The 131,447-nt window shown below is 44.2% G+C and overlaps 7 protein-coding genes across 11 annotated transcripts; 4 read left to right on the forward strand and 3 right to left on the reverse strand.

Moving 5' to 3' along the window:
- The first annotated feature begins 6,324 nt into the window (after positions 1 to 6,324).
- Positions 6,325 to 34,251, forward strand: LOC129829033 (integrin beta-4-like). Of its 4 annotated transcripts, XM_055890469.1 has the most exons (40): positions 6,325 to 6,588; positions 8,686 to 8,773; positions 13,060 to 13,145; positions 13,374 to 13,456; positions 14,057 to 14,152; positions 14,400 to 14,604; positions 14,707 to 14,803; positions 15,012 to 15,183; positions 15,467 to 15,730; positions 15,975 to 16,064; positions 16,202 to 16,324; positions 16,951 to 17,118; positions 17,213 to 17,289; positions 18,309 to 18,514; positions 18,829 to 18,932; positions 20,532 to 20,886; positions 21,262 to 21,368; positions 21,472 to 21,505; positions 21,641 to 21,835; positions 22,067 to 22,170; positions 22,285 to 22,343; positions 22,470 to 22,642; positions 22,766 to 22,945; positions 23,156 to 23,304; positions 23,410 to 23,617; positions 24,135 to 24,452; positions 24,561 to 24,730; positions 25,062 to 25,242; positions 25,473 to 25,610; positions 25,751 to 25,933; positions 26,121 to 26,249; positions 28,133 to 28,324; positions 28,622 to 28,795; positions 29,306 to 29,428; positions 29,820 to 29,969; positions 30,579 to 30,767; positions 31,174 to 31,329; positions 31,560 to 31,724; positions 31,918 to 32,199; positions 32,302 to 34,251. In XM_055890469.1, the coding sequence occupies exons 3-40, from the start codon at positions 13,067 to 13,069 to the stop codon at positions 32,448 to 32,450; spliced, it is 6,027 nt and encodes a 2,008-aa protein (XP_055746444.1). In that variant the 5' UTR covers positions 6,325 to 6,588; positions 8,686 to 8,773; positions 13,060 to 13,066; the 3' UTR covers positions 32,451 to 34,251. The 4 variants fall into 4 exon arrangements, with proteins under 4 accessions (XP_055746444.1, XP_055746442.1, XP_055746443.1 ...); XM_055890467.1 differs by lacking the exon at positions 8,686 to 8,773; XM_055890468.1 differs by lacking the exons at positions 6,325 to 6,588; positions 8,686 to 8,773 and adding an exon at positions 8,816 to 9,385.
- Positions 34,252 to 34,312: 61 nt separating this feature from the next.
- Positions 34,313 to 46,208, reverse strand: LOC129829034 (butyrophilin-like protein 9). The gene is made up of 9 exons (XM_055890470.1): positions 46,066 to 46,208; positions 43,550 to 43,640; positions 42,961 to 43,059; positions 42,776 to 42,883; positions 42,434 to 42,592; positions 38,936 to 39,076; positions 38,544 to 38,595; positions 36,040 to 36,066; positions 34,313 to 35,941 (listed from the first exon to the last, which is right to left on the reverse strand). Exons 2-9 carry the CDS (start codon positions 43,610 to 43,612, stop codon positions 35,355 to 35,357), a joined length of 1,236 nt encoding a protein of 411 aa, XP_055746445.1. The 5' UTR covers positions 43,613 to 43,640; positions 46,066 to 46,208; the 3' UTR covers positions 34,313 to 35,354.
- A 256-nt stretch (positions 46,209 to 46,464) lies between these two features.
- si:ch211-250n8.1 (uncharacterized) lies at positions 46,465 to 59,068 on the forward strand. Its single transcript, XM_055890473.1, has 16 exons — positions 46,465 to 46,760; positions 48,119 to 48,226; positions 48,316 to 48,391; positions 48,514 to 48,670; positions 48,832 to 48,877; positions 49,337 to 49,395; positions 49,583 to 49,618; positions 49,735 to 49,787; positions 49,924 to 50,056; positions 56,709 to 56,926; positions 57,631 to 57,676; positions 57,853 to 57,918; positions 58,001 to 58,060; positions 58,167 to 58,252; positions 58,718 to 58,812; positions 58,951 to 59,068. Exons 1-16 carry the CDS (start codon positions 46,724 to 46,726, stop codon positions 58,983 to 58,985), a joined length of 1,311 nt encoding a protein of 436 aa, XP_055746448.1. The 5' UTR covers positions 46,465 to 46,723; the 3' UTR covers positions 58,986 to 59,068.
- A 70-nt stretch (positions 59,069 to 59,138) lies between these two features.
- On the reverse strand, positions 59,139 to 61,456 carry LOC129829039 (histone H3.3A). The gene is made up of 4 exons (XM_055890474.1): positions 61,355 to 61,456; positions 60,339 to 60,470; positions 60,032 to 60,185; positions 59,139 to 59,929 (listed from the first exon to the last, which is right to left on the reverse strand). The coding sequence occupies exons 2-4, from the start codon at positions 60,464 to 60,466 to the stop codon at positions 59,801 to 59,803; spliced, it is 411 nt and encodes a 136-aa protein (XP_055746449.1). The 5' UTR covers positions 60,467 to 60,470; positions 61,355 to 61,456; the 3' UTR covers positions 59,139 to 59,800.
- Positions 61,457 to 61,477: 21 nt separating this feature from the next.
- unk (unk zinc finger) lies at positions 61,478 to 71,394 on the forward strand. Its single transcript, XM_055890472.1, has 14 exons — positions 61,478 to 64,287; positions 64,786 to 64,995; positions 65,735 to 65,911; positions 66,062 to 66,192; positions 66,296 to 66,431; positions 66,558 to 66,675; positions 66,854 to 66,941; positions 67,056 to 67,423; positions 68,481 to 68,697; positions 68,937 to 69,032; positions 69,115 to 69,300; positions 69,461 to 69,642; positions 69,821 to 70,081; positions 70,230 to 71,394. The coding sequence occupies exons 1-14, from the start codon at positions 64,139 to 64,141 to the stop codon at positions 70,380 to 70,382; spliced, it is 2,472 nt and encodes an 823-aa protein (XP_055746447.1). The 5' UTR covers positions 61,478 to 64,138; the 3' UTR covers positions 70,383 to 71,394.
- Positions 71,068 to 83,403, reverse strand: LOC129829035 (protein unc-13 homolog D-like). Its single transcript, XM_055890471.1, has 34 exons — positions 82,547 to 83,403; positions 81,496 to 81,528; positions 81,322 to 81,372; positions 81,033 to 81,089; positions 80,776 to 80,883; positions 80,537 to 80,596; positions 80,324 to 80,390; positions 79,937 to 80,117; positions 79,706 to 79,750; positions 79,540 to 79,611; positions 79,389 to 79,458; positions 79,039 to 79,143; positions 78,603 to 78,695; positions 78,417 to 78,517; positions 78,216 to 78,333; positions 78,001 to 78,122; positions 77,289 to 77,379; positions 77,131 to 77,187; positions 76,918 to 77,015; positions 76,661 to 76,712; positions 76,447 to 76,577; positions 76,198 to 76,318; positions 75,159 to 75,311; positions 74,904 to 74,999; positions 74,507 to 74,713; positions 73,901 to 73,975; positions 73,696 to 73,775; positions 73,444 to 73,558; positions 72,649 to 72,720; positions 72,419 to 72,502; positions 72,207 to 72,327; positions 71,996 to 72,119; positions 71,593 to 71,810; positions 71,068 to 71,517 (listed from the first exon to the last, which is right to left on the reverse strand). The coding sequence occupies exons 1-34, from the start codon at positions 82,607 to 82,609 to the stop codon at positions 71,408 to 71,410; spliced, it is 3,351 nt and encodes a 1,116-aa protein (XP_055746446.1). The 5' UTR covers positions 82,610 to 83,403; the 3' UTR covers positions 71,068 to 71,407.
- Positions 83,404 to 85,925: 2,522 nt separating this feature from the next.
- Positions 85,926 to 94,417, forward strand: LOC129829040 (WW domain-binding protein 2-like). Of its 2 annotated transcripts, none has more exons than XM_055890476.1 (8): positions 85,926 to 86,155; positions 89,030 to 89,138; positions 89,260 to 89,398; positions 89,928 to 90,020; positions 90,129 to 90,272; positions 90,418 to 90,540; positions 90,762 to 90,832; positions 93,654 to 94,417. In XM_055890476.1, the coding sequence occupies exons 1-8, from the start codon at positions 86,097 to 86,099 to the stop codon at positions 93,699 to 93,701; spliced, it is 786 nt and encodes a 261-aa protein (XP_055746451.1). In that variant the 5' UTR covers positions 85,926 to 86,096; the 3' UTR covers positions 93,702 to 94,417. The 2 variants fall into 2 exon arrangements, with proteins under 2 accessions (XP_055746451.1, XP_055746452.1); XM_055890477.1 differs by lacking the exon at positions 85,926 to 86,155 and adding an exon at positions 86,227 to 86,757.
- The last annotated feature ends 37,030 nt before the right edge of the window (positions 94,418 to 131,447 follow it).

Consider the following 131,447-nt stretch of genomic DNA (forward strand, 5'->3'; position numbering starts at 1 on the left):
TAACTGTGACCTTAATTGCCTACCGTCTGTAAGCTGTTCGCGTCTTAATGACCGTTCCACAGGTGCATGTTCATTAATTGTTTTTGGTTCATTGAACAAGCATGGGAAACAGTGTTTAAACCCTTTACAATGAAGATCTGTGAAGCTATTTGGATTTTTCCGAATTATCTTTGAAAGACAGTGTCCTAAAAAAGGGACGTTTCTTTTTTTTGCTGAGTTTATTTTCTCTGTTGAGCTGCGTGCACTGAATTGACATGCATGATTGTTGATGACACTCCGATATTTAGATGAAGGGAATCAAATAGTATATAATGCGCACCACAGCGGCGCTCAACTCAGACAGCAGTATAGCCTACTGTAGCTCTTGGCACAGTAATTGAAAGCCTATATACTTTATCACTTATTTATATAATCCTTCAATTGCGCATGTGGCATCGTTTTACAAATGCAGTTTTACAACCGGAGTGTCAAGTATGGTTTAGGTCAGTGGTTCCCAATCTTTTTCGGTTAGTTTACCACCAACTGAATTTTGCTCTGCCTGGAGTAGGCCTACCCCTGAAGTACCCCCTCGTGCATTTTACCAGTAGACCTATGATCTCATGGGTCTTCTCCAGTACCCAGTGGATAGGCCAAGTATTATTTGCTAATATTTTTGACGTGTAATGTTATTAAAACAAAATCCGACAACTCCGTAGTTATAATAGTTGACATATTTACCTAGTAGGCTTGTTTTCATGTGTTCTATGCGAGATAATATTCCTTTTTTATTTTAAGTTTTATTTTAAGTTTTTATTATGAACACAACAAATGCAAAAAACAGAAATATACAAACAAGAGCACATAAACCTAACAGACAGGGGTATTACATATCAAGTTTCATGTTCAATTTGTTAAATACTTTTATGGTGCGTATTGCTTTTTTGTTTTTACATTTACTGATCATTTCAAAATAATATTTAAATTCTATCTTAAATAATGTGAAGAGGGGTTTGTTCTCTGCCCACCTCATTTTATGGATAAAGAATCTTCCATGAAAGATAAACAAATGAACAATGAAAGTTAAATCAGGGTCCATATCATTTGGATCAAAATAAAACATAATAGTCTTTCAAATTAACATTAATAGTTGTTTCTTTTAAAATATAATCTTCTAACTCCAAAATCTTCTAACATAAGAGCAGTCCCAAAATAAATGGCCAAGAGTTTCTGGGTCACAACCACAAAATACATAGTTGTTATCAAAAGCTATTTTAAATCTGTGTATAATAAAGGTCTTTACAGGGTAGATTCTATGGATGAGTTTGTATGATACTTCTTTCACCTTATTAGATAAACAATGTTTACCAGACAACAATGAAACTTTGTTCCAGGTCTCTTGTCCTAGGGCTGCATTCCAGTTCTCTTGTCCTAGGGCTGCATTCCAGTTCACTTGTCCTAGGGCTGCATTCCAGTTCACTTGTCCTAGGGCTGCATTCCAGGTCTCTTGTCCTAGGGCTGCATTCCAGTTCACTTGTCCTAGGGCTGCATTCCAGGTCACTTGTCCTAGGGTTGCATTCCAGTTCACTTGTCCTAGGGCTGCATTCCAGTTCACTTGTCCTAGGGCTGCATTACAGCTCACTTGTCCTAGGGCTGCATTCCAGTTCACTTGTCCTAGGGCTGCATTCCAGTTCACTTGTCCTAGGGCTGCATTCCAGTTCACTTGTCCTAGGGCTGCATTCCAGTTCACTTGTCCTAGGGCTGCATTACAGTTCACTTGTCCTAGGGCTGCATTCCAGTTCACTTGTCCTAGGGCTGCATTCCAGTTCACTTGTCCTAGGGCTGCATTCCAATTCACTTGTCCTAGGGCTGCATTCCAGTATATTTTAGCAGAGGGAATAGTAACATATTGACATAGTTTCCTTATATACATGTTATTACATTTACAGTTTAAAATGTAAATTCCTTCTAATTGTATTGAGGCTACAAACTCCTCAACAGTTGCACTTGGAGTATTGTTATATTCTCCTAAAAGAAGAATAGCACCTTCAGGGACAGCTCTCACAACCATCTGATACTCCTCAGGAGTGAATGGAACATTGTGTGTTCTAATACATTCTGGATAATCATATAGTTGTCCATCATTATTCAATAATTATTTAACCCAAATAATGTTGTTGTCAAACCAGTTCTGGAAAAACAAAGACTTGTTTTTGTATTTTATGTCTTTATTATTCCAGAGTGTATACCTATGAGGGGGAAAATTGTGTTTGTACATGAGGTTCCAAGTTAGAAGTACTTATTTATGAAAGTTTGCAAGCTTAATAGGGATTTTACACAAATCAACGTTACATTTGAGTAAGAATTCTAGACCACCAATCTGTTGGAATATTAAATTAGGGATGACATTCCAGATGCAATCCTTATTTCTTACATAGTTTTGTTTCCATTTAATCTTAAATATCATATTAGAGGTTTTAAAATCCAGAGCATTCAACCCTCCCTCACCTTGGGTGCTACATATTACCGCTTTTCTAAAATAATGAGGTTTATTCCTTCATCTGAAGTTAAATAATTTAGTATCAACCATTTTAGTTACTGACAGAGGAACATCCAAGGCAAGGAAGGTATAAACTAATCTGGACAGACTAAGATTTTGATAAAAGTCCAGATAAAGAAAGATCTCTTAATAACCAGGAGTTAAATCTCTTTCCAATTTCCTCTACAATAGGAGAGAAATTTAAGTTGGCCTGTTCTTTCTGATCTTTACTAACTTTAATACCAAGATATGTGATCACATATTTAACAGGGATAATCCTCTCGAGGCGAATTCAAGTTTCGAGAGCCATAGGAAGGAAATATGTATTCAGACAAGCATTCGATGCACAACCGTTCTTAATTAAATCGCGGGAAAACACTTTTAAAAACAGCTTTGGCAAATGTATTTTGATAGTATTTATGGCCTTTGCTTAAAAAATCGGGGGATCCAAGTTTCACATTGCCACCACGTGTATTTATATAATCCTTCAATTGCGCATGTAGCATCGTTTTACAAATGCAGTTTTACAACCGGAGTTTCAAGCATGATTTAGGTCAGTGGTTCCCAACCTTTTTCGGTTAGTTTACCAACAACTGAATTCTGCTCTGCCTGGAGTAGGTCTACCCCTGAAGTACCCCCTCGTGCATTTTACCAGTAGACCTATGGTCTTCTCAAGTACCCTGTGGATAGACCAAGTAGGCCTACCCCCAGAGGTCCTAGTACCCTTGCTTGGGAACCACTGGTTTAGGCGCAACTGCGCAACAGAGTAGTGATGTGCAGTTCGCGAACGATTCGTTATTTTTTAACGACTCTTTTTACTGATTTGAGAGTCATGATTCGTTTTTCTGAGTGACTCGTTCATACGTTTGATGTGCGAGTGCTGGCCGCAATGTGTTTTATAGCAGGATTAATACACGCTCCAGAGACGTGCTCCGACCACCGTTTTACATATGCGCGCAGGAAAATAGATCATGACGGTAGAGAATAAAAATACCTTAAGAACTGATCATTTATCTCATTGTGCAATTGATTATTTAATGTTATGATGGACAGCTTTGTAGAACCGAAACATACACGGCCTCTGCTCCACAAACTCCAACTCGAAAACGAATCGTTTATCACTCTTACAGCAATCAAGCGATGCACTCCGCCAAGAGTCGTTCACACTCTAGTCCTGTAGCAGCCACAGCTAGACTTCGTTTCAAATGTATCAATAAATAATCTAATTTGTATGCCTAGCAATCAACAAATGTACACTGTTTAAAGCACACGTTAATAAATAAATCACAAATGACAGCTCCAATAAGCCACCTATGCTTGAACTACATATGAACGGGAGGCTCGTAGAGGCATGACTCTTTCGAGTTTTCAGTTCGTCGGTAGTGGGTCCTGCGTGCTCTGGGCATTACTGACTCTAATGAACGAAATAAGTCGATTTTTTTTCTTCTTTTGACTGTACGAGTCGAAAAGATCAGAGTGAGTAAAAAGAGCCGAACTTCCCATCAATCACTACAACAGAGCTCTTAAAGGGGCAATGTCGTCTTAAAAGGGCAATGACATACCTTGTCATAGAAACTGAATAATAATAATGTATTATTAAATAATAATAATTAATAATAACAATCAGGATGTTGTGTCCAATGGGCTAAATGCAGATGGAAAAACTCCATGCTTCAGCCTATTTACATTGTATAGCCACTATGCTTCATCGGTTGGGCTACAGGTGATAATGCTTATTGATAATAGCACATCTGATAATATAGACCATGCATAGGCTATATGCATTGTCCAATATTTTAAAATCATTTTATCATCATTTTTACCAATATGTTGTTGGGCCCATTTCTGCAGGTGGAAATTATATTTTAGATAGTGTCAGCATCATTTTATTTTCATTCAGTTTGGAGTAGAAGGTCCTTTTGAAAGGTCACCAGAACTGGGCTTCTCAGTCTATGTACATACAAATTATTCCGGGGAGGATCCCGGACCCCCAAAGCAAGGGGACTGGAAATTGACAAACTTGCAGTTTTTTCTAAAGGCATGATAGTCATGACTTTCTTACATGAAAGGGGAGGTTAACTTGATCCCAGACAATCAATCTGAGATTGACTAAAATTTCAGTCATGGGATTTTTGTTGTTGTTGCTTTGTCCTCTGTGCCATATCCTTTCTAAGTGTATTGAGGATGTCACATGTGGCTGGTTTGTCTCTTGATGAGTACAGAGGCCTGTACTCAGCAAGAGGAGTTTTGAGTGAAAGCCAATATGGTGGTAACAAAGGAAGCCATGAAAGAGAACTAAGACACATCCAAGGTTCCCTGTCATGGCATTTCAGACTAATCTTGAGACATTGCAAATGAACAAACATTTAAGTGAATAGCTGGGTTAGCTGACAACGTCATGTCAACAATGTGTTCCTGTGATGGGGCAGAAGTCCATGTGTTGTGTTATGGTCAGATAGCTAGCAACAATGAAAAGAAGCTACCATGTGGAGAATCGTAAGTGTCTCGTTGTATCTTGTTATTGATACCATGTCTTGTTTTGACTCTTGTCATGTCTATGCTAATATGGCAAAAGAATCGATAGCTAGCTAACCAACAACTTTAATGATGTATTGGAGAGAGATCAAGTGCTCCTTGTGCAAATGTAACAGTCCTTTGATTCTATGCCAACACCCGTTTTGCTCCATTGTTGCTCAAGCATTGTTCATGTTGCTAAACAACCCACCCGTCTATATTGACTGAGGTTCCTGTGTTTTTCAGCTCTTTCAGCTTGTCAGGCTATAGGGCCCACTGCCCAGATATGAATATGTCTATCAGGAATGTCAGCTATGAATATTGAAGATGTCTGTCATGACAGACGTTGTTCAGAGCCACTGGCAAGCACTTCTGGTTCGCATCCCATCACCAGCTCGGCTTCCCAAGATACTCCTGAACACTAAAACCAGATGAGAGTGGAGTCTGGACAACTAGGAACAGAAGTACATCGAAACAGTATGAGTTTCAATATGTCATTCAACTTTATTCTGCTTGTGCAAAAACAATTTCTACTACTTTTCTCTGTCTCACCCCCTCTCAATCTCCCCTCTCGGTTATCAGTATTGTTATTTGTGTGTGTGTGGGGGGGGGGGGGGGGGGGTCTCTTTCTGTCTTACTTCACCTCTCTCCCTCCCCCCTACCCTCTGTTGTTGGCAGTGTGCTGAGATATGTCTGTACCACGCACGCACCCACACACACTTTTGGCTGAGCTGGGCCTGTCCTTGGAACTGAGCGCACACACACACACTTTTGGCTGAGCTGGGCCTTTCCTTGGAACTGTGTGTGTACGTGTTTCTGCACACAGGTGAGTCACGAGACACACCCAATGTACAGCTAAGTGCTGACCTGGCCTTAACATTGCCTGAAAAATAAGACCTTTCATCCGGTGCACTGACACAGGGTTGACTCACAATGTATTCAGTGAATAAGAAGTCGGATTGTCTAAAACATTATCCACGCCAAATTTTGTGGGTGAGACAGCCTTTTTTAAAGCTAAATATCCTACATAACAACAGGCTAGCTACTGGTCTAAGAGATTTTCAGTCCATGTTTGGACAAAATGCACTGAAACACCAAGCACTTATTTAGCCTAGGCCTATAGCTTCAAGAATGGGTGTTCCACTCCTCCGAGAAACAGGACAAATGTCGCATTGGCAGTCTTTGTACCCGTTTTATTGAAAAAAGTTCCACACAAAGACTATTGAGCAAGTGCAATGATCTAAGAACGGGCGCCTTTGTCATGGAAATCCGAGGTTGGCACTAGACTGTGGGTTTCACAGAGCGCGAGAGTTGGAGTTGGGGACAGTATTGGGAACTCCCCAAAAAGCTCTTAACTTGGACATTTTGTACGCAATGACATTTTGACTGGATAAGTGTAAAATAGGCTATGGTAGGCTAAATGTCATCGAAGACTGTCAATATCATGATTCACGCGTATCCCGTAGGCGCCAATACCACCTGCTATCGGTAACGAACAAGTTGTGTTTATCGGTAACAAACTAAGTTGTGCAGCCTAACATTTTTAGAGTGGAACAAATGTGAGTATCTGTTCAAATCTGTGTTTGATTATGTTAAATTCTATTATCAATTTGCACTATTCAAAAAGCACCTACTTTTCGACAACGAAGGGCCCACTAGGCTACAGTTATGCTACTGAAGTGTCAAATATTTATTTACAGAATGTCATCGCCCCGACATTGGGGTAGATACATTTTTCTTTTTTTCTTTCTTCCAGTGTGCTTTTAGCATGTCTAAATGTTTGGCATTGGGAGTGCCACCCGCAGCGGTCATTTCAACAAACATGGCACAGTCAGAATCCGGATGTCGCATAACGTTTAGAAGCAGCTTTAAAGCACATGCGTGTTTGTTAGACACCTCTCTGAGAAATCTGGCATACAATTAGTCTAGTAGGCCTATATATTACAACTTGTATTGCTATTTTATGTTGTTTATCGGGCATTCAATATCAAGCTTTTATAAAGTTGTTTTAAAAAACTCTCAGAGGTTAGAGGTTACTGGGTTGCCTGGCAGCTATGCCCTATCTGAGAATAGTGTAAGGGTGTGTCACAAAACCAACATCCTTTTATCAAGTTCCCTGTTACCGCCACATTAGCCTGCCATGGGCTGGCTTTCCTGCAGGCATCCAGTAGGTCTCCTTTGAAGTTTTTATGTATGTGTCAGAGCATTGTGATAGCTGGTCTAATATTCATGTCAAGATGGTTTGTACAACACCTGAAAGTAACCGGTATACTGCAATAAGATGCACAATAAGTACTTACACATGTTTACTGGACTGTAGTAAACCTTTTCATATGAATGACTTACCGGTAATATTGAAGCATTGTTCAAGATTAAGAACACCCTCCTCTCCTACAATTAAAAGTTAAAGGAAAGCAACCCCCTATATCTCCCTCAATCAAAAACTAAGGCAAAGTGATGTTTGTATTGGCAACATTGCCAAAAACTAAGGAGAGAGGGAGGGAAGAAGGGAGTGGTGTTTTGCAACATTTCTATTCCTCTGGAGAGGACTAAACCATTGTTAAACCCAAACTTTGTTTATATGAGCACGGCTGTGTTCTGTTTTAATGATGTCGTTTCCAAACAGTCCATTGTGGTGGAAAAGGCTGTTTTTTCACCTATGAGTCATATTGTGCCAGACAGGAGTCTGAGTACTCTATGAGATGCAGTGCCTGTTCTCTCTAATTGCTGAATAAGCCTGTTTGATGTGTTTTCAGTCCTCTGTGGATCAGAGAGTCTCGGTCTCCTGAGTCTTAAGACCCCGTAGATCTACTGTCTTTGTTTTGATCTACGTCTCATGGGCTGTGTGTGGACACTGGACAGTGGTTTCTCCAGTAAGAGCAGGTCTAGCCACAGGAGCTGTGTAACCTGTAACAGCTGGTCTGTGGTCTGTGGTCTGGTCAGGGCAGAGCTCATTTCCCCTCCAAGGTGAACAGTAACAGATACAGCACAGAGTTCATGTCTTTAACTATTTCAATAGAGCTGGTGGCAGTAAAATACTATAATGTGGTCATATGTACATATACTATATTTCACAGTGCATGAAGGTGCATGCAACTCTTCTTTAACAGACACACACAAACACACACACAGTCAGAGGTTAGCCCCAGAGAGAGGGCAGTGTGCCAGGTGGGCATGGTGACTGGGTCTGGTGCCCTCTGCTCCCCCTCTTCTCTCTGGTCTCTGTGCCCAGGAATGCACATTACTGCACTGCCCGCTTTTCCACCTCATTTACTCCAGCTGCACGCACAGTTTAGAAGTGTGTGTGTGTGTGTGTGTGTGTGTGTGTGTGTGTGTGTGTGTGTGTGTGTGTGTGTGTGTGTGTGTGTGTGTGTGTGTGTGTGTGTGTGTGTGTGTGTGTGTGTGTGTGTGTGTGTGTGTGTTTCAAGTTCAATAAATGTTCTTGCGCTGTGTGATATCATGTCACTAATTAAAGTGAGTTTGTTTGTACATTTGCGAGAGAAAGAAAATCTCTGTACACACACACACACACACACACACACACACACACACACACACACACACACACACACACACACACACACACAGAGGTATGTGCAAGTCCAGTACTGCACTTCAGCTCTTTGTGTACTTTTGACTGTGACTGTTTCCCGTAGCCTCCAGACAGTGGTCTGTTCTCTGCCACTCCCATGAGATTGGGCCACAGAGGGAGGGGCCAGCTTCGCCAGGCTCAAGCCCACACAGGTGAGCCCAGTCTGGAAGGAATGTAGCAGGGAGGGGGGCCTGACACATTTAGAGGTGTGGAGCTTTGAAAGTAAAAACGCCAGCTGACATATAGGGGGAGAGGAAGGGAGTTATCTATACTGTTAGCTACTTACCTGAGCTTGAGACAGGGAGAGAGTGTGAGTGGGGGAAAGTTAGAGGAGGGATCAAATCTCAGCACACATATTTTTACACTCACATGCTCACACAAACACACTCGGTGGCTCTCACTCTCCCTTGTCTCTCTCTCATTTCAAGACTGTGACACTCACGCGCACACACGGGCGCCTCGCCTCCAGGTTCAAGGGGATAGGAGTCAATATTTGACGGAGCAGAGAAGGAAGGAAGGAAGAAAGAAAGAGAGAGAGAGAGGAGGAAAGTAGAAGTGTGTTTCTCCCCTGTGCACTAGCATTAGAGATTCCTGGAACGTGGAACTTGGACTTGAAGGCTCATAAAGGAGGTTTTTCCCCCCCAGACGCAGGTGGATACTAACTTTACAGAAGAGTGGGGAGTTAAAGAAAAGGGGATTAAGCTTTTCCTTATTTTTTTGGTCAGACTTTTGGACTTGGATTGGGCAAGGCAGCCATAAGAGAGGTATGTTTGATCAGTAATCTCTTTAACAATGGTATAAACTCAAATAATTGCGGCCATTGTTTTCACTGATCTACCACTACTTATAGTTATCTACTTGAGTATTACAAAAGTCGTTTTTATTATATTTATTTTTTGATTTATCCTTATTAGAGTCCTATAGAAATATTTTTGGGGGGGCATGAAAGTCCTGGCCACGAGGCAGCCATCATGCAGAGGACTGTGCATTATAAGATAGTTAAAGCATATCACTTTACAATGTCTACGACCTGTGTTTTTTATTAGAGTGTATGCTACTCAACTCAAGGATCACTAAAGTAAGTTAGAGTTGGAGTCTGTAGCTGTACTTCTTACAAGGTGCTTTGTTGTTGTCCCTCTGATATTGTTCTGCATGTCATTCCTCTATAATTAACCATATTTAGACCAAAATTTGACACAAGTGAAGACAGTTATGTAATAAGAATTCAGTTTTGCAGATGAAATGAACTCACAATAGAGGCTCTTTTTGCAGGCGTCCACCTGCCCTTCGAGATAAGGATTTATAAATTCAAACCCTATGCTGATTCAAAAGGATACAATTTCATGTATTTTATTGCAATCCAACCATATTTGTGAATAGTTTTGTAAGAAACGTTGTTGCCTAACAACCTTCTTCTTCTTGCAGAATGTGTTTTTTTCCCCCACCAACTACTATTGAGTACCGCTCCCTTTCTGGTCACATAGACCCAACTAGATTTACAGGGAAATTACAGTGTGCATTGTGACAGTGCAGACCACAAGGGACTCTCGTTCTGATTGCAGCAGAATGAAAAACCACAGACTGAGAAAAGGTCCTGGACGTCTTTCCACTCTTGCACTCTCAGAGAGCTGTTCCTACATGTATTTACGTGGTCAGATGTATTTACCTGGCTTAGATGGATTGATGGTGTGGTAATTTAGTAACTGTGTTTATACGGGGCTGACTTGAGTGCTCCAGGTGTGTAGTTGAGGGTTGATTTACCTAGCTGTCTCATGTAAGGCCCTAGCTGTGCTCCCTGTCACTGAGCGGCGTGACGCGCCCTAAGGATGTCATAACGGTTTAGGTCCCCTCCCTTTGTTGGAATGTTCACCTGACCGCCGGGCATGTTATTTAAAACAATAACTACTGAGCTAGCAATGATTCATGTCTTTTTTTGGTACTTTTTCCCTGTCTTTCTCTCTCTTTCGGTCTTTACATTCTGAATCTGTCTTTTTGTACATCTCCCACTGGGCACAGAGGTTATTTTAACGTATAGTTTTATTTACATTTGGTTGAATTGTCAACTAACATGAAATCAACAAAACATTTCAACATATCATTGGATTTAGGTTCAAAGTTGAAATCCCTGACGTTGATTACTTTTTGCAAATCGAATCAATTTTCCATGTTTATTCAACGTCATCACATAAAATATTTTAGTTGAAATTATATGGAAACAACATTGATTCAACCAGTTTTCACCCAGTGGTACTATTGTTTATTTGGATACCTATTAGCTGTTACAGTCACAACTTTCTGGGGTCCATATAATTGTTCATTTTTAACCCCCTTTTTTCAATCTTGTCTCATCGTTGCAACTCTCCCAACGGGCTCAGGAGAGACGAAGGTCGAGTCATGCGTCCTCCAATCCGTGCTCCTTAACACCTGCACCAATGTGTCGGAGGAAACACAGTTCAACTGACGACCCAAGTCAGCCTGCAGGCTGCACCTGGCCCGCCACAATGAGTCGCTAGAGCGCAATGAGCCAAGTAAAGCCCCCCCTCCAGCCAAGCCCTCAAGACATTGGGCCAATTGTGCGCTGCCCTATGAGACTCCCTGTCACAGCCGGTTGTGACACAGCCTGGGATTGAACCTGGCTCTGTAGTGACATCTCAAGCACTGTGATGCAGTGCCTTAGACCACTATTCCACTCGGGAGGCCCTCATATTTTTCCATTTCGACCAAGGTAAATTCAAACAGAACTATTGTTTTTTTCCCTCAAACTCTTAGCACTTTAACTGTCTCTGTGAGAAAGTTTCTTCAGCTTTAGACATTCTTCTTCTTTGATATGGCTGTGTTTAACAGTAGTTAACAGACGGTCTTTAGGGACCTTACATTGCTTCTCACAGTGAAGATATCATTGGTCCTGTTTTTCTCTCATAGCCTACTCAGTGATAAATGTGACCGGTAATACCGGAAACCCACACACACACGCACGTACACACACACACACCTGTAGGCAGCTCAAGTTCACGATAAGGTGCTACGCTACAGTAAGTGCCAGTTCCTGTGTTTTTCTGCTCTGTTTTTGTGATGGCTGGGTCAGTTTCTCGCCTTGGGGTGAAATTCCTGTTCGGTGAGTCAATGGTCAAAATAGTGTGTGTGTGTGGGGGGGGGGGGGGGTTTCGGATCATAAAACCCTCTTTCTCCTCTGATTCAATTACTAGCACATTCTGTCAGCATTCACATCAACTGTAAGATTCCCTGTGGAGAAGATCTGTGTTGTTTCCCATGTCTATGATTGCTATCTGCTACTGCATAAGACTACAGCTCCTTTCACACAACGTTTACATCAAACGATGTCTCTCTTGCTGTCTGGAGGAGCATTCCCCTGAAATATCTCACACAGTTACACTTCAGCGCTTCCCCGTTGCAATTCATTTCACCATGCGTGCCCCAACTCGTTTTTACAAGCTGATTCTCCCGCTCCTCTGGCCTGTCTGAAGTTTGGCTGTGGAGGATCTGTCTTTAGTTTGGCATATGGATAACATAAAAGGGATTTGTGTGCTGCAGTCAGGGTATGGCAGGAAATAGCTGGCTCTGTCTGGATAGAGGGTGAAATTGCCTTTAGTTTCCATCTGTTTGATGTGCTAGGGATGTTTTTTCGTTCGAAGTTACATCTGCTTATTAAAGGGATAATCCATATTTTAGTATTTTTTTCATTAGTCCACTGTTTATACAATCCAAAAATGTTTTATGAAGTGGACAGTGAAACTTTGCTTCTTGAAAGTCCAATATCTTGAAAACTTGACTGCTGACATGTCAAAAAATGTTGGACTGTATCAGTAGTGGACTAATGAAAACAATACCAAATTGAGTTTTTGAGTGTATTTTCCCTTTAAGGAGTGTTCAGTGTAGATGTTTTTTGACAGTAGAGATATTTCTTTGGACATAGTTGATCAGGCAGATAGGCTGAGCACAGATCCTTCTCTGAATGTGTGGATGGTTCACAGTGTCTCTCTGTTCTGTAGAAGTGCAAGGTCTGCGGTAAAGCCCACAGAGAGACCTGAGCCAACCAGGGCCAGATGGTTTGGGTTACACCATAATATTTCTGTAGAGGAATAACCAGATAGGTCACTGGAGGAATATGCAATACAGGAGGCAGATAATGCAACACAGGAGGCAATACTGGAGGCTGAAAGTCAACTTTCTTTAAATGAGGCTCTTTGAGTCAACTTGATGATACTCTTACCTGACCTCTCCAAGTAGAAGTTGCTCTCGGCACATATCTAGGATCACCTTAACCTCTCCAAAGGAGTGAAAACGCAAAACTGACTTTCTATCAGTGACAAGTAGCAACTTTAACCTACAGTACTCCTACCTCACCAGGTCAGTGTAGTCTAGCCCGTGGGGAAAGTTGAAAGGTCATAAGCTGTGTGTGTGTGTGTGTGTGTTGCAGGAGGGAGATGGGGAGATGGACATTAAATCTCTTGGTGGGGGTTGTACTTCTTGCTGTCCTCACAGCCAGTTGCTACGCTGAAAAAGGTGAGAATTATTTTCATGAATCAAGTGATTGTTACTGTGTGTCTCGCATTACTACAGTATTGAATCTTTCTTTGACCATTTGAATATGTCGATAGACCCCGTCTTGTTTATGCAGTTGGGCAATAGGTTGAATCATCTTTACTGAAAATCAAATCATATTTTTCATTGGATTTCTACTGATGCTAAATGTTAACACAGATATTCCTGCTATGCTTCTCTGGCCAATAGTGAATCACTGTCTGGCTACGAGGGCTAGCACCTGTTCAGAATGTATTCAGTCAGGGAAGGGCTGTGCCTACTGTCCAGATGAGGTGAGAAGAAACTACTACTCAAGTTGCCCACAGACAGCCTCCCGGGTGGCGCAGTGGTCTAGAGCACTGCATCGCAGTGCTAACTGCGCCACCAGAGTCTCTGGGTTCGCCCCCAGGCTCTGTCGCAGCCGGCCGCGACCGGGAGGTCCGTGGGGCGACGCACAATTGGGCTAGCGTCGTCCGGGTAAGGGAGGGTTTGGCCGGTAGGGATTTCCTTGTCTCATCGCGCTCCAGCGACTCCTGTGGCGGGCTGGGCGCAGTGCGTGCCAGCCAAGGGGGCCAGGTGCACGGTGTTTCCTCCGACACATTGGTGCGGCTGGCTTCCGGGTTGGAGGCGCGCTGTGTTAAAGAAGCAGTGCGGCTTGGTTGGGTTGTGCTTCGGAGGACGCATGACTTTCGACCTTCGTCTCTCCCGAGCCCGTACGGGAGTTGTAGCGATGAGACAAGATAGTAATTACTAGCGATTGGATACCACGAAAATTGGGGAAAAAAGGGGATAAAAATTAAAATAAAAAAAATAAAATAAAAAAAAAGTTGCCCACAGACACCGCTTACCCGCCACAAATATTTAGTGTGACCCATGTTTGTGTTTGCGTACAGATCTTTGATGGACCCCGCTGCGACCTTCATGACAACATCGTAAACCGCGGCTGTAATAGCGCGGTGACAGCCAAAAGCAGTATGTCGATGGAGAGAGTAAGTATCATAATTACACTAATCCTTACTACATGGATGCATGAATTAACAGGTTTTCATTAGACTGTTGTGCTCACAAGCAAGGTGTGCTCACAAGCAAGGTGTGCTCACAAGCAAGGTGTGCTCACAAGCAAGGTGTGCTCACAAGCAAGGTTTGCTTTTTGCTGAGGTTGAGGCTGAGACACTTCTCTTTGTCCCCCATGTTTTTTACATGATATGACACACCCCTCCCTCCCTCCCGCTATAGAACGAGCAGATCAACATGCTGTTGAAGCAGTCCCAGGTAGCTCCTCAGGAGATGTCTATGACTCTGCTGCCAGGGGAGGAGAGGGAGATAGAGATGGAGGTGTTTGAACCAGCTAAAGGACCTCTGGACCTCTACATTCTTATGGACTTCTCCAACTCGATGGAGGACGATCTGGACAACCTCAAGAGAATGGGTGCTGAGCTGGGTAAGTTCCAGGTGAACGATGAGTCTGATTGTTACACCATTGACCTCAGTGTTGTAGTACTGGAGTAGTCTGTGGTACTGATATGTTCTGTTCCCCATACAGCGGCGTTGGTAAGTAAGCTGTCTGATGATTACACCATCGGTTTCGGCAAGTTTGTGGACAAAGTGGTGGAACCCCAGACAGACATGAGACCATCCAAGTAAGAACTTGAAAACTATTTTGTTCCTCTCTACACAGACACACATACAGATACAGATACACACATAGACCCAAAAGTAAACACTACTACGGTACGAAAATATCTGCATTTATACACTACTCATACTCACGGCCCTTCTATCTATTTTGCTCCCGACCCCCTCTCCCTCCCCTTTCCTCCTCTTCCTCTCCATCCCTCCCCTCTCCAGACTTGCCAAGCCTTGGCCCAACAGCGACCCTCCCTTCTCGTTCCGTCATGTGATCACTCTGACCCCTGACCTGCTGTCCTTCACCGAGAAGCTGCAGAAGGAGAGGATCTCAGGGAACCTGGACGCTCCAGAGGGGGGCTTTGACGCCATACTGCAGGCTGCAGTCTGCGGGGTAGGACTATAGAGTTAGATTTACTAAGACGGATATTACCATTCAATGTTTTGTGGTTAGGGGACACAGGCGACCATCTTTGCTGTACTGTCTGAGATGTTTAATTAGTTGAAGCTTGCTGTTTGATTGGTTAACTGTAGTGCACCGCTGCGTGACTCTTTAAGAGCCTCCTTACACGTGTATAGAACTCTCTCCTTACCCCTTTTCTTCTCCTTCTCCCCTTTTTTCCAACTGTATCTCTCGCCCTCTTTCTTTCTGTCTCTTTCCTCTTCCTCTCCTCCAGGAAAAGATCGGCTGGCGTAGCCATGCCACCCACCTCCTGGTCTTCTCCACCGAGTCGGCCTTCCACTACGAGGCGGACGGTGCCAACGTGCTGGCGGGCATCATGCCACGCAACGACGAGCAGTGCCACCTGGACCCCGAGGGGAAATACACAGAGGACACCAGGCAGGACTACCCCTCTGTGCCCACCCTGGTCCGCCTGCTCGGCAAACACAACATTATCCCCATCTTCGCCATCACAAACCACTCCTTTACCTATTATCAGGTAAGAACTAGAAGAGTTACTACTTACTATCCCTGACCCTAACCCTGAACCTTACTCTAACCTTACAAACACAGTATCATGCCTATTTTTACCATCACCAGTCAATCATACTTATTGTAATGGGAGTTTGGCCACTGAGTTTAGCCACTGTCTGTTCTGGGGGGCCTGAAATACCTGTTGACTCATCTTTAGCATTGTAGATAAAACATATCTTATTCATGTTTTGCGGGTTCTCCCTGTGTAGAAGCTTTATGAGTATTTCCCCATCGCTGAGTTGGGTCTGCTGCAGGAAGATTCTGCTAACATCCTCAATATCCTGGAGAAAGCCTTTGAGGTAAGAATGGGCTTGTTTTACAGGTGTGGCAAATTGAACACATTCATTCCATTAGATTGTACTTTAAGCATCCCCTAAGGGATATTACGTAAGGCACTGCCAGATGTCCTAATAACGCTCTCTGTCTGTCCTCTCAGAATATCCGTTCTAAGATCAGTATCCGTGCTGAGGACAGGCCTAAAGCTATAGAAGCTCAGGTCCTATCGTACAGTGGCAGTGTTGCGCAGGCTGGAACCTTCAAAGTCAAGCCTGGACAAATAGTAAGAAACACTTAGATGTCGCATGCACACACACACACACACACACACACACACACACACACACACACCACACACCACACACCACACACCACACAACACAACACACACACACACACACACACACACACAGTCTTGTACAACTAACCTTGAGGGGATACACAAATCAGTCCCAATTCAGTCCCAATTCAGTCAGTCACTGGTCAGCCATATTGGTACTCCCCAGAAGAAGTAGTCCTCCATAGGAATGAATGTAATTCTACAGTATTTCAATGAAATGTTTCAATACCAAAATAAGTATTTTTGGCTGTAGTGGGGACAGCAACATTTAAACGTTCAACATATTATACTTTAAGGAATTTTTACAAATGTATTTTTCCTTTTATTTTGGGGGGTTTAGCTCATATAATATCATTCAAAAGTGTATATTTAGGTGTCTTTCATAGAATAAATATGGCAGAAACAAATGTAGACATTAATAAATGCATTTCTTTAGCTTCTAAAATATTTTTACAATGGTGTGGGTGCCAAGATGGAGGCGCGGTGGCTTCAAAACAGCACCCGCTGTCAGTCATCTACTGTGTACATATCAATCATTCACACACACTAACCCATTCTGTGTTTTCCAGGGGAAGTTTAAGGTGCGTGTCAAGGCCAGTGAGATGGTTGGGGAGCAACATGTGTGTAGTCTGGAGCAGGGTGACAAGAAGGGGAAGATGAGAGTCAAACCGACCACCTTCAGCACAGCTCTAAACATCAACGCTGAAGTGCTCTGTAAAACCTGCGACTGTGAGAAGGTGTGAAGACAGACACATATGAGCACAAAGACACACACACACACACACGGGTTTTGGTTTCTAACTGTCTTTTTTCTCTCTCCGCTTCCTAAAGACCCCCACTGAAAATGCAGTGCGGTGTACAGGCCACGGGGACCTGGTCTGTGGGAGGTGCCGGTGCTATGGTGGCTGGTGAGACAAACAGAACTGAATGTACTTTCTCTCTCATATGCTATATCCTCCTGAAGATCTTATGTTATGTAGAACATCGAAGCTATAAAAACAAAGAGAGTCGCACACTCCGTATGTATAATCTCCCAGTAATTAGACATCTTTGGGGGGGGGGGGGGGGGTTTGTTAGATTTGTTAAATTATTGGGAGGATATACATACCGGTAAGTGTGCTACTCTCTTTGTTTTTATAGCTTCGATTTTTTACAGAAGTGTTTGAGGTGAAAGGAACATGTACCAAGAAATTGTTAGTTATCTTTTATTGCAAGTGGAAAAAGTGTCCTCTGTAGTGGTCATTTAGACTTAAATATGAATAAATTAACATTACAGTGAATGGGTACAGTAGGTGAAAAACATAGTTGCGGCATCTGGGTGTCCACTACAGAGGACATTTCCTGATAAGATTTTATTTAGCTCTTATTTAATGTGGAAAAAAATGACACAGTCCTGACAACTCACTTGATTATTCCTGAGATATTCACTTACTGGAAACAATTTCAATATCAAACTCACAAAAATTGTAATTAGTAATTACACACACACTTCTTTTCAAATTTCCATAAAATGTGCTAACGTTGTCAAGGTCACACCCCCAACACCTGTGATATCATTGAAAAGCCCAGAATGCCCTCTCAATGGGTCAACATGACTTAATACAGTGGCTTGTGTGGCCTCAGAGATACGGACCGAGAACGAGAGAGGGCAAAAATGAGGTGCTGGGTCTCAGGAAGATATAATAATAATTGATAGTGCTTTTCCAGTGCTCGAAGCGCTTTACATTATAAGGTGGGAAACTCCTGCCACCGCTGATGTATAGCACCCTAGGGTGATGCACGGCAGAACGCTCACCACACAGCAGTTACAGTATCATGTTGGAGAGCTGAGGAGTGATATATGCCAATTAGGAATCAATTACACTTGGACAGAAGACAGAACATGATCATGAAAGGCCATCTTTCTCCCCGTGGTGGGTGTCCCCAGGCTGGGTCCGTTCTGTAACTGCTCAACCAGTGCGTCGCCGGTCGCAGGTAGTTCCTGTCTGGGTCCTGGCGTGGGGGAGCCGTGTTCTGGCCGAGGAGATTGCCTGTGTGGAACGTGTGTGTGTTACAACACCGACCAGTACGAGGGACCCCTCTGTCAGTTTGACAAGTCCCAGTGTCAACGATACGGAGGCTTCCTCTGCAACGGTGAGTGTGTGGCCGTCATCATTGTCTCAAGATACCGAGCTTGTGGCACCGCGTTGCGTTAGAATAACACTCACTGTCATAAGACGTGCACATCTTTGTCATGCAGTTTGTGTTCCCTTAACTCCATAAAATCTGAATCTTTGTGAGAGTGTGTGAGAGTGTGAAGCACTTGAAGTAGATTCTAACCATTTCTGTGTGTGTGTGTGTGTGTGTGTGTGTGTGTGTGTGTGTGTGTGTGTGTGTGTGTGTGTGTGTGTGTGTGTGTGTGTGTGTGTGTGTGTGTGTGTGTGTGTGTGTGTGTGTGTGTGTGTTAGACCGTGGTCGTTGCTTCATGGGTCAGTGTGCGTGTGCAGAGGGCTGGGAGGGACCGGCCTGTGAGTGTCCCATGAGCAACCAGACCTGTCTGGACACTAAAGGGGTGAGCGCTACATCATCTCTCTCTCTCTTTGTCTCTGTTTCTCTCTCTCTTTCTCTCTCTCTCTCTGTTTCTCTTTATTTTTCTCTTTCTCTCTCTCTGTCTCTTTTTCTCTCTCTTTGTCTCTGTCTCTCTCTCTCTCTCTCTCTCTCTCTCTCTCTCTCTCTGTCGTTTTCTCTCTATCTCTTTCTCTCTCTCTCTCTGTTTCTCTTTATTTCTCTCTCTCTCTCTCTCTCTCTCTCTCTCTCTCTCTCTCTCTCTCTCTCTCTCTCTCTCTCTCTCTCTCTCTCTCTCCCTGTCTCTTTGTCTCTGTCTCCCTCTATCTCTTTCTCTCTCTCTCTCTCTCTCTCTCTCTCTCTCTCTCTCTCTCTCTCTCTCTCTCTCTCTCTCTCTTTGTCGTTTTCTCTCTCTTTCTTTCTTTCTTTCTCTCTGTCTCTGTCTCTCTCTCTCTCTCTTTGTCTCTGTTTCGCTCTCTTTCTCTCTCTCTCTCTGTCTCTGTCTTTGTTTCTCTCCTTCTTTGTATCTGTTGCTCTCTCTCTCTGTTTGTCTTTCTTTGTCTCTCTGTCTCTCTCTCTCTCTCTTTGTCTTTCTCTCTCAATTCAATTCAAAGGGGCTTTATTGGCATGGGAAACACATGTTTACATTGCCAAAGCAAGTGGAAAAACAATAAACAAAAGTGAGAAGACACAAAACAACATGAACAAAAAACTATTAGAAATGAACAGTAAACATTGCACTCAACAAAGTTTCAAAAAGATGAAGACATATCAAGTGTTATATTATCCAGCTATGTACAGTGTTTTAGCAAGGTGCAAATAATTGTGGAACGAATAGTGGGGAAAGATAAATAAACATAAAAATATTGGTGGTATTTGCAAATATTTTCTCATGGCAACGGGCCACAAAACTTGCTGTTGTGATTGCATATTGTGGTATTTCGCCTAACAGATATGGGAGTTTAGCAATGTTGGATTTGTTTTCAAATTCTTTGTGGGTGTATGATTTGTGGGAAATATTTGTCTCTAATGTCATACATTTGTCAGGAGGTTAGGGAGAAGTTCAGCTCAGGTCTGCCTATGGCGGCCTCTCTCAATAGCAAGGCTATACTCACTGAGTCTGTACATACAAGTCAGTCACAGTGGTCAGGTATTCTGCCACTGTGTACTCTCTGTTTAGGGCCAGATTCCAATTTGTTCCGTTTTTTGGTTGATTCTTTCCAGTGTGTCAAATAGTTCTCTTTTTGTGTTGCTGTCCTGGGGCTCTGTGGGGTCTGTTTGTGAACAGAGCCATAGAACCAACTGGGACTCTTCTCTAGGTTCATTTCTCTGTAGGTGAGGGGTTTGAGGTGGAATGTGTGGGCATCGCTTCATTTTAGGTGGTTGTAGAATTAAACAGCTCTTTTCTAGAGGGGATAGTCCTATTTCTGCTCTTCATGCATTGTTTGGGGTTTTGCGTTGTACACAAAATATATTTGAGCTAAATTATGCGTGCAGAGTCTCAGTTGGGTGTTTGTCCCATTTTGTGAACCCTCCCTCCCTCCCTGCAGATTGCTACAATATTATTCATGAATGATCTAACCCCCCCCCCCCCCCCCTCTCTCAGGGTGTCTGTAACGGGCGTGGTGTGTGTAAGTGCGGTCGTTGTGAGTGCCAGGACTCTGGCCTGGCCATGACCCCCACCTGCGAGGCTAACTTCCAGGCCCAGCTGGGGATGTGTGAGGACAAGAGGAGCTGTGTCCAGTGTCAGGCCTGGAAGACCGGCGAGAAGAAGGACAGCGACAAGTGCGACCAGTGCCAGTTCAAAGTGGTCATGGTGGACGAGCTCAAGGAGAATAAAGAGGTGATTGAGGCGTGTAGTTTCCGTGACGAGGATGACGACTGTACGTACCACTACACCGTGGACTACCCTGAGGACCAGACAAACAAGGAACTGGAAGTCCAGGTGCTCAAAAAGAAAGGTGAGGCATGACCAACGTTCATATATGGGTGACAGGTAGCCTAGCGGTTAGAGTGTTGGCCCAGTAACCGAAAGGCCAACGCGGTTAAACTTTTTTTTTTATGTGCCCAGTGTCGCTGTTGATAATGGCAGAAAATGGCTACCCCACACTCTGAGGGTGTCTCAGGGAGAGTGGGATATGCAACAAAAAAAACATTTCCAATTCACACAAGGACAGATAGGCACACACCTAATTATTATAATCTTTATACCTTTGTTTATATGATGCTAATACAACTACGGGGGTTCTCTGGTTTGTTCTGGAAGTGCTCAGCATCTTTGTGCACTCTGGTTGTGATGCTGATGTTATTGTTGATGTTGTCGTCTGTCCCCTTAGACTGTCCCCCTGCTGGCTTCCTGTGGCTGATCCCTCTCATCATGTTCCTCATGCTACTGCTGGGTCTACTGCTGCTCTGCTGCTGGAAGTACTGCGCCTGCTGCAAGGTACTGTCCAGTCACAACCATAACACAACCAGCCATGGCCTTGCCATACTCTGAAGGAAATAATCCCTCTTTGCCTCCCTCCCTCATTCTGTTTCTCTCTCAGGCATGTCTTGCTCTACTGCCATGCTGTGGAAGAGGTGAGTTACTCAAGCCATATCACTTTTATGAACCTTTTAATATCCTTCTGTGCCTATATTACTAGGTCTGTACCATGTTTCCAGGCAGTATTATAACGTGTGATTGAACATGTGTTTTCCTATGTGTGTCTGTAGGCCGTATGGTTGGCTTTAAGGAGGACCAGTACATGCTCCGCCAATCCCTGCTCACCTCTGACCACCTGGACACGCCCCTAGTGAGGACCGGCCCGCCCAAGAGCACCGATGTGGTTCGCTGGAAGATCACCGACAATGTGCACCGATCGCCCAATCACCCGCTGGCGCAGGTCCAGCCAAACCCCAAAGAGACCAGTGAGTGTGAAGTGTTCCGAATTCCGTCTCTCCCATTGGTTGGAGTTATCACTAGAACTTCCTGGTTTACATGATCATGATTCTGAGTGATGAAACATAACCCTAATCCACCTCTCTTCTCCTCTTCAACTCTTCCTAATTTGCCATTCCTCCTCCTCCTCCTCCTCTTCCTCTCCTCCTACTCTCTTTCTTTCTCCTCCCCTCTTTCCTCCTCTCTTCCTCCATCTATAGTCCAGTTCCCTCTGTCCCTGCGTCTGAACAGGCTGTTCACAGAAAGTCTGTCCCACCCCGACGCCAGAGACACGGAGATGCTACGCATGGAGGTTGATGACAACGTGAGTGTGTTTGTGTGAGTGTGAGCAAGCTGGGTGTATATATACAGTATTGTATGACATCCCTTGTGACAGTGGATTGCGTGTGTATACTTTATGTGTGTCTTCACTGTTTAGCTCAATGAAGTGTACAAGCATGTTCCTGGAGCCCAGAAGGTTCAGAAGACCAAATTTAGGTGAGACACTTATTTCAGGATGACTTTCAATCCCTCTTGAATTTATTACAATGTAAGTCATTTTTTGTGCATGTTGTCTAAATCGTATTTTCTCAAATCATTACTGATATTCTGGTTGTGTTTCAGATTACAGAGAAATGCTGGTAAAAGAAAAGACCACACAATTGTAGACACGGTCGTGTCCGCTCCTCGCTCCAGCTACCCCGACATCGTCAAATTGACTGAGAAAAACGTCCAGTCTGGAAACTTCCAAGATCTCAAAGTGGTGCCGGGCTACTACACAGTGGCCACAGACAAAGGTGTGTGTTTGTGTGTATGTGTATGTCTGTGTGTATGTCTGTGTGTCTGTGTGTTGGGAGTTTATTAACTGTCTCTCCATCTCGCTCTCTCTCGCTCTATCTCTCTCTCTCTTCTCTCTGCAGAGGCGGCTGGTGCCGTGGAGTTCCAGGAGGGGGTGGAGACAGTAGATGTGCGCGTGCCGCTCTTCATCAAGGAAGATGACGATGATAAGAAGAAGCTGCAGGTGGAGGCGGTGGACGTTCCTCTGGGCATCGCTGAGATAGGGAAACGCTTCGTCAACATCACCATCATCAAAGAACACGGTGAGAGCCAATCGGAGGAGCCTTATCTAACCCCTGACCTCCATACTCTCTTACACACACATGATTCTTCAAAACCATATAGCATTACAAAACACTTTCTTACTATTTATTTCCAGTGAATATGTGTAAATTTCTCTTTTCTTTTGTGTACTTCCCTTCCCCTGACCTTATAAAGCTCATAATTCTGTGTGTCTTTCCTCTCCTCTCCAGCCAAGAGTATTATGACGTTCCTCCAGCCTTCCTACACCTACAGCCGACAGGACGGAGTGGCTAACATCCCCATTAGCAGAGAGATCATAGAGGACGGACACACACAAGTCACCTACCGCACCCGAGACCTCACCGCCAAGGACAAGAAGGTAACACACGCGCGCGCACACACTAAAATACAGCAATATCACACCTTTCATTAGTCTGTGACTGTTTCTTTTTCCAATCCTAACTACTCCTCCGTCTCTCGCCAGGACTATGTGACAGTGGATGGGGAACTGTCCTACGGGCCAGGGGAGACCCAGCAGACTGTACCTGTGCGTCTATTGGAGCTGGGAGAGGAAGACGGTCTGCTGAAGGACACACAGGTCAAACAATTTGTCATGGACCTCAGTAACCCAAGACAGGGAGCCAAGCTGGGACGCTACCCTAGAACCACTGTCACCATCACTGACCAACCAGGTGAGGTTATATACTACTGTCACTATCACTGACCAACCAGGTGAGGTTATATACTACTGTCACTATCACTGACCATTCAGGTGAGGTTATATACTACTGTCACTATCACTGACCATTCAGGTGAGGTTATATACTACTGTCACTATCACTGACCAACCAGGTGAGGTTATATACTACTGTCACTATCACTGACCAACCAGTTAAGAGGTTATATACTACTGTCACTATCACTGACCAACCAGGTGAGAGGACAGGGTCCAGGGTGTATCACATAGCATGAAAAAAGAAAGAAAGATACCCTTATATTATTTTGATCATTTCATAGTTGTAATATAACAGTGTTTCTTTGGATCTTCGTCAGTTCACAGGATGGCGTCGCACAACAGGTCCCGGACATTATTATCCTGGGTGTTGAGAGCATAGTTGATGTAACAGCCGCATTTGTGGTTAGAAAGCCAGCCATAACGTCCTCCTCTGTAAGATGGCCATAACACACCTCTCCCGTTGCTTCCCTCAGAGCCCAGTGTGATGATGTTTATGAAGAGCACCCAGAACTTCTCCACCGCCGACCCGACCTACTCCATCCCCGTGGTCCGCACACGCAACCAGGAGGGGCCTGCCACCGTCCACTGGAAGACCCGCAATGCCAAGCGCTTCGAGCTGTCCGGTCCCCTCAAGTTTGCTCCCGGGGAGACTGAGAAGAACATCGTGATCGACTCGCGGCCTCACCCTGGACCGGTCAAACCAGAGTCCTTCCAGCTGGAGTTGTTTGAACCCAGTACAAACGGCGCGGTCGGGGAGAGGAAGACGACAATGGTCACGATCACTGATGGAGGTAATACACACAGAAACAGACACTGAAACACACACACATACAGTATGGGGTATCTATAAGGAATCTGATGCATGAGATGTGCATCACTAGATACATGTTTTCCCTCAGCATTACCAGAGATTGCCCAGAAGCAGCAGCAGGGTAAGGACTTCATCAACCGGACAGCCATGTCTCCTGGGGGTCGTCTCTTCTCTCCCACCAACGTGAAGGCTAAAGCCACTGGCCCACGAAACATCCGTCTCAACTGGGACCCCTTAGGAAGCCCCCTGGGCTACAAGGTAAGGAACCCCCCCCCCTCAAGATCTAACCCCTTGGACTGCAAGGTGCTGAGAGGAACTGTCACACAGGACTTAACTTACCTTGACTTAAACCCTTTTACCCCGTGAGGAGCATAGTTCATCAACAGAGGAACTCATTAGATTCGCCCCCATGACACACCTGCCAATTTCTTCTGTTGGAAATGATGAGATTATTTTCCCAAAATCTTTGGAGTGTAATTTTGGAGTATACAAATAAACGTTGGAATGTATTCCATTTAAGATTGTTCATTCCAACCAGTGTTTCACCTGTGTTTTCTGTATCTTCTGTTTCCCTCTCCGTGGTCACCAGGTGAAGTATTGGATCTATGGGGACCCTGAGACTGATGCCCAGGTGATAGATGTGAAGACCAACCACGCTGAGCTGACCAACCTGTACCCCTTCTGTGACTACGAGATGAAGGTGTGTGGCTACAACGCCCTGGGAAACGGAAACTACAGCGACATGGTGCCCTGTCAGACCCTGGAGGACGGTGAGTGAGCACACTTCCTGTTCCTGTCAAATCTGGACTACATTTATTGTCTTTCACAAATAACACTTCTAGGATTGTGGACAGTTTTTTTTCTTCTTGTTGAATATTGTTGGGTCGACACAGGATGTAAGCTCAACGATCGTGTCGATGGTTTTCCGCCTTTCCTACCTTGTGATAAATGTTTCCTCCTTCCTTTCCTCCCCTCATCCCTCTCTCCTCTCCTCCTCCAGTCCCCAGTGAGCCCGGTCGTCTTGCGTTCAACGTCATCAGTCCAACTGTCACTCAGGTCAGCTGGGCGGAGCCTGCCGAGACCAACGGTGTCATCACCAACTACGAGGTCCTCTACACACCCATCAATGACAACACAAGTGAGTGACCAATCAAATCGAAGAATCACCGAATGCCTCTTAATGCCTGTGCTTCTAAGACATTCTAACGCGTACATATTAGAACTCAATCATTTAATGGGATCTCTGTGTTCTCCTCTCCCTCGTCCTTCCCCCTGTAGAGCCGATGGGTGTAGCTAAGAAGGTTAAGATAGACAACCCTAAGAAGAGAATGTTGCTAATTGAGAACCTGCAGTCGGCCCAGACCTACTGCTATAAGGTCCGGGCTAAGAACAGCATTGGCTGGGGTCCATTCAGAGAGGCAACCATCAACCTGGCCTCACAGCCCGTCAGACCCATGTCCAGTGAGTTCCTCTAAGGGCACCGCGTTGCTGTTTTGTGGAAAATAAATCCTCAAATGAACCAATGAAAACCAACTGTCGCTGCAGCCCGGAATTGTTCTGTCTCCTACTATAGGATACTATATTGAATGTGATACTTTTAGCATGACCATTAGCTTCATGTTTGAGTCTCCTCCCTCTCTCCCTGCAGTCCCCATCATCCCAGACATCCCAATAGTGGACGCGGAGGCGGGGGATGAGTACGACGGCTACCTGATGTACAGCAGTGAGGTCATGAGGTCGCCAACAGGCTCCAAGAGACCCAGCGTCTCAGACGAAGGTGGGTACCCTGCCGACTACGCCACCTTAGCCGGCTCTTGGAGCCTGTTTAACTGCAGCCTACCTTCGGTGGCGTACTGTGTGTTGTGGTTTCGTAGTGTGTTTTCAGTGGATCCCATGAAGAATAGCTGTGGCTAAGTAACAGCTAATGGGGAAGAAGCTCACTGTTTTAGATATATACATATTGGGTAGTAGCCCCCTCATTAAGCCAGTGAGCTTCACTGCTCTGTGAAACCAAGTGAATGCAGACTGGACAGGACAGGACTGTTATAAATGGGTTCCATGCAAAGAAAGATATGTCTATCCATCTTCTGGAGTCCAGTCCTCTGCTCACTGAAGGAGAGAGAGAAAGGAAATAAATAAAAACAGAAAAGGTCTTACAGTGTCATGGTCAAGGGGCTTACAAATATGAGGGTCTCCTCCACCCTTCTCTCTCTCTTTTTGCATGCTTTCTTCTTTCTCTTTCTGCCTCTTTCTTCTTTCTTTATCTTTATTTGTTTTGTTCCTTCCCCCCTCTCTCTCTTTCTCTCTCTGAGGTGTCTTTTAAGAAACTGACATTTATTTTACATCTCATGAGATCATCAGAATATTTTCATCTTCATGGCTTTGGGTTCTATCATGCCAGTCTTCATACCAGTCTTTATTTTCTTCTTTATGGCTTTTTCGTGCCAGTCAAACCTTTCCTACCATTGATCCAAACTGCAAAGAAATCTGTGATTGCTGAAAGCCTCCAGACATCTGTAGTTGTAGATATCGCCGAAGCTACATACATGCTGCCTCCTCCTCTTCCTCCTCCCTCCTTCACTCCTTCCATCGCTCGCCCTTTCACCAATCACCACGCTTCACAAAAACAACAACTGCAATGCAAACTATCAATCCAGACCATCACCCACCCACCCTGCTTGCTTCTCCCCTCCATAACAAGGCTTTATCAAGTTGGTGGGTTCCAAGCTGGACCTGCGTTCGGTGTCCTGGAAGAGGCATGTGGATGTGATCCCCTACCACCTCAGCACAGACACAGACACCAGCACTGACGAGACTCCCCGGCCCAGTCGAGCACAGACCCCATCCCTGAAAGGTGAAGACCACCTATCTGGAGTGCTAGACAGCCAGACAAGACAGACAGATAGCCAGCAAGATAGCCAGACAAGACAGACAGAAAGATAGCATGCCAGCTACTGCGCATGGCAGCCACCAACCTCCAATGCAGCTGCAGTGCCCCCTTATCATCTCCTCTCTGGCTACACAAAATATGCTCGATCGGGGATCCTTTAAGATGAGCCTGAGTCTTCAGATCGCTAATCATCAGCATGCGCCCTTCCTCACATCTGCCATCTGCCCTGAAACTGCAACCTGGTTCTACTCTTATTCCTACCCCTGCTGCACCTCGCGACCTTCCACCCCAAAGAGGGTTCCAGGCATCAACTGCCCCACCTCCAGTTGATGATCGTGGACAGGCTTTTCCAGGTGCCTGTTTGTCTCCTCTGTCTGTCTGCTTTACACCTCTCTGTGGAGAGAGACTCTGGAAAGGAGGCAGCTTGTAAAGCTTGTATAAAGGCTTCTCATGGGTGTGAAGGTGGTGACAGCAAAAATATGTCCCTGTGTGCAGTCTGAGGTTGTAAGGTGGCCATTACTCTTGCAGTTCGTTGTGATTTGTTGCTATCGATGCGCTTGAATCAATTGTTTTGGTTCCAACATGTTTGGTTTGGGTTATGTTGGGTTCCAGAATGTTTGGTTTGGGTTATGTTGGGTTCCAGAATGTTTGGTTTGGGTTATGTTGGGTTCCAGAATGTTTGGTTTGGGTTATGTTGGGTTCCAGAATGTTGTTGATGTCCTTTATGTTCTCCTCTCACTTCTCCGGCTCTCCTCATCTTTTTCTGTCAGACCAAATGAACGGCAGGTGGGAACAAAACTTCCTGTTCCCCGGGGGAAATAATTCCATGTCGCGCAGTGCCAATATGTCGTCTTCCAGCTACAGCCAGCTGTCTCCCATGTCCACCCTCAGCTCCAACCACAGAGGAGGGGCTGGGGGTTCCATGACTACGGAGTCCTCCACGACATACCACTCTGGACAAGGTACGGATGGATGCAGAGTCCTTCTTAAAATGTGTCAGCTTTTGAATCTTTCTGTTGACTTACAATGGTATGATAGTGACAAGAAATTCCAGCTGGCTTGTCTTCACCAGCACAGTAGCTACACTTTACAGAGTTCAGCAAACTTGGGAGATTTAGAGTTTCAGTGGGCAACGTGTTGACACCGAAAGTTGGAAAGGCATTGCACTCAGAATGCATGCTAGAATTCTATGGTTCTGTATCCACGTCTCTGGTGGTCATCATTATTCTACTCCTGTCTTTTCTTCTCCTCTCCTACAGGAGGGAACTCGCTCTCCCGCACACAGATTATCGGGGGCGGGATGCGCACAGAGAATGTTGTCATGAGGAAGCGGTCAGAGAACAGAGGTTACTATGAGTATGATGACAACATCCGAGATTCCATCGTCATGGGAGACCTGTCCAGTGGATTGTCGGGATACACAGACGGCAAAAGTAAGATTAGTTGAAGTTGAGGCATATTTGAAGCATATTTTGAGATCAAGAGCCGATCATTTACGATCCACACTGACACAGGTCCCAGGTCACAGGAATATTTCACCGAGCCACTGAGATGAGGTCTTCGACTATGAGGCTTTTGCTGAGGAAAATGCCACTGCATAGTATTTAGATATTTCTGTCCTCTGCTATTGAAAGCTGGGAGAAGCTTATCTGTTTGCCTGTAGCAGTCGGGGCTATAAATGTCAGATATACACATCATCTGCAACAGGTTTACTGAGGAGATGCATGAGGCGGATGGATGGCTTGGATGTCAGTTATCGATTATTGGGGCTGGTGGCTGTACAGGGCTATGCAGGAGCTATGGTGACTGTCGCTCTCCTCTTCTCTCTTGCCTCTTTCTCTCCCCTCCCTGTGCTCCTTCTCCCACTCCTTCACTTCTCTCCCTCTCCTGTCCTCCTTCTCTCGTCCATTTGCTCCCTTTTTGCTCGCTCCCTGCGTTCTCAGGTACGTATGGCTTCAGCCCCAATCAGACACAGTACAGCTACAGTATGTCTCAGGTCTTGCGGGGCAGGACCCAGTCTGAGGATGTCAACGATGCGCTACTGAATCTGGACAGGGTGCTCCAGGGTGAGTGCGTCTGCCGTCAGCACACACACAGAGCTGTCCTCTCTCACACCACTGGGACTATAGCAGGGCTTAAAGCTACACTGTGGGTTCATAGTAGGACTTACCATGCCCATTGCTGGTTTGAGAGGAAGGCTTGGTGTCGCTATAGCTGGTTTTTGCTGTGATATGTTTGGTTTAGGGAAAGTTCTCTCTTTCTTTCTCCCTCTCTCTCTTTAGTTCTCTCTCTCCATCGAGCTCACTCCCCGCTCACTAATCCTATCTTACCTAATAACTGTCAATGTAACCCCTGTAATTTAATTGACCCCACTTAACCCCTAACCCCTGACCTCTCTTTCTCCCCCCATCTCTCTCTGTCTGTCTCTATCTCACTGACCTCTCTCTCTCCCGTCAGACTCTCGTTTGGCCCCTGGGGTCCCTGACACCCCCACCAGGTTGGTGTTCTCTGCCCTGGGCCCCACGGCCCTGAAGGTCAGCTGGCAGGAGCCCCACTGTGACAGGGATGTGCTGGGGTACTGTGTCCTCTACCAGCTACTCAATGGAGGTATGGACCCATGATGATTTGTGTCACATTGTAAACACATGGTGTTTTGTTGATGTGTGGAAGAAGAATGTTGTTTTTCATTTGTGAACATAGTTCTCAGGTTTTTATTGACTAGGATTTGAAGAAATGTGTCTTTAATAGTTTCCTTAGCCCTGTCAACTTATTTAGATCTCAAAACCTTGTCCCAGCATACCTTCAATTTTTTTCAGTGGGGACCCCATTTTTTCAGCCAGAATTTCTGGGGAACCCATTTTTTGCACAATAACTTCTCATGACCCCATCCCAAATATAATGACAGCCTTAAAATTGGTAAATTCCGATTTTTACTTCAACAAATAACATTAAATTCATTACATTTTCATCTCTTATCAAAATGAAAATAAACCAATAAATGCATTTACTCATTAAAAAAAAAATTCTAAGTAACTTTCTCAAAAATGTTTGTATATTGTCCCATACAATAATCTGTGCTCTTAATTTTTCGTTCCAAACCCCCCCCCCCCCCAAAAAAACAATTGGCAACCCCACTGCAGTACCCCCTTAGTGGGGTCGCGACCCAGACTTTAAGTACCACTGCTCTACAGTAATCAAAGCCCCTTGTCTCTCCAGGTGATATGAAGCGTATAGATGTGTCCAGCCCAGCAGAGAACTCTGTGGTGGTGCAGGACCTGCTACCTAACCACTCCTACCTGTTCAAGGTGAAGGCTCAGAGTCTGGAGGGCTGGGGACCAGAGAGGGAGGGAGTCATCACCATAGAGTCAGCCGTCAACCCCAACAGCCCACTCAGTCCAATGCCAGGTAATCAGCAATACATCTCTGTTGATCCATTTTTATCCGCACTCCATTGCTAGCTAATTCACACCTGACCTCTATCTCTCTGTCTGTTTTACTCTATATTTACTTTATCTCTCTCCAATTCTCTCTTTTTATCTTTAATCTCCTTTGTCCCTTCTTTACATCTCCCTATTTTGTATCTTCCTCTCTCTCTCTCTCTCTCTCTCTCTCTCTCTCTCTCTCTCTCTCTCTCTCTCTCTCTCTCTCTCTCTCTCTCTTCCTCATTCTCCCTCTCTCACTCACTCTGTCTTTCCCCCCTCCAGTTTCTCCCTTCACTCTGAGCACCCCCAGTGCTCCAGCCCTCCTAATATTCACAGCTCTGTCCCTTACCTCTATCCTCTCTAACTCCCGTTCTCCCCCTCTCCCTCAGGTTCTCCCTTCACTCTCAGCACCCCCAGTGCTCCAGGCCCCCTGGTGTTCACAGCTCTGTCCCCCGAGGCACTGCAGCTGAGCTGGGACAAACCCCGCAAACCCAACGGAGATATTCTGGGCTACGTGGTCACCTGTGAACAGCTGCACGGAGGAGGTGAGACTGAGCGCTGACTCCAGCTTTTTGTCCACTGTCATTTGCTAGGATCTATACATGGGCATGCGATCATCAGAGACTTTGAATATCACTTATGTCAATTGCTCTTCTATTTTGCTCAGAGACTTGTTATGGACAATGCTAGCATATGACCATTCACTTTCATAGTCATATTTGTATTTTACTTTCATTTCATATTCTAATCCCCACCTCCTCTCTCTCCCCTCCAGGTGACATGCGTTCCTTCCAGGTGAGCGGTAACAGCGCTGAGACCAGTCTGACGGTTCCGGACCTGAGTGAGAACATGCCATACAAGTTCAAAGTTCAGGCCAGGACGACCCAGGGCTTCGGGCCCGAGAGGGAGGGTATCATCACCATCGAGTCTCAGGATGGGGGTAAGAGCCCTACAACAGCCTTTTTTATCCAGGGTTTTTATCTAGTGTTTAAATTGAAATGAATAATGTGTCGGTACTCACTTTAAATTTACCATACTGGGTTTCATATTTAGAAGCCGATATTCTATATGTTTGTACATTTGGAATGATGTTGTATATAGAATTCTCTGTCTCTCTTTTTCCCCTTCTGTAGGTAGCACGTCTCAAATAGGTGGAATAGGAGGTATGTCCCAAATAGGAGGCCTAGGAGGTATGTCCCAAATAGGAGGCCTAGGAGGTATGTCTCAACTCGGAGGCCTAGGAGGTATGTCTCAACTCGGAGGCCTAGGTGGTATGTCCCAAATAGAAGGCCTAGGAGGTATGTCTCAGTACAGCAGTCAGTCCTTGACCAAGAGAGATGTGTTCCAACTGCCGACAGAGGTCAGCACCCACAGCAACGTCACACACACCATGATCAACGACCCCTACTTCACAGGTATCAATTGAATCTCTTTATCGCTCTCTCTCCCTCACACACACACGCAGACACACACAGTGTCTCTCTCTCTCACACGCTAACTCCCTCTCCTACCCCTAGGAGACGGTATGATGATGACTTCCCAGCACACAGAGACCAGCGGCATGGTAACACGTCATGTGACTAAGGAGGTGGTCCAGAGGAGCATGCAGGTGGCCGGCTCCAGCAGCGTCACCAAGAAGGTCGAGAGGTCGTTCTATGAGGCCTGAGGTCAAAGGTCAACAACAAGATGGCGGTGTCCCTGGGTTCCAACACATCCTGCTCACCTCTCTGTCTGTTACAGTGGATCCTGTCCTGTCCTGCCCGCTGTCTGACATGGGATTAATTTCATTCTTTTGTTTATAGTTTTTGTCTCTTGTTTCTATTTTGTTGAAAACATTTTACATTCAAAGAACTCTACCACCCCCACAGAGGTCTTGTTGGAAGTTTGTCATTTTTATACACAATACTCATGGCTCCCTCTATTGGTTCTGGCTGGTATTACGCCCAGAGGCTTTAGATTAGGCTGTTACGCTAGTCTGAGGTCTTTTCACAATAGTTTAAAGTAGAGCCCGCACTGGTGTTAATATCTCTTGGCAGAGATTAGCTGAGAGATAAGGGAGGGAGAGTGTGTACAAGTGTTTATCCTGGCTGGCTGCTAGATGTCTTGCAAGATGGCTGCAGTTTGTTAAATTGATTACACTTAAAAAAATTTACATTTTAGTCATTTAGCAGATGCTCTTGTCCAGAGCGACTTGCAGTTAGTGCATTCATCTTAAGATAACTAGGTGGGACAACCACATATCACAGGTTGTCTCATCTTTGTAGCAACCGCCTGCCAATACACTTAACTATGTTTGTTTGTAGGGGCTCATAGAGAATTGTATTGTTAGATTGTTGGTGATACTCACAGTCCTATTACAAACATGACATATATTAGGCTGACGTGTTTTCTTTGTCAGAAGAGATTGAATTGAAACGTTGATGCCAAATACTGTATTGCGATGTATTGTTTGTGTAAAAATATGTTTCCTATGGTTTTGCATATTTCTTTTTTTTGTACATTTTCCATGCTGAACAAAGTTAAAGAGATTCTCTGGTACTTGTGTATACTTTTTGCCAGTAGTTCTGAAGGTAGGCTCACAAGCCAAAAGTGGTCCCCAAAAATTCTGTACTGTGTCACATATCTGCAGATATGTGCACCACGTCATTACTCTCTCTCGCACGCTGCTGTGTGTGCTATCTTGCTATCTGTCACTCAGATGGCGAGGGGCTGAAGCTCATTGGCTGAAACTCGCCCCACATGGGGCAAAATGTAGAGAAGATGGAGTCGCACAGCTTCCAGAAATCAGTCTCTATCAAATTAGGAATTTTGTGGCTAATTGAGATAAAACAGTAATTCTGCTCATAGATTATGCATGTATGAATTACACATTGACACATCCAGCCCAAATTAGGAGCTTTAAAAAAGACTTACTAGTCGCCAAAGTTCCGGAGCATGTCTTTCATTAATCCATAATGTAGATATAACATCATAAGGTGTAATGTAACAGTATTTCATACTTTAAATGTTTATCTCATTACTGTATAATTGTTTTAAAAAGAGTACTTTGGTCTACAAGCATGTTATGCCTAACTAATATATTCTAGCATAGATAGAAAACTTGGTCATGATATTTCAGAGGGATATGTTTTGTGACAAAAAGATTGTATTCTCTTTATAATGTATTTTTACACCTATGCTGTGCTTTGGTTCAATTCTAAATACTGTCCATTGGTATATTGTCTGTTGTAACAAGTCCTTACACTTAGTGAGATATATGGCGAAGATAATTATACTGGTCGAATGTAGAAGTTGAATTTGATATATATAAAAAAAAGTCATGATATTTCATAAATATACCAAAAATAAATGTTTATACTTTGTCATCAATTACTTCATGCAACGTCCATACAATAATCTGCTGTTTGTTTTTTATATCTGGCATGTCCATTTTATGGCATTTAATAAAGATTGAATATGAACCTCAATACTATAGTTGCATTTCTATCTATTCTCATAACCTTTGTAGACCACAAACCGACAAACAGATCTTTGAAAATGTGGTTAATTTATCGATGACTGAAAAAAAGCATTGTTCACACCATTATACACACACGGTCAATATCATACCGCAACTTCCCAAAAATACGCTGATACACATTATGAGGCTACTGCGTGCTGTCTGTCTTTCTTCTGTGTGCAAACTCTCACTGAACTACAGCATTTCAACTACACTGGATCTTTGGGCAGCACTTTCTTTTACAGTGTCTTTATACCATGAAATACTATGGCAATTTAACAACAAATACAAATAGTTACCACTTCATTTCCAGATGGTATGAAGGCACTTTAAGAGAAAAAGTGTTGGGAGGGGCTAATGATTGTTCTTCAACCCTGGTCCTGAGGAGTGCAGGCTTTTGTTCCAGCCTAATTCGAACATACCTGATTCAACTAATCAGCTAATCATCAAACCATTGAATAAGGTGTGTTAGGGCTGGAGTAGAGCAAAACGCCTGCACTCCACTAGCCTGGAATTGACACGGAATATTGCTAAGTTTACAAGATGAAGGGCTCGATTCAATCAGATCTGCGCTAGCCGACACCCGCAGAGCTGTTGTTTTGACTGTCTGAGGTGGAACCGTGTTACACCTGTCAAAATTCACAAGCGGCTCCCAGTATTATACCTATCGTGAACATTGCCATCCCAATGCAGCCTTGTTTACAAGTTCGAACACTGGAATGTGTGATGTAATCTACACATTGATTTAGCTCATAGAAATCCTCATTATTTCATTGAGTGAGTTTCAGTTTGAGCGTCATTATTTATGTATAGTCTACACTTTCTCGTTCTGAACGTCTAACGCGAGTGGGATGGGTGTGGCTTCATGACAATGACTACGAGCAGCTGCTCACCGATTTGACAGCTCCAACCCAGTTACAACTCCGACACCGCCAAAACTTCAGCTATGTGGGTGTCTGCTATCGCGCGTTAACGCTTCATCTGATTGAATCGAGCTCTAAGTGTGGATTCTAGGCTAGCTCTCCAGGACCAGTTTTAAAGATGCTGTGATATGTTATCTAAGCACTTAGCTTAGCACCAGAGACAGGGTCCAGGGCAGAGGCAGGGTTCCCTGGTCTGTGCCGACCTGATCACCAGACCCTTCACCACCTCTACAGTCCCAAACACAGGGAACAGTCTCTCTGTGAAGGTCTCGTTGTACGTGTAGATGTGGGACCTCTTCTCCACATCGTAGAAGGAGAGCTGGCCTTGCTCATAGTCCAGGTAGACCCCCACCTTCCTGGGGACCAGCATCTGGGCCAGCGGGGTGGAAGGCACCGTCAGGGCCTTGAGGTCTGAGCCCCTCTCCAGCCGCAGGGTGAGGTAGCCCGTCTTTGTGTTGAGGGAACTATAACCCTTCCTTTGGGCAGAGGCTTTAGCCACGCCCAGCCGCCAGTCCCGGTTGCCCACTTCAACTTCCCAGTAATGGCGCCCAGAGGTGTAGCCCTCGTTTCCCAGAGCGCACCACCAGCCATCGAAGCGACACGTGCCGTTAGGGATGTCTCGCCGCTCCAGGCCACAGCACATGCGCTTGTCATCGTTGGAGAGAATGAGGTCAGGGTTGGCTGTCTTGGGGTCAAGGGTCACTTCCTCTGCAGCGTCACAGATCCAGTTCCATACTGAGAAAAAAAGTTGTTAGGGTTAGAAATGGGATGACTGTATTTACAGTTTCCTTTACTCCTCAATAAAGCATGAGTCCAGCATGAGTTTCACATACCATTATGGGGAATGTAGCGTGCTGCATCTGAAAGTGTTAACAAAACTGTGGTTAAAATACTGTTAAAGTTAAATCTTAACTCATTTTCTGTTACGTAACTGCAAAGGAATGTTTGTCCATTCCTCTGGTGTCTACTGGAATTAGTTATTTCTTTAATGTTTTATCAGTACCAATTGGCAGCACTTCAAGTGATTCATCAACCATCCCAGCAAACATGCCCACTAAGACTGGTCCCGTGTGGCTCAGTTGGTAGAGCATGGCGCTTGCAACGCCAGGGTTGTGGGTTCAATTCCCACGGGGGGACCAGGATGAATATATATGAACTTTCCAATTAGTAAGTCGCTCTGGATAAGAGCGTCTGCTAAATGACTTAAATGTAAGACTGTCTTTAGACAGGCAGCCCAATTCTGATCATTCTTTTTACTAATTGGTCTTTTCACTAAAGATCTGATTTGAAAAGGTCTGATGCGATTGGTCAACAGACCAATTAGTGGAAATAAATATCAGAATTGGGCTGCCTGTGTAAACACACCCATTGGCACAATGTGGGCCCAATGTGGGCAAAAATATTGGCACCATGTAAGCTGCACACACTGGGCCGATGGGCAGCCCTCACTGCCTGAAATAAACCCATATTTTCCCAGAAAACATGCCCACACTGGCATGATGTCGGCCCGATGTGGGCTAAAATAATGGCCCTATTTGAGCTGTCCACCTTATACATTTGATCTATTATTTAACCCTCAAAGGTATTTAGCGAATGACAGCTATCATACATATATTTTTACAAGAGAAACTGCTAAGTTCCTCATATGTCACATGCACTTCTTTCTTTCTTTTTTTTCATGATTGGCAGTGTACTAGATCAGAATGAATTTGCATCACACAACAGAACACTTAAACTGGAACGACACTCTCAGTAACGGGTTACACAAAAATAACTGTGTGCTTGGTGTGGGCTTGTTGTGGGCTAGCCTGTGTTGGGCTTGTTGTGGGCTTGTTGTGGGCTAGCCTGTGTTGGGCTTGTTGTGGGCTAGCCTGTGTTGGGCTTGTTGTGGGCTAGCCTGTGTTGGGCTTGTTGTGAGATAGCCTGTGTTGGGCTTGGTGTGGGCTTGTGGTGGGCTAGCCTGTGTTGGGCTTGTTGTGGGCTTGGAGTGGGCTAGCCTGTGTTTGGCTTGTTGTGGGCTAGCCTGTGCTGGGCTTGGTGTGGGCCAGCCTGTGTTGGGCTGGTGTAGCCTGTGTTGCCTGTGTTGGGCTGATGTAGGCTAGCCCTGATGTGGGCTAGCCCATGCTTGACTACCATGTTGGGCTGATGTGGGATGGTTGTGGGCTAGCTCATGCTGGGCTAGAGTGGGAATGGTATGGGCTAGCCTGTGCCCACCTTGCCCTGGTGTGATATCTTGACCACTGATCGATTATTACCCTTCATCAATACTTAGTGGCATAATCAAAATAGTCATCATCTCTCATTGTCACACATTGACACACCTGTGATCTCCAACATCTCTTTGTCACTGATTGCTGTTATACTTGTGTAAGGGCTATATTCAATCAGATGTGTGCTAGCTGACACCATGTTGCTGTTGTTTTGGCGGTGTTAAGGCGCCCACATTCTAGGTTCGGTTGCTCCTAGCGGAACTCGGCTAGGCAAAGCGAACGTCTGTGCCTTGCCATACTCCCTTAAAAGACATTCACTTGAAAAATGAGAAAAAAGCATCAATATTACTGTTTGTCCCTCTTTAGATGCTGTAGCAACAACATAGTCAATAACACTCCCTCAAAATACTTAAAATTAATCTAAGATCAATTAAGAAATCTGTAATACATTTTGACGTCTGAATCGCGCAATTTCACATCTAACAAAGATGTATGGTGCCGTACTTCTCAAGTAAAACATTGTGCATGAAAACTAGTGGTCTCTCGTTGAAAGACAACACTTCATTGAAGAATCCCGTCCCTAGTTCTCACTCCGACTCAAACATCCCAACAAAAAGAACTGCTGAACACCAAAACGTCACAAAATGTCATCATAATACATGCGCAAATGTTTCGACTGGGAAGCATGTGACAGGCTTTAGAGCTGTCAAATCCACAAACGGCTGCGGACATTATATCTATTGTGGACATTGCCATTGGCTGCACCGAGCCACATTTAGAAATCCCATGCAGCTGTGTTTACAAATCTGAACACTGGAATATAATCTACATCTCCATTAGGCTGATAAGAATCCATATTATTTAATTTTATAATTTTAAATTTGAGCGTCATTATTTCTATACAGCCTACACTTTCTCATTCTAAACTTCTAACGCGATTGGGACGGGTGTGGCTTCACGATAATGACCACGAACACCCGCTCACCGATTTGACAGCTCCAACGCAGTTACACCTCCTGCACCACCAAAACACCAGCTATGCGGGCGTCGACTAGCGCGGGTTAACGCTTGACCTAATTGAATCTAACACTTTTTTGATGACTCCAACACGTCAGAGCTCTACACACCAATCTTCTGACTCCTCTGTCTTCTGATCAGCCACTGCTTGGTTACGTCCTCCTGCAGACACAGAGGAAAGGCTCGAGTGAGTTTATTCGTGTGATATGTATCTAATCAGACACATGAATTGATAATAAGTTGGTTTACATGAACATCTTAGTCATTTAGCAGACGCTGTTATCCAGAGCGACTTAGAGTTAGTGTATTCATTTTAAGGTAGCTAAGAGAGACAACTGCATATCACAGTCGTAGTAAGCAAATAGTTGCCTCAATAAGGAGCCATCAACAATCAGTGCTAATAAGAAAGGAAAAGTGTGAGTGTTAGGTCAAGACAGGCAAGGGTGTTCGTTTTTATTATTTGTATTATTTTTTTGTTGTTGACTCATTGACACTCACACACCTTGTCAGGGCTGTCTGCACTCAGCACGACCCACATGACCAGCTCCATGGCTGGGAGAAGGTTCGGCAGACGCCCCCTCCTCCACTGGAACTCCAGATCATCCAACATCATCAATACGGGCTCACCGGGCCAGATACTGGGCTGGAGAGGGAGGGAAGTCAATATGGTTATTACTTTATATACTAAGAAACTAAAAGAGGGAAGGAGAGGCGGGATTTAGAGGGAGATGGCATCTTCTGTTAAGGAAATGAGTATATTTTCTTTCTTTTTTTAAAATGCACTCAACAATTTACTGGATAAAAACATTCATGAAATAGTGATATTGGATCATTCTCCGGTATCATGCTTAATAACACAGTAATAGAAAATACATTTAGCGACAGAATTTGGAGAATGAACAGAGCGCATCTTCTGAACCCGAATTTTATTAAACACGTAAACAAAAAAATTCTAAACTTTACCATTACAAATGTAAACATAGAGGACAGTATGTATCACTAGCCACTTTAAACAATGCCACTTAATATAATGTTTACATACCCTACATTACTCATCTCATATGTATATACTGTACTCTATACCATCTACTGCATCTTGCCATCTTTATGTAATACATGTATCACTAGCCACTTTAAACAACGCCACTTTATTTTTATATACCCTACATTACTCATCTCATATGTATAGACTGTACACTATACCATCTACTGCATCTTGCCTATGCCGTTCTGTACCATCACTCATTCATATATTTTTATGTACATATTCTTCATCCCTTTACACTTGTGTGTATAAGATAGTTGTTGTGAAATTGTTAGGTTAGATTACTCGTTGGTTATTAATGCATTGTCGGAACTAGAAGCAGAAGCATTTCGCTACACTCGCATTAACATCTGCTAACCGTGTGTATGTGACAAATAAAATTTTATTTGATTTTGATTTGATTTTGACAGGGAAAAGCCGACCCCCGATATAATCTGGGGTGCATTTAAGGTGTACATTAGGGGAATGAAAATCTCATACTCTGAAATAGTTACATCCGATTTCAAACTTAAACTTAAAGAAAAATAAATCACTATCTTAGAAAAAATGTATCTGAACTTAAGCAGGAATACAATCTTTTACTTCTGAAGAGAGATAACTACAGGTTAAACTTAAATAAAGCATACAACTTAATGGCAAATAAACCAGGTACATATCTCGCAGCTCTCATAAAACAAATACATGTTAAACCAGTTATAATTTTAAAAGATAAAGATACAAAAGCAGTATTTAGAAACAACAATGAGATGAATGATAATTTTAAAAGTTTCTATGAAAACGTATATAAATCAGAATTAAACAACAGTGGGATAGATCCTATGTCCTTCTTTGACTCAACAACTCTGAACCAACTATCAGCAGACAAAAAAATCTTTAAAAACAGTGATCACCCAAGAATAAATATTGGATACTGTTCAAACATTCGCACAGAGAAAAGCACCAGGGATGGATGGCTTTCCCATAGAATTCTATTCTAACATTTTGGGATAAAGTAGCCCCCTATCTACACAAATGACAACACACGTCACTGAATTCAGTACTTCTTAGTTCCATGTATCAAACAGTTATTTCAGTTATATTAAAACCAGGAAGATCTGGAGAATCCCTGATTATAGACCCATAACTTTATTAAATTGTGACAATAAAAAAGCTTACAAGCAATAGAATGGCAAAAGTCTTACCAGACTTCTACATATCAATCAAGCAGGGTTTAGTAAAAATAGACACTTACAAACAAATACAAGAACATGTTTCAGTTTAACACAACACGCAAAAAACAAGATATGGATTCATCAATAATGGCTGTTGATGCAGAAAAGGCTTTTGATCGTCTTTAATTGCCTTTTCTATTAAAAACGTTGTAAGCTGACAACTTTGCAGCTTAAATAATCAATTAAATTAAAATATTATATAAATGTCCTTAAGCAAAAATATACATGAATACAGTGCCTTGCAAAAGTATTACACAAATTCTTATTTTCAATGACGGCCTAGGAACAGTGGGTTAACTGCCTGTTCAGGGGCAGAACGACAGATTTGTACCTTGTGGATTTGAACTTGCAACCTTTCGGTTACTAGTCCAACGCTCTAACCACTAGGCTACCCTGCCTATATCTAAGTGATCTCTTAGAAAAAAATCTAAACTATTGGAAAAAATATTTTAAAAGAACTTATGTTGGCACAAGATGGAGGGAAAGTTGGAGCCTAACTAATGAAATTCCATTTAATGAAAATGTACGCTTAATCCAATATAAACGAATGTATAGAATGCATTACACAAGAGACAAAATTGACAAATTCTACAGTCCCATGACAGAGTCGTCTCTCAAGTGTAAAACTAATAATGACTCAATAATCTATGCTTTCTGGGAACGCTATTAAGTCTGGAAGTTGTGGGCGGAGCTAGAAAGTTGGCTGTCAGAAGTATTACAATGTAAACTTTCTTTTAATCCGTCTGTCTGCATATTTTAAGACATGGCATATGGGGTGTAGTGAGATCCCCAATGGGCTAGACGATTCCTTTTTCCTCACTCATCTTGAAAAACAGGTGCTAAAAACTTGGAAGTCAATGAACACAATGTAAAAAACAAATGATTTATTATTGAATTATTGAAATAGCATGGACGACCAAGAAAACCATTTTAAGGCCAAGTGGCAAACAATAATGCAGGCACTAGGCATGAGGGTGTGAGAATTCGGGACTGGGCAGATGAGATGTAGTCATTGTTTGTGTGTCTGTAAATTGTTGATGGTATGTTTTTGGAATGTAAAAAAAAATGGAACAACATTTTTTGTTAAATAAATGAAGAGCATGTCATATGAGAAGGAGAGGTGAGGATGAACTGGGACAGGGAGCTGCTCCTTAATTACAGAGGTGTCAGAGACGGAGGGATAAAGAGAGCGAGCGAGAGAGAGAGAGAGCGAGAGAGAGAGAAAGAAAATGAGAGTGCGAGAGAGAGAGAGGGAGAGAAGAATAGGAATTGGAGCAAGAGTAAGTCTTTAATCAAATAGGTGTGACAGCCTTGGAGTCTGACAGCAACAGAAATAGAAGAAGAGGGAGAGAGGAATACAGAGAAAGGGAAAGAGAAAGAAGGGGGAGGCCAAGGGATAACAACAACTCTAATAAGTTAATCAGTAAACTACTCGCTGTGCCAGAGAATAAAATTAGATAAAGAAGGACAACGTGTCTTTGTTAATTTGTCAACAATAAGTAGTATTGTAGTACAACCACTTTAGTAATACACTGGACTCACAGGAGGCTGCTGAGGGGAGAGCGGCTCATATTAATGGCCGGAACGGATCAAATGGAATGGCATCAAATACCTGGAAATGTGTATGATGTATATGATACCATTCCTCTGATTACGCTCCAGTCATTACCACAAGCCCGTTTTTTCCAACTAATGTGCCACCAACCTCCTGTCGTAGTGACCCAATCCCTCCCCTATTCCATACCTCTAGTTTGTTTCTGAGCTGGTGTGTCCAGTCCATGATGACCCGTTTGTGGGATGCCATGTCATACTCTCCACCTGTCTCCAGCATACACAACAGGTGACCGTTCCACTCCCTCTTCTCTGGCCTGTCAGCCTGGAGCTCTGTCTGGATGCTCCTTGGCTGCAAAAGCAAAGGACATGGGTCAATAAAGAGATCATTAAGTAAAAACTACATAAACAAGTCTCACATCAAGGCATGATAATAGTTTATCAACAAAGAGAACAATGACAAATGTTTGATTTCAAGAAATAAAGGCCTTTAAAGTAAAACTTAGTTTCACTTCTTTCAAATACGAGTGCTCGCCTGTACTCTATTCTCCAGCACGGCAGCCCACTCCACTATGCATTCTCTACACACACTGGGAGGCCAGGAGTCTTCATTGGTCCAGATGTGGGCTAGGACATTTGACCTCTGCAAAGAGAGAGAGAGAGAGAGAGTTAATAGTAGAGAGAGTGGTTGTGTGCATGTGTGTTTGTGTATGTGTGTACCTGACACAGTCTGTTGAGTTCCCTGGCCAGCTCCATTATAAACAGCTGACTCTCCACTAAAGGTTCTTTCTTCTCATTTGTCACTTTCTTACGAGACTCCTAGAACAGAGAGAGCAATGGATGAGAGAGATGAGGGTAAAAAAAAAATCACTAGAAGCACTGCTACACAGATAAACCACAGAGGGGAAATTAACCATCAGTACTATTATCCTTGTACTGCATTGGGCAGTAATCTTGGTAATCTTAAACAAATATACTTTAAAACAAAAGTATACACCTCACACACATGGTTATGGGCTAAAAAAATGAAACACCTGTACCATATCAGATATACTGTAGTGTTGAAATGTATTACATTTTGAGTTTGCATCCCAATATTACACTTTATATACATCACAGAAGACTGAAATATAACAAAACCGCTTGACATAGAAACACCAGATTTTCTGCGTTCATATCTTAAAATCTTTTTTTTATTATGAAAATATGAAAAATACTAAATAACATTCCACCCATGAGGCCACTAGGTCATTTGACTGCAGGAAAGGGCAACGAGGTGTCTGAGAGTTGAGGTGTCCCAGGGTCGTACCTTGAGGCGGATCTTAATTTTTTTTGCCGGCTCGATGAGGAACTGGAGGCACTCCTTCATCATGTTGGCAGCTGGGGGGGAGAGAGAGGCCCTGTGGCACAGTGATACACAGCTTCAATATGCTGGCATGGTGATACACAGATTTAATCGCTGGCGCAGTGATACACAACTTTATTATGCACTGGCACTCACTCTGTCAGTGCTAGGCTTGATCTACAGCTGACTGGGCTCCAATAGCACCTCAAATCGATGTGTGTGTGTGTGTGTGTGTGTGTGTGTGTGTGTGTGTGTGTGTGTGTGTGTGTGTGTGTGTGTGTGTGTGTGTGTGTGTGTGTGTGTGTGTGTGTGTGTGTGTGTGTGTGTGTGTGTGTGTGTGTGTTGTTACGAAACCAATAACTAGTCCACTGATTTTTCTGCACTTGTTATGTTTAAAGGTCTTAGGCCTAGCTACACTGCACGGTCTGTAACCTGATTTGATGTGTGAATAAATGTGAGAAGTAGGTATATGTGACCAGGTGTTCAATGCGTGTACCTAGGAGACAGCCACCTTACCTTAAGTCCAGTGCTAGCCCAACATTGGACTAAAAGAGCTTAACGTTACTCCTTAGTCCAAGGACCTTACATGTTCTGTTTAGAGGTGAATTGGCTCTGGCAGTCAAAACAGCCAAATACTCCATCTAAACGTGAATCGATTCTCAATTGCGGTGCGGTTCTAGAAACATAAATCCCTCTACTTTCATATCACATCAAAATAATTTCACAGATGAAAAATACACACACACTGTTTAAACCTGAAAGATAAGGTCCTCATAAGACATGGCATATGGGGGTGTAGTGAGATACCCATTGGGCTGGACGATTCTCTTTTCATTCATCTTGAAAAAACATTAAAAACGTGGAAATCAATGAATCCGCCATAATTAACACAATGGGAAAATCGCAATGATTTATTTTCTGAATATTTGAATAACATGGAGCTAAAAACGAATTGGTACAACCGATCGACCGTTTGGCCCCAGTGGTGTTGAATCAGCAGCACCCCCCTGGCCAGTCTCCAGTTAGTTTGATGTACAAGAGGGTACATTTTCTGTCCTTTTTGTGACAGAGGCCGCAGGGGAAAGTGGCCAAAAGAAGATGCAATTCATCAACTTTTAAAGGAGAACACAGCAGAGTAACAATGATGCTTTGTGTTTGGAAATGTTGCCTACAAAGGATTTTCATAGCTGGTTGGTTGTTAGGGTTATTTTGGAGGCACTATGCCATCACCTTATAATAACACCTTGAAAGGACTTATCCTTAATCAGGTGGCGTTACCCTCCTGTGAGGTTTTGTTCCAACCCTGCCCTAAAACAACTGGTTCTACTAATAAGGTGATGCTCAGGAACTTGATTCGTTGAATTAGGTGTGTTATAGTTGGGTTGAAACGAAAGCCTGCATAACCAGTATCTCTCCAAGAGGAGGGCTGGCCACCACTGTTCTAACACAGTTTGACCAATAAGAGCCCCTTCCCCTTAGACCTGAACTTGTAACTTGTCATTTAGACTTATTGGTTTAGATCAGAATTGACATAGGAATTTAGGCATACACGCCAATATTTATGCACCATATTACTACGCAAAGATGGGAGTTTTGAATGAGACAGTTGAGCCACTGAACCTAAACGTGATTGTAACACTTTCACAACAGGTGAACCTGCGTCTTCTATTTCTGCGGTCTAAACAACAAGCGGGATTAGCGCATGTCCAAAACGAGTGACTGGGACACGTGCGCGCACACAGTGACCGGGAGAGTCTACCGAGGACACCTGCAGAACCCGTGCCACTAATCCGGTTAACGAATTAAACGGAGTTGAGTAAACTGTAATAAACATAAAGCCAAATTTGTAAACACGACAGGCAATTTCCGGCGAAACATAATAACATAGGCTATCTAGTTAATGGACACCTTTATCATTACGCACCTGTAATTAAAGGTTTATTTAGGCTATGCATTAGGTGTATTGTAGATTGTAGTGGATTTGAGATAAGAGGAGATCCCGGATTATAACTCACCTGTCCCTGACCACAACCTTAGTGACTTTCTATTCTAGGACACACAAAACAACACCTCTGGCCGGTAAGAACAGATTATCACAACAGAGTGGGCTGGATGTTTCATTTGGACTGGTTCCAAAGCGTAATATCACATGAGTAATACCATTATGAAGCCTATATAATAAGAACATATATTGACACAATACTTCTGTAGCTGACCCGACCGCTCCCCAGAGCGCACAGCGCAGACATCTTAAAGTAATACAAACGATTCCACTTTCAGGGCGCATCATGCAGAACGTTAAACAATTCTCCAAACATATCCAAACTCAATGTTGCAAGACTAGCTTGGATAATGCAACCATCATTTTATGCGTAAAGCTTGCGTCTATAGTAGCCTACATTGATTATTTTAGACATCGTGGAGAAACAAATAAGAACATATTGCATTGAAATTAAGATGTCTGAAGCAGAAATACTTACCTAGGGAATGGTTGTAGTCCAGAAAATCACGTAAATGTTTTCGGTGGGAGTAGGGCCTATGACTAACTACTGTTGTAGCCTACTCTGCACCTCACTACCGTTATACATGCGCCAGGCTCTATCTACTGCAACTGCATTGAGTGAGTGAGTGAGTGACCTCATTGGCACCACGCTGTGCGAATAAAAGTTCGGGTGTTTCCGAAACATTTACGAATACAGACGAAACAGGTAGACATCTTTGTTGGGTCTTCACGCGTTTTGATAATTCACTTTGTTTTCCACAAGAGGTCGCCAGAGTATAGAATCTCATTTACAGCGCGTCAATTTGAGAGACCACGATTAAATGACAGAAACACTGTAGCCATTCAGTGTGTGCAAAATGAACCAGTCTATTCTGAAACCGAGTAGGCTGGCTTCAATGTTTTTGAGTGAAAATTGTTTATTGCAGCTGTCACTGACATTTCCAGTCCAACCTCCCCAAAATGTGATTCATGTAGTCTATTTGGACATTGATATCATTGACATTTCCCTATCTATAACAGCCTAAGGGAAGGGTGTCTCGGTATGTTTTAGACATGCGGAAGTGTGAGAAAGCTATGACGCATTGTTAAATGACAGGCGGTACAGTGCGTCTATATCTGCGCTAATAATATTAGTTATGCCTCCGAAAGACCCGCTGCTCGGGACCCTCAAAGGTAAGAACATACTGCAAATGGACCCCGAGTGAATGGAGACATGCATATGGGGGTTATGTGTTGTTCATTTGTAGATACACAGACAGGAATAGGCTGAGCGAGAGTATCAGCAGATATTTACTCAGCCTAGTATAGCCTAATCATTAGACAGACGCTCCTACATAGGTGGCGCAGGTTACGCTCATGTGCTGCAGCAGGGACTATAGAATAAGTACAGTCTTCTACCAGAAAATTGCTTTATAGTCTATATTTTGTGAAGCATGTGTTATCTCTGAATGTTAGACATATCATCCATCTGCTGTATGAAATATTTTGAAGGATCACTTTCCGATTTTACTATTGGAGCTGCATCTTTGATGAATTAATGCAGTTTCACTGCACCTTTTACCTCTATTTTATTCTATCACTCAACCACCTGACGCAATATAGTGCTGGTGAAGCCTATCAGACACTATGCAAAACACAAATAGACAAAAGCAGCGATGTTTTCAGGTTGCCAAGTAACTGGGTCCTCCTTGGCCATCAAGTGTGGAAGAGGTGCCCTTTGTCAGTCAACATCATACAGCGAAAGGAAAGACACCACCCACATGTCTGCCATATGTTGTCCATGTATTGTGCATATATCACAAGCCTACACAGAAAATTGGCCAGTGTTAAAACGACAACCAAAATCACTGTAACAATGTTTTTGCATAACACTAGTAGGAGTTAACTATAGATTAATGTAACGGATGTGAAATGGCTAGCTAGTTAGCGGTGGTGCGCGCTAATAGCGTTTCAATCGGTTACTTCACTCGCTTTGAGACCTTGAAGTAGTGGTTCCCCTTGCTCTGCAAGGGCTGTGGCTTTTGTTGAGTGATGGGTAAAGACACTTCGTGGGTGTCAGTTATTGATGTGTGCAGAGGGTCCCTGGTTCGCGCCCTGGTCGGGGCGAGGGGACGGACTAAAGTTAAACTGTTACATTAACACTAGTGTTTAACATAAATAACACTGTGAGTGTTAATTACTCCATAGTGTTACATTTGAGTAACAATGGCAAGTCTAATGCGGTGTTCATTTTTTTTTACATTATAAAGTGTTGCATTAACACTCAAAATGTAACAGTATAATAAAAGTACTTTTTACACTCTGTAGAGTAGGACCATATGTTATCTGGGATGGTGTTAAAATTAAGTCTTGAACTATTGATTTAAAACGTCTAAATTGACTGTGTATGGTCTATTATTGTGTCTATGTCTGCCCATTATGATTCATGCATTGTTCCCGCAACGCCTGTGCACATACAGTATCTACCCAATGTGGCCCATGTAATGTGTGCACACATATATTGCATTGTGTGTATATTTTTTCTCGTCCAGTATGCATCCTGAACCTGCAGACAGAAGAGGGGACAGTGACAGATGTCAACCCTCACCTCTCCTCCTGCTGTGAATTACTGGAGCTCATCCTCAGGAAGGGCCTTCAACGTGAGTATCATAACAAAGCAAAGTCATACAGACAGGAGTACAGTACATTAGAGCCTGCCTACATTCTAACTAGTGTGTGTCTCCCTCAGAGCCAGTCCTTGGTCTAGTACACAGGGACTACTGGCAATGTTTCGAGCAACTCCTCCAACACGACAACTGCGGCAGGTAAACTACCTACAGCACATTTAGAGATTGGGTTCTAGAAAATAACATACAGTGACTACTAACCCCCCTGTTTTTGTCTTGGCTCCCTCACTGGTGTGTGTGTTCCTGTGCGTGTAATCTAGACTGAGTACTGTGTCGCTTGCGGTTGAACAGACCTTAGCCTGCAGGAAGCTGTTGTCAGCTCAGGGACGAGGACGCTACCTCCTTAGGCTAGCCCTCAGACGGAGGGTTCTAGAAGGAGTCATCAAACACCTGTTACACACACCCAAAGTACTAGAGGTCTGTTATCTCTCACTCATATTGGCTCTAATACCTTGTTGTTACATTGTTGTAACATTACAATTGACATTTCTTTGATGTTCAGTAATTAGGCTATATTCCAGTTATGTTTGAATAGGCTGTCATATCATTGACTTGTTTTACTGGTTTCTATTTTCCAGTGGTACAACCCAGCTATTTCACTTCTTAGGAATGAGGAATTTGTGGGTGAGGCTTTTCTTCTCTTCCTGATTGTTTTGTTTTCACTGAATGGTTGGTGTTGGCATTGGCCTTAATATCAGGAAATGATTTTCATCACAGCAGATCAAATAAAATCACATTCTATTGGTCACATACACATATCTAGCAGATGTTTTTGCGGGTGTAGCGAAATGCTTGTGTTCCTGACTCCAACAGCGCAGTAGTATCTAACGATTCACAACAATACACACAAATCTAAAAGTAAAACAATGGAATAAAGAAATATATAAATATTAAGACAAGCAATGTTGGAGTGGCATTGACTAAAATACAATAGAATAGAATACAGTATATACTGTACATATGAGTTGATTAAAGCAGTGTGTAAACATGATTAAAGTGACCAGTGTTCCATTATTAAAGTTCAACTTGTGAAGTGTCCAACAACACTCATGATGACTGAGTCAAATATCCTTCCTCCCTAAGAGCCGTTCATGTCCCTGCTCATGGTCCTCTCAGAAATGGAATTCAAACTGGACATGGAGGTACAAAATGTTTCCTTCCCTCTCCTGTTTGCCTGACTATGATGTGGTTGATGCACAGTGTCAGAAAGCACGAGGCAAGTCTCTGCTTAGACTGTTGGCCTAAAACAAAATGTTGCAAATACAAAGTGTTCTCAAAACATAGAATGTCACTGCTCACATCAGCAAAATGTCTGCCTTTTCACTTAAGAACTGCAGTTTTCTGGATGAGAGCTGGCTTCTACCGGTAAGATATTGAAATGAGCCCTGTACAATCTCAGATCTATGTATGACCTCCCTGCCTCATAGTTAGTCTGTGTATATTTTGCCTATTGAAGTGAGGACTATGTCTGTGTTTTCCAGGTGTGTGATATGTATGAGGCAGTACCCTGTCGTGAGCTAGGGATGGTGCTCAGGTAAGTGGCAGTGTTTGTATCCTTCCTCATAATACAGTCATCCCTCTCTCTCTCTCTCTCTCTCTCTCTCTCTCTCTCTCTCTCTCTCCTCTCCTCTCCTCTCCTCTCCCACCTCTCTCTCTCTCTCTTCCCCCAGGTATCTCAGTGGCCGTGTCTTTGTCCTGAAACTGTTGCCAGGTAGCCAGGCTCAGGTGGACAAGTGTGTACATCCAGGTGACATCATTGATGAGATCAACGGAATCTCCTTACGGAATGCCTGCAATGGACAGGTAAGGAGACCTTTACAAAAAAAATAGCTCCAGCCCTAATCTAACACACCTGCTTTTTAGTCAGCTGCTCCTCAGGACCATGCAAAATCATCCGACTTAGTATAAAAATAATTAGTCAAGCAGTGCATTTCAAACACAGATTCAACCACAAAGACCAGGGAGGTTTCCCAATGCCTCGCAAAGAAGGGCACAAATTGGTATATGGTTAAAAATAAAATCAAAAAGATATTGAATATCCCTTTGTGCATGGCAAAATTATTAATTACACTTTGGATGGTGTATCAATACACAGACACTACAAAGATACAGGCGTCCTTCCTAACTCAGTTGCCGGAGGGGAAAGAAACCGCTCAGGGATTTCACCATGAGGCCAATGGTGACTTTAAAACAGTTACAGAGTTTAATTGCTGTGAGGAAACTTATGATGGATCAACAACATTGTAGCTACTCCACAATACTAACCTAAATGACAGAATGAAAAGAAGGAAGCCTGTACAGAACACAAATATTCCATAAAAATATTCCAAAACATGCCTCCTGTTTGCAATAAGGCACTAAAGTAAAACTGCATAAAAATGTGGCAAAGAAATTAACTTTATGTCCTGAATACAAAACGTTATGTTTAGGGAAAATCCACACAACACATCACTGAGTACTACTATTCATATTTTCAAGCATGGTGGTGGCTGCATCATGTTATGGGTATGCTTTTCATCTGCAAAGTTTTTTAGAATAAAAAGAAACAGCACAGGTAAAATCCTAGAGGAAAACCTTTCAGCGGGACAATAACCTAAAATACAAGGCCAAATATACACTGGAGTTGCTTACCAAGACGACATTGAATGTTCCTGAGTGGCTTAGTTACAGTTTTGACTTAAATCAGCTTGAAATCTATGGCAAGACTTGAAAATGGCCGTATAGCAATAACCATCAACCAACTTGACAGAGCTTGAAGAATTAAAAAATATTAATGTGCAAATATTGTACAATCCAGGTGTGCAAAGCTCTTAGAGACTTACCCAGAAAGACTAAGCTGTAATCACGTTTTTTTTTATAACAAATGTTAGAATTTTTCTTATTTGACACTATCAGAATTCCAGTCGTTAAATAAAGGTTAAATAAAATTCCAATAAATGTTATACACCTTGATCTTCAAGAATAGGACTTAATGGTTTATAGGCCCTGCCACATCCGATGAGCGTCAGAGCCGGTGTAGTACGACTCGATCTTAGTCCTGTATTGACACTTTGCCTGTTTGATGGTTCGTCGGAGGGTACAGTGGGATTTCTTATAAGCTTCGGGGTTAGAGTCCCACTCCTTGAAAGCGGCAGCTCTAGCCTTTAGTTCAGTGCGGATACTGGTTGGGGTATGTACGTACGGTCACGTTGGGGACGACGTCATCGATGCACTTATTGATGAAGCTTTGGCAGATGTGGTGTACTCCTCAATGCCATTGGAGGAATCCCGGAACATATTCCAGTCTGTGCTAGCGAAACAGTCCTGTAGCTTAGCATCTGCTTCATCTGACCACTTTTTTGTTGATCTAGTCACTGGTGCTTCCTGCTTTAATTTTTGCTTGTAAGCAGGAGGATGGAATTATCGTCACATTTGCCAAATGGAGGTCGAGGGAGAGCTTTGTATGCATCTCTATGTGTTGAGTATAGGTGGTCCAGAGTTCTTTTCCCTCTGGCTGCACGTTTAACATGCTGATAGAAATTTGGTAAAACTGATTTAAGTTTCCCTGCATTAAAGTTTAAACACTAAGGTAACCTGCCTGAATGACTACCGACCCGTAGCACTCACATCTGTAGTCATGAAGGGCTTTGAAAGGCTGGTCATGGCTCACATCAACACCATTATTCCTAGACCCACTCCAATTTGCATACCGCCCTAACAGACCCACAGATGATGCAGTCTCTATTGCACTCCACACTGCCCTTTCCCACCTGGACAAAAGGAACACCTATGTGAGAATGCTATTCATTGAGTACAGTTCAGTGTTCAACAACATAGTACCCTCAAAGCTCATCAATAAGCTAAGGACCCTGAGACTAAACACCTCGCTCTGCAATTGGATCCTGGACTTCCTGACGGGCCGCCCCCAGGTGGTAAGGGTAGGTAACAACACATCCACCACTCTGATCCTCAACACAGGGGCCCCTCAGGGGTGCGTTCTCAGCCCCCTCCTGTACTCTCTGTTCACTCATGACTGCACAGCCAGGCACGACACCAACACCATCATTAAATTTGCAGATGACACAACAATCGCCGACAACAACGAGACAGCCTATAGGGAGGAGGTTAGAGACCTGGCCGGGTGGTGCCAGGACAACAACCTCTCCCTCAACGTGATCAAGACTAAGGAGATGATTGTGGACTACAGGAAAAAGAGGACCGAGCACGCCCCCATTGTCATCGACGGGGCTGCAGTGGAGCAGGTTGAGAGCTTCAAGTTCCTTGGTGTCCACATCACCAACAAACACCAAGACAGTTGTGAAGCGGGCATGACAAAACCTATTCCCCCTCAGGAGACTGAAAAGATTTGGCATGGTCCTCAGATCCTCAAAAGGTTCTACAGCTGCACCATCGAGAGCATCCTGACTGGTTGCATCACTGCCTGGTATGGCAACTGCTCGGCCTCCGACCAAAAGGCACTACAGAGGGTAGTGCGAACGGCCCAGTGCATCACTGGGGCCAAGCTTCCTGCCATCCAGGTCCTCTATACCAGGCGGTATCAGAGGAAGGCCCTAAAAATTGTCAAAGAGTCTAGCCACCCTAGTCATTGACTGTTCTCTCTGCTACCACACGGCAAGCGGTACCGGAGCGCCAAGTCTATGTCCAAGAAGCTTCTAAACAGCTTCTACCTCTAAGCCATAAGACTCCTGAACATCTAGTCAAATGGCTACCCAGACTATTCGCCACTTTCTGTTGTCATCTATGCATAGTCACTTTAATTAACTCTACCTACATGTACATACTACCTCAACTAACCGGTGCCCCCGCACATTGACTCTGTACCCTGTATATATTGTTATTTTTTACTGCTGCTCTTTAATTACTTTTTACTTTCATCTCTTATTCTTATCCATATTTTTTTCAACTGCACTGTCGGTTAGGGGCTCGTAAGTAAGCATTTCACTGTAGGGTCTACTACACCTGTTGTATTTGGCGCATGTGACTAGTAGAATTTGATTTGAGTTTGATTTGCTGCTCCAGATACACAAATAGTCTAAAGAAGACCAGTTTTATTGCTTCTTTAATCAGGACAACAGTTTTCAGCTGTGCTAACATAATTGCAAAAGGGTTTTCTAAGGATTAATTAGCCTTTTAAAATTATGAACTTGGATTAGCTAACACAACGTGCCATTGGAATACAGGAGTGATGGTTGCTGATAATGGGCCTCTGTACACCTATGTAGATATTCCATTAGAAATCGTCCGTTTCCAGCTACAATAGTCATTTACAACATTAACAATGTCTACACTGTATTTCTGATCAATTTTATGTTATTATAATGGACCAAAAAAATATCTTTCCTTTCAAAAACAAGGAAATGTATAAGTGACCCCAAAATTTTAAATGGTAGTATATGGTAGTATACATACAGTTGAAGTCGGAAGTTTACATTCACAATTCCTGACATTTAATCCTAGTAAAAATTCCCTGTCTTAGGTCAGTTCGGATGACCACTTTATTTTAAGAATGTGAAATGTCAGAATAATAGTAGAGAGAATGATATCTTTCAGCTTTTATTTCTTTCATCACATTCCCAGTGGATCAGAAGTTTACATACACTCAATTAGTATTTGGTAGCATTGCCTTTAAATTGTTTAACTTGGGTCAAACGTTTCGGGTAGCCTTCCACAAGCTTCCCACAATAAGTTGGGTGAATTTTGGCCCATTCCTCCTGACAGAGCTGGTGTAACTGAGTCAGGTTTGTAGGCCTCCTTGCTCGCACACGCTTTTTCAGTTCTGCCCACAAATTTGCTATATGATTGAGGTCAGGGCTTTGTGATGGCCACTCCAATACCTTGACTGTTGTCCTAAGGCCTTTTTGCCACAACTTTGGAAGTATGCTTGGGGTCATTCTCCATTTGGAAGACCCATTTGCGACCAAGCTTTAACTTCCTGACTGATGACTTGAGATGTTACTTCAATATATCCACATAATTTTCCTTCCTCGTGATGCCATCTATTTTATGAAGTGCACCAGTCCCTCCTACAGCAAAGCACCCCCACAACATGATGCTGCCACCCCCGTGATTCACGGTTGGGATGGTGTTCTTCGGCTTGCAAGCCTCCCCCTTTTTCCTCCAAACATAACGATGGTCAATATGGCCAAACGGTTCTATTTTTGGGTCATCAGACCAGAGAACATTTCTCCAAAAAGTATCATCTTTGTCCCCATGTGCAGTTGCAAACCGTAATCTGGCTTTTTAATGGCGGTTTTGGAGCAGTGGATTCTTCCTTGCTGAGTGGCCTTTCAGGTTATGTCGATATAGGACTTGTTTTACTGTGGATATAAATACTTTTGTACCTGTTTCCTCCAGCATCTTCACACGGTCCTTTGCTGTTGTTCTGGGATTGATTTGCACTTTTCGCACCAAAGTACGTTCATCTCTAGGAGACAGAACGCGTCTCCTTCCTGAGCGGTATGACAGCTGCGTGGTCCCATGGTGTTTATACTTGCGTACTATTGTTTGTGCATATGAACGTGGTATCTTCAGGCGTTTGGAAATTGCTCCCAAGGATGAACCAGACTTGTGGAGGTCTACAATCTTTTTTCTGAGGTCTTGGCTGAATTCTTTTGATTTTCCCATTATGTCAATCAAAGAGGCACTGAGTTTGAAGGTAGGCCTTGAAATACATCCACAGGTACACCTCCAATTGACTCAAATAATGTCAATTAGCCTATCAGAAGCTTCTAAAGTCATGACATTATTTTCTGGAATTTTCCAAGCTGTTTAAAGGCACAGTCAACGGACTTAGAATTATGTGAAATAATCTGTCTGTAAACAATTGTTGGAAAAATGACTTCCGTCATGCACAAAGTAGATGTCCTAACCAACTTGCCAAAACTATAGTTTCTTTACAATAAATTTGTGGTGTGGTTGAAAAACAAGTTTTAATGACTCCAACCTAAGTGTATGTAAACTTCTGACTGCAACTGTATATATATATATATATACAGTACCAGTCAAAAGTTTGGACACACCTACTCATTTTTCTTTATTTTTACTTTTTATTGAAGACATCAAAACTGTGAAATAACATATATGGAATCATGTAGTAACCACAAAAGTGTTAAACAAATCAAAATATATTTTATATTTGAGATTCTTCAAATTAGCCGGCCTTTGCTTTGATGACACCTTTGAAAACTCTTGGCATTCTCTCAACCAGCTACACCTGGAATGATTTTCCAACAGTCTTGAAGGAGTTCCCACATATGCTCAGCACTTGTTGGCTGCTTTTCCTTCACTTTGCGGTTCAACTCATCCCAAACCATCTCAATTGGGTTGAGGTCGGGTGAGTGTGGAGGCCAGGTCATCTGATGCAGCACTCCATCACTCTCCTAACCCTAACCCACCTCCAGCCCTTACACAGCCTGGAGGTGTTTTGGGTCATCGTCCTGTTGAAAAACAAAAGATAGTCCCACTAAGCACAAACCAGATGGGATGTCGTATTGCTGCAGAATGCTGTGGTAGACATGCTGGTTAAGTGTGCCTTGAATTCTAAATAAATCAGACAGTGTCCCCAGCAAAGCACCCCCACACCATCACACCTCCTCCTCCATGCTTCACGGCTGGATCCACACATGCAGAGATTATCCGTTCACCTACTCTGCGTCTCACAAAGACACAGCGGTTGGAACCAAAAATCTCAAATTTGGACTCATCAGACCAAAGGTCAGATTTCCACCGGTCTAATGTCCATTGCTCGTGTTTCTTGGCCCAAGCAAGTCTCTTCTTATTGGTTTCCTTTAGTAGTGGTTTCTTTGCAGTAATTCGACCATGAAGGCCTGATTCACGCAGTCTCATCTGAACAGTTGATGTTGAGATGTGTCTGTTACTTGAACTCTGTGAAGCATTTATTTGGGCTGCATTTTCTGAGGCTGGTAACTCTAATAAATTTATCCTCTGCAACAGAGGTAACTCTGGGTCTTCCTTTCCTGTGGCGGTCCTCATGAGAGCCAGTTTCATCATAGCGCTTGATGGTTTTTGCGACTGCACTTGAAGAAACTTTCAAAGTTCTTGACATTTTCCGGATTGACTGACCTTCATGTCTGAAAGTAATGATAGACTGTTGTTTCTTTTTACTTATTTGAGTTGTTCTTGCCATAATATAGACTTGGTCTTTTACCAAATAGGGCTATCTTCTGAATACCACCCTACCTTCTCACAACACAACTGATTGGCTCAAACGCATTAAGAAGGAAATCTATTCTACAAATAATATTTTAACAAGGCTCACCTGTTAATTGAAATAAAGAAAAACCCTTGTATGACTAGGTGTGTCCAATCTTATGATTGGTGCTGTATACAGCCACACCTTAGACAAACCATATATTTATTTAATATGCTGTACAGGGCGTTTTTCTCTTTGAATATCTAATTGAGACATTGTGCTTTTATGTGTGTGTGTTCTCAGGCAGGTGTGGTCCTCTCCAGGCTTAAGGGGCGTCCCCTGTCCCTGCGTGTGTTACGGTGGTGTGTGCAGGACGGGGGTGTATATCGCCCCATCATCAAACTCCTAAGAGCTCTTAGAGAAGAGAACCCCTCCCTGCAGCTAGGCCCCTCCCCTTCCTCCCAAGAACCCACCAATCAGGGCCAGAGGCCCACACCCTCTCAGTGCCTCAAAGAGGGAAGGCAAGTCTGAGAGATTGTTGTTGCGGTAATGCATCTGTTATTGGTTTGCAGCCCGCTAATAAGAAAGCAATTTGGTGTTATTACCAATGATGTATATAAACCCTGGATTGCTATGCATTGGACAATGAGAGGCTTTGAAGCCACCGGTCGGCAATATTGGCACTCCCCAGAAGAAGCAGTCCTCCATAGGAATGAATGGAATTCTACAGAATTTCAATTAAATGTTTCAAGTACAAAATGACATGTATTTAGTATTTTTTGTGGGGACAGTAACATTAGTACTTTCTGCAAATGTTACTTTAAGGGACATTTTTTATTTTGTCATGTTTTAATTTTTATGTTCAGCTAACATAATATAATTAATAAAATGTGCATTAATTTGTAATAGGATAAATGTAACGAAAACAAACGTAGACATTAACAAATGCATTTCTATAGCTTCCAAAAAAAAAATTGCAACAGTGGGGGAGTTCCAAGATGGAGGTGAGGTGTCATCAGCGGTGGCTGTTAGTCATCTAATGTATATATAAATGATTAGGTACTACCATATTGCTTATACCAATCCCATCCATTCAGATCTACAGTGTTCAGGGCGTAGGGCTATTTGTAGTGTCAAACTGAAATCTGTTTCTAATCTCTTATGTTAAAATAGTACACAGGCATGTTTACCTCATCTGAGTCACTAAACCCCTCTCCCCCCACAGAATTGTGTACATTGTGCAGTTCTTGGGAAAGACAAACATTGGAATGGTAGATATGTTATTTGAACATTATAATTACATGTTGGTGTGTATTATCTTTGCGTTTCACTGTTTGAGAAGATTTTTTATTTTGTACTATTTGCACATCAATTGTGGTGTGTTGTGTACTTGTGGTTATTGTGTGTTAAATTGTGTGTGACCGCGTTTAATCTCTTTTCTTGACAGTATGGAGGCAAGGAGGTGCTTCAACATGGAATCCCCCTGGTCTTACAGCAAAACCAGCCCCGCATGGTACTGACAAATAGAGACATGCTGACCTGACTAGTTTGTTGTAATCTGTAATCTAACTACTAACCTCTCACTTTCCCAACAGGAAGTACTTTTAGACCTTAAGGAAACCCACTTGATCTGCACTGAGAAATCCAATATGACCGTGAGTAACGGGATCATATCACACGTTGGCAAACAGGTTTTGTCCAGTGGATCAAAATTATATAGGGTTGTTGAAGTTCTCATCATTTTCCCCTTTGTGTGTTTAGGAGTTGTTCCAGCATCATTACCCAGAGATCTCATGTGTAGGGCGGTTTGGCCAGCCGGACTATACCGTCTTTGCCTTCTGCGTAGTGTGAGTATTAATAAAAAACATATCAGCCATTATATATCAGAGAATAGTCACAGACCTTCTCACCATTGCAGCTATATTCCAAAAATACAAATGTTACAACCTTAGACAACGTGCCTTTTTAGTTTGTGCAAAAGCACACTCAAATGAGTCATTCCTTATTGTACAGTAGACTAAATAACTGGACAGGAATAGTAACACCATCCTGTTTTCCTGTCGCTCACACCTCCCCAGCTATAAAATGCCCTTAACCAGATTTAGGATCTGTTTACACGATCCCCCATCCTAACAATAACATTCAGGAGGGGAAATAGAGAACAGTTCTTAGATCAGCATCTAGGGGCAGCCTCATTGAATTTCTAAAGCTCTCCTCTGGAGAAAAGCATTAACAGCAGTGAAGCATCCAGAGCTGCACAGGGCCATTGCTTGAGAGCAGATGTCAGAAGGTGTAATTGGCTCCGTTTTCAGAGACTCCCCAGAAACTCCTCAGTCAACAGGATTCTACTGTGTGGTGCTTAGAGCCAGCGCGGTCAAAGAATGTGAGGAGATAGTCAACCGTATCGGTGAGTATAATTGAAGACAATGAAATATCTCTGGTATGAGCATTTCCTGTTGTGGGATGCCATCAAGACCGTAAACATTTGAAATATCCTCCCATTCCAGTCACATTTCAAAAATCAGATTTTTCCTCAATTCCACAGCTACCGGTTTCAAGCACACGGAGTGGTTCGTATGAAAAGAAATCCCTTGACAACGTGATATGTGCCAAACCTCAACATGTTGTGGTAATTGAATAAACACATGCTCTGAAAAATACAAGTGTGAACACCAAATGTAAAAGCCCCTAGTGGACAGAGACATTATCCTCAGAACAAGAAACACATGAGCATTTATTCATAAAGACATTTAATAGAAAGACTACAATGTGACAACGCTTCCATAAATAGTATTAAATGTAGCTGCCAAGGTTTTGTATGTTGGAAAAATAACATGTAAAAAGCAGTTCAGAATATACAGAGGGGCTTTGTCATGCTCCTAGCCATCCCAGACAGTGTCAAGAGGTAAATCCCGACATCACTATGTAGTAGTGAGGTGTTGTGCAAGACATGCTGACAGACAGAGGGTGGAAATTGATGAAGGACACAGACCATGTCTTCCCCTGGCAGCTGAGAAGAATTCAGACATCTTGAATCCCCCCCCACCTTGAACCACAAGCAAGAGCTCCAACCTCATCTGGAGCCTATATTATCCACCAGGATCCAAAATGAGCCAGTTAACATTTGAAGAGGGCATCTGACTGAACAGTCAATACAGTCATGTAATACACTATCCTCTACTCAATGTAAAAACAAGCCTCATTTGCAATTGAAGCAGATATTCCTACATTCTTCTGTCCTCACATTGGCCAGATCTTAATTGAGGTTTGTGGAATGACTGATCTCTTATCATTCTAAAATACATTACAAAAAACAGAAAAAAAAGGAAAAAAAAACACTTATGAAATGGTTAAGATAAATAGGATTATGTCTGGAAAAGGCAGTTGATCGTCATTTAAGCCCTCTCTCCCCTTATCCTCCGGGCCAGCTGGATGTCTTTGGGCATGATGGTGACACGCTTGGCGTGGATGGCACACAGGTTGGTGTCCTCGAACAGACCCACCAGGTATGCTTCGCTGGCCTCCTGTTGGAGAGAAGTGGGAAATAACATTTTTTTTTTACAGTTTGCCCTGTACATTAGCCCTCATACTATTAGTGTGATAGCAGCAGTCAGCGTGGATCTTACCTGAAGAGCTCCAATGGCAGCACTCTGGAAACGCAGGTCAGTCTTGAAGTCTTGGGCGATTTCTCTCACCAGGCGCTGGAAGGGCAGCTTGCGGATCAGCAGCTCAGTTGACTTCTGGTAACGACGGATCTCACGCAGAGCCACAGTTCCTGGCCTGGGGAATAAAAACAGTATAATGTTAAATCAGTTCATTAGATATTAATCCTAAAATGTGTGAAACTATAACTGTTACTGACACACCTGCAAGTTAAATCTAGACAAAGTAAACAAAAGAATGTTGGAAAACCGGTTGAACTGCTCCCAGTACCTGTAACGATGGGGTTTCTTTACTCCCCCGGTGGATGGCGCGCTTTTCCTGGCTGCCTTTGTAGCGAGCTGCTTCCTTGGCGCCTTTCCTCCGGTGGACTTGCGGGCGGTTTGCTTGGTACGAGCCATTTCACTAGAACATTTAAATAACGGAGATTATGGTCAGTCTGGGATTTGAAGAGGGCAATACCGATTTGAAATAGCTTTTCAAAACGAGGCACAATCTACGGCTATATGCTGCAAGTTCAGTTGCCTCAAACCAACAGTTCAAATGTTGCCGCCGAAAACGCTTAAATTGGTCCCGTCAACTTTGCTAGGTAGTGACGATTGTTGCAAAGCTTGCAACAATTGAGCAACATTGTAACAATGGCTAATTTGAATACTCCCCCTCCCCCGCCCCTAGGTACCCCTCGGAGAGGAGTCTCGTCCGTCCCAGCAGCGCGCTTGCTTATGAACAAACCTCCCCGCCTTAACTTGTTGCCTTCCAACATTTCGTATTTTTGCACTGCAGTGCGAACCTTTGTTCGTTTGAGCGGGCAAACGCTATAGCTAGGTGTAATAAACACATGTCAAGAACGTTTTACTATCAATTTAACGAGCCATTGTGGGAATGACGCCAGCAAAACGAAAACACATACTGTAGAAAAGAGAACGTTAAAAACGTAAAGCTACAACACTGATCGACCACTAACCAACCAAGCGCATTAGCACTATGGCTAACGTTAGCTAGCAACATGCCATATAGCAACGTTAACGTTAATTAAAACTCACGCTCCTGCTTGAATCGAGTCACATTTTTAGTAACAAAATAGCTATCTAGAATGGAGAAAATGCAGTAAACCAAATTAACGTAATTTACCTACAGTACTGTAGCCAACCAAGTCTGTTTAGCCACCAGCCATCTCAGATCTCCAATTGGAATTCTATTGTTACATATTTAAGACCGTCAACCGACGACAACTTCAAATATTTGTGATTGGTAAGACGAAAACTACCAAAACCGCTAAAGTTACTTACCGATTGGTAACTGCTGGACTATTCCAAAATTGAACGTATTTAAAGTTACTCCGTTTCCTTCAGACACAAACCACGAATAACGATAACTGGGGAAGTGAGTCAAATATTATATTTCCCCATGACGTCAACTAACCGTTTATAAATCCGGTTGGTTGAGAACTAGAAACTCGTGAGACCATTGGTTTAAACTCCACCAAAAGGTCTCTCTCATTGGTTAACAAAGTCACCCTCCCATTGGTTGTTGTCTGTCCTCTATAGCCAATCAGCAGCCGAGACATTATAGGAAACTACTTTGGTGGAAAATAATGCCATTTCAATTTTTTTTTTACAAAATGGGATCCATAACATGTCTCATCATGTTCTAACAATTCTGTGCAACTTGAAGGACATCACTATAGCTCTTGATCATGTCTCTCAGTTCCATTAAATGACACATAAGAGTCATTGAACAAAGACTTCTTTAGTCGGGGGGAGTTTTGTTAAGATCCCAGAGGTTCGGTCTAAACATTAACATGCATCGCTTGCGGTATGGTTGTGGAAGCATAAGGACCTTAGGTTAAATTGATATACACCTTGATAGGTTTACGGCACTGTGAAGCCACATGCTTCACAGCCGAAAAAGTTCGGTTCGTGCATATATTATGAGGACGTTTTTGAATTTTGTGATATTTTGATGGGCTGTTCGGGCAAACCACATTTTTCTGGAGGCAAGCTGAAGTTCGGATCCTGGAGATTGGTCAACAGTAGGGATTCTTCAATAGAGCTACGCAGTGGAGGTGTCATAATACCCATAAAACCTAGCGGTCAAACAGGGAAATGGTTCCAATTGTTTTTTCACCATTCATTTTTCTCATAAGAGATTTTAGAAACAGGGCTGTGTCTTGTGTAGGTTTACCCTGGCGTGACGTTTTGATAATAATTTAATTCTCTTTCGGACAAGGGGACTTTTAATCAATATATTCGGCTCTATTTACTCTAAGATTTAAAAAATGCTCATTAGCATCAAAGTAGACATCTTTATTTAAACTGACTTGCCTAGTTAAATAAAGGTTAAATTTAAAAAAACTAGGCAAGTCAGTTAAGAACAAATTCTTATTTACTATGACGCCTACCCTGGCCAAACCTTAACCAGGACGACGCTGGGCCAATTGTGCGCCGCCCTATGGGACTCCCAATCACGGCTGGTTGTGATACAGCCTGGAATCAAACCAGGGTCTGTAGTAACTCCTCTAGCACTGATATGCTGCGCCACATCATGCAAGACTACAAAACCCTGCACAGCATCTCTAGTTAACACCTTTGCTAACAGGTACTGTGTCAAATTAAAACTTACCCAAGACAGTTCACAGAATTGTCAATTATTTATTACTACATTTAGATAACATTATATAGTTAATCCAGAGATGACCTTTCCCTCGATTTGGAAGTCGCATCCAGATCCAGAGAGAATGCAAGCACATTTGTTCGGCTAGCCGAGTTCTGCTAGGCACCAGCTGAACCTTTGGTGTTCCCACATGACCATATCTCCATGTTACAGCGCTTGTTTACGGAGAACAGGCGGCAGAGAAGAGGCGACCACCTGTGCTAATTTGCTATTTAGCATGCTCCGAACACCTGTGTGTAAGCGTGACTTGGGAAGTGTAGTTTCGTTGGATGGAGGCACTCATACCATAGTTGTATGGATCTGTTAAAAACTGATACAGTAAGTGTATATTTTTATTTATTTAAAGAAGGATTCCTTCTCACTGATGAAAGATAAGGGCATGTTTGGCTCCAGGCATAAGCAGTCACTTGTGTAGAATTGCAGGGAATTAGCTGTAAAACTGCAAAAATGTGTCTCCACCCAAAGGCAAAATGGATTAGAATTGTGGGAAATTAGCTGTTAAACAGATTTTTTTTAATTAATCTCTACCCCATGGCAACATAAGTAGAATTGCATTGATTTTTTTTATAAAATTGCTAAAATGTTACTTCGCCCAATGGAAAAATATGTAGAATTGCAGGAATCACATCTTGCTTAGGTCCCCAAAAAGGCTAGATCCGGCCCTGGATAAGGGCCATACGTTTCAAAGGCGGTATCACAAGCGATGATTATTGACGTTTCTAGACGCTGAAACACAGCGTCGGGATTGTAGTTCACATGAGGCAGACCTGGGCGAAGCTAATGGCTGAGAACTGTAGGTAGAAGGCAGAATGCCCCCTAGAGTTTTCGACAGATAGCTATAACTCTTATCACCATATTGCTCGTGAATGATCAGGAAAATATTAAATATCACACAATTGTACATATTTCCATATTACAAAAAAGATTGCAGTTTTGAAACTGCAGGAAAAGTGTAGTAACTGCAGTCGACTGTGGTATCTTGGAAGTAGTAATTGCAAAATTCTGTTTTGAAAGTTAAATAAAAAGTTGAGCATGTTTTGTAACTAATAGTTCATGAATGACCACACACGTGGGAAACCGTGTAATATTGTTATTTATTATTTGGTTTGCACATAACACATTTCATGTGTGACTCAAACGTCAAGTACAACTTTATGTATGCGCTATCTAATAAAGATAATTGTTTTATGTTAAAATTATATTTCTGTCTTTCACTGACTGCAGTTTAAAGGCAAATGGGACAGACAATGTTGAACTACATGCCCCACAGTTCTTAGCAAACCGTTCGAACTGACGCTTCCACTTCCTCGTACCAGGCGCAAGCGCGCAAAGGTAAAGAATGCGGACTTCGTCGCACACTGGAAACAGAACGCTGGTACAAAAGCTTCAAAGAGGAAAACATGTCGAAAACACACACAAAGCCCCCGTCCTCGTCGGGGGCTACGACCTCCGGTGGACCTTCTTCCTCCTCATCCTCCTCGCCCGCAGGTGGCACGACGTCTCCCGCCAACGTCCTGCACGTACAGCCTGAGAAACCTCAACACTACACGTACGTAGACCACACAACCTCACGTGTATAAACACACCCAAACACCACTGACGTTAGGATAATTAGTTAAATTGCTCCTGTCGGGTTTGAATTTAAGTATTTTTTACCAGCTATCTCTGGTCTGCATTAGTGTGTACCAATTCTAGTTAGGCAATATAAGTGAGAGGCCTACTGTTGACTGAGTTGGCGTGGTTTGGATCTGTACAGTAGCCCTGGACTGTTTTGGGACATTTTATGTCAGGATATGATAATATGCCGTCAAATTACAGTATAAGACACTTTAATTGGTGTAATGGTCCATAAGTGGTTCATAAGTTGTCTGTGTTTTTGAGAGTGAGTCTGAGGGGGCCATGTTTACATCTGCAACATAGGTGAAAAGTTGTGATAACTAATACGTGCAGCTTGCTATTGTTATTTTTTTGGTATTAAATATACGACATGCACTAATGTACTACTCCTATATCTCTACCAATTTCCTCTCTTTCCCGCTCTATGCAGGTATCTGAAGGAGTTCAGGACAGAACAGTGTCCTCTGTTTGTGCAGCACAAGTGTACCCAGCACCGGCCCTTTGCATGCTTCCACTGGCACTTTCTGAACCAGCGGCGCCGCAGGCCCATCCGCAGGCGGGACGGAACCTTCAACTACAGTCCAGACGTCTACTGCACCAAATACGACGAGGGCACAGGCACCTGCTCTGACGGGGATGAGTAAGTGTGTGTGAGAGAGGAAGAGAAAGATTTTTTATTTGATCTATTGGTACAAAAGACAGAGACTTGTTTTCTTCACTATTTTATGGTGCACTAAAACCAATGTTTTTGGGGGGGGTCTCAAATCTGCCCTATTAGGTAAATTCTTGAGTTCCCCACATTAAAGGCATGGACAGACTGGTAGGATTTGCCCGGCTGAGAGTACTTTGCACCTCTGATCAGAGTGCCGGCAGTAATTTTCAAACCGATTTTACATGTAGTAACGGTCGAAAATTATGACCGTCAATGGCCAACAGCGGGTGGTCCCTATAACACACCGCGCCGACACCAAGTGAACAAACGGCCCCGTACTGTGCAGACTGACAATCGGTGTGATGAGTTTCATCCTAAAGATACACAGAACATGCTCTACATTGCATAATAAAGCACCTAAGAATCTGAGATTGAGATTTGTTTTCAGATTGAGGGTACTGTTTATCAATGAGGTGTACCCATTCAGTTGAATAGCTGAGGTGATCGTTGTTGACTGCTGTGATTTGCAGCTGAAAACAGCACCCCCTCCCCCCCTCTGGGCCATGCCTCAGGCAGATCAGGAGAAGTGCTGACACATTATCACTTTCACACACTCAGCCTATTAACACACACAAGGGGAATGCTAATGAGGAAGACTGTAGCTCTGAGACAATATCACATGACCCAGCAAGATGTTTAGTTTGTTTTCCCAATTTGTGATTTCCAGATGTCCGTACCTGCATCGTACGGCGGGCGACACAGAGCGGCGGTACCACCTGAGGTACTATAAGACGGGCTCCTGTATCCACGAGACGGATGGGAAGGGCCACTGCAGTAAGAACGGCTCCCACTGCGCCTTTGCACATGGATCACATGACCTACGATGTCCCGTCTACGACGTCAGGTACAGGAGTATACAGTGCAGCGGAGACATATCTTCTGTTCGTCTTCAAATTAAGATTTAGTTTAATGACCCAAAGCCAGAGATTTCTGTTTCATTGTTCCACTTTCTAACGGGTCTCGTTGCCATGTGCACCCCTCTTCCCCTCTCCAGGGAGGTGCAGGTGATGGAGTCTCAAGGGGGGTCGGGGGCTGCTGAGGGAGGAGGGGGGGAGGGCCAGTCGGGGCTAGCGGCCAGTACCGCCCTCATTGAGAAGATCCTGAGTGAGGAACCGCGTTGGCAGGGTACGAATATACACATGCACATCCTTTAACTGATCAATTGATGTTCCATGTGAAGGCCATGATTCCAATGCTACTACATTTCTCTCCCTTTCTCTCTCTGTAGATAACACCTATGTGTTGTCCCACTACAAGACAGATCTGTGTAAAAAGCCTCCTCGTCTGTGTCGCCAAGGTTACGCCTGTCCCTACTACCACAATAGCAAAGACAGGCGGCGTAGTCCACACAAACACAAATACAGGTACAAAACATGCACACATCCATTTGACACACACAGGTCATATGACCTGTTTTTAAAAATATATTATTTACTTGTGTCCCAAAAACAATACTAAAGTGTGTGGGGTCTCTCTCTCTCCCTCTCCAGAGCGCTGCCGTGCCCAGCGGTGAAGCACAGTGAGGAGTGGGGAGATCCCAGTAAGTGTGAGGTGGCAGAGGGATGCCAGTACTGCCACACACGCACAGAGCAGCAGTTTCACCCTGAGGTACGTGATGCGGTCCGTCCTAACTTCAGAAACATGCTCCTTGTCTCAAATTATAACTACGTCATCCGTTTATATCATTGGCAGATTTGTGCCAAAGTTCGAGTTAGCTACATTTGCTTAACACAAATTAGAACTCTATATTAAATGACAGTGTGTTTTGTCTGATGTGCCTCTCCAGATCTATAAGTCCACGAAGTGTAATGATATGCAGCAGTGTGGCAGCTGCCCCCGGGGCCCCTTCTGTGCCTTTGCACACCTTGACAACAGTAAGTGTCTCAACACCCTAATCGTGTTGTAAAATGAAAGTTAGCAAAATCGTGTTGTAAAATGATAGTTGGCAAGTAAGTAACTGATCTACTCTTTCTCCTCCTGTCCCATAGAGCCCCCTATCAGTGAAGAACCCTCGTTTCAGACCCCCAGCTCCCCACCTCTCCTCCCAGGACCCCAAGACCCTCACCCTGCCCAGGAAGGATGCTCCAGCCCTGGGGGCCGAGGTGGTAGATCTGGGTCTCTGTCTGGAGGTCCGTTCTCCCCGTCAGGGGGGGGGTGTGTGGCAGAACAAGGCCTGTTAGGGAGGGTGCTGTCGTTGTGTGAGGACGTGTGTGGGGGTGGCGAACCCCTCTCCCCCTGGGCTGGGGAGGGGGGGTACGGTAGGGCACCGGGGTACGAGAGGGAAGACCATGCCAAACAGAAGAGTTTTACCATGGACCAGCGCAACAGAGAAATGGCGTCTCATCACAGCAAACAGGTACCTTTTTATTGTTGTCAAAATCAACCAGCTTCGAACTATAATTACACATTAGAAAGAGGAGGAAGGGAAGCGCTACTAAGGTACACAATAGTACATTTTGGTGGACAGAAGGTGCTCTTTGGTAAAAGGGGTAAATTGGTCATCAAAAAGAAAGGAGGACCAAGCCACTCTTCATATAATTCATTAAAATGCCTTTATTTGTATGGCATGTTCAATAGAATCAAAGTTTTAAAAATGTGACTGTGAGAAGTGTCAAGAATAAGAAAGCAATATATTCCATAGTACACTAAAACACAGCAAAACATGACGTTTTTGGATTTACAAACTACAGGCCACTAAATACCCTGTTTTAAAGGAAGATATGGATTTCTCACCCTTCCTGTAGGGTCGTGATGGGTCCATTTGCTGTCATCTAGTGGACATTTTTGCTCAATTGCCCTCAGCTATGTTTAGACTGTTGTTCATGTTTTGCTGTGTTCTAGTGCACTATGGAATATATTGCTTTCTTATTCTTGACACTTCTCCCAGTCATATTTAAGGTTAGAACTACCTTTTAGTGTTCTGATGCTTCTAGCTTGGAGTTGTATTTTTATGATAACAGCTACAGTATTTCACTTTTTAATGTGTATAGTATTGCTTACTAGGTGTGTCCAATCAATTTTGTAACCATTCCCTCTTCTAATTAGGGCTAATTGGAAAAGCTGTTCAAAAGAGGACATTGTATTATTTCTTTGTACTCCCTGACGAAGGCCATGTAGCCGAAACGTCGGATTTTTAAAAAGTTGTTTCTATTGAACATGCCATACTAATAAAGGCATTTTAATGAATTATATGAAGAGTGCCTTGGTCCTCCTTTCTTTTTGATAATTACACATTATTGGCTTGGGTGTCTGTTGCTGCTTCAGCCAGCTTGTCATTCATTGTCTTGATGTCTCTGTAAGGCAGCAATATCACATTGTTGAAAGCAGAAACTATTAGGCGACATTGCTTATTGTACTATAACTACACCAGTCTGTATAGAAGATACCATCACCACCCTTCTCGCTCTCTCTAGGACCTGCTGGTGTTCCTCCCAGTGGGTAGTCCTCTGAGTCTGTCATCGAGTGTTCCTTCCAGCCTGGCAGCCACCCCTCCCAGCCCTGCCCCTCCAGGACCCCTGCACCAGGGCCACCACCTCCACCATGGAGCCCCAGCACCAGGCCTCTTCTCGGGCATGAATGCCAACGCACTGCCCTTCTACCCCACCAGCGACACCGTAGAGTCTGTAGTGGGTGAGTCAGTCACACAGGCACAGTAGACTTTTGAAACTCTTATTACTCTTAGTCAGAGGAGCTAGCCATTTGTAAAATTAGCTGACTATTGTAGTTCACTTCCTAACATTCCATTCAATTTAAAAACAAAATTATCCCTGAGGGGCAATTACATGGGATATCGCTGAATAATATTGCCACTTGATTGCTGCTGTACAGATCTGACAGACTGATGTTTTGATTAATAATGTGTTGTATAGAGTCAGCTCTGGATGACCTGGACCTGAACGACTTTGGCATGTCTGCCCTGCAGAGAAGTCTGGACAGCAGCTCAGCTCTTCCCAGAGCCATGCTGGGTAAGTATGGAGCCTAGACACACGCACACGCCTGAGTGGAATTTCATGATTGATTGATTTAAATTATTGGTTGATGTTGCAGGAGGAAATCAGCTCCAGAGCTCTGCTCCTGTCAACATTCCAGGAACCCTCTGCAGCTCTGCCCCTTTCAGCTCCCCCTCGCCCTCTCCACCAATCAGAACCCACCAATCGCCATTCTTCTCCTCCCATCTATCGCAGCCCAGCAAATCAGAAAGCAGCTTCTTGGGGCCATCGCATAGCTCTTTAGGTTTGTGGATATCTTTTTAGATCATGTATTTTTCTGCCCAAATCCTACAAAATTCGAGGGTTTTAAAATGTGTATAATTCTTTAATTCTCCCATACATTCCAAAGACACCTCAGCTAAATATCTAAATGTCTCATGTGTTCCATGTCTCCTGTATTGCAGGTCTGAATGGTATGAGCAGTAGTATCTGGGAGCACCCATCAGGCCAGGGTTCTCCCGGTACGCCCCCGGCCCTGCTACCCACCATGGGCCAGAGCATGGAGACAGCCCGGGTCCGACAGGAACTAGACGAGGCTAACAGACTACTGAAACACTGGGACCACACCTGGAGACATACAGCACAGGTACGAGAAGTGGGAGTGGGTTTGTGTGTGTGTGCATGTTAGTGTACACCAATAAACCAACAGATGGGTCAGACTAAAACATTTTCCCTCTCTTCCTTCCCCCTTTCTCCCTCTGTTGCTCTCTCCCTCTTTTTTCTCATCACCCTCCCCCTCACTCTACATCCCGCTCTCACTCCAGTCGTGGGCGGTGTTGAAGTCGGATTCAGAGGAGTCTCGTGGCTCGGCCGGTCGGTCAGCTCTAGAAGCGGAGCGGGCGAGGCAGGCTGAGGAGACGGCAAAGAGACAGACCTCCCTCCTCCAGGAGGCGCTGGAGAGCATGAGGACAGGAGAGAACCCTCACTTGGGCCTCCACCAGCTCCAGCTGCTCCACAGACTGCCTCTAGAGTCTGTCCTCAGTTTGCAGGCCCAGCTCTGTACATGTCTACACACTGTGGAACAGGTAAAGGAGACACACCGATATTTGCAGTATACACATGCAAACTCACATACACACAGAGCTTTGCTTGTTGGTGTGAAACATTCCGCAACTAACCAGCAGACTATTCACTTTTTCCTCCCCTCTCCCTCTCTTTCATCCCCCTATCCAGGTGGTGTATAGAAAGCAGTGTCAATGTTGTGTGACGTGTGGAGAGCAGGGATCGGTCTCTCTGCCCTGTGGACATGGTCTACTGTGTGACAGCTGCACCAGCTCTACAGAGTGCCCCCTTTGCCCAGAACAGAACCTAGATCAGTTATCCTGACCTAACTCAACTATCTATAGCCCAGATATAGATATGGTATCCTCACTCAAAGACCAGCCCAAAGACCAGCCTCCGGTCCATATTGTCACTGATTCAAGATCAGATTTGTTTTTTTTTTACATGCACTACCTGTCCATAAGAAATGATTCAGGATCAGCTCTCTAATCACAGACCTGGCTTTAACCATTACAAGCTGAACCACAAATCTGACTCAGTTGTTAAAGGCATGCATGATCCAGACAGCCATCTCATGATGCAGCCTAAGTGGGCCACCATTTGAAGGAGTACAAGTTTTTAGTTTTTACCGTTAGTTATTATTGTTTTGCTAATGAGACTTATAGTCCGAGGAAGAATAGGGCTGCATCTCAATAGTATAAAAAGGCTTCCTCTCCTTGTCTCCTTCACACTGATCTGAAACTACAGGAAGGACATATGGTGGAAGCCTACAAAGAAATTGCAGATGAAGGAAGGAAAGCCATGTTAAACTATTTGGACGCAGCAGTCTGTGTTGCTTACAGATAGTTTCTGTGCGTGACTGACTCAGGTTTGCAGTCTGTAATATTATTATTCTTCGTTAACCGGAAAGATGGGAGCATGTTAAAACAATCAAGAAAAATGTACTATTCTAGTGTGTAGTCTGAAATGATGCCGATTTTCATTTAATAACAAGGCGCTTCACGTTAACTCAAATGCCAGCCTTTTTTTAATCAAAATCTATGTATAATGTTTCTGGGGCATAATTTACATTTGTAAGCATTTTGATATTTCACAGTATGTCAAACTCGTGTCAAATATACATAGTTCTTGTATGTCGTACTTGCTACATGCACTGACTACACCAGGTGTCAGGCTTTGGAAACAGCAGGGGTGTGTTGATAACCAGTGAAAAGACACGATCACTACTATACATAGACCTGGCACAAAGTTCACACCTTGTCCTACTGCATCCACCAACAGTGTTTCATTTTGTGTGTTTTGGTATAGAAAAATAAAACAAATTTATATTTTTGGATGAAGTTGTGTTATTATTGTTTCCCGTCCTGGGACTGTTTCTCTCTCTGTCTGCGTTTCTTCACAAACAGCTGAGCCTCCCTCTCTCCTTTCCTCGACTCCAACAGCTTCAGGATACTGTCATCTGGAGAGAACACACACACTTCAGTATCATGCACCTTTGTGTTTAATTTTCACATAATTTAATTCCAAATCATACCGTTTGGTTTGGGGTGCATGAGTGGCAGGCGTATCTGGGCCGGGGAGGGGTCTGGCTTGTGCCCCTGTCTGTCCCCTGATCCCCCTTCGACCCCCGGCACTGCCTTCAGAGCCAGGAAGGCCTCCCCCTCGAAGTCGTCTGTTGTCAGGGTGTCATAGTCCAACACTGTCACCACCAGACACGCTCCCGCAGCCTGGCACTGCTCCACTGACACCAGACTGACCGGGAGTACATAAAGAAGAGGGGAATGAGAGTGGAATATGGGAGAGATAATTACTTGTATAGTTCCTAAGGGCAGGGATGAGTAGGAGGCAAGGTTAAAGTTGGAAAGATCTGAGAGACTTGGATTATCCGCTGCCACCAATGTAGCGACGGAAGGGCCGCAGTTGGAGCTAGTGCTTACAACTCAAAGGCCTCGTCGAACAGGGGGTTGAGGTCACAGTTCTTGATCTGGGTGGTGCGAGGCTCCACCTCAGAAAACACATGACCAGGCTCCAGACGCAACTGGACAAACGGATCACTGGAACCTGGAGAGAGACAGGAGACATCTGATCTGTAAGAAGACCTGTCTAGTAGACCTGTCTAGAAGGAGACAAGGAGAGGAAACCAATTACCGTTGGAGTCCATGGGTAGGAGGTTAGCTGCATTCAACACTTCCACTCTGAGTCTATGGTCAGACCTCCTGTAGGATGCCAGTAGTGTGACCGCGCCGTACTTCTCTCCACTGTAAACCTTCTGTTACACAAACACAGATTCAATGTATTCTCAATGTATTCTATAGCAATGCTTTTTACTGTTATACAACACAAATAAAATAGGCTCTTACCTGCTCCCATACTTTTCTATCCAGGAATTTCTCTATGAGCTGCTTGCAGTTGAGAGAGTTGTGTGTCAGATGAGCTTTCAGAATCTCAATGAATGAGTAGAGAGAGGAAAGAGAGTTATTGTATAGTGTTTATAACCCAAGACCCCCCCCATTTCATGTTTCTACATGTCCTTATAGAACCATATATGTTTCTAACAATATAATGTGAAATGTAACCAACATGAACTCACCTTGTAGCTGTCAATGTGAAGAGTATCCAGTGGCAGTCCATTCCCCTCAGCATGAAAACACTGCTCCAGACACTGCAACACACAGTCAGAAATGTTCTGAAGTGTGTATTTAATAATAATGTATTAATCTGGAGTGTGTACTCAGTACTATACTAACCTGGAGTGTGTACTCAGTACTTAACTAACCTGGAGTGTGTAGCCAGTACCATTCTAACCTGGAGTGTGTGCTCAGTACTTAACTAACCTGGAGTGTGTACTCAGTACTTAACTAACCTGGAGTGTGTACCCAGTACCATTCTAACCTGGAGTGTGTACTCAGTACTTAACTAACCTGGAGTGTGTACCCAGTACCATTCTAACCTGGAGTGTGTACCCAGTACTTAACTAACCTGGAGTGTGTACTCAGTACTTAACTAACCTGGAGTGTGTACCCAGTACCATTCTAACCTGGAGTGTGTACTCAGTACTTAACTAACCTGGAGTGTGTACCCAGTACCATTCTAACCTGGAGTGTGTACTCAGTACTTAACTAACCTGGAGTGTGTACTCAGTACTTAACTATCCTGGAGTGTGTACTCAGTACTTAACTAACCTGGAGTGTGTACCCAGTACCATTCTAACCTGGAGTGTGTACTCAGTACTTAACTAACCTGGAGTGTGTACCCAGTACCATTCTAACCTGGAGTGTGTACTCAGTACTTAACTAACCTGGAGTGTGTACCCAGTACTTAACTAACCTGGAGTGTGTACCCAGTACCATTCTAACCTGGAGTGTGTACTCAGTACCATTCTAACCTGGAGTGTGAATTGCAGTCGTTGACAGAACACCATGAGTCCATCCTCCTGCTTCTGCTGTGTAGCTACCTGGTATAAGGTCCTTATGGAGTTAGTCCACAACGGAGTCAACAGACTGGGGAAGGAAGGAAGAGTGGAGATGAGGAGAATATTTGAAAGGCTTGTCAACTACTATAAGATATTCATACAGGTATGCTGGAACAAAGAGGGTGATACAGCTACAGCTATGTGTGTACGTGTGTGTACCTGTACCTGTTGAAGTTCTCTTGGACTAGGTTCTCATTCATGTACTGCAGTTCTCTCTCCAGATATTTTATCAGGGGAACCACAGCCTACGATAGGGGACACATGGAACAGTTCATGTCAGTTACAGTAATATGCTTTTCATAAGTCAAGGAAATGTTTGTCTATAAATTCAGTATTGCTGAATCGGAAATGGCTGACGGCAGTTTCTTACTTCTTCAGTGGACTTGGAGGGCATTCTGCATCGAGTAGACATGCTGCGGACGTACATCGCAATGTCTGAATTCAGCTGGAGAGAGCGAGAGAGAGATACTTCAATAACTATAAACTCTATTAATGAAGGTGACTATAGGCCAATTTCTGAAGCGTTTGGGTCTTAAAGGGCGGCTGAACTTCCTGGTTTGGCCTTGTTTAAGATTTGGTTCATGAAGAAATGCTAGAGGCCAAGACTGAATTCAAAATGTGAGTTGAGGTGTGTTCAGTTCGCTTGAACGTTTGCTACGTTGCGGAACGGTTTGTACTGAACGACACATTTCCCCAAAACTTTCTTGTAAGTTCTTGAACAGACTTTGAGGTACGTTTGCTCCCGTTTGGTGGGTGTGGCGTGGTGTGGCTTGAAGCATTGAGTGATGTATTTAAAGGGAAGTGGCCATGCTGACAGCGTTCCCAAACCCTCCCCGTTTTTTAACTGGTCATTCAGTACAGCACCGTTTCCATCCAATTGAACGTTACAGAACGTAAAAACGTACTGAACGTAGCCCTGGTCTAGGTCTCTTTTGACTCCTCCATTGAACCCCACCCCTCTCTCCTACACCCCTACCTTCCGTCCAACGGTCTCTAAGGCAGAGCGTATCTCTTTGTTGAGGACCCCCTGTGCATGCTGCAGCTGTGAGGGGAGCACGTTGTGGAACTGAGGGTCCCCTATCACGTGAAGGGTACGTTCTCGAAGCCCTGCCCAGTTGAGTTGCTGGGGCAGGCGGATCAGCACTGACCTCAGGTGTTCCAAGTCATTCACTACTACACACAGCTGGGGGGGGGGGGGGGTGGAAGAGGGAGAGACACAGAGAGATGGCGATGAACATAATTCACTTAAATGTAGTTGAGAGAAGAGGAGATAGACACACAAAAATTGTGATTGAGATGGACACAAGTAGAAAGAGAGGAGGAAAATAAATGAAAGTGAAAGCGGATAGAGGGAGGAGTGTTCTTCCCCTCACCATGTTGACAGCACTGCCGGGGTCTGAGTTCTCAGACAGCTCCCTGACCCGCTCCTTCAGGATACGACAGTAGTTCATCACAATCTTACACACGTCCTGAACGTACACCGCGCACACACACAAAAAATGAGCAAAAACGTGTTTGCCAACAATAGTAAATGTGTGTATGATAATGTATGATAGAGCATGTCCTTGTCTGGTTATGATGAGATACTATGTGTACTTGCATGACAATATATGTTTATGATGCAGTACCTCAGTGAGTTTGACCATGAGCATGAAGGCCTCCTCAGGGTCTGGCCAGGAGAGCTGCTCCCACAGCTGACAGATGGGCTGGACACAGGTCACCAGGTCTACTGCTGACGAGCTGTGTTTTATGGGCACCGGGCCCGACTGCAGCGGCTGGAGCTTGGGAAAGACAGGAGAGAGAGAGAGGGAGTGACTATCTTACCTGGCTTTAAAAGACACACCCCTGACATTTTTTTACTTTTCCTGTTGAAAAACAATATCCCACGTATAAATACAGTCATGTAGACAAAAAGATTTTTTGAGGAAAATAGTGCTTTTTTTAGTTGCAAACTTCAAGATGTAGGCCATTTAGGGAGTTGGTCTGATGGTGCCCTCTGATGTCATCGGCCTCCCCCCTTGCTTGGAGGGAAAAGTAGAGGAGCAATAGAAAACAAAGTAGGGAAGTCCAATCCCCTCACTTGTGCCAAATCACGAGGATACCTTGACCACCTATCGAGATGTGCCTTTTGTTGAGTATATCAGGTGATAAATGAGGTGAAAAGGAGACTGGAGTGCAACTTTAAGGTGTACAGTGAATATTTTAGCTGGTATCTATTCTACTTAATTATATTATTCTATTCAATTATTGTAAAAACTGGTAGACTGAAAGGACTGTATAGGTTGTGTTGCTGATGTTGGTATGGGCTACCGTGGAATTGTGTCGGTAAGAACACACAGAGAGATGGAGAACAGTTCAAAAAGCTATAGCCTATATTAATCATAGAATGTAATAGCAGGGATGATAGGATGGTACAGATGATTTATTTTCAATAAATATATCAACAGGTAAAAGTTATAACCTACTGAACTACTACAAACACCGAAAGGTATCAACTGGAGGTTTGTCAGGCTGCCACTAATTGCCTGCAGGTGTGTGTATTTAACCTGGCGAAGGGCTGAAGTCTCCCTCTGCTGGAGGGAGAATGGGCGGGATAATGGTAGTTTTGATTGAGGAGTGGGTGGAATTCCATTCTATTCTAGGTGTTGTGTTATAACAGTATGTTACCTGGTCCACCTGTACAGCTCTCTCCACCCTGTCCTGAGTGGTGCTGAAGGCCTTGTTCAACCAATAGGGAAGCGCCTCACGGAAGCCCTCATGGAAGTTAGTCAGCTCCAACAGTTTACCCCTGAAACAACACAACAGCCTTAGCTCTATCATATAGTGTAGTAGTGTGAAGTACTGAATACGTGTAAGGGAGTAGTGTGTAAGTAGTATGTACTACTGAGTATGTAGCATAAGGGAGTAATCTCTGACCTTTTCTGTAGGAAGGCCTTGTCTTTGTGGATGACTTGTAGACTTAGGTAGAGAGGGAACAGGCTATTGGCTAGACTCTGCTCCATCTCACCCTCCAACAGGCTGAGAGTGTCTCTCACCTCCCCTGCCAGCTACAGGAGAGAGAGGGGAAAAGGTGTGAGTTATACAGAGGAGAGAGCGAGGTAGAGAGTAAAAAACGCTGGACTCCACTTACCAGGAAGTCCAGCTTTTGGTAGACTACAGTGAACACATCCACCTGCACAGCACTACAGAGAGAGAGAGAGAGAGAGAGAGAGAGAGAGAGAGAGAGAGAGAGAGAGAGAGAGAGAGAGAGAGATGGAGAGAGAGAGAGAGAGAAACAACCCCATTTAAGTCCATTCATATGATAAACAACCAGACCTTCTGCGTATTGAAGACAGATAATGACACCTCCCACTATACTTATGTTCTGTATGGTCGTCTGTCTCTTACCTGACAAACACTCTATTCCAGCAGTCCTTGTTGTGCTTGATGTCCTGCTGTACTTCACCTATCAGCCTAGAGAGAGCACTCACGGTCTCTGTCGGGTCCTGGGATGAGGGAAATGGGGGGTGGGGGGGTGGAAAGAGATATAAAGTTACAGAATGTGTATAAAGGGAAAGTGTGTAAAGAAGTGCATGATGTGCTTTGAAATTGATAGCCTACCTTGTTCATGGGCTGGTGTAGCCCTTTCTTTATGGTGAACCACTCCTGTGTACCAGACTGAGGCAAACAAAGACATTTAGTCTTACAGAGTAATAGCTCTGTGGATCTTTCACAGTATTAACTGTAGACTTCATAGTAGTCTTTCTATATGTACTTACATGCACAGCCTCGTTGACCTCGTCATGTAGGTCAAACTGAGCTGCGTTCAGCTTTTGAAATGCCTGCGTCTTACAGACCTGAGACAGGATCCTACAACAAAACAACACACAGGTTGTTCATTAGCTCTGTTTTAATAAACACACACACACACACACACACACACACACACACACACACACACACACACACACACACACACACACACACACACACACACACACACACACACACACACACACACACACACACACACACACACACACACACACACACACACACACACACACACACACACATTTGACAGTAAACAAAATGACAACAGACTTTCAGCACGCTTGTAGGGAAGGACATTCAACAAGCACAGCACTTACACAAATAACTGATGATTGGCTGAGAGAAATTGATGATAAAAAATATTGTGGGGGCTGTTTTGTTAGACTTCAGGGCGTCTTTTGACATTATCGATCATGGTCTGCTGTCGGAAAAACGTAAGTGTTATGGCTTTACACCTGATAGGTCAAATTGGGGCCTTGGCAGCAGCTAATGGGGATCCATAATTAATACAAATACAAACACACACACACACACACACACACACACACACACACACACACACACACACACACACACACACACACACACACACACACACACACACACACACACACACACACACACACACACACACACACACACACACACACAGGGTACCTGAGCAGTCTGTGTAAGCGAGGGGTAGCGTCCTGCGTTGGGGGAAAGATGTCTCTGTATTTGGCCACGAGACACAGTCCATAATGCAGGAAACCACGGAGAGAGTCCCCTAGCTCCTGTTTCTGTACACATATGTTTGTGTTTATTTCTTTAGTAAATGATATACTGTACACAGTATAGAATATGCAACAAAAGCAAAGTAAAGCCTGTCTTACCTGTTGGTAGGGTAGATCCTGCTGGTGCCAGTGGTACTCTATACTGGTCAGCTGCTGGAGCAGCACTGAGGAATCCACCTCTAAACTTTGGTATAGTTTACTGTAGGCCATCCACTTCCTATAAAACATATAGTGTCAATTTGAACATGTAAACGAGTGTAGATGTGTGTATGTGTTTTGAGTGTGTGGTAGCCTACTTACGCAAGGTCCTGCAGGAAAGGCGAGAGGTTACACTGAGTGGCGTAGAGTTCCAACAGGGTCTGTCCCTCCCCACACAACTCCCCCTTCCATGGAACACTACCCTGAGGCAGGTGTATTACCTTCACAGATGAACCACTAGATGTACAGGTATATGACTGTCAAATGTTGGAACTGAACATTTATTACCTGCTGCTTAGCAATGTAAGACTGGACAAACTGCAGTAGGATCCCACAGTAGTTGACGTAAGCACTACGACCAGCACTCAAAGTCCCGTCTCTCTGTCACAGACAAACAAACACTATAATCGGTCTGTTTCTTTTTTCACATACAATAAAATACAATTGTACAGCAGACACATCACCAACTACAAGTGATAACCTGAGCTTACTATAGATCAACAACTATTAATAACTGTTAATTAAACATTGTTTAATTTTTTTTTAAATATCTCACAGTTACTGTAAGAGAAAGACCACCCTGCTCCTTTGGTGTTTCTCTCATCCGTCTGACTGGATGTGTAGATTGACAATTTTGGTTTTGTGTGTTCATTACGTTGACCAATTCTGCTTAATTAAACATAAGTTGTCACTATAGAGTTGTAGAGGGACTCGAGCTCCATACCTCTTTATGGATGAATTTGAGCTGCAGATGACACTGGCCCCGATCTGGATAAGTCTCTGTCCTCGGTTCCAGAACATACCAGTTATCCTCTGTACAATGCAGGTCCTTCACACACACACACACACACACACGCACGCACGCACCCACACACACGCACGCACACACCCACACACCCACACACCCACACACCCACACACCCACACACACACACACACACACACACACACACACACACACACACACACACACACACACACACACACACACACACACACACACACACACACATTAGGAGTGTTGCTTGGTGAGCATCAGGGTGGGTGAGCATGTGTGTTTTGGAACTGCTTTACCTTCAGTCTCAGCACAATGCTTCCCAAGTAATCATCCTGGCCTTTCTCCTTCTTAGCATCTTTGATCATCCTGAATGGGGTCAGAAACGATCAACATTGGGATAATGTGTGTGTGTGTGCGCGCGAGTGCGTGTGTGTGTGCAAGCTCTACCTCCTCAGTCCATGGAAATTGGTTCGGATCTCCTCTAGCTTCTGTGCCAGAGACAACTCCTCATCCTTGTCCCTATGAGAGAGAGATTGATCCGAATGAATATGAAGTAACAGGTTGAGTTTCTTTTACTTCAACTTAACAGAACAGTGGTTTACTGGAAACTCACCACATCTCGATGTGGAAGCTGGCCACTGTAGTGTCTTCAAACTCCCTACCAGCCCAGGGGAAGAAATATGTTTACAATCTCCATGAGAGACACCACATGGAGTAGCTTCAGTGTTTACTTTGTCAGGATGTTCAGGGGACCAGGCTATTTCAAGGCACCCTTTGTAAAGTAAACTCATAGATTTGTCATATTTATAGGTTCTAGGTGCTATGTAAATGTTCCTTCACGCACAGTACGAAGGTCTGGTTCCAGATGGGGTTGAGGGTCTGTTTCTTTGTGTCTGTCGTGTAAACCTTCTCGTCTGAGGCGGCGTCCTTCACCACGGCTTTACGGGGTTTAGGTCTGGACCGCCGTGTCCTGCTCTCCTTCTCATCCTCCAGGATGGTCAGTAAGCAGTATGGGTCACTGAAACCTGGGGACAACATAACACAACCCACTGGAGGTCAACTATAGTTGGATTCGCAGGCCACAATAGTAGAACTTCTGCTAGATCTGTAGTTCCTAAACGGACCAACCTAAATAGAGAAATCTCTTGCCAACTCCAGATAATCTAAATAGTTCACCCTAACCCTAAATGAAATGAATTGTGTTCACAGATCTGAGGTGAGGAAGACGTACCACTGACGTCTTTTCCCAGGATGCCCGTGGCTTCCTTCACAGTGGCCATCAGACAGTAGACTGGAGGCTGTGGACAAGACTCAGACTCAGGAACTGAGAAAAATAATAGGTGGACTCTTTCATGCGACAAAATCCCCCTTAGATACTGTATAGGTAAATACTGCTGGGTCAAATGGCTTCTCATAGACCTTTGAAAGTCCTCTGCTAACTCACCTCTGTGTTCTGGACCCTCTCTGTCAGACTCTGGTGTTCATCCACTGCCATAGAGAAAGCCTAAAGGGGGAGGGGTAGTTTGATAGCAACAAGGTATTAGTATTGGGACAATGAAATAATCAGAGCACAGCATTTGGTCTGTGAGAGGTTGAGGACAGAGAGAGTGTGGTTAGATGTCATGTAAATGAGAGGGTTAGTATATTACAGGGTTAGTTGAGTTTGTTCGGTTAGATTATCACCTCTCTGATGTATTGGTGCAGCTGGTTGTCAGTGAAGACCTCTGCCGAGGCTGGCTTCCCCAGCTTGTGGGTGATAGTGTACAGCAGCTCTTTATACAGCGACTTGAGCTGGGAGGGAGAGGATGTGGGAGAAAGAGAGAGAAGATGGACAAACATGAACCTTCAATAGGGACTCTAAAATGACTACTAATGCAACCTGCTGTAGAAAAAAATCCAATGAAAATGAGCACAATTCTTATGAGTTATAACGATGATACCTCTTGCTCATTATGTATTCTCTCCTTCTCTTCTGGGTTCTCATTCTCCTTAAAGTCCTGAAAGTACATAGATCATGTTATCTACTGTGTATGCTGTATTCAAGAAATGCTGAAGTCATCAGTTCATAAAGTGATTGTGTACAAACTTACTTAATAGTTTATTTGATAATGACAAATACAATCAAGACACAACATCATTGATTATGATATTCTTTGCAGCACAAGGCTTTAGCTCATACTGCTTAACCACCCTTGTCCCTATGTCGAGATAAAAAGGAGCTGGACCTACCCTTGTGTCCTTCTCTTTCCTGGTCATCCCCAGTTTACGGGCAGGGGAGCTCTGAGAGAAAGAGGGGTCACACACAATACCGTAATACAGGAAACCTTGGTTGTCGGAAGCATGTATAGCAAAATAGCATTCATATTTTGTGCATATTTAAAATAGAGGTTCTTCTCACTCTACCTGTCTCTGTCTGTTCCAAGTTGAGCCACGAGTCTGTATGGAGGCAAATGTGGAAGGGAAGCAACACAGTTTAGCCACTGGTGGTCAAGAAACCCCTGGCCCTATACTTATCCTAGAAATCCACGCCATAGATAGGCCAAATGTACCTGCTGGGTCATAGCAATTATGCAATAGTGGGGAGCTTGAGAAAGGTTTTAATGTGAAACAATCCCATGCATAGTCAGGGTGACACAAGTCAGATAGGCATCGATTCTGGCAGGGACTTCCTCATTGAAGGCGATAAAGAAACTACACTACTCCAGTCTCTACACAAATGTAGGATTGGATAAGAAATTATGCACATAAAACATGAACGCACACACACACACACACACACACACACACACACACACACACACACACACACACACACACACACACACACACACACACACACACACACACACACACACACACACACACACACACACACACACACACACACACACACAGGTATTACAACTATGGATGTCTTGTCTGTGGTTCTTTTATGAAAAGTGAAAAACACATCCCTCTCCATACAGTATCATCTGACCTCAAGTAGTACCGAGTAGTACCGAAGTATGATTCATGGTCACATCTTGTCTAGAAATACCAAATGGACTGCATGTAATGCTTACACAACGAGTACATTAACGATAATTCAAGTGTTATTAAAACATCAATGATTATGACACATTTCTTCTCAATACAAAAGGTATTTTGAAGTCACTCAAAACTTAACTGATGCGGAAAATAAAGTTTTTCAAACCAATTTGACCTCAGCATCCGTTGAGGCCATCCTCCCAAACTGTTATCTAAGAGTACATCAAACTCTAAACACACACACATGAGCCTGATGATTAACATAGTGCCAAAACGCAATATAAACCCGTTCTAATAAGATGGGCCAATGCCAGGACAATAAAGGTGTTTCACAGAAGACTAATGCTTTGGATTTATTTAGTTGCGTATTTCAAATATGAACACATCAAATTAACTTATTTTCTACATGACAAAGTTAAGTACTTGCCTGATCGGGAGGTTGTAGTAGGTCATCTCCTGTTCTGGAGAATCCATCCTGGCTTGTCATCATGGTTGATGTGGACGAACAACCAAATGCCCGTCTTTGGTGAGTCTGTATGACTGCGTGTTTGTGGCTGTGTGTTGTCTGCTGTGTCTAGTGGATGGGAGGCTATACGAGAGAGCAGTGCTATCGCTTAGCAACAGGAAGTCATCATTTCCTGTTGAAGGTGGTTGCTGTAACTTGCAACCGTTTCTTTATCTTTGTCCAAATGCCATTTCTCTCTTTCTCTTGCAAACTGTATACAGTAGTGTACACACACTCAAACGCATAAACACACACACACACACGCACACGCACACACACACACACACACACACACACACACACACACACACACACACACACACACACACACACACACACACGCCATCACTTTCAAGAACATAGCATGTTTCTCTCTCCCGTGCATGGTGTTCTCTTCTCGTTTGTCTCTGTTTCAACAAAACTCATCAGCCTATCACCACCAAGCTTCTGTAACCGATGTGAAATGACTAGCTAGTTAGCGGTGGTACGCGCTAATAGTGTTTCAATCGTCGATGTCACTCGCTCTGAGACCTTGAAGTAGTTGTTCCCCTTGAAGTAGTTGAAGTAGTTGTTCCCCGAGGCTTTTGTGGCGCAATGGGTAACGATGCTTAGAGGGTGGCTGTTGTCTATGTGTGCAGAGGGTCCCTGGTTCGAGCCCAGGTAGGGGTGAGGAGAGGGACGGAAGCTATACTGTTACACTTCCTCTAGAAACTACAGGGAACTACACACATTTGTGAAGGTTTTCTGCGTCAACCAATGTATGGTGTCAACAAGAGCACTTGCACCTGTAGTTTGGTGGTGAGGGTGCTGAGATATTTTTGCTGACGGTGGGTGGTGGTGCTGCAGTGCTGAATAAATGTTTTTGCCCGCGCTACAGACGACTATATCGATGCGCTAATACAGGACTACTAAAGGCTCCATTTTTTAGGGGGTGCTGCAGCGCTAGGGGTGTGCCGACATGGCCATACCCATATTTGTAATTATATCCGTAAATGTTTTAATATGCCTATGTAGATGTTAGAAAAATACTTCCCTGCATGTTTCTCACTGCAAAAAATGTGTGTGTGTCAAATCAAATCAAATGTTATTTGTCACATGCGCCGAATACAACAGGTGTAGACCTTACAGTGAAATCTTAATTACAAGCCTTTAACTAACAATGCAGTTTTAAGAAAAATACCTAAAAAAATAAGAAATAAAAGTTAACAAATAATTAAAGAGCTGCAGTAAAATAACAATAGCGAGGCTATATACAGTGGGTACCGGTACAGAGTCAATGTGCGGGGGCACTGGTTAGTCGAGGTAATTGAGGTAATATGTACATGTAGGTAGAGTTATTAAAGTGACTATGCATAGATAATAACAGAGAGTAGCAGCAGCGTAAAGGGGGGGGGGGGGGGGGGGGGGGGCAATGCAAACAGTCTGGGTAGCCATTTGATTAGATGTTCAGGAGTCTTGTGGCTTGGGGGTAGAAGCTGTTTAGATCTGTCTCTTCAACTCTTCTTGGTCTGTCTCTTCAACTTGCAGCGGGCAGCCAAGTTTGCTGTCACTCAATCAGAATCAGTGGAGGCTGATGAGGGGAGAACGGCTCATAATAATGGCTGGAATGGAGTCAATGGAATGGCCAAGTCTAGGTCCAAAAGGCACAGCTTCTACCCCCAAGCCAACAGCTTATCAAATGGCTGGACTATTTGCATTATGTATGCTGCTGCTACTCGCTGTTAATTATCTATGCATAGTCACTAAACCCCTACCTACATGTACATACTACCTCAATTACCTAGACTAACCTGTACCCCCGCACATTGACTCTGTACTGGTACCCCCTGTATATAGCCTCGTTATTTACACTTTATTGTTACTTATTTATTTTTTACTTTAGTTTATTTAGTAAATCTTTTCTAAACTCGTATTTTTCTTAAAACTGCATTGTTGGTTAAGAGCTTGTAAGTAAGCATTTCACAGTAAAGTTGTATTCGGCGCACGTGCCACATCAAACACATCAAAAACATGGTTTACATGTGGTTGATACCACTCCATTGACTCCATACCAGCCATTATTATGAGCCGTCCTCAGAAGCTTCCACTGGTCAGAATCCGCATCAGCATTTTATATTTCTTTCTCTAAACTTGTCCCGATTTTTTTGATGTTATCCATATTGATAGCTTGATAGCGAACGTCCTCACCATATGCTTAGTCCCGTGTGGCCCAGTTGGTAGAGCATGGAACTTGCAATGCCAGTGTTGTGGGTTTGATTCCCACGGGTGGACCAGTATGAATGGAAAATGAATACACTCACTCTGGATAAGAGTGTCTGCTAAATGACTAATAATGTTTAAAAAGTAAAATCAGGGGCCTCCCGAGGGGTGCAGTGGTCTAAGGCACTGCATCGCAGTACTAGCTGTGCCACTAGAGATCCTGGTTCGAGTTCAGGCCATGGGTTAGGGAAAGGTTTGGCCAGCTGAGATTCCCTTGTCCCATCGCGCTCTAGCGACTCCTGTGGTGGGCCGGGCACATGCACGCTGACATAGCTGCCAGGTGTACAGTGTTTCCTCCAACACATTGGTGTGGCTGGCTTCCAGGTTAAGCAGGCATTGTGTTAAGTGTCGTTTTTCGAAGGATGCGTGGCTCTCGACCTTTGCCTCTCCCAAGTCCGTACTGGGAGTTGCAGCGATGGGACAAGACTGTAACTACCAATTGGATACAACGAAAAAGGGATTAAAAATAAATGAAAGTTAAATCCTAGTATCAGGCAGCAGCAATCTAAATGATCAGACTGAAAACATGTGAGGAAAAGTGATCTGAAGCGAGTGGACTCAGAAATACGCTCTATCAGAGCAGCAGGATCAAAGTACAGCCCGCCCATCTTTACAGACAGGCAAACTAGCCAGTTGAGTTATTTAGAAACTCGCACATATGAATGATTGACATTCGAAAGTTGTGTGCTGACACCTGATTTTTTTTTTTAAATCAACAAAAAAAAATCACGGATAATAAAAAAAATACTCTTATCATATTTGTATCTGGAAACCTGCCCATATATTTATTACAATAACTGACTACTAGGCACACCCTACTCAGCACCACTATTTCCAGCAGCTATGCTTGCACCCATAGTCAATAAGTAGCCTAAATATTGGGTACTGTAGAGCTCTTTCAAATTCAACTGCTAATATGTTTAACAAAATACAGTATGGTAAACCACTTCACTGTGTACCTTAATTAATGACATCTTTCTAAAGTCGTCCACTCTCTCTCTAGAAATGACCAGAGAGACACTTTGAGATGACACCGCCGTGTGGGCGTAACATGCCAGAAAGTGCAGGCGCATCTGCATCACAACAAAAGTGGTCCGTGAAGCAGGCGGACTAGTGAAACTACACAACGATTTTATCCAGTTCACATTTGAGACTGCATTTGTCAGTCTTTTACTTTGTTCATTCCACTCGGTAGTTACGAAGCGACATCGCAATGGCTTTGAACAAGAACAATTCAGAATCCGGAGGCGTCATTATCACCAACAGTGAAAGGTAACGTTAGATAGCTAGAGCTAGCTTGCTCATACTAGCTAGCTAATGCTCTTCAGTCAACGTGAGCAAGCTAGCGGTAGTAGACGCACAGAGTTTCTTAACACAGATACGGAACATCACTAGACTTCTGTGAACGCTTGCGAAGCAGACTAAACAGACCAGGCCGGGGTTTGGGGTTTGAGAAGTCAATGAGAGAAGTGAAAAAATATTCATTGGTTGTTAATTTTCATGAAATGTAAAGGCACCACCTAGATTCGAGCCAATGTCTTAAGTATTTGAACATGTTATTACTCCAACCTCGTGAAAGTGACAAACTGACACGTTTTTATTTTCCTCAAAAACGACTTTATATCGAAGTAGTGCCTTTGAGTTGATGGTCTACACATGCGCAGTTCGGCGTGAGACGACCCCAACGTGTTTCTGCGCATGAGCTTAGCTAGCCAACATCGCCTTCAAGCGTGATCCGGAATTTCTATTCAAGAAGCAATTCCTTCCCGTCTTCATACTGTAATGTCTTTGGTAGAGTTACGTTAGTTAGCTGTGTGTATGGGAGAATCTCCTCGTCCTCTCTTCACCTCCTCAAAACCCATTTGGAGGAGAAGGTCAGAGGGGGGGAACCTAGGAGTATGCAATTGAGATTCTCCCTATGTAGCTAGGCAATGTCTAGCTATGTAACGTTAGTTAGCTTTCTGTGTATCTTACCAGCTAGCCATTCAATGTATTGTAGCTTTGACATTGCGTATTCTTTCAGACACCTAGCAAACTAGCTAATAGATCTTGCCTTGTCAACAACTTGGCCAGGACTCAGAAGCTAACTCTTGCATAATGATGACAATCAAATCGTGTGTTGACTGTCTGTCAGTGTCACTTCAGCTCATCAGTTTAGGTTGAGTTTATGCCGCGTTCAAAACAACTGGGAACTCTGAAAAAAACGACGGATGAACGGTTGAGACTCTGGCATTTTTCAAGAACTCTGACCTGAAGATCACTGATGTCATGATTTGACCTCGTCTTCTTCTTCCTATTGTGAATTTCTGGCAAACTAGACCCTTTTTGGCATATTGCTGCGTTAGTTTGGAATGTGCATTCCACATTGTGACAAAACAAGAAAATAAAGGAGAATAGCAAAAACCTAAATTGCAGCACCATCAAATCCTGCACATATACAGTATCCCCAGAAACCCACCACCCCATCCCACTACTCAGTGGTGTAAAAATACTTTAAAGTACTACTTAAGTAGTTTTGGGGGGTATCTGTACTCAACTGTTTATTTTTTACTTCACTACATTCATAATGAAAATAATGTACTTTTTTACTCCATACATTTTCCCCGACAGCCAAAAGTATTCATTACATTTTGATAGGAAAATGGTTCAATTCACACACTTATCAAAATCCCTGGTCATCCCTACTGCCTCTGATCTGGTGGACTCATTAAACACAAATGCCTTGTTTGTAAATTATGTCTGATTGCTGGCTATCTGTACATTTAAAAAAAGAAAAGAAAATTGTGACACCTGGTTTGCTTAATTTAAGGAATTTGAAATGATTCATGCTTTTACTTTTGATACTTAAGTATATTTCAGCAATTACATTTGCTTTTGATACTTAAGTGTATTTAAAACCAAATACTTTTAGACTTTTACTCAAGTGGTATTTTACTAGGTGACTTTCACTTTTACTTGAGTCATTTTCTATTAAGGTATCTTTACTTGTACTCAAGTATGACAATTGGGTACCGTACTTTTCCCACCACCTCCACTACCTAAACGATCCTACAGAAGACCGTCAGCCTGGGAGGATAGAACCCCTTCTCCCAAAATTTCCTGTAGATCTTCTGCACTAAAATCTCTCACACCCAAATATCTTTGCTGCTGCAACGACCAGATCTATCTTCTGTGATTTTTGCTCCATCAGTGCATTGCAGTTGATCACCATGGCTATAAATGCAAAAAATCCAACCTTACTAAAACCCATCCTCTCTGGCTCTCTCTCTTCAGGCCTACTCAATTGGGGGCTTGGAGTTGCCTAACTAACCCTTGGGCTATCCTCTACTCTCATCACTGCCTCAGCATAGGACGTTTTCTGCCCTACTCAAACTCTGGCAATCTCAACCTGTCTCTCTCACAGGGCATTTTGGATCCCCAGTTGCATGGGCACCCCCACGGTTGACACAGGGCTTTCTCTATCCCAACTGTACACTCCCTCTGACTTTGCCCTCCTGCACATTTCTCACATCGTGGGATCTCCTGTCTACACACTGCTGCAACATGTCCGGATCCTTGGCATCTAAAGCACCGAAGCTGGTTCGGAACATAGGCCCTCACAGAATAGCAACTATAACCTGACCTTATCAGGAAGAAACACTGTCAAAGCTCAACAAGACAGGCTGGGAATTCTCCGTCTTGCCATTGCCACCGGGTCTACTTCCCACCAAACGGCGGGCGTCACAAACACTAAGAATATTTATTTGATCCACCTCTACACTCAACGCTACTCCACTAATCACTAATCATGCCGTTTTCCCGGAAATACGCGTTACGTATCTGTCATGTGGGCATGGCAGGTAAACCTATTAAGGTGTTGTAACTAACCATCTAGCCAGCCACTAGTGTGTCACCAAGCCTAAGCCTATTACAGCCTACTAGCTCTTTACTGGAGATGAGCAATGGACCACTTATGGTAACTGACCAACTCGGACAGTTGCACAATGCCCCCCTGATCTCATAAGCATGCTCTTTTAAATCTTTTATTTTTATCTGTGGTTATGGAAAATAATAATTGTCATGTTGAGTTAGGTAAATTAACACTGAATTGACTTGCAACTTCAAAATTATATGTTGACAAAAGTGTGTGTGTGTGTGTGTCATCAGTGTGTTGATGAGCTATGAGAACGTGGAGCTTGTATTCTGTGAAGCTGAGTGCCTGCCTGATGCCTTCAGGAAGAGTAAGAAGGGGAGTGTCTTCCTGACTCCCTACAGGGTAAGAGGAGACACACTTCTTTACCGTGCACATTTTTCACACACCCCAACCCAGTCCCTAACCCTATAGGCACTAGATATGAAAGCAAATGATGAGCGTAATCCAGGTTGTCTGTCCCCAGGTGATCTTTGTGGCGAAGGGGGGTCATGATGCTCTGCATTCCTTCATGATGCCTTTCTACCTGATGAAGGGCTGTGAGGTCAAACAGCCAGTCCTGGGGGCCAACTACATCAAAGGCACAGTCAGCGCAGAGCCCGGAGGTTTGTGTGTGAGAGAATGAGACTGACTGCATCCCACCACACCTCAAAGAACTTCACGCTGTCAGTAGCAGAGAAACATAAATCAAATCAAATTTGTCACGTGCGCCGGATTCAACAGGTGTAGACCTTACTGTGAAATGCTTGCTTACAAGCCCTTCACCAACAATGCAGTTAGGAAAATAGTAACGAAAATATTTACCTAGTAAACTAAAGTAAAAATAATTAACACAATAAAATAACAATAATGAGGCTATGTACAGGGGGTACCGGTACCGAGTCAATGTGTGGGGGTACAGGTTAGTTGAGGTAATTTGTACATGTAAGTAGAGGTAAAGTGACTGCATAATAAGTACATTTATGAGACATACCTAGCCAAGGACCACTTCTGTGCTTAAAATGGACATAGAAGGAAAGTCTTCTTGATCTCCCTGCCAAACCTTGGAGGAACAGGCTCGCTTTAGTTTAAAATCTGGAATATGTTTTATCTTTTATTTTTTGAAAGAGTTAACTGTACTTCTCACTCTCTCAGGAGGCTGGGAAGGCTGTGCCACCTTTAAGCTGGTGTTTGCTGCTGGAGGAGCCATTGAGTTTGGACAGTGCATGTTACAGGTCGCTGCACAAGGTGAAGAACTTTGGAGCTTTAATCTTTGACCATTTTACCCAGTGACTAGCTCCTTTTGAAATAGCTAGTTTAAATGGATGTTTCCCCCTCTCCTCTTCCCCTGTGCAGCATCCAGAGGGCAGCCTGTGAGTGGTGGCTTTGGGGGCTGTCCGTACATGGCCAATGGGGCATATGCCTACCCTCCTCCCCCAGCCAATGGGTACCCAGCGGGACCCCCACCCGGGTACTCCTACCCCAACCCCCCTCCGCCAGGTACTGACCAGACACCAAGACGACTGCTGTCTTCCTTTTAATGTTTTGTACTTGTCCAATTGGACTTTGATAAATAGTTTAATCACAAAAAAACAGTCCATGTATTATTGCATCTCATATCTAACCACTGTCTGTTTCTTTCCAGATGCATTCTACCCCAACCCCGCCGGGTTTGATGGCCCTGCGGCCTACATGCCCCCTCCTCCCTACTCGGCCCCCCTGGGACAGCAGGCCCCCCACAACCCTGACCTGCCCTCCACACCTGCAGGTCAGAATATATTTTGCTTCTCGCTTTCTCTCCTCTCTCTCGTGCTCTCTCTCTCTCCTTTCCCTCGCTCACGCTCTCCTTTTCTTTCTTTCTTTCTAACTCACTCTTGCAAAGTTCCTTCATTAGATATATTTTTAATTAGCGTGATGTAAACGATCCCATGCTGCCAAAGCATTAAATAATAGGACAATGAATTAACTTGTGCTTCTCTCCTCCCCCAGCCGAGGCAAAGGCAGCAGAGACAGCAGCCAGTACCAGCTGTGCCACACTCCCTCCCACCTACCTACCACAGGTACACCTGTTTACCACCTGTTTACCATTTTACCACTGTAAATCTGACTTTATCAAATGTAACATTTCACTTTAGTAGGGTATGGATTCTCCCCATTATATTTAAATTGTTGGCCCAGTAGGAGAGGCAGCGTCATCAGGACAAGTCAATGCAGACAGCTGCCTGACCCAATAAACAAAGAGCAGGTTAGAGTACAGCCAATTAATGCCATGCAGGAAGCAGCACAGGACCAATGAGAGAGGAACAATCCAATGGTACAGAGACCTGTGAGAGACATCCCACTTCCAGTGCAACCAGAGAACAGGTGCTCACTTCCTCTCCGGTGGAGAGTAGTCAGACTAGGGCTGTTGTGGTGTATTACCACCACACCGGCAGTCAGGACCGCAGTAAAATTCCATGTAACCTTTTGAGTCACATAATCTCCTTTTATGCACTCTGGACATGAATTGGTAGTACCCAATTTGCTAACTACCATCAGGTTGCTAATGGCCTGGTACTCAGGGCTCTATTGTCACTCTAACCACTCTGACAGCAATGCAAATGCTATTGAAAATCACATCAAACACTTATCAAAACAGTATGTGCTTTTAAAACTCACCTAACTGTGATTGATCAGTTTGAAGAGAGAAGTTCAACACCAGGTTGAAACAGTGTAAAACATGGTTGTTGTGGATGTTGTTTCAAAGCCTAACAATGAAATGGACAGCGCTTTCTAAGGCGACGATTCATTCAAAACACCCATGAGCATATTAGAGCTAATGCAAATGCATAGGCCTATATTTGACACCAAGAAAGAAGGGAATTAAAATGATACAATACATCGCCTAGTGCATATTACACATGGCACAGAAACATAAGAAAAACGGATTTAAGATGTCTGGTACATAATTGGTCGAGTCTATAAAATTCTATTAATCTTCTTTGAGTGAGGACTATATTATCATGCATACTGGATGGACTGGTTACCTTATGCTACACTCCAAACATTCTATATATGATTCTGGGAGAGAACATATAGGCCTAGGCAGGCTTACAATTATAGTGAAATTGCAAATTCCCTTGTAAATATTTTCATAATTAATAGGCTGACGCATTACTTTTTAGCTTTATACCGTGCATTTCCATCTCCTCTCTCTCCTACATTCCTTTCTCGAGCAAGCAGAGAGGGGCTGTCAACAGTTGAATTAAATGTTTCCTTATGAAAACGTAATACTATCATACAGAGCACTGGGGTAGCTGTAGGAACAGGGTTGGAGAGCCCATGGCATACAGAGCACTGGGGTAGCTGTAGGAACAGGGTTGGAGAGCCCATGGCATACAGAGCACTGGGGTACCTGTAGGAACAGGGTTGGAGGGCCCATGGCATACAGAGCACTGGGGTACCTGTAGGAACAGGGTTGGAGGGACCATGGCATACAGAGCACTGGGGTAGCTGTAGGAACAGGGTTGGAGAGCCCATGGCATACAGAGCACTGGGGTAGCTGTAGGAACAGGGTTGGAGAGCCCATGGCATACAGAGCACTGGGGTAGCTGTAGGAACAGGGTTGGAGAGCCCATGGCATACAGAGCACTGGGGTAGCTGTAGGAACAGGATTGGAGGGCCCATGGCATACAGAGCACTGGGGTAGCTGTAGGAACAGGGTTGGAGGGCCCATGGCATACAGAGCACTGGGGTAGCTGTAGGAACAGGGTTGGAGAGCCCATGGCATACAGAGCACTGGGGTAGCTGTAGGAACAGGGTTGGAGAGCCCATGGTATACAGAGTTTGGCAGAATATGCCCAGTCGTGCAGCGAGAGCCTGCCTGCTCCTCAAACAGTGGTTGATGCATGGAGTGAAATATCCAGAGTAGCCTACCCAGCATGATTGAAAAATGAACCGTGGGAAAGCGGCCTCCATTCGCTATTCGAGTGCATACGTCTTTTCTTTTACCACTGTTTCTGCCATTCTAAATCAAAACGCATTTTTACATATTAGTTAAGACTAAGTTGAGAATAGTCTGTTGGGTGAAAATATGATTACTTGATGAGAGAACGTGTGCAGCCTGAAGCAAGGAACAGAGTTGAAGCTTTTTTTTATGACTTTCTCAAATCATCAATAGCCTATGGTCGCATCATGCAGCCCATATATGTTTTGATTTCAAAGATCTAAGGTATCATTCACAGCTAAAGTTGCCTAATAGCTCTAAATCTAGTGTATAGGACTTGTTTCAAATGATCACTTATGCTAAACATAGCCACTTTATATGCACACTCGATCCAGAATGAAAAATATCCTTTGTATTTTATTCAACTAAGTTCAATTATATTATTCTTAAAATAAAATCATATAACATAATGGCATGGGACTTATAAACATATATCGTCCGCTAAATGAACAAGCCTACAGCCTATATATAGCATGGTGCATAGCCAGATTTCTTCATATCATAATGAGTTGATGCCTGGAGATGCTAAATGTTTGTTAATTAATCGTCAATTACTGTGAGACCTGCAGTCTTTTGCATGACAATAACCAGCTGACAAAATGTAATGACAGCTACAGCCCGAAATCAGACACACCGGTTGGAGAAACCAGTCAAAGCAAATGCCAAATGTTATCCTGCTATATCTAGTGTAGGAACTGACAGTATATCAGATTAGCATAGTATCAATGTAGTACTTTAATCAAATGTTATCCTGCTATATCTAGTGTAGGAACTGACATTAAATCAGATTATCATAGTATCAATGTAGTACTTTAATCAAATTGGTTTATCTCAGTTGATTTTGTCCTCCATACTGTGTATATCTGTAATAATACTGTTTTTCTCCTCTTCTCCAGGACAAACCTCCCCCCTACTCTCCGACTGAGGACAAGAAGACCAAGTAGAGCATCGATATCTCAGCTCCCACGGCCTCTACCGCCCCATCTCTCCATCCCTATGTTTCCTCCTCCTTTCTCCTCCTCTGTCTCTTCCATCAACACCTCCTGTCTACCTGGCTCCCTTTGAATCCATCCCAGCTTTCTCAAGCTCGTGTACAGGCATTTCCCTTCTACCCGAGTTCCACTAAACAATTATATCATACCCAGCTGACTTTAACTAAAAAGTGTAACTTACAGCTCTTCTAGAGTGGTTGATGATATGATTGTAGCTTGTTTGGCCCCTAAGCTGTCAGGAAACCTAACATAATATTAGGTTAAGGCTGAGGTGAGGTTTAGTACTAGTCTTGGGTACCTGCCTTTTTCTGTATTAGCAAACCCTATATTTTCTTGCCAGACATGACAACGGCAAGTTGGCTAAAGCAGAAACGGGCAGACATGCAGGCTGAAGGTCTAGCAGGTTGTTTTGATGGGAAAGTGATTTATTTTCTAAGACGACCTATCAAACTGGATTGAATGAAGTTTTTTCTTTGCTAATCTATCCAGTGGCTCGCGCAAGTCTGTATTGTTGATTTATTTATTTATTTATAATTTTTTCTGTACAGGATTTTAATGTGACTACTTTAAATATGAGAGCATAGCAGTAGATCATTGGACCAGGTCTCTGTTGAAAAATAAATGTTGTTGCAATGAGACTAACCTGAATAAAAAAAGGTTAAAGAACAGTTGGTGAAGTTTGACATGTATGGTACAAATCTGAAATGATACCCTTGTATATAGGAAATATGGTGTCATTTGAGACTCGCCCTTTGTGTTGATGGGGACCATAATGTCAGTTATAGTTGACAGCTACTTAGAATATTAGTGAATCCCTGATCCTAGTCAAACTATACTGAACAAAAATATAAAACGTAACATGCAACAATTTCAACGATTTTACTGAGTTACACTTCATATTAGGAAATCAGTCAATTTTAAATAAATAAATTGGGCCCTGATCTACCCACTGGGGAGCCAGGCCCAGCCAATCAGAATTCATTTTTCCACACAAAAGGGCTTTATTACAGACAGAAATACTCCTGTTTCATCAGATGTCCAGGTGGCTGGTCTCAGACAATCCTGCAGGTGAAGAAGCCAGATGTGGAGGTCCTGAGCTGCCGTGGTTACACGTGGTCTGCGGTTGTGAGGCCGGTTGAACGTAATGCTAAATTCTCTAAAATGACATTGGCTTTTGGTAGAGAAATGAACATAAAATTCTGGCAACAGCTCTGGTGGACATTCCCAATTGCACGCTCCCTCAACTTGAGGCATTGTGTTGTGTGACAAAACTGCACAATTTAGAGTGTCCTTTTATTGTCCCCAGAACAAGGTGCACCTGTGTAATGATCATGCTGTTTAATCAGTTTCTTGATATGCCACATCTGTCATTCTAGAACTCACCCACCACATCAGATCAAGGATAAGTGCTGTCATGCTTGCGTCACAGCATTTTGCAGTGTTCCGGACTTGCACTAGATAACGGACTAGGTCAGGTCTCTGTCTTAAAACAACAGTAATGGCTGTACTTCTCTTGTGATGTGTTCTTCACTGACATGTTTGAGGTCAATCTCTGAATCGGATCTGAGCACCTTAATATTTTGGCCACTCTCTTTCTCCCTCAGTTACACAAGGCAGTTACCTGATTCTTTGCACTTAAAAAAAAACTGCATCAGGCGTCTTCGCTCCTGCTATGGCTGTATATAGTAAACAAGTCATATGACTATATTTATTTGTAACTCCCATTCATTTGAGTATTTTATTTGAAATGGTCAAATATTTTATTGAAAAGATGAAACAAAAGCATGGCCTCAATTGCAACTAATTGTCTTTTTTCTGTACACATTGTGATGCTAACTTGGGTACCTGACTTTCTGCATTTATATGCTACATCATTGCCTTGTTTGACAAAACGACATGTTCGGAGAACTTGTGCAAATCTACATCAGTATCCTAAAGGCTAGTCCGCTGTACCGAGTCTGATCCCATGTTCCAGAACATTAACATTCCAGAAGATTCCTGTGTCACAACTGTGCTTACTAATTGCCTCCCGTTCAAGTCCGTGTCCCACAACAGGACCGTAAAAACATCTGTACAGGAGACATCACAACACTGTCATCATAAACTTTACATGTTAGGGACAGCAACAGGAGGGAGAGTGGCTTGCATTCCTGTTAAGAGGATCCACTCCTTTTTTTCAATTTTCGCCTAAAATGACATACCCAAATCTAACTGTCTGTAGCTCAGGACCTGAAGCAAGGATATGCATATTCTTGACATCAATTGAAAGGAAACACTGAAGTTTGTGGAAATGTGAAATGAATGTAGGGGAATATAACATTAGATCTGGTAAAAGATGATACGAAGAAAAAAGTATTTTCCATTTTTTTTGTTACATCTTTGAAATGCAAGAGAAAGGCCATAATGTATTATTCCAGCCCAGGTGCAATTTTGATTTTAGCCACTAGCAGTGTATGTGCAACGTTTTAGGCTGATCCAATGAACCATTGCGTCTGTCAACATTTTGTATCAAGACTGCCCAAATGTGCATAATTGGTTTATTTATACATTTTCAAGTTCCTAACTGTGCACTCTCAAACAATAGCATGGTATTATTTCACTACAATAGCTACTGTATTTAAGCTTTCTGTCCATATCAGATATGTCTATGCTCTGGGAAATGTTCTTGTTACTTACAACCTTATGCTAATCACATTAGCCTACGTTAGATCAACTGTCCGCGTGGGATCCACCGATCCTGCAGATTAAGGTTCCCAAAGGAGTGGTCCTTTTTAAGTCACAACGTCGGGTTTGTGCGGTGGGGGAGATCTTTGTGGGCTATATTCTGCCTTGTCTCAAGTTGGTTGTTTGCTGGTGTGGGGGCTGTGCTTTGGCAAAGTGGGTGGGGGTTGTATCATATACATGTCTTTTCATAGAACAAGGCACCACTGGATGCACAGACCACCTCGCGCACTCAAAGTCATCGAGATATGCCAAGTTTCCTTGTAGGTGGGCTTTTCTCTATTGCCTGTTTGTCTTTTGTTAAAGTATGTAAAACAATGTCTGTTTTCTGCTTTTCATTAAATCATGCATAGCTGTTCTTTTTATGACCTAAAATAAATGTGTTCCTATGGGAAGAATGGGATCTAAAGGCTATAGCATACCGAATTTTGATCAATAATGAAAACAATATATCTGGTAAACGGCCGAAATTTGAATGTTTCAATTAAAAAAGACTCGCATGACTATAGAAATGTAAACAATGATTTTAGAGACACAAAGTAACAATAGCCTATGATTAAAGAGGCTATACTGGGCTCTCACCATCATCACTATTATTATTAACATCATTCCAATTCAAACATGTCAAAATGATTAGCTTTGGTATTGGCATCAGTGAGAAGGCTTTCCGAGTGAGGAGAGACACATGGGTAGGCCTACCAAAGGAAAACATCTGAAAACAAAAATGATTATGCCACAGAAATCTAATGTTTATATAATGTCTGCCTTTCCCCCTACATTTAATAGTCTAATAAGTCCATATAATAGCACAACATCACCAAATTAATTTGACCTTTGTCAGTTAATGTAGTCTCATTCTAATACTGAACATGTTTGGCTATTTCAAAAGAACAGAACATGCTTTCACTTGAATCTATAGGCTATTACACTAAAGATCTGAGGTTCAACTTTAAGGCAAGGGCATATTTTAAAACTATTTTGATATGTCTTGATAATATGAATGGGAATGAAGCCCATTTTGAAATAAGTATTTGTCCATCGCTCCGATTGTTACCATTTTCAATTTAAAAAAGTATGCTGGAGAGATTCACAATACTTTAACGAATGTTGGAATGTTGTAAGTGCTGCCCTACCCTGGCTGGCGAGGACACTCAGGTGAATAATAATAGGCACACAAACTAAAGGAGACTATTTTATACTTAACAAAAATATAAAGGTAATATGTAAAGTATTGGTCCCATGTTCCATGAGCTGAAATAAAAGTACCCACCCACAAAAAGCTTATTTCTCTATAATGTTGTGCACACATTTGTTTACGTCCCTGTTAGTGAGCATTTCTCCTTTGCCAAGATAATCCATCCACCTGACAGGTGTAGCATATCAAGGTAGCTGATTAAACAGCATGATCATTACACAGGTGCACCTTGTTGTGGGGTCAATAAAAAGACACCAAAAATTTGCAGTTTTGTCCTAAACAAAGCCACAGATGTCTCAAGTTGAGGGAGTGTACAATTGGCATGCTGACTCCAGGAATGTCTACCAGAGATTTTGCCAGAACATTTAGTGTTAATTTCTCTACCATAAACTGCCTCCAACATCGTTTTAGAGAATTTAGCAGTATGTCCAACCAGTCTCACCACGGCACACCACATGTAACCACACCAGCCCAGTTACCTCCACATCCGGCTTCTTCACCTGCAGAATCATCTGACACCAACCACCTGGACAGCTGATGAAACTGAGGAGTATTTCTGTCTGTAATAAAGCCCTTTTGTGGGGAACAATTAATTCTGACTGGCTGGGCTCATGGCCTTCCAGGCCCACTCATGGCTGTGCCCCTGCCAATTCATGTGAAATCCATAGATTAGAGCCTAAAGAATTCGTTTCAATTGACTGCTTTCCTTATATGAACTGTAACTCAGTAAAATTGTTGCATGTTGTGTTTATATTTTTGTTCACTATATTGTATTTTATTAACCTAAGATTTTCACCAAGACAGGCAGACAGTTCAGACAGACAAACAGTACAGTAGGCTATACACTGCACATGAAGAGTATAGGCTATTTTAAGAGATTTAAGAGAATGCATGCAAATGTATGCTGCTAATGAACAGTAACTAGGCCCAATCGATTACCCTTGAAACTATCCTCTTTGAACTGCCAGATCTGAATAAATGGTTTGGATGGATGGCTTCGATTGACCAGCAATCGAAATGCAAATCGTTCATAAACTAATAATCCAAATATTCTCCTTAAAAAGACCTTGCACTGCTACACTCAGCATTCATTATTCTTAGAGGTCAGAACAAGCAATCGGGCTCAGCCCTGAAGACCAGTGTCCGACGTCGGACCCGCAAATCATCGTACAGTATTTGCACGTCTGAGAAAAACATAGCCTTTTCTAAAATAATTTCTGCCAATTCTACATGATTTTACATGACTGGATATATTTTTTAATACCACACAAATGACCAAAATGACAAGATACACTGTCAATGACATACTGAGATCAATAAAACAAACGGCCCATGTCTTAAACGCTACCAATAGCCAGGGTTGGGAGTAAGGGATGTAATCCGTTACATGTAAGGGATAAAAAAAAACGGTAAATGTTCCCTTACGTTACCAGCTAAAACATTGTAGGCTAATCAGATTGCCGATACTTTTAAAAACTAGATGATTACTTCGAGGATTACTTTTAAATTCAGAAAGGATGTTTGCGAAAAAAAATCGAATGGACACATTTCAAATTTGCACACTTTTGATATACTTAGAGGGGCAAGCTGTAGTTGCTACATCCATTTTTGGACTTATAAATTATATACATCCATTGATTCTTGAAGAATATAATTTATAAATGCCCTAGTTTTGAGTTTAGTTCAACTGTCACACTCCGTGTGAACCCAAAATATAAGCTTATTTTTCTCCAATGTTTGTAAACATTATAAATATAAACAAACACTTTATAGCCTCATAACATGGTTAAAACAATAGTTGTTATATCATGGATGGTCAGTCCTTGCATCTGTAGCTCTGTCTATTAATCTGAGAGTGGTAACATTTCTCCAGGCTCATCCCTCAGTTTTTTACTAAAATAGAGGTGGGGCATCTGTGGTTGTGCCCTTTAAACAGCTACATATTATCAATATATCAAAGTGTCACCAACAAAAATGTAAACAATAGTCCTATAGCAAATGCAGCATATGGTATTCATTTTTCACATGTAAATGGCACTTTTCATTAATGCTCAAAGCATGCCATTCCATGAGCGCAGCATTTATTTTTCAACTTGAACCAATGAGCCCAATCAGTCCATGACAACAAAATCATAAACAACAGAGTAGGGCTAGCTAATAAATCCTTAGTTTTGGGGTTATGCTCAGGTTAAAGAATTTGGATATACTTCCATATTTCCAAGTCCTATTCTTGAAGATCAAGGGGTATAACTTGTATTGGAATGACTGGAATTCTGATAGACATTGGTTATTAATGTGAAGATATCATTCAATCGTATTATTATATGTAGTAAAAAGCGATGGGTTAGAAGAAGCCTGTTACGTGGGGCGGAGCAGGTGAACCCAAGTGCAGACTCAGACGAGGAGACAGGGATAAGGTAACCAATGTATTTCTTGAAAAGCAGGGAGAGATGGGGTGCAGGCCAGGGGGAGCTCGGCGGGTAGCAGGGAACCAGGAACTGAGGCTGGGGCAAGGAGAGTAGGGGCAGGGTAAGCAGGTCCGGAGCGGAATCCAAGGAAGCAGTAGAGCGGGGGTCCAGGGCAGGGAAGCAGGACTGATGAGATGAGGGACTGGAGACAGGGACCAGAGTCAGAGCGGACGGAACTGTAGCGGAGAGAAAAGTAGCGTCAGGCTAGGGAAACCAGGCACAACAGAATAACAAGATCTATGCAGGAACAAACAGCTTGAAATGCAGACTGACTGAGCAGCGGCTATGATCTGGCAGCGTGGAAGTGGCAGGGCTGAGTATTTGTAGAGGTCTTGATATGGAACAGGTTGCAGCTGGCGGGGATCTGCTCTGACTCCAGCACACCTGTCTCCACTCACACGATCAGATACACCCACAGAGAGAGAGCGAGAAGGAGAGAGCACTGGGGGAGTGGCGGCAGGTTAGGGAGACAGGATGAGAAGTAGAGGGCATGGCAGGGGCAGATGTAACAAAGCCTACATAACCAACCCATAAAGTAAAATGTAACATCCATATATGGCCAGTTATGTAAACTTTAACATTGATTTATCCTGCAATAGATGTCGTTCAATTGGTAACATACATTTTTGTCTTCTTCTAATGCCTCTTAAGGGGAAAGTAATCTAAAACTAACAGAATGTAATCAGATTACGTTACCGAGTTTGAGTAATCCAAAAGTTACATTACTGATTACAATTTTGGACAGGTAACTAGTAACTGTAACATATTACATTGAGAAGGTAACCTACCCAACCCTGAATATGAGATTGTTAGGTCACGGTCATTCCCTTTCTCACCTCCCCCCTGAAGGGAGGTCCTCGACAGCTGCGCTGGACTGGGGAGTCCAACGAAGCCTTTCGTGCGCTCAAGGAACATTTTACTAACGCATCTGTTCTGGCTCACCCTGAACCGTCTCTGCCTTTCATCGTGGAGGTGGACACCTCTGAGGTTGGAGTAGGGGCTGTTCTCTCCCAACGCACTGGATCGCCGCCTAAACTCCATCCATGCGCCTTCTACTCACGGAAGCTGTCTCCCGTGGAGTGGAAATACGACGTGGGCGATCGTGAGTTGTTGGCCGTCAAGAAGGCGCTGAAAGCATGGCGGCACTGGCTGGAGGGTGCTAAACACCCATTCATTATCTGGATGGACCACAGGAACTTGGAGTACATTTGAGCAGCGAAGAGGCTGAACCCGCGTCAGGCCTGGTGGGCCATATTCTTCGCCAGGTTTGACTTTACCCTCTCCTACCGGCCGAGATCAAAGAAGGTTAAGGCCGATGCGTTGTCCCGGATGCATAACACAGAGGATCGGAGGGAGAAAGTGACAACCATTATTCCCCTGTCCAGCATTGTGGCTCCTGTGATGTGGAATGTGGACGGAGACATCCGTTGAGCCCTGCGACAGGAGCCCTCACCTGCCCACTGTCCCGAGGGGCGTATCTACGTGCCCTCTGATGTGCAGGACCGTCTCCTCGCCTGGGCACACACAGCACCTGTGAAGGGGCACCCGGGTATAGCCTGTACTATCGACTGTCTCTCTGCCAAGTACTGGTGGCCCACCTTGGCCCGGGACGTCCGGGTTTACGTCTCTCCCTGCTCCACCTGCACACAGAGCAAGACACCTAGACACCTCCCATATGGCAAACTCCACTTGTTGCCGGTTCCTCAACGACCCTGGTCCCATCTCTCCATGGACTTTGTCACAGACCTTCCCCCCTCGGAGGGACACACCACCACCCTGGTTGTTGTGGACCGGTTTTCCAAAGCCTGTCGTTTGATTCCTCTGCCTGGTCTCCCTACGGCCCTGCAGATCGTGAAGGTTCTCTTCTCTCACGTCTTCTGGCACTACGGGATCCCAGAGGACATCGTGTCTGACCGTGGTCCTCAGTTCACTTCCCGTGTCTGGAAGGCCTTCATGGAATGACTGGGGGTCACGGTCAGCCTCACCTCCGGGTACCATCCCCAATCAAATGGGCAGGTGGAATGGGTAAATCAGGAACTGGGTAAGTACCTTCATAATTACTGTCAGGACCGGCCGGGGGGAGTGGGCTGCATTTCTGCCTAGGGCAGAATACGCACAAAACTCCCTCCATCACTCCTCCACTAACATCACACCCTTTCAGTGTGTTCTAGGCTATCAGCCGACCCTGGCACCCTGGCACGAGAGTCAGATCGAGGCTCTTGTGGTGGACGATTGGTTCCGGCACGCCGAGGAGGTATGGAACAACGCGCACACCCGTCTCCAAAATGTCGTACTCCGGTTAAAGGCGTGGGCTGTTCGTCACAGCAGTGTGGCCCCGGTCTTTCACCCCGGTGACAGGGTCTGGCTTTCTATGAATCAATCAATCAATCAATTTTATTTTATATAGCCCTTCGTACATCAGATAATATCTCGAAGTGCTGTACAGAAACCCAGCCTAAAACCCCAAACAGCTAGAATGCAGGTGTAGAAGCACGGTGGCTAGGAAAAACTCCCTAGAAGGCCAAAACCTAGGAAGAAACCTAGAGAGGAACCAGGCTATGAGGGGTGGCCAGTCCTCTTCTGGCTGTGCCGGGTGGAGATTATAACAGAACTATGCCAAGATGTTCAAAAATGTTCATAAGTGACAAGCATGGTCAAATAATAATCATGAATAATTTTCAGTTGGCTTTTCATAGCTGATCATTAAGAGTTGAAAAACAACAGGTCTGGGACAGGTGGCGGATCCATAACCGCAGGCAGAACAGCTGAAACTGGAATAGCAGCAAGGCCAGGCGGACTGGGGACAGCAAGGAGTCACCACGGGCGGCAGTCCCGACGCATGGTCCTAGGGCCCAGGTCCTCCGAGAGAAAGAAAGAGAGAAGGAGAAAATTAGAGAGAGCCAAGATTTTCAAAATGTTCATAAATGACAAGCATGGTCAAATAATAATCAGGAATAAATCTCAGTTGGCTTTTCATAGCCGATCATTAAGAGTTGAAAACAGCAGGTCTGGGACAGGTAGGGGTTCCATAACCGCAGGCAGAAGAGTTGAAACTGGAATAGCAGCAAGGCCAGGCGGACTGGGGGCAGCAAGGAGTCACCACGGCCGGTAGTCCCGACGTATGGTCCTAGGGCTCAGGTCCTCCGAGAGAAAGAGAGAAGGAGAAAATTAGAGAGAGCCAAGATTTTCAAAATGTTCATAAATGACAAGCATGGTCAAATAATAATCAGGAATAAATCTCAGTTGGCTTTTCATAGCCGATCATTAAGAGTTGAAAACAGCAGGTCTGGGACAGGTAGGGGTTTCGTAACCGCAGGCAGAAACAGTTGAAACTGGAATAGCAGCAAGGCCGGGCGGACTGGGGACAGCAAGGTGTCAGCATGCCCGGTAGTCCTGACGTATGGTCCTAGGGCTCAGGTTCTCAGAGAGAAAGAGAGAACGAGAGAATTAGAGAGAGCATACTTAAATTCACACAGGACACTGGATAAGACAGGAGAAGTATTCCAGGTATAACCAACTGACCCTAGCCCCCCGACACATAAACTACTGCAGCATAAATACTGGAGGCTGAGACAGGAGCGGTCAGGAGACACTGTGGCCCCATCCGAAGAAACCCCCGGACAGGGCCAAACAGGAAGGATATAACCCCACCCACTCTGCCAAAGCACAGCCCCCACACCACTAGAGGGATATCCTCAACCACCAACTTACAATCCTGAGACAAGGCCGAGTATAGCCCACAAAGGTCTCCACCACAGCACAACCAAGGGGGGGCGCCAACCCAGACAGGAAGTTCACGTCAGTAACTCAACCCACTCAAGTGACGCACCCCTCCTAGGGACGGCATGAAAGAGCACCAGCAAGCCAGTGACTCAGCCCCAGTAACAGGGTTAGAGGCAGAGAATCCCAGTGGAGAGAGGGGAACCGGCCCTGGAGAGACAGCAAGGGCGGTTCGTTGCTCCAGAGCCTTTCCGTTCACCTTCACACTCCTGGGCCAGACTACACTCAATCATATGACCTACTGAAGAGATAAGTCTTCAGTAAAGACTTAAAGGTTGAGACTGAGTCTGCGTCTCTCACATGGGTAGGCAGACTGTTCCATAAAAATGGAGATCTATAGGAGAAAGCCCTGCCTCCAGCTGTTTGCTTAGAAATTTTAGGGACAATTAGGAGGCCTGCGTCTTGTGACCGTAGCGTACGTGTAGGTATGTACGGCAGGACCAACTCGGAAAGATAGGTAGGAGCAAGCCCATGTAACGCTTTAAAGGTTAACAGTAAAACCTTGAAATCAGCCCTTGCCTTAACGGGAAGCCAGTGTAGGGAAGCTAGCACTGGAGTAATATGATCAAATTTATTGGTTCTAGTCAGGATTCTAGCAGCCGTATTTAGCACTAACTGAAGTTTATTTAGTGCTTTATCCGGGTAGCCGGAAAGTAGAGCATTGCAGTAGTCTAACCTAGAAGTAACAAATGCATGGATTAATTTTTCTGCATCATTTTTGGACAGAAAATTTCTGATTTTTGCAATGTTACGTAGATGGAAAAAAGCTGTCCTTGAAACAGTCTTGATATGTTCGTCAAAAGAGAGATCAGGGTCAAGAGTAACGCCGAGGTCCTTCACAGTTTTATTTGAGACGACTTTACAACCATCAAGATGAATTGTCAGATTTAACAGAAGATCTCTTTGTTTCTTGGGACCTAGAACAAGCATCTCTGTTTTGTCCGAGTTTAAAAGTAGAAATTTTTCAGCTATCCACTTCCTTATGTCTGAAACACAGGCTTCTAGCGAGGGCAATTTTGGGGCTTCACCATGTTTCATTGAAATGTACAGCTGTGTGTCATCCGCATAGCAGTGAAAGTTAACATTATGTTTTCGAATAACATCCCCAAGAGGTAAAATATATAGTGAAAACAATAGTGGTCCTAAAACGGAACCTTGAGGAACACCGAAATGTACAGTTGATTTGTCAGAGGACAGACCATTCACAGAGACAAACTGATATCTTTCCGACAGGTAAGATCTAAACCAGGCCAGAACTTGTCCGTGTAGACCAATTTGGGTTTCCAGTCTCTCCAAAAGAATGTGGTGATCGATGGTGTCAAAGGCAGCACTAAGGTCTAGTAGCACGAGGACAGATGCAGAGCCTCGGTCTGACGCCATTAAAAGGTAATTTACCACCTTCACAAGTGCAGTCTCAGTGCTATGATGGGGTCTAAAACCAGACTGAAGCATTTCGTATACATTGTTTGTCTTCAGAAAGGCAGTGAGTTGCTGCGCAACAGCTTTTTCTAAAATTTTTGAGAGGAATGGAAGATTCGATATAGGCCGATAGTTTTTTATATTTTCCGGGTCAAGGTTTGGCTTTTTCAAGAGAGGCTTTATCACTGCCACTTTTAGTGAGTTTGGTACACATCCGGTGGATAGAGAGCTGTTTATTATGTTCAACATAGGAGGGCCAAGCACAGGAAGCAGCTCCTTCAGCAGTTTAGTAGGAATAGGATCCAGTATGCAGCTTGAAGGTTTAGAGGCCATGATTATTTTCATCATTGTGTCAAGAGATATAGTACTAAAACACTTAAGTGTCTCTCCCGATCCCAGTCCCTCGCAGAGCTGTGCAGATCCAGGACAGCTAAGCCCTGGAGGAATACGCAGATTCAAAGAGGAGTCCGTAATTTGCTTTCTAATGGTCATGATCTTTTCCTCAAAGAAGTTCATGAATTTATTACTGCTGAAGTGAAAGCCATCCTCTCTTGGGGAATGCTGCTTTTTAGTTAGCTTTGCAACAGTATCAAAAATAAATTTTGGATTGTTCTTATTTTCCTCGATTAAGTTGGAAAAGTAGGATGATCGAGCAGCAGTGAGGGCTCTTCGGTACTGCACGGTACTGTCTTTCCAAGCTAGTCGGAAGACTTCCAGTTTTGTGTGGCGCCATTTCCGTTCCAATTTCCTGGAAGCTTGCTTCAAAGCTCGGGTATTTTCTGTATACCAGGGAGCTAGTTTCTTATGACAAATGTTTTTCGTTTTTAGGGGTGCAATTGCATCTAGGGTATTGCGCAAGGTTAAATTGAGTTCCTCAGTTAAGTGGTTAACTGATTTTTGTCCTCTGACGTCCTTGGGTAGGCAGAAGGAGTCTGGAAGGGCATCAAGGAATTTTTGTGTTGTCTGAGAATTTATGGCACGACTTTTGATGCTCCTTGGTTGGGGACTGAACAGATTATTTGTTGCGATTGCAAACGTAATAAAATGGTGGTCCGATAGTCCAGGATTATGTGGAAAAACATTAAGATCTACAACATTTATTCCATGGGACAAAACTAGGTCCAGAGTATGACTGTGGCAGTGAGTAGGTCCAGAGACATGTTGGACAAAACCCACTGAGTCGATGATGGCTCCGAAAGACTTTTGGAGTGGGTCTGTGGACTTCTCCATGTGAATATTAAAATCACCAAAAATTAGAATATGATCTGCTATGACTACAAGGTCTGATAGGAATTCAGGAAACTCAGAGAGGAACGCTGTATATGGCCCAGGAGGCCTGTAAACAGTAGCTATAAAAAGTGATTGAGTAGGCTGCATAGATTTCATGACTAGAAGCTCAAAAGACGAAAACGCCATTTTTTTTTTTGTAAATTGAAATTTGCTATTGTAGATGTTAGCAACACCTCCGCCTTTGCGGGATGCATGGGGGATATGGTCACTAGTGTAACCAGGAGGTGAGGCCTCATTTAACACAGTAAATTCATCAGGCTTAAGCCATGTTTCAGTCAGGCCAATCACATCAAGATTATGATCAGTGATTAGTTCATTGACTATGACTGCCTTTGAAGTGAGGGATCTAACATTAAGTAACCCTATTTTGAGATGTGAGGTATCACGATCTCTTTCAATAATGGCAGGAATGGAGGAGGTCTTTATCCTAATAAGATTGCTAAGGCGAACACCGCCATGTTTAGTTTTGCCCAACCTAGGTCGAGGCACAGACACAGTCTCAATGGGTATGGCTGAGCTGACTACACTGACTGTGCTATTGGCAGACTCCACTAAGCTGGCAGGTTGGCTAACAGCCTGCTGCCTGGCCTGCACCCTATTTCAACTCCCCGTCAAGAAGGATCTGCCCCTCCGCTTGCCCTGCCAGAGGAAGCTCAGCCCGCGGTTTGTGGGGCCGATCAAGGTCCTGAGTCAATGAGGTGACGTACAGATTTCAACTCCCCGTCAATTACCGTGTCTTATCCTCATTTCATGTATCTCTCCTCAGGCCGGTGGCAGCTGGTCCCTTGGCTAGTGCTGGACCCCACAACGCACCTCCCCCTCCCTTGGACGTCGTGGAGGCCCTGGCGTACTCTGTCCGCAGCCTGTTGGACTCTGCGTCATGGGGGGCTTCTCCAGTACCTGGTCAACTGGGAGGGGTACGGTCCCAAAGAGCGGTGCTGGGTTTGCGGGACGTCCTGGATCGTTCTCTCATCCGGGACTTCCACATCATCCCGATCGACCCGCACCGCGTCTCCGGGGTGTGGTGGATGAATCAGAATTAGTTGGGTAACATAAGTAATTAAGATGTCATATCTGCATAATATTCTTATGTGATATACTTTTTATTAGAATGTATTTCTAATAGACTCTAGTGTTGGCAGTTGCATTTCTTCCCTCAGCTGGGGCTCAGTCACTTGGGGCCCAGAGAGGGGAGAGGTCAGGCTTGTCTTTTACATGTCTCTGGTGCTATGCAGAATATCAGAAAGGGAAGAGGACAGGATTGGAACATTGTCTTCATATGTGAATGTGTCTGTTAAACCATGTGAAGGAATGGCGTGACCAATTACTTGTCTCCACAATGTCTGTGCGCAAGTCACTCCCCTCAGTGAGTTTGTCCAGGAGAGAGGTCAAGAAGGGGTTTTACTTTAGATGGGAGTATCTAGAATTGACAATTGAGTTATGCCATTGGATGAGGTAATGGTTCTGTGCTATGAAGTACCAGGAATGAGATTAGAACCTCGTCTTAGGGACCAAACTGAACGATAATTTATAGCAAATGTTATCTGGCTAAGGGATACTCCTTTCTCAATTATAAAGTCCCTTTGTGAACTATTCCTAAGATCTGTGGTTCGTCATGTAGGTTGAGAGGGGTGTATCTTGGCTATAAAAGATCTTTGTACTTTTCTGTTGTCACTTTCAATGGTTCATTAGAGATGGCGCATCATTGAAAGTCAAAGGCTATTGCAAAGCTCTTATTATTAAAGATGTAGTTTAAGTATAACTCTGACTGGTGTGTGAAGTTTGTAACTCTCCTCATTTGGTAAAGCAAAACTATGCCACCACAGGGGTCATCCCTAAGGTTGGCGGTGCCCTGCTGCTGGTGCAGTGTCTCGGGGGGGGGGGACTTTCACACCAGCCTTCGCTTTGGCTCCCCCTCGAGTCCAGCTCAGGCGTTCGGCATCGCCGGCCTTTTAGCTGCTGCCGAACCCACTGCTGGCAAACGCCCTTCACTCATCAACCCTGGACTTGTCTCGTCATCATACATATACTCCCTCTGCCATTTATCTTTGTCGGTCACTGTAAATGTTACTTGTTTTCCTGAGAGGAATCTCTCCTACTATTTCCTGAGTACTGAGTCGCCCTGTGCCTTTTTGTTTATGAAGATACATTTTGAGCACAGCAGCGTTTGGGTTTCGTCCCGCTTTGTTCTATGATGCTTAAATAAATTCAGTAGTTCTAAACCTGCGACTGCCTACTGACTAATCCTCTCAACACCTATGACACTATGCATAATTATATGTGCAAAGAAAAACCAAAGTCTGACAACATGACGATTCCCACTCTCTCTTTGTCCGACTATGCCTTCAGGATACTTTTCAGCTGAGTTCCACAAAAATGAAGGCCTTAAAAAACCTTATGCTTTCACCCAGTCTTCAGAGAGGTGGTCCCAAGCCATGTTTCCAAGCCATGTTATTTTCACTTTGCTCCCCTTCTTCCTCCATAGCCACCCAATTTACACGTGCAGTAGCCTTAATCCACTTTACCTCATCTTGAGGTAACTCAGCACTGTATATACACATTTCAACCTCACTGCCTTCAGAAAATTATATCCCAACAATGCTACTAAAGTAACACCTGCTACTACTGACACTGCCCATGACGTATACATCAAAATCCCTCATTTGCACCCTATTCCTATTCCATGTCGTTACTCTACCATCCTTCAGTTACTGTCCCTACAGTGACTGCCGTGAGAACAACTACTGCATGGAATCTGTCTCCTGCTCTTCTATTGTTCGTGGTTCACTAATAGATTTAGGACTGACCCTTTCATATACTCCCTACGCATCTCCCAACACATACCTGGTCCCCTAGCCACCAACATCTCCAATGACCTCCTGTATTCTACTACAGTCTACCTGTGGACAATACTTTCTTGTGCTCAGGTTATGTACACATCGCTCATCCCAAGGCCGATCTACACCCCCCCCCCCTTTGTGAACACCCTCTTTAAAGTGTAAACTTTGTGTCCCAACAGTTGATAAACAGCCACCCTCTGACATTAACCGTTTACCGTCACTCGGTCCCAGTCTTCTGGGAGAGATGTCAAGTGTTTGCTGGCTGTTAGAAATCGGTGAGAGATTAGTGACATTGGAAGAGTATCCAACCTTACACAACTCTGAGTCACATGTTTCTTAATCACACTCTGCAAGAGATGTGATGCTATTATTACAGCCTTCCGGTGATGTGGCCTCCTCTATACAGGAATCTGTGGCTATTCTTCCAAGCATTGTCTTCTCTGACAAACCCATCATTGAAATTTGAAAACAGTGTCTGAAATGACAACACTATCTCTGCTACTCTCACCATGATCTGGGTTTGTGTGACGTTCAATTTAACGTCATAGTAGTCTATAGTGCACAGTTAGCTGTCGTCTCTCTCCTACGAGCTATCTCCTGTAACAATATACATAGAGGAGTGGTATCATCCCCTACAGACTATCACCCCGTCCTTCATTTACGAGCTCCACATTCACATTCCATTCCGTTTTACACCCTCATGTAAACATTCTGTCTCAACCACAGGCCTCGTTTGTACCTCGCCTCCTGCCACAAATACATTTGCACATAAATCATTCCATCTAACCCATAACACATTAGTCACTACTATAGTTATAACCGTACTAAAACATTCTCAAATCAATTAGTCAATATACACCAATCCCTCCTCTGGAACAATGATCACTCCTATGTTCCACGACACCTAAAAACATATTGACTTGAAAAGGAAAGAGAAAAATGACATGTTTAATAATTCACACCACCCTTGATGCAACTGAGACTGGGGAAAGAACCATCCATCTGTTCAGTTCTATGGCCATGTGATGCTGGTCCCCAAGCCGTCTCCTTCCTCTTCATCTTTAGGTGTTATCGTAAGACACAGACTATGAACCTTGTATGCAATTAATTGTACCGTATCATCCAGCAGTCTATACTGTATATATTGATACGATTTAACATAAAAATTCTGATGACATAGTAAAACAAAACAAAAACTTCATGGTTGACTCAAGCTATCATCTAGTGTTCTCTAATAACCTCACTCTCGGAGGACATTTAAAGAAAAGGTTTCTAGAGAGAAAAAACCTTCCTTAGACCAAATACACCCACCCCTCATAGTTTGAGAGCAACGCTCTCGCTCTCCTTCTCTCTTTTCCGAATCATAATTAAAACATTTGATACATTATCCAACCCAAATTTAGAATGACAGTCCATAGTGCTTTACATTGAGTTTGTCACATCTGCTCCTGCAACGCCCTCTGCTGCTCATCCTGTGTGTGTGTGATTGTGTGGGCGGAGACAAGTGTGCTGGTGTCAGAGCAGATCCCCACCAGCTGCAACCTGTTCCATAATCAAGACCTCTACATATACTCAGTCCTGCCTCTTCCACGCTGACAGATCGTAATCTCTGCTCAGTCAGTCTACGCTTCTAGCTGTTTGTTCCTGTTTAGATCCTGTTGTGCCCGTTTTCCTTGTCTGGTGCTGTTTTCCTCTCCGCTACAGTTCTGCCCGCTCTGACTCTGGTCACTGTCTCCTGTCCCACGTCTCGCTACTCTGTCCTGGATTCCGCAATCTACTACTCCCTTGGATTCCCCCCGGACCTGCTTACCCTGTCTCAACCCCTCAGCCTCTGCACCTGGTTTCCAGCAACCCACCCGAGTTTCCTCTGACCTGCACTCCATCTTCCCCCTGTGTTCCAATAAATTCCTTGGTTACTTCATCCCAGTCTCCTCGTCTGAGTCTGCTCTTGGGTTCCCCCTTCCACTCCGCGTAACAGAGTCTATCACTCGAATTCAAGCCCCTCAACCTAGCACACATCATCACGGTAAGAATATACATTTACAAACGGGACCATATATTACCGGTCATAACTCCTCTCATTGTAACCCCTGTTTTACTGTCGCGAGTGGCATGGTAATTAATGACAGATCAGTATCTCAATGCTGTCTTAGTCTTCATTACTATAAATTTCACAGTGTGCAGACTTCCTCAATAAACCTGACACCCCAACTAAATTATTAAAGGCATTGTTGACCACCCCCCCTTCACGCGGCACTCATCCTTTTAGTGTGTCTTTATTTGGTTCTTCTTCAGATAGCGTTACATCTTCCCATCGGCACACATGTAACTCATGCCTGTCACAGTTGATGGCCCTTGATAATGTCCCGATTTCAATATACAAAGAAATGAATCCGTTTTTCCCAAGTACACAGTCTCTCACCTGAGCCTCCACCACCATTCTGTCTGGTTGATTTTCCCCACCAGTACTCCAGCAGCATGAGAGAAGTTTGAACGTTATCTCTCTCCATGCTCACTCCACATGCGCGGTCTCAGCACTCATGGTGCACTCCTGCCGCCCGTACCCAGGTTGATGGCCTGGACTCAGGTCACAGGTCGGAGTGTTAAAAGTCACGGTCATATTGAATGCCTTTGTCACTCTTTCTTCAGCCGGTTAGGGAGGGTTTTGAGGTTCACACACTATTCGTGGTCAAATGATCCCTTCCATTCATCAAGACACTGTGGTCACCTTCACCATAACTTGAGTGAGAAGAGAGCAAAACAACAATTTAAGACACTTCTGAATCTGGAACTCAAGACCATCCATTCACTGTATGACAAATTATTACATTCCCAATTTTCTTAATATTCCCAAAAACTCTAAGACGAATGTCAAAGAGCATAACCACAACTGTTGTAACCATTTTCAAAATTAGCTTATACACCCTCATGATACTGGCGACCTCTCCGAAGAGCTACCGGGTCAGGGAGTTAGAGCGCTAACCCATCGGGAAAAATCCCAACAATACAGCAGACCCAATCTGGTGAGATTTGTATCGAAACAAAGAAAATAATGAAAACAGCAATACACATATCACAATCGATTTGGAATAACTGTCAACCATTATTAACATATATTTTTCCTTTTATATGCAGACTGAACAAAATAGGGAACAGGTCACAGGGAACAGGTCATTTCCCCTTTGAACACGTCTCAAATCGTGACTCAAAAACAAACAAGACTGCAGGTTAAATCAATAAATTTAGAATTACAACTCTCAATAACTCCATAAGGAAATAATGGTATCCTATAACGTAATGGTAAACTAGACTAGAGACTGGTGTCCCTCATGTTATAATTAAATCCCACCTGTCTCGATAATTTCTAGTGAGGTTGATCAGGCCTCACTGTGGGAATGCTATTCATTGACTACAGCTCAGCGTTCAACACCATTGTGCCATCAAAGCTCATCACTAAGCTAAGGACCCTGGGACTAAACACCCCCCTCTGCAACTGGATCCTGGACTTCCTGCCGGCCACCCCCAGGTGGTAAGGGTAGGTAACAACACATCCACCATGCTGATCCTCAACACGAGGGCCCATAAAGGGTGCGTGCTCAGTCCCCTCCTGTACTCCCTGTTCACTCATGACTGCATAGCCAGGCACGGCTCCAACACCACCATTAAGTTTGCCGATGACACAACAGTAATAGGCCTGATCACCGACAACGATGAGACAGCCTATAGGGAGGAGGTCAGAGACCTGGCCGTGTGGTGCCAGGAGAACAACCTCTCCCTCATCTTGATCAAGACAAAGGAGATGATTGTGGACTACAGGTAAAGGAGGACCAAGCACGCCCCCATTCTCATCGACGGGGCTGTTGTGGATCAGGTTGAGAGCTTCAAGTTTCTTGGTGTCCACATCAACAACAAACTATCATGGTCCAAACACACCAAGAAAGTCGGGAAGAGGGCACGACAAAGCCTATTCCCCTCAGAGACTGAAAAGATTTGGCATGGGTCATCAGATCCTTATAAATTATACAGCTGTACCATCGAGAGCATCCTGACTGGTTGCATCACTGCCTGGTATGGCAACTGCTCGGCCTCTGACCACAAGCCACTGCAGAGGGTTGTGCATACAGCCCGGTACATCACTGGGGTCAAGATTCCTGCCATCCTGGACTTCTATACCAGGCAGTGTCAGAAGAAGGCCCTACAAATTGTGATGCAAGCCTACCATACGAGCTAAATGCCTTTTATGCTCGCTTTGAGGCAAGCAACACTGAAGCATGCATGAGCTCTGTAAATGTGTTCTGAAAATTAGCCATGCTGTGGATACAGTCACTAAAGTGGTAAACTTCGAGCAAAATCTTTAAACAAAAAGGCAGTTTGTCTCACTGTTGGAAGAGACAGAGTCGGGTCATGCAGATCTCCCCTACCACACAAACGTGAGATGGCTGAGTTTGGGGAAGGTGCTTAAAAGGGTGTGAGACCTGAAGTCAGAGATTGCTGAATTTTTGCAAATTAAAGGAAAATATGTGGATTTCCCTCAACTGCAATATAAAGAATGGTTGGCTGATTTTGCCTTCACTGTGGACATCAGGGCCCTCATGAATTAACTGAATTCCAAACTACAAGGGAAAGGCCTTTTTGCAAAAAAGTCAACAGTGAAGGAAAAATCAGCCAACCATTCTCCTGACCCGCCAAGTAGAAGCAAACAATCTCACCCACCTTCTGACACTACTAGTCTGTTCCCTATCAGATGACCAGCGGGAGAAGTAGACATCCACCTTCCAACACTACTAGTCTGTTCCCTATCAGATGACCAGTGGGAGAAGTAGACATCCACCTTCTGACACTACTAGTCTGTTCCCTATCAGATGACCAGCGGGAGAAGTATACATCCCCCTTCCAACACTACTAGTCTGTTCCCTATCAGATGACCAGCAGGAGAAGTAGACATCCACCTACCAACACTACTAGTCTGTTCCCTATCAGATGACCAGTGGGAGAAGTATACATCCACCTACCAACACTACTAGTCTGTTCCCTATCAGATGACCAGCGGGAGAAGTATACATCCACCTTCCAACACTACTAGTCTGTTCCCTATCAGATGACTAGCGGGAGAAGTATACATCCACCTTCCTACTAGTCTGTTCCCTATCAGATGACCAGCAGGAGAAGTATACATCCACCTCTCAACACTACTAGTATGTTCCCTATCAGATGACCAGCGGGAGAAGTATACATCTACCTTCCAACACTACTAGTCTGTTCCCTATCAGATGACCAGCGGGAGAAGTATACATCTACCTTCCAACACTACTAGTCTGTTCCTTATCAGATGACCAGCGGGAGAAGTATACATCCACCTTCCAACACTACTAGTCTGTTCCCTATCAGATGACCAGCAGGAAAAGTATACATCCACCTTCCAACACTACTAGTCTGTTCCCTATCAGATGACCAGCAGGAGAAGTAGACATCCACCTTCCAACACTACTAGTCTGTTCCCTATCAGATGACCAGCAGGAGAAGTAGACATCCACCTTCCAACACTACTAGTCTGTTCCCTATCAGATGACCAGTGGGAGAAGTAGACATCTACCTTCCGACGCTACTAGTCTGTTCCCTATCAGATGACCAGCGGGAGAAGTATACATCCACCTTCCTACTAGTCTGTTCCCTATCAGATGACCAGTGGGAGAAGTAGACATCCACCTACCAACACTACTAGTCTGTTCCCTATCAGATGACCAGTGGGAGAAGTAGACATCTACCTTCCGACGCTACTAGTCTGTTCCCTATCAGATGACCAGCGGGAGAAGTATACATCCACCTTCCTACTAGTCTGTTCCCTATCAGATGACCAGCGGGAGAAGTATACATCCACCTTCCTACTAGTCTGTTCCCTATCAGATGACCAGTGGGAGAAGTAGACATCCACCTACCAACACTACTAGTCTGTTCCCTATCAGATGACCAGTGGGAGAAGTAGACATCTACCTTCCGACACTACTAGTCTGTTCCCTATCAGATGACCAGTGGGAGAAGTATACATCCCCCTTCCAACACTACTAGTCTGTTCCCTATCAGATGACCAGCAGGAGAAGTAGACATCCACCTTCCTACTAGTCTGTTCCCTATCAGATGACCAGCAGGAGAAGTATACATCCACCTTCCAACACTACTAGTCTGTTCCCTATCAGATGACCAGCGGGAGAAGTAGACATCCACCTTCCAACACTACTAGTCTGTTCCCTATCAGATGACCAGTGGGAGAAGTATACATCCACCTTCCTACTAGTCTGTTCCCTATCAGATGACTAGCGGGAGAAGTATACATCCACCTTCCAACACTACTAGTCTGTTCCCTATCAGATGATTAGCGGGAGAAGTATACATCCACCTCTCAACACTACTAGTCTGTTCCCTATCAGATGACCAGCGGGAGAAGTAGACATCCACCTTCCAACACTACTAGTCTGTTCCCTATCAGATGACCAGTGGGAGAAGTATACATCCACCTTCCAACACTACTAGTCTGTTCCCTATCAGATGACCAGCGGGAGAAGAATACATCCACCTCTCAACACTACTAGTCTGTTCCCTATCAGATGACCAGCGGGAGAAGTATACATCCACCTTCCAACACTACTAGTCTGTTCCCTACCAGATGACCAGCGGGAGAAGTATACATCCACCTTCCAACACTACTAGTCTGTTCCCTATCAGATGACCAGTGGGAGAAGTATACATCCACCTTCCAACACTACTAGTCTGTTCCCTATCAGATGACCAGCGGGAGAAGTATACATCCACCTTCCTACTAGTCTGTTCCCTATCAGATGACCAGTGGGAGAAGTATACATCCACCTTCCAACACTACTAGTCTGTTCCCTATCAGATGACCAGTGGGAGAAGTAGACATCCAACTTCCAACACTACTAGTCTGTTCCCTATCAGATGACCAGCAGGAGAAGTAGACATCCACCTTCCAACACTACTAGTCTGTTCCCTATCAGATGACCAGTGGGAGAAGTATACATCCACCTTCCAACACTACTAGTCTGTTCCCTATCAGATGACCAGCGGGAGAAGTATACATCCACCTTCCTACTAGTCTGTTCCCTATCAGATGACCAGTGGGAGAAGTATGCATCCACCTTCCAACACTACTAGTCTGTTCCCTATCAGATGACCAGTGGGAGAAGTAGACATCCAACTTCCAACACTACTAGTCTGTTCCCTATCAGATGACCAGCGGGAGAAGTATACATCCACCTTCCTACTAGTCTGTTCCCTATCAGATGACCAGCAGGAGAAGTATACACCCCCCTTCCAACACTACTAGTCTGTTCCCTATCAGATGACCAGTGGGAGAAGTAGACATCTACCTTCCGACACTACTAGTCTGTTCCCTGTCAGATGACCAGTGGGAGAAGTAGACATCTACCTTCCGACACTACTAGTCTGTTCCCTATCAGATGACCAGTGGGAGAAGTATACATCCACCTTCCAACACTACTAGTCTGTTCCCTATCAGATGACCAGCGGGAGAAGAATACATCCACCTCTCAACACTACTAGTCTGTTCCCTATCAGATGACCAGCGGGAGAAGTATACATCCACCTTCCAACACTACTAGTCTGTTCCCTACCAGATGACCAGCGGGAGAAGTATACATCCACCTTCCAACACTACTAGTCTGTTCCCTATCAGATGACCAGTGGGAGAAGTATACATCCACCTTCCAACACTACTAGTCTGTTCCCTATCAGATGACCAGCGGGAGAAGTATACATCCACCTTCCTACTAGTCTGTTCCCTATCAGATGACCAGTGGGAGAAGTATACATCCACCTTCCAACACTACTAGTCTGTTCCCTATCAGATGACCAGTGGGAGAAGTAGACATCCAACTTCCAACACTACTAGTCTGTTCCCTATCAGATGACCAGCGGGAGAAGTATACATCCACCTTCCTACTAGTCTGTTCCCTATCAGATGACCAGCAGGAGAAGTATACACCCCCCTTCCAACACTACTAGTCTGTTCCCTATCAGATGACCAGCGGGAGAAGTATACATCCACCTTCCTACTAGTCTGTTCCCTATCAGATGACCAGCGGGAGAAGTATACATCCACCTTCCAACACTACTAGTCTGTTCCCTATCAGATGACCAGTGGGAGAAGTAGACATCTACCTTCCGACACTACTAGTCTGTTCCCTATCAGATGACCAGTGGGAGAAGTAGACATCTGCCTTCCGACACTACTAGTCTGTTCCCTATCAGATGACCAGCAGGAGAAGTAGACATCCACCTTCCAACACTACTAGTCTGTTCCCTATCAGATGACTAGCGGGAGAAGTAGACATCCACCTTCCAACACTACTAGTCTGTTCCCTATCAGATGACCAGCGGGAGAAGTAGACATCCACCTTCCAACACTACTAGTCTGTTCCCTATCAGATGACCAACAGGAGAAGTAGACATCCACCTTCCAACACTACTAGTCTGTTCCCTATCAGATGACTAGCGGGAGAAGTAGACATCTACCTTCCAACACTACTAGTCTGTTCCCGATCAGATGACTAGCGGGAGAAGTAGACATCCACCTTCCAACACTACTAGTCTGTTCCCTATCAGATGACCAGCGGGAGAAGTAGACATCCACCTTCCAACACTACTAGTCTGTTCCCTATCAGATGACCAGCGGGAGAAGTAGACATCCACCTTCCAACACTACTAGTCTGTTCCCTATCAGATGACCAGCGGGAGAAGTATACATCCACCTTCCAACACTACTAGTCTGTTCCCTATCAGATGACCAGTGGGAGAAGTATACATCCACCTTCCAACACTACTAGTCTGTTCCCTATCAGATGACCAGCGGGAGAAGTATACATCCACCTTCCTACTAGTCTGTTCCCTATCAGATGACCAGTGGGAGAAGTATACATCCACCTTCCAACACTACTAGTCTGTTCCCTATCAGATGACCAGTGGGAGAAGTAGACATCCAACTTCCAACACTACTAGTCTGTTCCCTATCAGATGACCAGCGGGAGAAGTATACATCCACCTTCCTACTAGTCTGTTCCCTATCAGATGACCAGCAGGAGAAGTATACACCCCCCTTCCAACACTACTAGTCTGTTCCCTATCAGATGACCAGTGGGAGAAGTAGACATCTACCTTCCGACACTACTAGTCTGTTCCCTATCAGATGACCAGTGGGAGAAGTAGACATCTACCTTCCGACACTACTAGTCTGTTCCCTATCAGATGACCAGCGGGAGAAGTATACATCCACCTTCCAACACTACTAGTCTGTTCCCTATCAGATGACCAGCGGGAGAAGAATACATCCACCTCTCAACACTACTAGTCTGTTCCCTATCAGATGACCAGCGGGAGAAGTATACATCCACCTTCCAATACTACTAGTCTGTTCCCTACCAGATGACCAGCGGGAGAAGTATACATCCACCTTCCAACACTACTAGTCTGTTCCCTATCAGATGACCAGTGGGAGAAGTATACATCCACCTTCCTACTAGTCTGTTCCCTATCAGATGACCAGCGGGAGAAGTATACATCCACCTTCCTACTAGTCTGTTCCCTATCAGATGACCAGTGGGAGAAGTATACATCCACCTTCCAACACTACTAGTCTATTCCCTATCAGATGACCAGTGGGAGAAGTAGACATCCAACTTCCAACACTACTAGTCTGTTCCCTATCAGATGACCAGCGGGAGAAGTATACATCCACCTTCCTACTAGTCTGTTCCCTATCAGATGACCAGCAGGAGAAGTATACACCCCCCTTCCAACACTACTAGTCTGTTCCCTATCAGATGACCAGCGGGAGAAGTATACATCCACCTTCCTACTAGTCTGTTCCCTATCAGATGACCAGTGGGAGAAGTAGACATCTACCTTCCGACACTACTAGTCTGTTCCCTATCAGATGACCAGTGGGAGAAGTAGACATCTACCTTCCGACACTACTAGTCTGTTCCCTATCAGATGACCAGTGGGAGAAGTAGACATCTGCCTTCCGACACTACTAGTCTGTTCCCTATCAGATGACCAGCAGGAGAAGTAGACATCCACCTTCCAACACTACTAGTCTGTTCCCTATCAGATGACTAGCGGGAGAAGTAGACATCCACCTTCCAACACTACTAGTCTGTTCCCTATCAGATGACCAGCGGGAGAAGTAGACATCCACCTTCCAACACTACTAGTCTGTTCCCTATCAGATGACCAACAGGAGAAGTAGACATCCACCTTCCAACACTACTAGTCTGTTCCCTATCAGATGACTAGCGGGAGAAGTAGACATCTACCTTCCAACACTACTAGTCTGTTCCCGATCAGATGACTAGCGGGAGAAGTAGACATCCACCTTCCAACACTACTAGTCTGTTCCCTATCAGATGACCAGCGGGAGAAGTAGACATCCACCTTCCAACACTACTAGTCTGTTCCCTATCAGATGACCAGCGGGAGAAGTAGACATCCACCTTCCAACACTACTAGTCTGTTCCCTATCAGATGACTAGCGGGAGAAGTATACATCCACCTTCCAACACTACTAGTCTGTTCCCTATCAGATGACCAGCGGGAGAAGTAGACATCCACCTTCCAACACTACTAGTCTGTTCCCTATCAGATGACTAGCGGGAGAAGTATACATCCACCTTCCAACACTACTAGTCTGTTCCCTATCAGATGACCAGCGGGAGAAGTATACATCCACCTTCCAACACTACTAGTCTGTTCCCTATCAGATGACCAGCGGGAGAAGTATACATCCACCTTCCTACTAGTCTGTTCCCTATCAGATGACCAGCGGGAGAAGTATACATCCACCTTCCAACACTACTAGTCTGTTCCCTATCAGATGACTAGCGGGAGAAGTATACATCCACCTTCCAACACTACTAGTCTGTTCCCTATCAGATCACCAGCAGGAGAAGTATACATCCACCTTCCAACACTACTAGTCTGTTCCCTATCAGATGACCAGCGGGAGAAGTATACATCCACCTTCCAACACTACTAGTCTGTTCCCTATCAGATGACCAGTGGGAGAAGTATACATCCACCTTCCAACACTACTAGTCTGTTCCCTATCAGATGACCAGCAGGAGAAGTAGACATCCCCCTTCTGACACTACTAGTCTGTTCCCTATCAGATGACCAGCGGGAGAAGTAGACATCCACCTTCCAACACTACTAGTCTGTTCCCTATCAGATGACCAACAGGAGAAGTAGACATCCACCTTCCAACACTACTAGTCTGTTCCCTATCAGATGACTAGCGGGAGAAGTAGACATCTACCTTCCAACACTACTAGTCTGTTCCCTATCAGATGACTAGCGGGAGAAGTAGACATCCACCTTCCAACACTACTAGTCTGTTCCCTATCAGATGACCAGCGGGAGAAGTAGACATCCACCTTCCAACACTACTAGTCTGTTCCCTATCAGATGACCAGCGGGAGAAGTAGACATCCACCTTCCAACACTACTAGTCTGTTCCCTATCAGATGACAAGCGGGAGAAGTATACATCCACCTTCCAACACTACTAGTCTGTTCCCTATCAGATGACCAGCGGGAGAAGTAGACATCCACCTTCCAACACTACTAGTCTGTTCCCTATCAGATGACTAGCGGGAGAAGTATACATCCACCTTCCAACACTACTAGTCTGTTCCCTATCAGATGACCAGCGGGAGAAGTAGACATCCACCTTCCAACACTACTAGTCTGTTCCCTATCAGATGACCAGCGGGAGAAGTATACATCCACCTTCCAACACTACTAGTCTGTTCCCTATCAGATGACTAGCGGGAGAAGTATACATCCACCTTCCAACACTACTAGTCTGTTCCCTATCAGATCACCAGCAGGAGAAGTATACATCCACCTTCCAACACTACTAGTCTGTTCCCTATCAGATGACCAGCGGGAGAAGTATACATCCACCTTCCAACACTACTAGTCTGTTCCCTATCAGATGACCAGTGGGAGAAGTATACATCCACCTTCTGACACTACTAGTCTGTTCCCTATCAGATCACCAGCAGGAGAAGTATACATCCACCTTCCAACACTACTAGTCTGTTCCCTATCAGATGACCAGCGGGAGAAGTATACATCCACCTTCCAACACTACTAGTCTGTTCCCTATCAGATGACCAGTGGGAGAAGTATACATCCCCCTTCCAACACTACTAGTCTGTTCCCTATCAGATGACCAGCAGGAGAAGTAGACATCCACCTTCCTACTAGTCTGTTCCCTATCAGATGACCAGCAGGAGAAGTAGACATCCACCTTCCAACACTACTAGTCTGTTCCCTATCAGATGACCAGCAGGAGAAGTAGACATCCACCTTCCAACACTACTAGTCTGTTCCCTATCAGATCACCAGCAGGAGAAGTAGACATCCACCTTCCTACTAGTCTGTTCCCTATCAGATGACCAGTGGGAGAAGTATACATCCACCTTCCAACACTACTAGTCTGTTCCCTATCAGATGACCAGCAGGAGAAGTAGACATCCACCTTCCAACACTACTAGTCTGTTCCCTATCAGATGACCAGTGGGAGAAGTATACATCCACCTCTCAACACTACTAGTCTGTTCCCTATCAGATGACCAGCGGGAGAAGTAGACATCCACCTTCCAACACTACTAGTCTGTTCCCTATCAGATGACCAGTGGGAGAAGTATACATCCACCTCTCAACACTACTAGTCTGTTCCCTATCAGATGACCAGTGGGAGAAGTAGACATCCACCTTCCAACACTACTAGTCTGTTCCCTATCAGATGAACAGCGGGAGAAGTATACATCCACCTTCTGACACTACTAGTCTGTTCCCTATCAGATGACCAGTGGGAGAAGTATACATCCACCTTCCAACACTACTAGTCTGTTCCCTATCAGATGACCAGTGGGAGAAGTATAAATCCACCTTCCAACACTACTAGTCTGTTCCCTATCAGATGACCAGTGGGAGAAGTAGACATCCACCTTCCAACACTACTAGTCTGTTCCCTATCAGATGAACAGCGGGAGAAGTATACATCCACCTTCTGACACTACTAGTCTGTTCCCTATCAGATGACCAGTGGGAGAAGTATACATCCCCCTTCCAACACTACTAGTCTGTTCCCTATCAGATGACCAGTGGGAGAAGTAGACATCCACCTACCAACACTACTAGTCTGTTCCCTATCAGATGACCAGTGGGAGAAGTATACATCCACCTTCCAACACTACTAGTCTGTTCCCTATCAGATGACCAGCAGGAGAAGTAGACATCCACCTTCCAACACTACTAGTCTGTTCCCTATCAGATGACCAGCGGGAGAAGTATACATCCACCTTCCAACACTACTAGTCTGTTCCCTATCAGATGACCAGCAGGAGAAGTATACATCCACCTCTCAACACTACTAGTATGTTCCCTATCAGATGACCAGCGGGAGAAGTATACATCCACCTTCCAACACTACTAGTCTGTTCCCTATCAGATGAACAGCGGGAGAAGTATACATCCACCTTCTGACACTACTAGTCTGTTCCCTATCAGATGACCAGTGGGAGAAGTATACATCCACCTTCCAACACTACTAGTCTGTTCCCTATCAGATGACTAGCGGGAGAAGTAGACATCTACCTTCCAACACTACTAGTCTGTTCCCTATCAGATGACTAGCGGGAGAAGTAGACATCCACCTTCCAACACTACTAGTCTGTTCCCTATCAGATGACCAGCGGGAGAAGTAGACATCCACCTTCCAACACTACTAGTCTGTTCCCTATCAGATGACCAGCGGGAGAAGTAGACATCCACCTTCCAACACTACTAGTCTGTTCCCTATTAGATGACTAGCGGGAGAAGTATACATCCACCTTCCAACACTACTAGTCTGTTCCCTATCAGATGACCAGAAGGAGAAGTAGACATCCACCTTCCAACACTACTAGTCTGTTCCCTATCAGATGACCAGTGGGAGAAGTATACATCCACCTTCCAACACTACAAGTCTGTTCCCTATCAGATGACCAGCGGGAGAAGTATACATCCACCTTCCAACACTACTAGTCTGTTCCCTATCAGATGACCAGTGGGAGAAGTATACATCCACCTTCCAACACTACTAGTCTGTTCCCTATCAGATGACCAGTGGGAGAAGTATACATCCACCTTCCAACACTACTAGTCTGTTCCCTATCAGATGACCAGCAGGAGAAGTAGACATCCACCTTCCAACACTACTAGTCTGTTCCCTATCAGATGACCAGCAGGAGAAGTAGACTTCCACCTTCCAACACTACTAGTCTGTTTCCTATCAGATCACCAGCAGGAGAAGTATACATCCACCTTCCTACTAGTCTGTTCCCTATCAGATGACCAGTGGGAGAAGTATACATCCACCTTCCAACACTACTAGTCTGTTCCCTATCAGATGACCAGTGGGAGAAGTATACATCCACCTTCCAACACTACTAGTCTGTTCCCTATCAGATGACCAGTGGGAGAAGTATACATCCACCTTCCAACACTACTAGTCTGTTCCCTATCAGATGACCAGCAGGAGAAGTAGACATCCACCTTCCAACACTACTAGTCTGTTCCCTATCAGATGACCAGCAGGAGAAGTAGACTTCCACCTTCCAACACTACTAGTCTGTTTCCTATCAGATCACCAGCAGGAGAAGTATACATCCACCTTCCTACTAGTCTGTTCCCTATCAGATGACCAGTGGGAGAAGTATACATCCACCTTCCAACACTACTAGTCTGTTCCCTATCAGATGATTAGCGGGAGAAGTATACATCCACCTCTCAACACTACTAGTCTGTTCCCTATCAGATGACCAGCGGGAGAAGTAGACATCCACCTTCCAACACTACTAGTCTGTTCCCTATCAGATGACCAGTGGGAGAAGTATACATCCACCTTCCAACACTACTAGTCTGTTCCCTATCAGATGACCAGCGGGAGAAGAATACATCCACCTCTCAACACTACTAGTCTGTTCCCTATCAGATGACCAGCGGGAGAAGTATACATCCACCTTCCAACACTACTAGTCTGTTCCCTACCAGATGACCAGCGGGAGAAGTATACATCCACCTTCCAACACTACTAGTCTGTTCCCTATCAGATGACCAGTGGGAGAAGTATACATCCACCTTCCAACACTACTAGTCTGTTCCCTATCAGATGACCAGCGGGAGAAGTATACATCCACCTTCCTACTAGTCTGTTCCCTATCAGATGACCAGTGGGAGAAGTATACATCCACCTTCCAACACTACTAGTCTGTTCCCTATCAGATGACCAGTGGGAGAAGTAGACATCCAACTTCCAACACTACTAGTCTGTTCCCTATCAGATGACCAGCGGGAGAAGTATACATCCACCTTCCTACTAGTCTGTTCCCTATCAGATGACCAGCGGGAGAAGTATACATCCACCTTCCAACACTACTAGTCTGTTCCCTATCAGATGACCAGTGGGAGAAGTAGACATCTACCTTCCGACACTACTAGTCTGTTCCCTATCAGATGACCAGTGGGAGAAGTAGACATCTACCTTCCGACACTACTAGTCTGTTCCCTATCAGATGACCAGTGGGAGAAGTATACATCCACCTTCCAACACTACTAGTCTGTTCCCTATCAGATGACCAGCGGGAGAAGAATACATCCACCTCTCAACACTACTAGTCTGTTCCCTATCAGATGACCAGCGGGAGAAGTATACATCCACCTTCCAACACTACTAGTCTGTTCCCTACCAGATGACCAGCGGGAGAAGTATACATCCACCTTCCAACACTACTAGTCTGTTCCCTATCAGATGACCAGTGGGAGAAGTATACATCCACCTTCCAACACTACTAGTCTGTTCCCTATCAGATGACCAGCGGGAGAAGTATACATCCACCTTCCTACTAGTCTGTTCCCTATCAGATGACCAGTGGGAGAAGTATACATCCACCTTCCAACACTACTAGTCTGTTCCCTATCAGATGACCAGTGGGAGAAGTAGACATCCAACTTCCAACACTACTAGTCTGTTCCCTATCAGATGACCAGCGGGAGAAGTATACATCCACCTTCCAACACTACTAGTCTGTTCCCTATCAGATGACCAGTGGGAGAAGTAGACATCTACCTTCCGACACTACTAGTCTGTTCCCTATCAGATGACCAGTGGGAGAAGTAGACATCTACCTTCCGACACTACTAGTCTGTTCCCTATCAGATGACCAGTGGGAGAAGTAGACATCTGCCTTCCGACACTACTAGTCTGTTCCCTATCAGATGACTAGCGGGAGAAGTAGACATCCGCCTTCCAACACTACTAGTCTGTTCCCTATCAGATGACCAGCGGGAGAAGTAGACATCCACCTTCCAACACTACTAGTCTGTTCCCTATCAGATGACCAACAGGAGAAGTAGACATCCACCTTCCAACACTACTAGTCTGTTCCCTATCAGATGACTAGCGGGAGAAGTAGACATCTACCTTCCAACACTACTAGTCTGTTCCCGATCAGATGACTAGCGGGAGAAGTAGACATCCACCTTCCAACACTACTAGTCTGTTCCCTATCAGATGACCAGCGGGAGAAGTAGATATCCACCTTCCAACACTACTAGTCTGTTCCCTATCAGATGACCAGCGGGAGAAGTAGACATCCACCTTCCAACACTACTAGTCTGTTCCCTATCAGATGACCAGCGGGAGAAGTAGACATCCACCTTCCAACACTACTAGTCTGTTCCCTATCAGATGACTAGCGGGAGAAGTATACATCCACCTTCCAACACTACTAGTCTGTTCCCTATCAGATGACCAGCGGGAGAAGTATACATCCACCTTCCAACACTACTAGTCTGTTCCCTATCAGATGACCAGCGGGAGAAGTATACATCCACCTTCCTACTAGTCTGTTCCCTATCAGATGACCAGCGGGAGAAGTATACATCCACCTTCCAACACTACTAGTCTGTTCCCTATCAGATGACTAGCGGGAGAAGTATACATCCACCTTCCAACACTACTAGTCTGTTCCCTATCAGATCACCAGCAGGAGAAGTATACATCCACCTTCCAACACTACTAGTCTGTTCCCTATCAGATGACCAGCGGGAGAAGTATACATCCACCTTCCAACACTACTAGTCTGTTCCCTATCAGATGACCAGCGGGAGAAGTATACATCCACCTTCCAACACTACTAGTCTGTTCCCTATCAGATGACCAGTGGGAGAAGTATACATCCACCTTCCAACACTACTAGTCTGTTCCCTATCAGATGACCAGCAGGAGAAGTAGACATCCCCCTTCTGACACTACTAGTCTGTTCCCTATCAGATGACCAACAGGAGAAGTAGACATCCACCTTCCAACACTACTAGTCTGTTCCCTATCAGATGACTAGCGGGAGAAGTAGACATCTACCTTCCAACACTACTAGTCTGTTCCCTATCAGATGACTAGCGGGAGAAGTAGACATCCACCTTCCAACACTACTAGTCTGTTCCCTATCAGATGACCAGCGGGAGAAGTAGACATCCACCTTCCAACACTACTAGTCTGTTCCCTATCAGATGACCAGCGGGAGAAGTAGACATCCACCTTCCAACACTACTAGTCTGTTCCCTATCAGATGACTAGCGGGAGAAGTATACATCCACCTTCCAACACTACTAGTCTGTTCCCTATCAGATGACCAGCGGGAGAAGTAGACATCCACCTTCCAACACTACTAGTCTGTTCCCTATCAGATGACTAGCGGGAGAAGTATACATCCACCTTCCAACACTACTAGTCTGTTCCCTATCAGATGACCAGCGGGAGAAGTAGACATCCACCTTCCAACACTACTAGTCTGTTCCCTATCAGATGACCAGCGGGAGAAGTAGACATCCACCTTCCTACTAGTCTGTTCCCTATCAGATGACCAGCGGGAGAAGTATACATCCACCTTCCAACACTACTAGTCTGTTCCCTATCAGATGACTAGCGGGAGAAGTAGACATCCACCTTCCTACTAGTCTGTTCCCTATCAGATGACTAGCGGGAGAAGTAGACATCCACCTTCCTACTAGTCTGTTCCCTATCAGATGACCAGCAGGAGAAGTAGACATCCACCTTCCTACTAGTCTGTTCCCTATCAGATGACCAGCAGGAGAAGTAGACATCCACCTTCCAACACTACTAGTCTGTTCCCTATCAGATCACCAGCAGGAGAAGTATACATCCACCTTCCAACACTACTAGTCTGTTCCCTATCAGATGACCAGCGGGAGAAGTATACATCCACCTTCCAACACTACTAGTCTGTTCCCTATCAGATGACCAGCAGGAGAAGTAAACATCCCCCTTCTGACACTACTAGTCTGTTCCCTATCAGATGACCAGCAGGAGAAGTATACATCCCCCTTCCAACACTACTAGTCTGTTCCCTATCAGATGACCAGTGGGAGAAGTAGACATCCACCTCTCAACACTACTAGTCTGTTCCCTATCAGATGACCAGCGGGAGAAGTATACATCCACCTTCCAACACTACTAGTCTGTTCCCTATCAGATGACCAGCAGGAGAAGTATACATCCACCTTCCTACTAGTCTGTTCCCTATCAGATGACCAGTGGGAGAAGTATACATCCACCTTCCAACACTACTAGTCTGTTTCCTATCAGATGACCAGCAGGAGAAGTAGACATCCCCCTTCTGACACTACTAGTCTGTTCCCTATCAGATGACCAGCAGGAGAAGTATACATCCCCCTTCCAACACTACTAGTCTGTTCCCTATCAGATGACCAGTGGGAGAAGTAGACATCCACCTCTCAACACTACTAGTCTGTTCCCTATCAGATGACCAGCGGGAGAAGTATACATCCACCTTCCAACACTACTAGTCTGTTCCCTATCAGATGACCAGCGGGAGAAGTATACATTTACCTTCCTACTAGTCTGTTCCCTATCAGATGACCAGCGGGAGAAGTAGACATCCACCTTCCACCACTACTAGTCTGTTCCCTATCAGATGACCAGTGGGAGAAGTATACATCCACCTTCCGACACTACTAGTCTGTTCCCTATCAGATGACCAGTGGGAGAAGTATACATCCACCTTCCAACACTACTAGTCTGTTTCCTATCAGATGACCAGCAGGAGAAGTAGACATCCCCCTTCTGACACTACTAGTCTGTTCCCTATCAGATGACCAGCAGGAGAAGTATACATCCCCCTTCCAACACTACTAGTCTGTTCCCTATCAGATGACCAGTGGGAGAAGTAGACATCCACCTCTCAACACTACTAGTCTGTTCCCTATCAGATGACCAGCGGGAGAAGTATACATCCACCTTCCAACACTACTAGTCTGTTCCCTATCAGATGACCAGCGGGAGAAGTATACATTTACCTTCCTACTAGTCTGTTCCCTATCAGATGACCAGCGGGAGAAGTAGACATCCACCTTCCACCACTACTAGTCTGTTCCCTATCAGATGACCAGTGGGAGAAGTATACATCCACCTTCCGACACTACTAGTCTGTTCCCTATCAGATGACCAGCGGGAGAAGTATACATCCACCTTCCAACACTACTAGTCTGTTCCCTATCAGATGACCAGCGGGAGAAGTAGACATCCACCTTCCAACACTACTAGTCTGTTCCCTATCAGATGACCAGTGGGTGAAGTATACATCCACCTTCTGACACTACTAGTCTGTTCCCTATCAGATGACCAGCAGGAGAAGTATACATCCCCCTTCCAACACTACTAGTCTGTTCCCTATCAGATGACCAGCAGGAGAAGTAGACATCCACCTAACAACACTACTAGTCTGTTCCCTATCAGATGACCAGCGGGAGAAGTATACATCCACCTTCCTACTAGTCTGTTCCCTATCAGATGACCAGCAGGAGAAGTATACATCCCCCTTCCAACACTACTAGTCTGTTCCCTATCAGATGACCAGTGGGAGAAGTAGACATCCACCTCTCAACACTACTAGTCTGTTCCCTATCAGATGACCAGCGGGAGAAGTATACATCCACCTTCCAACACTACTAGTCTGTTCCCTATCAGATGACCAGCGGGAGAAGTATACATTTACCTTCCTACTAGTCTGTTCCCTATCAGATGACCAGCGGGAGAAGTAGACATCCACCTTCCACCACTACTAGTCTGTTCCCTATCAGATGACCAGTGGGAGAAGTATACATCCACCTTCCGACACTACTAGTCTGTTCCCTATCAGATGACCAGCGGGAGAAGTATACATCCACCTTCCAACACTACTAGTCTGTTCCCTATCAGATGACCAGCGGGAGAAGTAGACATCCACCTTCCAACACTACTAGTCTGTTCCCTATCAGATGACCAGTGGGAGAAGTATACATCCACCTTCTGACACTACTAGTCTGTTCCCTATCAGATGACCAGCGGGAGAAGTATACATCCCCCTTCCAACACTACTAGTCTGTTCCCTATCAGATGACCAGCAGGAGAAGTAGACATCCACCTAACAACACTACTAGTCTGTTCCCTATCAGATGACCAGCGGGAGAAGTATACATCCACCTTCCTACTAGTCTGTTCCCTATCAGATGACCAGCAGGAGAAGTAGACATCCACCTTCCAACACTACTAGTCTGTTCCCTATCAGATGACCAGCAGGAGAAGTATACATCCACCTTCCAACACTACTAGTCTGTTCCCTATCAGATGACCAGCGGGAGAAGTAGACATCCACCTTCCAACACTACTAGTCTGTTCCCTATCAGATGACCAGTGGGAGAAGTATACATCCACCTTCCAACACTACTAGTCTGTTCCCTATCAGATGACCAGCAGGAGAAGTATACATCCACCTTCCTACTAGTCTGTTCCCTATCAGATGACCAGCAGGAGAAGTATACATCTACCTTCCAACACTACTAGTCTGTTCCCTATCAGATGACCAGCAGGAGAAGTATACATCCCCCTTCCAACACTACTAGTCTGTTCCCTATCAGATGACCAGTGGGAGAAGTAGACATCCACCTCTCAACACTACTAGTCTGTTCCCTATCAGATGACCAGCGGGAGAAGTATACATCCACCTTCCAACACTACTAGTCTGTTCCCTATCAGATGACCAGCGGGAGAAGTATACATCCACCTTCCAACACTACTAGTCTGTTCCCTATCAGATGACCAGTGGGAGAAGAATACATCCACCTTCCAACACTACTAGTCTGTTCCCTATCAGATGACCAGCAGGAGAAGTATACATCCACCTTCCTACTAGTCTGTTCCCTATCAGATGACCAGCAGGAGAAGTATACATCTACCTTCCAACACTACTAGTCTGTTCCCTATCAGATGACCAGCAGGAGAAGTATACATCCCCCTTCCAACACTACTAGTCTGTTCCCTATCAGATGACCAGTGGGAGAAGTAGACATCCACCTCTCAACACTACTAGTCTGTTCCCTATCAGATGACCAGCGGGAGAAGTATACATCCACCTTCCAACACTACTAGTCTGTTCCCTATCAGATGACCAGCGGGAGAAGTATACATCCACCTTCCAACACTACTAGTCTGTTCCCTATCAGATGACCAGTGGGAGAAGAATACATCCACCTTCCAACACTACTAGTCTGTTCCCTATCAGATCACCAGCGGGAGAAGTATACATCGCTGCTGCGTGCTTTGAAAGGTGAGTTTTCTCGTCGTTTTGAGGATTCCAAAGTGTTGGAAATTGACATGCTGTTGGTTTCCTCTCCTTTCACCTTCAATGTGGATAACGCTCCCACTGACCTGCAACTTGAGCTTATCGATCTTCAGTCTGATGCAGTGATTGTAGAACTATTCAAAACAATGTCACTGACGAGGCTCTATGCATCTCTCGATGAACAAAACTTTCCAAAGATTAGGAGTC

This window comes from Salvelinus fontinalis, chromosome 30, assembly GCF_029448725.1.
Source record: "Salvelinus fontinalis isolate EN_2023a chromosome 30, ASM2944872v1, whole genome shotgun sequence".
NCBI lineage: Eukaryota > Metazoa > Chordata > Actinopteri > Salmoniformes > Salmonidae > Salvelinus > Salvelinus fontinalis.

Bases quoted from the DNA above. Each gene is read 5' to 3' on its own strand.
- LOC129829033 (XM_055890466.1), top strand. From the start codon at position 11,285: ATGCAGTGCCTTAGACCACTATTCCACTCGGGAGGCCCTCATATTTTT. The intron at 17,290-18,308 runs GTGAGACAAACA...GGGTGTCCCCAG, and splicing joins TGCCGGTGCTATGGTGGCTG to GCTGGGTCCGTTCTGTAACT. The intron at 26,250-28,132 runs GTGGGTACCCTG...TTTTTCTGTCAG, and splicing joins ACCCAGCGTCTCAGACGAAG to ACCAAATGAACGGCAGGTGG.
- LOC129829034 (XM_055890470.1), bottom strand. From the start codon at position 43,612: ATGATGAAGGAGTGCCTCCAGTTCCTCATCGAGCCGGCAAAAAAAATT. The intron at 42,593-42,775 runs GCGAGCACTCGT...TTGCTTTTGCAG, and splicing joins TGCTGGAGAATAGAGTACAG to CCAAGGAGCATCCAGACAGA. The intron at 38,596-38,935 runs GTGTGTGAGTGT...CTGTGTCTGCAG, and splicing joins GTGCAGACAGCCCTGACAAG to GAGGACGTAACCAAGCAGTG.
- si:ch211-250n8.1 (XM_055890473.1), top strand. From the start codon at position 46,724: ATGCCTCCGAAAGACCCGCTGCTCGGGACCCTCAAAG. The intron at 57,919-58,000 runs GTACTGACAAAT...CTTTCCCAACAG, and splicing joins AGCAAAACCAGCCCCGCATG to GAAGTACTTTTAGACCTTAA. The intron at 58,813-58,950 runs GTGAGTATAATT...TCAATTCCACAG, and splicing joins GGAGATAGTCAACCGTATCG to CTACCGGTTTCAAGCACACG.
- LOC129829039 (XM_055890474.1), bottom strand. From the start codon at position 60,466: ATGGCTCGTACCAAGCAAACCGCCCGCAAGTCCACCGGAGGAAAGGCG. The intron at 60,186-60,338 runs GTACTGGGAGCA...TTTATTCCCCAG, and splicing joins AAGAAACCCCATCGTTACAG to GCCAGGAACTGTGGCTCTGC. The intron at 59,930-60,031 runs GTAAGATCCACG...TCTCTCCAACAG, and splicing joins CTGCCATTGGAGCTCTTCAG to GAGGCCAGCGAAGCATACCT.
- unk (XM_055890472.1), top strand. From the start codon at position 64,139: ATGTCGAAAACACACACAAAGCCCCCGTCCTCGTCGGGGGCTACGACC. The intron at 67,424-68,480 runs GTACCTTTTTAT...CGCTCTCTCTAG, and splicing joins CGTCTCATCACAGCAAACAG to GACCTGCTGGTGTTCCTCCC. The intron at 70,082-70,229 runs GTAAAGGAGACA...CCCCCTATCCAG, and splicing joins GTCTACACACTGTGGAACAG to GTGGTGTATAGAAAGCAGTG.
- LOC129829035 (XM_055890471.1), bottom strand. From the start codon at position 82,609: ATGATGACAAGCCAGGATGGATTCTCCAGAACAGGAGATGACCTACTA. The intron at 72,120-72,206 runs GTAATTGGTTTC...GTCTCTCTCCAG, and splicing joins CCTACCCATGGACTCCAACG to GTTCCAGTGATCCGTTTGTC. The intron at 71,811-71,995 runs GTAAGCACTAGC...ACTCCCGGTCAG, and splicing joins TTCGACGAGGCCTTTGAGTT to TCTGGTGTCAGTGGAGCAGT.
- LOC129829040 (XM_055890476.1), top strand. From the start codon at position 86,097: ATGGCTTTGAACAAGAACAATTCAGAATCCGGAGGCGTCATTATCACC. The intron at 89,139-89,259 runs GTAAGAGGAGAC...GTCTGTCCCCAG, and splicing joins TCTTCCTGACTCCCTACAGG to GTGATCTTTGTGGCGAAGGG. The intron at 90,833-93,653 runs GTACACCTGTTT...CCTCTTCTCCAG, and splicing joins CTCCCACCTACCTACCACAG to GACAAACCTCCCCCCTACTC.